Source organism: Vicugna pacos, chromosome 32, assembly GCF_048564905.1.
Source record: "Vicugna pacos chromosome 32, VicPac4, whole genome shotgun sequence".
NCBI classification, from domain to species: domain Eukaryota; kingdom Metazoa; phylum Chordata; class Mammalia; order Artiodactyla; family Camelidae; genus Vicugna; species Vicugna pacos.
The window spans coordinates 3,828,161-3,969,299 of NC_133018.1; the positions used below are offsets into that span (position 1 = coordinate 3,828,161).

The 141,139-nt window shown below is 49.1% G+C and overlaps 3 protein-coding genes, 5 long non-coding RNA genes, 1 pseudogene and 2 gene segments (V, D, J or C); 5 read left to right on the forward strand and 6 right to left on the reverse strand.

Annotated features, from left to right (window-relative positions):
- Positions 1-10,579: 10,579 nt before the first annotated feature.
- On the reverse strand, positions 10,580-15,051 carry LOC102527201 (immunoglobulin lambda variable 2-14-like). The segment is given in 5 exon segments: positions 10,580-10,671; positions 10,790-10,817; positions 11,960-12,086; positions 14,197-14,599; positions 14,983-15,051. Coding segments are annotated over 5 exon segments (696 nt in total).
- A 12,153-nt stretch (positions 15,052-27,204) lies between these two features.
- On the reverse strand, positions 27,205-40,365 carry LOC140690857 (uncharacterized). Of its 4 annotated transcripts, none has more exons than XR_012066189.1 (6): positions 40,283-40,365; positions 38,398-38,558; positions 36,226-36,934; positions 34,888-35,167; positions 30,309-30,439; positions 27,205-27,604 (listed from the first exon to the last, which is right to left on the reverse strand). It is a non-coding gene; the product is annotated as an uncharacterized lncRNA (long non-coding RNA). The 4 variants fall into 4 exon arrangements; XR_012066188.1 differs by having other exon boundaries at positions 30,273-30,439; XR_012066187.1 differs by lacking the exon at positions 27,205-27,604 and having other exon boundaries at positions 29,948-30,439; positions 36,226-36,926.
- On the forward strand, positions 35,116-46,150 carry PRAME (PRAME nuclear receptor transcriptional regulator). 9 transcript variants are annotated; one of them, XM_072952965.1, is made up of 9 exons: positions 35,116-35,247; positions 36,093-36,135; positions 36,729-36,832; positions 40,235-40,532; positions 40,850-40,980; positions 41,447-41,513; positions 42,911-43,230; positions 43,567-44,175; positions 45,255-46,150. In XM_072952965.1, exons 4-9 carry the CDS (start codon positions 40,287-40,289, stop codon positions 45,829-45,831), a joined length of 1,950 nt encoding a protein of 649 aa, XP_072809066.1. In that variant the 5' UTR covers positions 35,116-35,247; positions 36,093-36,135; positions 36,729-36,832; positions 40,235-40,286; the 3' UTR covers positions 45,832-46,150. The 9 variants fall into 9 exon arrangements, with proteins under 9 accessions (XP_072809066.1, XP_072809067.1, XP_072809070.1 ...); XM_072952966.1 differs by lacking the exon at positions 35,116-35,247 and having other exon boundaries at positions 36,029-36,135; positions 36,750-36,832; XM_072952969.1 differs by lacking the exon at positions 35,116-35,247 and having other exon boundaries at positions 36,031-36,135; positions 40,850-40,914.
- A 5,612-nt stretch (positions 46,151-51,762) lies between these two features.
- On the forward strand, positions 51,763-53,449 carry LOC102526686 (zinc finger protein 280A). The gene has a single exon (XM_031670257.2). It carries the CDS (start codon positions 51,763-51,765, stop codon positions 53,419-53,421), a length of 1,659 nt encoding a protein of 552 aa, XP_031526117.2. The 3' UTR covers positions 53,422-53,449.
- A 5,028-nt stretch (positions 53,450-58,477) lies between these two features.
- On the forward strand, positions 58,478-71,204 carry ZNF280B (zinc finger protein 280B). Of its 2 annotated transcripts, none has more exons than XM_072953129.1 (3): positions 58,478-58,616; positions 59,368-59,426; positions 69,236-71,204. In XM_072953129.1, the coding sequence occupies exon 3, from the start codon at positions 69,321-69,323 to the stop codon at positions 70,941-70,943; it is 1,623 nt and encodes a 540-aa protein (XP_072809230.1). In that variant the 5' UTR covers positions 58,478-58,616; positions 59,368-59,426; positions 69,236-69,320; the 3' UTR covers positions 70,944-71,204. The 2 variants fall into 2 exon arrangements, with proteins under 2 accessions (XP_072809230.1, XP_072809229.1); XM_072953128.1 differs by having other exon boundaries at positions 69,251-71,204.
- A 2,867-nt stretch (positions 71,205-74,071) lies between these two features.
- LOC140690918 (uncharacterized) lies at positions 74,072-79,610 on the forward strand. The gene is made up of 2 exons (XR_012066272.1): positions 74,072-74,118; positions 79,539-79,610. It is a non-coding gene; the product is annotated as an uncharacterized lncRNA (long non-coding RNA).
- Positions 79,611-92,918: 13,308 nt separating this feature from the next.
- On the reverse strand, positions 92,919-94,365 carry LOC107035136 (uncharacterized). Its single transcript, XR_012066204.1, has 2 exons — positions 94,278-94,365; positions 92,919-93,052 (listed from the first exon to the last, which is right to left on the reverse strand). It is a non-coding gene; the product is annotated as an uncharacterized lncRNA (long non-coding RNA).
- LOC140690869 (uncharacterized) lies at positions 93,536-97,725 on the forward strand. 2 transcript variants are annotated; one of them, XR_012066203.1, is made up of 5 exons: positions 93,536-93,841; positions 93,997-94,295; positions 96,172-96,331; positions 96,865-96,944; positions 97,075-97,725. It is a non-coding gene; the product is annotated as an uncharacterized lncRNA (long non-coding RNA). The 2 variants fall into 2 exon arrangements; XR_012066202.1 differs by lacking the exon at positions 97,075-97,725 and having other exon boundaries at positions 96,865-97,073.
- Positions 97,726-97,884: 159 nt separating this feature from the next.
- LOC102545193 (uncharacterized) lies at positions 97,885-102,024 on the reverse strand (annotated as a pseudogene).
- Positions 102,025-106,623: 4,599 nt separating this feature from the next.
- On the reverse strand, positions 106,624-107,570 carry LOC140690870 (uncharacterized). Its single transcript, XR_012066205.1, has 3 exons — positions 107,358-107,570; positions 107,166-107,256; positions 106,624-106,689 (listed from the first exon to the last, which is right to left on the reverse strand). It is a non-coding gene; the product is annotated as an uncharacterized lncRNA (long non-coding RNA).
- Positions 107,571-115,913: 8,343 nt separating this feature from the next.
- On the reverse strand, positions 115,914-116,399 carry LOC102524669 (immunoglobulin lambda variable 9-49-like). The segment is given in 2 exon segments: positions 115,914-116,227; positions 116,339-116,399. Coding segments are annotated over 2 exon segments (363 nt in total).
- Between the last annotated feature and the right edge of the window lie 24,740 nt (positions 116,400-141,139).

The following is a 141,139-nucleotide window of genomic DNA, read 5'->3' on the forward strand; positions in this document are numbered from 1 at the left end:
GGGGGCCCTGCTGAGGTTCAGGATCCAGCCCTGAAATCAAACCTGATCCCAGTCAAGTCAGAGAAAAGGATAAGTGTTATTGTTAAACTCAGCTAATCAACATGGACTCAGAGGAGAAAGTTGCTGGCTGTTCAATGGCTCAGATGAGCAGACAGATTCTTGGGTCGAATGCTGGAAAATCCGGTGACCACTTAAGGAAATGCTGAGGTAACTACCCTGGTAAGATGTGTCTCTGTTTGTTCTTCCATTCAAAACCTCTGTCCCCCATTCATATCCTGTTCAGCCAACCCCAGGACACACTGGTCCAGCCAGGCAATGTTTCACCCCTGATCCACCGTGTGCAGGGCTGCTTGGAGGGCAAATTGAGAGCAGCCTGGAAGACTCAGACCTGGGGGAACCGGGCCAGACCTGTCACTGCTTTGACCACAGGCCTCCTGGGGCTAGAGGAGAGGGTGACACAGATGGAGGGGGTTTGTGTCCCACTTCCCCATCTGCCTGTGTCACTGTGAGCATTATAACCACTGCTCTCATATGACAGACAGTAATAGTCGGCCTCGTCCTCAGCCTGGGCCCCGCTGATGGTCAGGGTGGCTGTGTCCCCAGAGCTGGAGCCAGAGAACCGCTCAGGGATCCCTGAGGGCCGTTCACTATCTTTGAAGATGACCAGCACAGGGGCCTGGCTTGGCTTCTGCTGGTACCAGCTACCATAATAACTTCCAAAGTTGCCTCCTTGGCAGGTGATCCTGGCCGTCTGTCCCAAGGACACGGACACCGCGGAGGGCTGAGTCAGTGCAGAAGAGGCCACATAACCTGCAGGAGAGGAGAGGACAGTGAGGGTGAGGACCAGGGTCCCATTCTTTAGGACCATGCACCCTTCAGCATCCCATTGCTGAGCTGATGTTGAGGGCCCAGCTGATCCCTGGGTACCCTGGGGGCAGCACCTGTGCAGAGAGAAAGGAGCGGGAGCAGGACGGGATTCCAGGCCATGGTGAAGGCGCCCTGAGCTCTGCCTCTGAGCCCATAGGTGGGGGTGGGGTCTCAAGGCCTCTCTTATCCTCAGAATGGACATCCTTATGCAAATCTACTTCCTGGCCCTGTGTCCCTGGTGATCATCTCCCTGCTGAGCAGAGAGCATTTGGGCTCAATGGAGGATTTCGCTAGAGGCCCCACTCCCAGGCCCGGGCCCAGGTCCCAGAAGTGTCTCTGGTGCTGAGTGAGGAGGTGCTGCCCCCTGCCCCCAGCACAGAGAGGCACACCTCATTCTGGGCCTGCGCTTCCCCTCTGGGCCTGGGTGACACAGTCATCCTGTCTATTGCTGCAGGCATCACAGGATGGGCTGGGCAGTGCTCATAGCAGATGCTGTGGGGACAGCAGTCACCATGCTGCTGTGAGAGGCCATTATTCCAACACTGGACACAGAGAAGTTGATCTTTTTCTTCTGAGGCACATTTGGGTCATTTATGTTGTGGTGCCTGTTTTAGAGGAATCCACAGAAGAAGATCACCAGGATGTGGGGTGACAGAGGAATCCTTGGATGACACCGGAAGCAGAGTTCATAAAAGGAAACTTTGATAAGTTGAATCTCACCAAAACTAGAATCTTTTGGGTTTGAAATATTTTTAATGAGGATAAAATAAATAAGGAATAGACACATAGAAAACTTTCCACACCACATATCCAACACACAGCTGGTGTTTAGATTATTCTCAAAACTAAAATGGTAAGAATTATCTGACAGAGTCTGTTTAAAGAATGAGCAAAATTAAGAGCAAGTATTTCATGGAAGAGGATGCAGAGATGGGAAACAGCCCATGGAAAGACTGGTATCAGTTGACATGAGAGTAATGTCGGTGCAGAAGCATCCGGAACAACTACACACCCATCAGCATGAGTAAAGTGAAAAGTGGTGACAGCCCGGACACTGCAGGGCCATGGTCCACCGGGTCCCTCCTGCGACGCTGGTGGGATGTGAACTGGACCAGTCGCTCGGGAACAGTGGAAGCGTCTTCAAATTGTAAATTGCAGTTGGGTCCCTATGATCCAGCAACTGCTCTCCTGCCACTTTAGCTCAAGAAGTGACAGCTACTGTTCCCAGTGAGCCCTATGCACGGCTGTTCAGAGTAGCTTCCACACAATAGCCCCCAAGGGAGACCGACCCGGTGTCCTGCAGAGGAAGGCTGGGTCCCAGACGCTGTACCTGAATATTGGAACAGGACTCAGCCCTGAGAAGGAGGGGACTCCTAGAGCACATGGCAGTTTTGAGAAATCTGCAGGGGGTTATGCGGAGTGAAAGATGGCAATTCCAAAAGCCTTCATTCTCTGAGTCTAGTTCTTATTTCTTTGTAGAAGTTCTGAACAAAATTAGAAATGAAGAACTATATAGAGTTTGCGGGTTTACGGGCAGGGAGGGGGCACGGGAGAAAGGAAGTCAGTATTGTTATTAAGGTAAAACTCAAGGGTCCTTGAGGTAGTGGAACTGAGTTATTTCTTGACCTCGCTGCTAGATTTTAACCTACATACGTGATAATATCACACAGGACTCATCACATAGTCACACACACACACACACTCACAAATTAGTACACGTAATATTGGGGAACTCTGAGCTTAAACTTTGGGCAATGGTTTGACCAAACACTTGACCAACAAGATATGAAGTTGACAAATAAGCCCTTAAATTATGTTCACCAGTGTAAGTCACTGAAGAAAATTAAAAATATGTGATGCCATGTGATGTGTGTGAGAATGACTTTGGTAAGAACCTAATATGCCCAGAGCTCAGGGGGTTGGCAGCAAGGGGAACTCTCCTCAGTGGCTGAGGACCACAAAAAGCAACGTCGGGCGCCCACACTGGATAATAGTTTGCCAGAGTCTTAGACAAGCGCACCTGTACCTGCCGTAGGAGCCATCAATTCCATTCCCAGGTGTTTCCCTGAGTGAAATAAAAACTTACACCCACAAAGTTCCTATAACAAGTGTTATAAAGGCTTTATGTGAAATTGTGAAAGTGTGGACTCTTGATCCAACCTAATTTTACATCCGGTGGAGGATAAACAAACTGTGATGCATCCATGCTGTGGAACTTACTCATTAAGGGGCCTGCAGTGAACAATTAGCACCTAAAACAACACAGACGGATCTCAGGTGCATCACACTGGGTGAAAGAAGCCAGAATCAAAGGGCAGCCATGGTGACTGCATTTCTCTGATGCTCTGACCAGGACCCAAGTATGGGGACACACAGGAGACCAGTGGTCCCAGAGGAGGTGCTCGAAGAAAGGCCGTATCCATAGGCACCTGGGGAAGTTGTGGGAATGATTGAGCTGCTGTCTGTTGTGGCGGTGGGATGCTTACATCTCTATATGCATTTATAAATACTCAAAAAGTGTCTAAAAATTGTGATTTTTAGTGTATGTAATTTATAACTTAAAAAAGAAAAAAGAAACAGTGGAAGATGATTTCCAAGAGCACAGTGTCACTTAGAGATTGTGAACAGCACGTCCAGAGAAAGCAGAGGATGCTCTCCCCAGAACAGGGAGGGAGGGTGGGAACAGGTGTGGGCAGAGATGGACCATGGTCTCCAAGGCTCTCCCAGCCAACCCACCCTGGCCGTCCCTCTCTGGCCAAGGCTCTGTGCTGGCAGACCCCTCCCTGGCTGCTCTGCATCTAAGCACAGAGGGAATAGTCTCCATTGGACCCTCTTTTGCATCCGTGTCCTCACTCCCTGCAGTCTGTCCCTCTGTCTTTCAGAGACTCCTTCAGACTTTCTTACAGTTCTTAACAGCACAAACGCCAGGGGTGTGGAGGTGCTGGGACTCGCATGGCAGTGGGTTTGTTACCTGATGGACCTGTGTCTCCTTAGAGGGCAGCCAGTCTCGGGTAACAGAGGTCCCTGCTGGACTGAGCCGCATGATCCTCTGTAGTCATGCTACCATCCCCTCCCTGACCATCCTTCCCAGGGAGACCCACCACCCCTCCCCTCCTGCCCCCTTGGCCTCATCCATGCCACGGGCAGCCCCCAGACTCTCCCTGTATGTCTTCCATCACTGGGGGCCCTGCTGAGGTTCAGGATCCAGCCCTGAAATGTCAAGGCCCAGGATCAGAGTTATTGGTCCACACAGATACTCCCCATGGACTCAGTGGTCTAGGTGCATGAAATGTGCTTGTTTTTCAAACTCCAGGAATGTTGTGTAGGAACCTCACATCCACACATCTCCCTTGCAAGTGCTTTTGATTGCGTCACCCACAGGCTGAGACTTGGGGTGGGGCGCCCATATTCTCCACATCAGCATCCTTTGTTTCCCTCCCCAGTGATGTCCCGGGGCACATGGTCCTGACCAGTCCTCGGAATGTCCTGTAGGCAGACATGGAGCCATTCTTGGCATCTCAAGCTGAGAATCTGTCCAGATGGAGAAGCCCAGCCTGGTCCAGGTCTGTCCTGCACAGGTCCCCCAACATGCCCTGACTCGCTGTAGGACACAGCTCTGTTCCCACCTCAGGGTCCAGGCTCCTGTCCTCCCTGCCCTGAGGCCACATGCTTCCTGCTGAGCCTCCAGTCATGACAGGACTCCCTCCCTTCTCCATGGGCACCGGAGTTGAGACACACAATGGTCAGACATTCATTGTCACCTCTAGATCCCAAGATCCATGTTCCTTCCCTGAGAGATCCTACAGTTGGAGCATAGGGCCTGGTGGCTCTTGTGATTGGGGTCATCTCAGCCCAGCCCCCCCACCCAAGGTCATGTGCCCCTAGGCCTGTCTAGTCTCTACCAGCATCATTCCCACAGGCTTGGGGAGTAGGAAACAGAATGTTGTGTTGACAAAATCACCTAAAGTTTAATCTGTGCCTGCCTCTCCCAAGTTGTGTCTTGTGAAGAGGGTGAGGGTGATGGGTTTGCAAGGAGGAGGCCCGTTTCAGGGCCCTGTGAATGTGGGACATGGAGCAGCTCACCCTGGTCCCCTTGGGGACCTGGAAGGAGGTTTTGGTCTCATTTCCCCATTGTCTGTGTAACTGTGGATTACCCGATTTGGTCAGCAGTTTTATAGTTGACTCCACAGTATTAGTCAGCCTCGTCCTCGGACTGGATGTTGGAGACGGTCAGGTAGCGGTCAGCCCCGGAGCTGGAGCCTGAGAAGCAACTGGGAAGCCCATCCCCCTTGGTGACTGTTCCATCACTTGTCACCTTCATCAGACACTAAGGAGTCTGCCCTGATCTCTGCTGAAACCACTGAATGTAATGTGTGCTGTGCTCGCTGCTCAGGGTGCAGGGGAGCTTGACCCCATTCCCAGGGAGGAAGAGGCAGATGGGGGCTGGGTCAGCACAGGCGCAGCACAGAGGCCTGCGAACAGAAATGCAGGCATGAGGCTGACTGTGCTGGGACTGGACAGGTGACCCTCAGGACCCGGCTTGGAGGGAGGGGTTGGGAGGCCCCTGAGGGCCCTGGGCCACTCTGACTGTGGAGAAATGGAGAGGCAGGAGGTAGGAGGGTGCCCAGGCCATGATGGGACTTTGTGAGCTCTGCCTTGAGGATGCCCAGCTGAACAACCTCTCTGAGTCCCTGTTTTATCCTCTCCTCTCCCAACCACAGCTCGAATAGAGAGGAGCATTGAATTCAAATGTATTCACTACTCCCTGTCCTGTGGCTCTGCTCTTGTCTCAGCCCTGAGCCCAGGGACCTCTCTTTGGTAATTCCATGAGGTTGGAAGTGCCAGGTCAGGGTTTCAGAGTGAGAGTTATTCTCCCCAAGAGAAAGGTCTTCAAGGAAACATCAGTCATGCCCCTTGCACTGGACGTTGCCCAGGGGACTTGGACCTCTTAGGGTCCCCAAAGCAGAACCTACAGTGCCCCGGATGCTCCCAGGATGGATCCCATCCTATGCGTGTATCTAGTTCAGCAGAATGACTGCTTTGGAGCTGCCAATAGATGCCAGACGCTTGGTGAGTTTTCCTGCACCACCTCACCTGGCATCATAATAACTCAACAGCGCCCTCTGCTGAAGGCACAACCTCTCCCCAGTCTAATCAGGAGGAACCTTCATTGGGAGGTTCAACCATGTTCCCAGGGTCCCCCGACAGCGATGAGTGGGTCAAGATTCCACCCAGGGGACTGACTTCAGAGCCGGACCTTTCATTACCCTCCTTGCCCCGCCACCCCAAACTTCCTGCCTCTCCCATCTCAGGCCCCTGAGCCCCTCCTGTCCCAACCCTCTCTTCTGTATCCTACATCAATAAAATATTCCTTATGTTCCACTTTGGCTTCTAGATGTCTGCACACACTGTAACTTGTCGTGGGGTTTTTGGAAGCCATCTTCCCCCTGAGAAGGAAGCTTGTAGCAATATTTGTTTAAAAATGTACACACTATTGTTACTCATTGTGCACTATAATAAAGCTGTGCTTGATGGCTCAGCTTGATCTGTCAGATTGCATTTATTACCTTATCTTACAGAAGGAAGCCTTGTGGACACATAAATCCCTTCATTTCTGGGTGGCCTCAGTGACACTGACTTGGATGGAAAGTGGAGCAGCCTTCTCTCCCCAATGCGGCCTTTGTGTTTGGGACTCTCTGTCGCCTCCTGGTGGGGGGGACTATATGTTGCGGGCCCAGTTACCCCAAGGAAACCTCATCCAGCTCACCTGCTCTGTCCAATATGGTGGCCACAATCAAGGTGGCTGCTGATCATGCAGTGTGGGTGGACCCAGTAGAGAGGCTGTAGATCTGGAATACCCAGCAGGTGCCAAAGATTTAGGACAGTGTAGTGTAGAATGTTTCAATATTTGTACATTTAATTCATATTGAAATGAGACAAATAGAGTTAAGGCAAAGCTATCATGCAAACTAATTACATCTACATCTGTTAATTTTTTTTAAGAGTCTATTGAAAAAAGCTTTAAATGACAGATGGGCTTCAAATTTTGTTTCTATTGAACAGGGCAGCACCGCAAAGTCACAATATCATCACTTGTGTTTGAAATAAGACAGAGGGCTTTCCTGCACATTAGCAAATGTCATGTCTTAGCTGAAAGCACAGTGAGAGGCCACAGGAAGGTGCTGAAGACCAGGGGTTCTGGGCTGGAGAGAACTTGGTGTGCTGCCGGGTTGCCACATTCTCGTTCTGCCTTGGACCAAGCTGCTCAGCCCTTAGCGCTTCAGTTTCCCCATCCGTGACCTGGGTTGTCAGGGGAGTGCTTTCTCACAGTTTATTTGTGATTCAACAAGGTAATAGATAGGAAGAACTTTGATGGTGCTTGACAAGTATTAAGCTCTCACGACTGTTCACTCCTCTTATAACTGTTAACATCCTTATTCCTTATCCAGATACTTACTACACAGCACAGGCGTTGGAACAGGAGTAGGAATGTGACGAAGGAACAAAGTTTTGGGGTTGTGACATTTGACACTGACAAAAATTTCTGGCCACCCCAAAGTGCACACAGGTATGTGGGACCCCTCACACTCACCAGCTGAAGTCCTAACCGGCAGTGCCTGAGAGTGGGACCTTATTCAAAACTGGAGCCAGTTCAGATGTAATTAGTTAAGCTGGGTTCATGCTGGAGTGAGCTGGGTCCCCACCCCAATTCCGAGTGCCCAGTCGCCCCAGGAGCTCGGGTCTCTGTCCCCGCGGAAACTCTCAGTCCCTCCTGCTTGCCTCCTAGGTCTTTCTCAGTCCACCTGAGTCTTGGAATTTGCCTGTCCTGCCCTCAGCAACCGAGCTTCAATCAGATTCCAGACCTGTGAAGGCTGTGGGAAGCAGGTTAACAATAGACATTCTCCCAGGCTGCATGAGTGGTTTGTTAGAGACACGGTGATGTCCCTGGTCATTTTTGGGGTCATACTTTCTCTGTGTTTGGATTTGAAGAGTTTAGGTTCGATTGCTATGTCATCAAGTTCACTCATCTTTTCTTTTCCAACGTCTAAGTGCTGTCAGTCTGACCCAGTGTATTTTGATCTTAGTTGCTGTGGGTTTCATTTGTAGAAGTTCAATTTGCATTATTTTTCAATGTTTCATGTCTCCACTTACCAGGTTCAATCTTTCCTTGACCTCAAGAAAAAACTGGAATAAAGTTATAAACGTTGCTTTTGTCTGCTTGTCTGTCTGGGCAATTCCAGGGCAAGCTTCAATTAATTAATTTTTCTACTTATTATGGCTCTTGTTCTCCTGATTCTTTATAGGATATTTTTGGTAGTATTCAGGTCTTGTGAATTTTCCTTGCTGGGTACAGGTTATTTTTTTATTTCTTCCTGTATGTTTGGTTTTTCTTCCTTCCTTTCTTTCTCTCTCTCTTCCTTCCTTCCTTCCTTCCTTCCTTCCTTCCTTCCTTCCTTCCTTCCTTCCTACCTTTCTTTCTTTCTTTCTTTCTTTCTTTCTTTCTTTCTTTCTTTCTTTCTTTCTTTCTTTCTTTTTCTTTCTTTCTTTCTTTCTTCCTTCCTTCCTTCCTTTCTTTCTCTCTCTTCCTTCCTTCCTTCCTTCCTTCCTTCCTTCTTACCTTTCTTTCTTTCTTTCTTTCTTTCTTCCTTTCTTTCTTTCTTTCTTTCTTTTTTCTCCCTTCCTTCCTTCCTTCCTTCCTACCTTTCTTTCTTTCTTTCTTTCTTTCTTTCTTTCTTTCTTTCTTTCTTCCTTCCTTCCTTCCTTCCTTCCTTCCTTCCTTCCTTCCTTCCTTTCTTTCTCTCTCTTCCTTCCTTCCTTCCTTCCTTCTTACCTTTCTTTCTTTCTTTCTTTCTTTCTTTCTTTCTTTCTTTCTTTCTTTCTTTCTTTTCTTTCTTTCTTTCTTTCTTTTTTCTCCCTTCCTTCCTTCCTTCCTTCCTACCTTTCTTTCTTTCTTTCTTTCTTTCTTTCTTTCTTTCTTTCTTTCTTTCTTTCTTTTTTTCTTTCTTCCTTCCTTCCTTCCTTCCTTCCTTCCTTCCTTCCTTCCTTCCTTCCTTCCTTCCTTTTCTGTGTTATTCCTGTAAAGTGACTTGGAGACACTTAAATACTTTCTATATTTGCTTTTACATTTTCTTAAAGGGAACCAGGGTGGCCTTTCATATGGGGCTGATTACCTCCACTACTAGTGTGAGTTCTTCTGACTGGTCACCCTGAGGCCTTAATTTGGAGCTTCCCCCTCTGACTGGGGAGGAGCCCTCTTCTGATGTGTGTGTGATTCTGCTGAACTTCCTCCAACATCTTTGGTGGCTCCTTCTTCAACCTCAGGATGATTCCTCCCTCCTGAGAGTTCATCAGAAAGTTAGGAATATTTGGAGCTGCACAGTTCTCTCTGTGCGTATCTCCTCTTTGACCCTCTTTGCTCTAGATGATCCATTTCTCTTCAGAATCCTTGGAAATTCACTCTGGAAAATGCATGCACGAAGTTGAATGAGATCTTTCTGGAAGGAAACAAGGGAGGCCACTGGTCACACCTGCATTGTGGTGATGGCTGAGGACTTGGGTGGGGGACACTGCATGTCATCCTGTACTGAGGCAAGGACTTGGAACCTTGGTGTCAGGCATCACTGCACCTGAGTCACACGCAGGGAAGGGGCAGGACCTTGGGGGAGCACATCTCTACAGCAACGGCCCAATCTGGGGAGGGCATAGCTGTGAGCTGGCAGAGTCTCCAACACCAGTGGGTGGTGTGTCAACCCGAAGGAGAGACTCCACACTGTCTGCTGCACTAGTTTGATCTGCTCAGGGGCCTAGGTTGCCATGGGAACCTAAAGCTCCAGGAGCTCAGATGAGCTGGGTGGTTCTGGGGATCAGTCCAGGAGAAGTGGGCAGGTGAGGGGCCAGTCACTGACACACAGAAATCGACGGTCCATTACCAGTGGGTCCGTGTCTCCCTCCATCTGTCCTCTCATTCAGGCCCACTTTGCCCTACTCGTTCCACAGCCCAGACACCAAGACATCCTGGTCCAGCCACCCTAAGATCAGATCTGATTCACCATGTGTAGAGCTGCCTGGAGGGAGGGCTGGGGGGGAGTATGTCCTGGGAGCTCAGATCTATAGAAACCCAGCCAGATCTGTCACTGCTTTGCCCACAGACCTCCTGGGGCTGGAGGAGAGGGTGACAGAGATGGAGGGGTTTGTGTCCGACTTCCCCATCTGCCTGGGTCACTGTGTGCATTAGCATTGCTGTCATATGACTGACAGTAATAGTCAGCTTCATCTTCAACCTGGGCCCCACTGATGGTCAGGGTGACCGTGTTGCCTGAGTGAGACCCAGAGAACCACTCAGGGATCCCTGAGTGCCCGCTGTCATCATCATACATGACCAGCACAGGGGCTTGGCCTGGCTTCTTTTTTTTTTTTCAATATTTAAAAAAAAATTTATTTTATTTTTAGAGAAGTCTTTTTTTAACATTATTTTTTTAACATTTTTTATTGATTTATAATCATTTTACAAAGTTGTGTCAAATTCCAGTGTTCAGCACAATTTTTCAGTCATTCATGGACATATACACACTCATTGTCACATGTTTTCCTCTGTGAGTTATCATAACTTTTTGTGTGTATTTCCCTGTGCGATACAGTGTAATCTTGTTTATCTGTTCTACAATTTTGAAATCCCAGTCTTCTGCTGGTACCAGTGAGCATAACTGCTTCCTCAGCTGGCTCCTTGGCAGGTGATCCTGGCCGTCTGTCCCAAGGACACGGACACTGCGGGGGGCTGAGTCAGTGCAGAAGAGGCCATGTAACCTGCAGGAGAGGAGAGGAGAGTGAGGGTGGGGACCAGGGTGTCATTCCCTAGGACCACGCACTCCACAGCATCCCCTGTGCTGAGCTGACATTCAGGGCCTGGCTGATGTCTGGGTACCCAGGGGTCTGAGTCCTGGGGGCAGCACCTGTACAGAGAGAGAGGAGGGGCAGCAGGAGAGGGGTCCAGGCCATGGTAGAGGTGCCCTGAGCTCTGCTCTGAGACCACGCAGCAGAGCAGGGCTCCTCAAGGTCCCTCTTATTCCCTCAGCACTTCAGGGCAGGAGGGCTTGGGTTTATGCAAATTTACGCCATCCCTGGGGCTCCTCACTGAGAGGGGAGTCACCAGTCCTTCAGCAAGGGCAACTCACTCAGCCTCCTCCCTGGCTTCTTATGTCCCCAAATCAGACCTGGCCTCCAGAGGCCTTGATCTCAGGCCCCTTCCTGTCTCTGACCACGTGACCATTGTCCCAACCATCCCTGCCTGTGGATTCTGCTGGGTTGGCTCAGTGGAGTTGTTAGCCTGGCAGGATCCTAGAGAGACAAGAGGGATGCACTGTGCCCTGTCCCCTCAGTGTCCTGGGTGGCGCTGTGCATGTGAACCTCCAACATGGTCCCTGTGCTGTCAGGGGATGGGGTGGTCAGTCCCGACTTCCTGCCAGGCCTGACCCTCAGACCCCGGTGGACCCCCAGGGATGATTCACTCTGAGGCTCCACCTGGGCAGCCCCAGCCTCAGTTCTGATTCTCCTGTTGCCTCTTCTGCCCCCTGCTGGAGGAGGAGAGCCAGACCAGGAGCTCCCTTCCTGCAGGTCACCCCGAAGGCCTCTCACCTAAGATGGTGTGGAGAAGGGATTCCAGCCCTGCCTCTGGGCCAGCTGTGACCCCGGCCCTGCCCCGCCCAGCAGAGATGTCACCTACGGGGTGCAGGTGCGGTCCCCATAACGTTATCTTGGGGTGGAAATGCCCTTCCCGACACTTTGGTTTTGTTATTAGAGTGGAGGGTGCGAGATGAACTTCAGCTTGTCTGCAAAGTGCCAGTGTCCATAGCAATGTGTATGGTACCCTGCAGACCCAGGTCTCCTTGTGTTTAGGAACCAAGATGGATACTATCCCCACCCCAGGAGGGCAGTTGTATGATACTGTTTCTGGTACTTGAGTTCATTTGTGCCTCGTGACATCATTATCACCGTCCTCATCACTGTCCTCTTCATCATTACAATCACCATCACCATCCTCGTCACCATCCTCATCTCTCCTCCTGTGGTTTCCATGTCATCTCCCCCCTCTCACAACTCTTGGGGGGTGAATGTCTAGCTCAGCATCATCTGCCTTTTTGAGGATACAGGGTGTCTCCTTCTTATTCCACTGGGAATCCATCTGGAAATCATACCGATGGCTGAAGCCCTTTCTAGGATTCCTGCAGAAGGAGGACAGGGAACTCCAGGACCTCATGACTCACTGGGATCCTTGCCAATTTTCTCTTTGGTTTTAATGCATTCTGGGTGCCTTTTATAATTTAAGTTGGAACAAAGGCTTAATAGCTGGTAATGCCAAGACCCAAAGAGAGGAAGTCCCCAGATTAATAGAGAAAAGTGAGATGAGCCCAGGATGGAGGCCAGGGATCAGACCCTGGTCCTCTGGGGCGGTACTTGACCAGGACACAGGAGCCGTGAGGGCCAGGCTGGGTGGCAGGCCTGGGCTCCTGGGGCTCAGTGTTGTCCCCACCACATCCTGGCTTGGGGAGGTCAGCGGGGCTGTGTCCCAGGGTAGAGCTGAGCATCTGTTGGGGTGGGAGGCTGGTTTGGCCATGCAGGGGCCTGGCCTGGATCCTGCTGGCTCTGCTGGGCAGGACTGCTTGGTCCTCACTGTCCTAAGTGGGTGGGAGTGACGGCTCATGGCCAATCTACTGGAGACAGATGAGTCTTCAGGGGTTTATAGGGCCTACATGTTTACCAAATGCACACTGAGACTGGCTTTTTAAAAATTAACCTTTCTGTCATCTTTATGAGAGTTCTGACTTCTTAACACGACTGTAATTACTATTTAGGGTTTTTCTGAAGCAAGTGTGAAGGGCCCCCACGCGCACTTCTTACAATCCATAGAAGTTGTCTGGCTGCGCACAGCGAGCACGCTCCTCTCTGTGGACCATTTGCAGAAGCTCTACTGCCTGGAGTTACAAGGATTCAGAGCTGATGAAGCTGGACCGGAGAGAACTGCTGACCACGTGTGAGGGGGGAGCCTGAGGGGCTCATTCGCTCACACAGGTAATTAGCTGTCACAGACGTTCTGGGTTTCTGGGGAGATGTGGCAGTGCTGAACTGGACACATGAGTGTTGGTTCTGGAATATGTAGAATATGGAGAGCGAGAAAGACACTGTATGGGGCACCAGTGACCCCACCTATTTTGTCCAGGGAGAGGGTGAATGGTGATCACTGCCCCGTTCTTTCTCCTGTTTTGTTGGTGAAAGGACTTCAAAATCATTTCCTGTACTTTATTTTCAGACTCAGCAATTTAAAAAAACTATAGTAAAATACCCATCCATGCAATGTGTCACTAACCACCGTGATGGTTGAATTCGTGTGTCCACTTGGCTGGACAAGCAGGTCCCACTGGTTACTCATTTCAGGGGGTATTGGGGCTGTTTTAGGAGAGCATTAGCCTTTAGACCCTGGGGCTCAGAGAAGCACATGGCCCCTCCATGTGGGTGGGCTCCATCCCATCCCTGGGGTCCTGGGAAGAGTAAATGGTGGAGGAGGCAGAACATCTCCTCCTTGAGGGTCCCTGGGATGTCACCCACGTGCCCTGGATGAGAGGCATGTCTGCCTCCCTGGATCTCAGGCCTTGGGGCAGAATCACACACAGGTCCTCGTGGGTTCCCCTTTGACGGTGCCCCTTGGGACTTCTCAGCCTCCAGAACCTTATCGAACAATTCCTCCTAATCCATCTCTGTACCCTATTGGCTGTGTGCCTTGGAGAAGCCTGGATAATATGATCTGTATCTCCTTAAACAGAAGGTCTGTACCCATCAGACGGTAGTTTTGGGGGCTCTGGTCCTGGGGTCCAACAGGAGGACCGTGTGTCCAGGAGAAGTTCTGCAGGAGGAGCCCATGGCAGGTCCGCCCTATCTCTACAGTTTGTGCTACATCTCAGGGGAGGAGGGCCCTGGGGTCAGGGGCTGGGGCTCAGTCCTTTCCGGTCCTCAGGTAGCCCCCAGGACGTGGGGACTCTTCATGCAGGAAAGCACAGGACCTCGTCCCAGGCCTCATCCAGCAGGTTCCTCCCAGAGGAGAAGGATTCCCCCAGAACCCCTCCATCTCACACAGCCCCCCTCTCCCACAGACCCGTGATCACAACTGGGGCCACAGTCACACATCGTGATCCTAAACCTTTCCTTTCCTCCCAATCCTGACTGCAGCCTTTGAAACCCAGAACAGCTACCTTCTCCCTTTTTATCAGGATAAACCTCGGCTCTGAAAGGCCAGTGTCTGCAGCCCTGGAGGAGCGGGGCCAGAACCCGAGAGGATACCCGGGCCTCAGCCTGACTTCCCACTGCTCAAAGGAGACTGGGGTGAGCACCAGTCCAGGCTGGGAGGTTTGTGTCCCACTTCCCCATCTGCCTCTGTCACTGTGAGCATTAGCACTGCTGTCCCACACCTGACAGTAGTAGTCGGCCTCGTCCTCGGCCTGGGCCCCGCTGACGGTCAGGGTGGCCGTGTTCCCGGAGTTGGAGCCTGAGAACCGCTCAGGGATCCCTGAGGGCCGGTTGCTATCTTTGTAGATGACCAGCACAGGGGACTGGCCTGGCTTCTGCTGGTACCAGTGAGCATATTTACTTGCAATGTTGTCCCCGCCACAGGTGATCTTGGCCGCCTGTCTCAGTGCCACCGACACTGAGGGTGACTGAGTCAGTTCGTAGGAGGCCACAGAGCCTGCAGGAGAGAAAGGATACCTGGGTTGAAGATGAAGGACCTTTTCCCAGGAAACCCCAGCAGCTGACATGCTTTGAGCCCCAGGGATTCCCTGGGCCCCCAGAGGCCCCTCCCATCAGTCTCGCCCCCAGTGACCCCGTGGGCTTGACTGGTGGATGGAGCCCCTGAACAAATGAGAAACCTGCCCCCTTCCTCTGGCAGGTGCAGCCCCTCAGGGCTCACACAGCACTGAGCACAGTATGGGATGTCATCGCTTCCAACCCCTTATCCTGCAGCAGGACCACCAGCCTCCTGCCCCCACTGGCAGCTCCCCTCTGAGCTCAGTCAGAGCCAGGCTTGTCCCCAGCCCTGGGCGGGTGTGGATGTGATCCTGGGGGCAGCACCTGTCCAGTGAGCCAAGAGGCTGAGGAGGAGGGGCATCCAGGCCATGGTGGAGGTGCCCCGATTCTGTTCCCCGAGAGTCAGGCTGGGCAGGTTTCCCCCTAGGCCTCTCTTATCCCCTTGCTGGAGGGAGAGCTGCTGGGTATGCAAAGCAGCCAGCATCCAGGGGGCGGCCTGAGGGGCTCTGTGGTTTCAGAGAAGGGCTCAGTCCCCAGGGACCCAGAGAGGGAGTGGCGGCCCTGAGACTGCGCCCTAAGCCCAGGGGCTCCTCCTCTGCCTGCTGGTCCCAGAGTCTGGGGACATGTCCTACCCACATTGTGCATTGATGTCACTCCTGGTCGGCACGGCCACTGAGAGGCCAGAGATGAATCTGTTCTTTTTCAACCCATCTGTAGGTGACACTTTGATGCTGACAGGTGCAGGGTCCTACCCCTGATCACAGCTCCTGGGCTCCAGAGAGGGAGTCAAATTCGTTCTTTGACAAAGTACGTGGAGTGTTCCAGAGCCGTCATGGTCTGTGTCTGCCCTTGGCTGTGAGCTCCTGGGGCAGGCTGCATGCTGTCCTCAGTGTCCCCATTTTGCATCCGGGTCAGGAACTGACCAGGAGCTGAAAGAACTGATTTCTGTTTAGGAGAGTAGGAGGGGGCTTCAGGGTTTAACAGCTCTGTCAGCGAATGTTTATCACTATCAACATGCCTTCCGTTGCTGTGGAAAATATATGTCATAAAGATAATTATGATGTGAGTCCAGAAGAGTTTGTTGAGTGACTGCTGTGTGTCAGACCCAGGGAATCGGGAAGTGGGGAAATTCTGGTCCCCTCCCTCTTCTCTGTGAGGGGTGAGCGGAGGGACAGGTTGGGGATGGTGGGGGAGCTTCCAGGGAGCAGGAACAGCTGTGTCTGGAGGACCTGGGCTCCGAGCGCAGGGGAGGAGGGCATGTGAGATCACAGGGAGGACTGGTTGTGGACAGTGATGCCTTTTAGCAGGGTATACTTTGGCCGGACATCTGGGTGGGGCCAGGAATTTGGCACCACCTGTAAGAGCAGGACTGAGACACTCGGAGACAGAAAATGTGTATTTGAGAGTGAAGGTGACACTGTAGAAGGACACCTGTCCTCCAGTGTGAGGTGGTGGTTACATACCCCCTGCATGTGGAACTCCTGATGCCCAGGACACGCCCACTCCAGGTGAATTTGCCGTGTGACTCTGCTGCCCCCTGGCGGCTGCTCTGCACATTGCTGGAGGCTCAGGGCGTCCTCTGTCCTGGTGCAGATTCAGAACCACTGCTCAGGTGTGACTCCCCCAGCAGGGATGGCGGGCCCCAGGGCCGGACGTGCTCATCTCTGCGTGGCCCCTGCCTGCCTCAGACCAGGCATGAGGGTCTCAACCTCACTATGAACATATGAGAAGGCCCATTTGCAGGGGGTGATGGCCGGACCCCAGCAACATTGTTGCACAGGTCTCTGGGGTCACGGGAAGTTAATGCGTCTGGCTCTGGGCTTGGTCTTGGGGGACACATGACACAGGGACTGACTTTTGGTGGTGCTGGCTGTTGGTGCAAAGCCAAAGAAGGGCAGAGGTAGCTATTGCTCCAAAGTCAGAGACAGAATGACACCCACCCACCCAACATTACTTCAGATCCACTTTCTTCTGGCAGATAATCCTTCCTGCAAGTCACATCCCTGGCCTTCAAAGTTCCATCTAGATGATGGGGCAGCCTAGTGGACACTCTTGGATCTGGGACAGAGCAGAGAGTCCCCCCCAACATTATTCCCGTGTCTCATCTTCTCCATTCACCTGAAAGCCAGACGATGGCTACTCTCAGGTCTCTCTCTTCAAGAACTGACCTTTCCCCCAGTGCTGGCCCCTGGTACCAAGACTGTGTGTGACGGGATCCTTGGTTTGGCAGGAGACAAGTAGTTCTGTTTTACCACCAAGGTGGAGGTGGGTGTGGACCATTAAGTCCTGTGGGACCAATGGAGTAATCGGATCATGTGACAGAGACCGTTGGTGTTGACCGATGATCCTGGTGTCCCTGGAACTGAAAGACAGGGGCAGCCTAGCGGTTGTCAATCATCTGTGTCAACAGAGAGCCTCATCTGCGAAAGACTTTTGCAGCTACTGGGCCCCAGTGGAAGCTGTATCGTGACTGTGAGCCCCTACGTCCCCTGGGACCAGAGACACCTATGGGGATGGAGCAAGGCCTGACCTGCCGGGTCATGGGTGGGCATGCGCATTAGCTCTCAGTCCTCAAGTAGAGAAGGTTGATATGAGGTCGGGCCCACCCCCAGGTCCTGAAGCCCCGGGAAGCTGCCTGGGGAAGTGGCATAAACACCCCTGAGCCCAAGTCCTAATACAATGTCTTTTCTCCAGCAACGCCCACCTCTGCCTCATGGGGCGACGCCTCTGACCAGTGTCGCAGAGGAAATCCCTTGGGGCTGGTTTGCAGAGTTTTGGGGATGTTATGAAGACACAACTTAGAGCTAACCATTGAGCATTCCACCCCAACAGGGACACCCTGAAGGGCAGCAGTGGAGGAGGATTCTCCTGGATTGATGAGTGACTACTGGAGTCGGGTATCCTGTCCATTAACCTGAACACAGACGTGGCTGGAGGGGGCTGTGTGCTAATTTATGGGCTGAGACTCAGACTTTTAGTGGACCGTCAGATACGTGGCAGGAATACAAGGAAAAGACACAAGTAGAACCCCCGCAGAGGGACCCGGAGATTCATTTATTTGTGTCCCATGAAAATTCTTAGCACCGTGTGTCCTGAAAAGGAAGTGATGTTAATAACCAGGTGGACAGGAGGACTCTGTGGATAGCAGCCTGCCTCCCTCTCCAATCATCGCTGGGTGGACGCTGTGACCCGGCTCCCCCATGGGAAGGGGGATGCTCCCCCATGGGAAGGGGAGCATCCTAGTCAGGATGGTGCCAGTGTCTACAGCCGACCTGCCCACGGCCACTTCCGTCACCAGCCTGCCAATAGCACAGACCAGCACGGCTCCTGTTGGACACCCTTCCCTCGGGAATACGCCAGGGACCTGGTGGTCTGTTGATGACATCAGACCTCTTCCAGCATGGAGGGGGAGCTCTGCTCTTACTGACAGATCTTTGCCGCAGACTGGGAGTTGCCCTCTGTGACTGCAGTGCTTCTGCCCCAACTGTTGTCCCCGGACTCATAGAATTCTGTGTTTCCTCACGGGGCTTCTGACCGTGAGCTCACTCCACATCAGAAGAGAGGTTGCCGTGGGCCCAGGCTCACTGGCTTCACCGGTCCCACCACTTTCCCCAACATTCTAAGGCTGCTGCCTTAGTGATGGACCAACAGCCGATGGAAGAGCCAGTCACTCTGCCAGACAAGTGCCAACGCCGTGTGGGGGCGGGTAATGCCTTCCAGGTGTGACATATGCTCTAAATCTGTGCACAATATATGATGCTCCTTCCATCACCAGGATTCACGGGGCCAGGATTCAAGGTGAGGGATTGGGAGGGCTCCACCCATATTATCCCTGGGACCTGCTGAGGACATTTGCTCCCTGTCCCCTGACCTCCAATCTGCTGGCCTAGAGTCTTAGTTCTGAAGGGGAAATGCTTCCACCCAGAGACACGACAATAATCCCATTTTACTGAGACTAAGACTTTCTTGTGACTTAGGGTTCTCCTGCCTCCCTGGACACATCTCTGTCTGTCTCCACCCAGGCCCTCCACACCCTACACACACCTTAGGCACAAAAAGACCATGACAGCCCCATCCTGCCAGGGAGAAATCCACCCCTGATCCACCGTGTGCAGAGCAGCCTGGAGGGTGGGGGGAGGGCAGCCTGGGAGCTCAGATCTGGGGGAACCGGGCCAGACCTGTCACTGCTTTATCCATAGGCCTCTAGGGGCAGGAGGAGAGGGTAACACAGATGGAGGGGGTTTTATGTCCCACTTCCCCATCTGCCTGTGTCACTGTGAGCATTATACCCACTGCTGTCCCATACCTGACAGTAATAGTCGGCCTCGTCCTCGGCCTGGGACCCGCTGATGGTCAGGGTGGCTGTGTCCCCTGACCTGGAGCCAGAGAATCGCTCAGGGATCCCTGAGGGCCTGCTGTTATCATTATAGATGACCAGCACAGGGGCCTGGCCTGGCTTCTGCTGGAGCCAGTGAGCATAATAGCTTCCTAAGCTGCCAAATTGGCAGGTGATACTGGCCGTCTGTCCCAAGGACACGGACACCGCGGAGGGCTGAGTCACTGAAGAGGCCACAGAACCTGCAGGAGATGACAAGAGAGTGAGGGTGGGGATGTGGATCTGAATCTCTAGGACCACGCACCCCTCAGCATCCCCTGTGCTGAGCTGATGTTCAGGGCCAGGCTGATCCCTGGGTACCCTGAGATCTGTGCCCTGGGGGCAGCACCTGTGCAGAGAGAGAGGAGGGGCAGCAGGAGGGTGGTCCAGGCCATGGTGGAGGCACCCTGAGCTCTGCTTCTGAGCCCACAGCCGGGGGTGGGGTCTGGGGACCTCTCTTATCCTCAGAAGGGACATCCTCATGCAAATCTACTTCCTGGCCCTGTGGCCCTGGTGACCAGCTCCCTGCTCAGCATAGAGCAGCTGGGCTCAACAGAGGATGTCAGTGAGAACCCCACTCCCAGGCTAGAGCCCAGGTCCCAGAGGTGTCTCTGGTGCTGAGTGAGGAACTGCTGCCCCCTGCCCCCAGCAAGTGCACTCACACCTCAGTCTGGGCCTGGGCTTCCCCTCTGTGCCTGGGTGACACAGTCATCCTATGTAGTGCTGAGGACATCACAGCGGGGCTGGGCAGTGCTTGAAGCATGTGCTGCAGGGACAGCGGTCACCATGCTTCTCTGAGAGGCCAGAATTTCTTCATTGGACAAAGTGAAATTGCTCATGTACCTTTCAGGAAGTCTTTTCTTCAAATATATCAATTTATTTTTGACGAAAAAGTTAGATGATTTGTTTGGCTCTAGGGTTAAGCAAGAATTGTTTGGTGATGCCAAATACATGATTCGAAAAAGAAAGATGAAAACATTGAACCCCATCGGTATCAACATCTTTTGTTTGCAAACTCTCTAAGGGGGATGAAAAAAACAGAAATAACAGACTGAAAGAAAACTCTGCAAAACACAGACCCAGTGAACGACTAGTGGAGAGAATATATAAACATGCTGAAATGTAACCAGTAAAAAGAAAAAAATGACAAGAATATTTCACTTAGAGAATGGCCAGTGGACTAGAAGAAACAGTTTGTGGAAGAGGACAGCGAGGTGATAATGAGCTTGTGAACAGCCCTCCCTTATCAGCCAGGAGGGAAATGCAGATGACACCACAGTGAGGTATCTCTTCTCACCTATCAGAGGGGCTACAATAAAATCTTGTCAAACCCAAATGCTGACAAAGATGTGGAGAAACTTAGTCGCACATACATGACTAAGGGAAGTGTGAGCTGGTGCAGAATGTCTCCTAAAGAATTCGCAGCTTCTTAAAGAATTTACCTTGAGGTCACCATACACCCCAGCCATGCACAACTGAGCATTTATTTTAAAGAAGTGAGAACTTATGGTCACAGGGAAATTAGACGCATTAGTCCACAGATCCTGAGTGCGGACCAGCCCCAGCTGAGAGCAGTGTTGACGTCCTTCAGTGGGTGACTGACTGGGTCCCAGACTTTTGGAATGGAACCGTGGACCAGTACTCAGCCATGAAAAGGACCGGATGCTGAGCGCACAGGGCAGTTTGGATGCATCTACAGGGGATTATGCAGGGTGAACAATGCCAATCCCAAGGCGAACTGCTATGTGATTGTACGTTTTTCCTTCTATCCATCATTTCTAATGGTTTTCTTTTCCCTCTGTGGTTTCATCCCTTTCCTATGGTTCTATGTCAAGAATCTGCAGAAAGTTTGGAGATGGAGACCAAGGAACGATGTCAGGGGTTACGGAGGGTCCCGGTGCAGAAGGGAGAGCCCTGATCATCATAAGGAGCCCCCTTCAGCCTGCCCGTGGGGGAGGGCAGGGGGCTGTGCCCGGGTTAGAGCCGGAGGGTCTGTGGGCTGGGAGGCCGCTCTGGCCGTGCAGGGCCGTTTCCATGGGTCTTGCTGTAAAATTCAATCTGCCCGTGTCTGTCTTTTAATTGTGGGATTTCCCCCACTTACCATCGACAGGATTCATAACACATTTCTGTGAAAATGTCTCATCTTGCTTCTTCTTTACTTTTTGTCCCATGTCTTCCTCATTGCTACTTTGCTTTTTCTTTATTTTTAATTAACTGAATATTTTTTATGATTTCATGTTCACTTCTTTTATGGCTGATTGGCTGAAACTGTTGTTTAAGTTGGTGCTATTTAAACGCTGGCTACCGGGCCCACTGGACATGCCAAACTTGCCCAGATATTACACCACTTCTCACCCAGGGCACTGACGTCACCACGTGACCCCCTTCCTCTCAGAACTTTGAGCTACACGAGCGTGTGTTTGCCTCACTAGACATTGCAGACCGTGTTGTACACTGTTATTCTTTTCTGCTCTAGAGATTTCTTTAATAGAATGTGATATGAGACAGAGCTTCTCTCTTTGTGCACGTGGCCACATATCTGACCTTCCCATTTCTTTGTGTGGATTCCTATTTCTATCCAGGTGAGAGGGGTCCTTGGCCATTTCAGGCTCTGAGGCTCTGCTGGTGATTGAGTCTCTCTTTGGGGGTCTGAGAATGTTGTCTTCTGCCTTCCATTTGGACAGATATTTCCAGTGAGTGGAGTTCAGAGTGGACACGGCTTCTTCTGTTGCTGTTGTGTTGTGTTGTGTTGGTTTGTTTTTGCTTTTTGATTCTAAAGAGACGGCTGCAGTGTCTGCTTGCATCCGGTGGTCTCGAAGGAGGGAGGCCCTCAACCCACTGTGCTCCTTCCTCTGGGGAGAGCGTGTCCTTTCTCTGCGTCTGCTGTTGTGTCTCTTTGACACGGCTTCTAAGGACTCGACGTCAGTGTGTGTTGTTGTTTCCTTTGTGTTTCTTGTGCTTGGAGTTTGTGGAGCTTCCTAGATCTGTGGGTTCCTAGGTTCCATTGAAATTAGAATATTTTCAACCAGTATTTCTTCAAATATTTTTTCTTTCCACCTCCCCAACATATTTTCTGACTCTGAGATTCCAATGCCCCTGTACTAGGCTTGTGGAAATTTTCCTACAACATATGATGCTCTGTTCATTCATTTTTCAAAGTTTGTTTCCCTCTGTGGTTTCGTGCCTTTCCCATGGTTCTATGTTGACGATCACTAAGCTTCTCATTGCTATGGAAAACATTGTCCTTCTCATGCAGTGTAATTGCATCTCACTGTGGTTTTCATTCCTAGAGGTTTAAGTTGGGTTTTTAAAACATATCTCCTTAGTATGTAGTGAACATAGGCTGTCATTCCTCTACCCTCATGAACAAGTGGAGGAGGAGGATAACCATTGTCTGAGCATCCTTCCTGCTACATCTTATCATCTGTGCAATTTCATGACCAGATAGGAATTGTCTCTTGGGTGACACAGATGGGGAGGGGGTTTGTGTCCCACTTCCCCATCTGCCTGTGTCACTGTGAGCATTATCACTACTGTCTGCTGACTGACAGTAATAGTCAGCCTCGTCCTCAGCCTGGGCCCCGCTGATGGTCAGGGTGGCTGTGCCCCCAGAGCTGGAGCCAGAGAACCGCTCAGGGATCCCTGAGGGCCGTTCACTATCTCTGTAGATGACCAGCACAGGGGCCTGGCCTGGCATCTGCTGGTACCAGTGAGCATAACTACTTCCTAAACTGCTTCCTTGGCAGGTGATCCTGGCCGTTTGTCCCAAGGACACGGACACTGCAGAGGGCTGAGTCAGTGCAGAAGAGGCCACAGAACCTGCAGGGGATGAGAAGAGAGTGAAGGTGGGGACCAGGGTCTCATCCCCTACGACCACGCAGCCCGCAGCATCCCCTGTGCTGAGCTGACATTCAGGGCCAGGCTGATCCCTGGGTACCCTGGGGTCTGAGCTCTGGGGGCAGCACCTGTGCAGACAGAGAGGAGGGAGAGCAGGAGGGGGGGTCCAGGCCATGGTAGAGGTGCCTTGAGCTCTGCCTCTGAGACCTGACAGCAGGGCAGGGCTCCTCAAGGTCCCTCTTATTCCCTCCTAGAACCTTTGGGGCTGCGAATGGTTAGTGTTTATGCAAATGCCCTTCTCCTCTGGGGCTGAAATTTGATCCAAAGCAGTTGTGGCCTCAGGACATGTGACTCAGGAGGACAGACTAGATCCCCCATTTCCTCCAAGCAGCTCCAGGGCAGGGAATCAGCCCTGGCCTCCAACCTTTACTCTGGAGGATTCCTGGAATCACTCGTGGATCTGGTGCATAGATGATCATCTGTTGATGGTGCAAGGTCCTTAGTGTGACAAGTTTCCTGGACATTTAATATTCTAATTATAATTGCCAATACTTCCTGAACATGACTTCTTCCCTGTATGGTCTCCATCCACCAAATCAGACATCAGCTCTCATGCCAGGCAGGGGTGTGCCTGCAGGAATGTTCCGCCTCTTCTTTTCCAAACAGTCCACACAGGACGTGTTTATATCTTCTGTGCAGTTTCTAGACTTCTGTGTGTAGCAGCAGGTCTCGTGTCCCTTATGCAGGTTGTCACATGCTAATTTAAATATTTTCCTGGGACATGGTCTTCCTCTGGGAAGGTCACTCTCTTTGCAGATCACCCAGTTCCTCTTTCATTGCACCTCTAGGAGTTTGGACACCAGTTTGGTGAGCAAAGCCAGGCATTGTGAGGCTGTCAGGATGTTCTTTCTTTCCATGAAGGAGGGACATATTCAGCCAACGAATGATCAGTCGGTGACTGTCCAGATACCAACCCAGTTCCTCCCAGGACCTCGTTTTAGATAAAGGCAAAGCCTTTGGTATAACTGGGTGTCTACTGTGCGGTTGGGGAGGTACGTGGAAACAGAACAGGTGCTCTTGATGGCGACTGTGATTTACAGCACCCACACCTGGTAAAGCGCGATACTGGTGACGGGGTTAAGGTCATCACTTCCGATAGAGAAGCGGTTGTTTGCCAGTTTCTTACGCACAGCTCCCAACCGCAGGCGACCTGCTGTCAGTGTACCGGCTCATCGCAGGCTGACCTGTGGAGCTTTCATTCTCTGTCCTGCTTTCCCCATGGGAATCGTCCCCACTGCGTGGTGGCATCAGTGGGTCTCCTCCAGCCTTACCTCTCCTCTTCTCCATCACTTCTGTGAAGGGCGGCCCTCAGACAAATCCCCCACCCAGCTTTCTGCTTGCCCCCAGGGCTGAGTCCCAGCGGGGGGAGCACCTGCCAGATGAAGGGTGCATGGAAGCATGGCATGCTGAGGGCTTTATTTCTGTGTCCCTTCTTCTGTCACCCACCCTCCTTGGGTGTGAGTGTCATCACAGCTGCTGAGGGCTGCACGGTGACACTGATGGGAAGTACAAATGGTGTCAGTTGAGAAGATTCACAGCTGGGCCAGTTCCCCACAAACACAGACATGGTCCCCCAGCGCCCCCTGCTTCTCGCACATCTCCTTTCTCCTAAGAGACTTCAGGCCTGAAGGACTCAGGTTTGGGCCTCCGACTCCCTGGGTCCTTTCTTGAAAACCTCTAAGTGAAATTTCTCAAGTTTACGCTCTACCTGAGCTTAGAAGTCCTCGAGTCCAGCCAGTAGCTCGCTATCAAATACTGTCCATGTCTTCTGGCACATTCTGACATAAAGGGAAAGCGTGTGGTCATTTGGAGACGCCCTTTTGGATTCACCCCAAAGTCTGGTTATTTATTTGGACCTGGGATTCATTGCTCTGGGCTGGATGTCTATTTAGTAAGTCTTTCCCCAATCCTCGGGGGAGTGACCGAGGGAAGACGGAGTAGGGGGTGTGACCCTCCTCCACGGGGCTGGGATAGGTATTTTAGACGTTTTGATGTGATTAGCTGGTGGCCCTCACATTGTAAGATGGATCAGCCAGCTGCAGAGATTTGGGCAGCTGAGGCACCAATAAATCTCTGGAGATTATTTGCCTCAGGGGATTTGAACCCTGAATGGAGCCCAGGGACTCCCTGAAAAGTGCTGGTGACTTCCAGTCACATGAGAAGGAGATGAGAGAGGAAGGAAAACAAAGCTGTTTGCATACTATGTGTATACACACACACACAGACACAAACACACAGACACACACACACACACACACACACACACTCATGATGAAGTAAAGAGGAGACACTCCTGACGCCTGTAGCCCTCACGTCCGTGGCTGGTCCCGCAGGCACAGCTGGGATCCACAGCCCCCTCCTTCTGCTGCTCGGGCTGCGTTTCCTTTGCCTTCCGCAAGCGTCTCAGATGGTCATGATTCTTGATCTTGGGGTTGGGGCGGTGACTCAAACTTTCTTTCCCTAAGATTCTGGGCTATGAGCAGATCTGTTTGGACTGTCGGGTCAGTCTTGGTTTGTGGTGGCCCACGTTGCTGAGTCCTTGCATAATTTCTGGCCTGGTCACCATTGACACCTGTTCATGAGGCCATGGGATGAAGACAGAGGAGGCTGGGAAAGATGCTGCCTGGGACCTGCACAATGAGTCATCCTGGCCCTTTATTACAAAAGACCTCCTCCACTCAGGTCACCCGTTGGTGACTGTTCACACTGGACACAAATATGTTCACTTCTTTTTAATATTTTTTTGCTCACCTGGAGTGTATCTTTCCCCAATTTAATTTTTTGACCAACTTTCCTATCATGTTTCTTCCAAGTCCCTGACCATCCAGCCAAACCCATGAATCAGTGTATAATCGCACGCTTGGCCATTTCTCCTGCCAAAAGGCGCAACCAGGTGCGCTGCCGGAAGTGATTCCCACGGAGGGTGTCCTCTTACCGTGTCCCTGGAGGACGCCCCGAGCGGGGCCGCAGTGGCGTGGCTGCCCACCTGTGCTGCAGTCTTTGCCAGGGGAACCTGGCCATATAGTTCAGTGGGTCAGATGGCACCCAGTTCATGGTGGGCAGTTCAAGCCACATGGTAACTATATTCTAAAACTGGAGAAATGACCACAGGATGGATTCAGGGACCCACCCGAGCTACTTTGACACAGACCTGAGATAAAACACCATTCACTGTTCAGCTGATCTCTAGAAACCCCGACTCTCACTGGAGGGCCACGGTGAGGTTTGAGGATCCCAGAACCAATGTCAGTTCACAGCCGGGGTCCAGTAGTCCCTGAAAAGTCTGATTATTTCCTTTTCCCCAAAGCACAGTTACCCCGATAAAGGCTATTGGTGCCTTGGGGAAGCCCGGGAGAAAGACCAACAGTATGAATCTTCAGTGATGCACTGGAGTTCCTCCTCAAGGGGACGGAGCCTCCCTTTCCTTCATGGGAGTCTGGGTCTGTAAACTGGCTCCAGGCTCGGAATCCACTGACTGAGGGGCTGTGACTCTCTTTTTGTGAGTTGAGTTAAACTTTTGCTCACTGGACTTAGACCTTCTTATCCTACAAGCTCAAGTAAGTATTTAGCCAGCTTCCTGCCTATTTCACCCCTAGGAACACCTTGATCACCAAGCCAGTGACATTGATCAGTGCCCGTCAGATTGTTCTCATGGCCGCTGTGACTCTGCTGGCCGTGACCATAACCCTGCACTTGGGAGGGGAGGGGCCCCCCGGAGAGGGCTGGAGAACCCAGAAAGCCAGTGATTTAATTCAGTTTGAGTCCAGAGGCCTATGACTTGGGGGCCAGTGATGTAAGTCCTGGTCTGAGTTCAACAGCTAAAGACCCAACAGTGCCAGTGACCCAGGTCAGGAGAAGACGACGTCTCTGATGACGTGGAGGGAGCACACACCCCTTTCCCCACCTTTTTGTTCTATTCAGACCCTCCACTCAGGGACCCTGCCCACCGCCATTGGCACCAGTGATCTTCTTGACTAAGAAATGGATTCCAGTTCTAATCTTCTCTGGACACAGCCTCACAGACACATCAAGAAATGGTGTTTTTGCAGCAGCACAGGCACCTCTTACCCCAGGCAGGTAGACAGAGACCACTAACCATCACACTGCTGATGAAGACCTGGAAAGAGTGGCCCATTTGGGACCCATGTCTCCTGGGAAGAGGAAGCAATTACCTTGCGAAGGGAATAATGCAAGGTGTATGTTTCCTGTCGCCTTCACCGTGGGAGGAGAGAGGTGCCCAGACAATTCATGGCGAAGCTGCACAAGCCTGCTGCTCAGGGCATGGAAGCATCTTTTGAGCAAGGAGACAGCCTGTGAGCTCAGGGCAGGTTGTGGTCTCACTTCCCCATGAACGTGGACCACTGTGCACATTGTTGCTGCTTCTATATGAGGCACAGTAATAATCAGCTTCGTCCTCAGACTGGAGCCCAGAGGTAGTCAGGGAGGCCGTGTTGCCAGACTTGGAGCCAGAGAAGCGATCAGTGATCCCTGAGGACCGACTACTGACATCATAGATCAGTAGTTTGGGAGCCGTTCCTGGGAGCTGTTGGTACCAGGAGACATAGTTTCCAGACCCAGCATCACTGCTGGTTCCAGCACAGGAGATGGTGACTGTCTGTCACGGAGTCCCAGACACCAAGGGAGGCTGAGTCAGGGCAGACTGGGCCCAGGACCCTGAAAAGAGCAAAAACACACTAGGGTCAGTTCAGGGCTGGGCCCCAGGTCACCCTGAAGATGTAGACACAAAGGATCAGCCAGATGTCCCCATGTCCCTTCCCTGGAGCCTCACCTGTGCCCTGAGTGAGGAGGGTGACAAGGAGCAGAGCCCAGGCCATGGTGGAGATGCCCCAGAGCGCTGCCTTCTGAGCCCCCAACCCTGGTCCTTGTCCCCCAGACCTCTCTTATCCCCTTCCCCTGCTGCAGAGGAGGGTGTGGCTTCCAAGCAAATCTGTTCCTACCCCTGCTTCCCCCACCCCCTGACCTGGACTTGATTCTAGACACTTCTCTATCCCTATTATAGAAGCTAACTTGAGAGGATTAAAATTCTTGTATATGTTTTCTCAGTCAGGACACACTATCCATTACAGTGCCCTGAAGAAAGAGCCAGCCTTGGATGTCCCTGAGGACATATACAGGAGTCAAGATGTCGTTCGCTAATAATCCCCCAAAATACACCTTGTTTTTTGTGAGTTGAAGGTGAGGACAGCGTCCCAAAAGGCTGTGGTTAATTATACATCAAATTCTTTTCCTGGCCCCAAAAGAAAGCTGTGTGTGTCCACCCCTCACCCCATCTGACCTCCTCAGCAGGATGGTCCCCTTGTCTCTGTGTCCCTTGTCTCTGTGGTGCTCTGAGGAGGAGGCCCTGGGGACACTTACTGGTGTTTCTAGTGAAGGGCAGAATCGATGGGTACCATGTACCCCAAACTCTCCCTGAGGGGGCTCAGGAGGCAGCCGCTGTGGGACCTGACCCAGGGAAGGGAAACCACAGGAGAACCTTCCCCAAAGCCAGGCCCTCACTGCCCTCTTGTGGCCTCAATGGGGCCAGTGGAGATCAGGGAGGCTGCAGAAAAGGGCTGACACCCCAGCTGGGCCCTTCTGCTGCCCCACTGCTTCCCCTCCCAGCTCAGGCCCAGATCCCTCCAATCCCCTCCAGCTCCCATCACTTTATCTTATCCACCAGCAACTCTATTAATTTTTAGTTCAGATAGAATTGATATTTTATTACTTTGGTTCTATTGGAAGAGTAACCATAGGCTTTTTTTTTTTAATTGAAGTACAGTCAGTTACAATGTGTCACTTTCTGGTGTACAGCACACTGTCCAGGCATGCATAGACATACACACATTCATTTTCATATTCTTTTTCATTAAAGGTTATTACAAGATATTGCACATAGTTCCCTGTGCTATATAGAAGAAACTTTAAAAAAAAATCTATGTTTCTATATAGTGGCTAACATTTAATCCTAAACTCCCAAATTTATCCCTTCCCACCCCTTTTCCTTGGGAACCATAAGATTGTTTCCTATGTGTTTGGGGACCAGAAAAGGGGTCCAAAACCTCTTTCTCTGCTCCGCCTTTTAAATACCAACTCAGCCCTTGTTTCTCATTTTCAGAGTATTCGTGACAATTTACAATTTCAAAAAACATTTCTCTCTGTGCAGAACCTCTGTGCTTCTGGTTAGCGTCCTGCCCTGGTCCACCCTCAGTCAATGGGAATTAGCTGGTGATGACCCTGGGTGAGGAGGAGGAGCTGAGCCCATGCACCTGCCCAGGCGTCTCTGGACCATGAGTCAAGTGACCACTTGCTTTATTCTCCAATCCAGTCTGATGACAGGACAACATGTAGCAATTGGAAACAGTGCCACTTCCTCCCCTACTCCTCAGTTAAAGCCGAACTCAGTCTCTCTGCCCTTATTCCCTGGGCTCTGTTTTGACCCTATCATTTAGAGGAGTGAATGGACCTTACCACTGACCCTGAGGTGGTCCCCTGGGATAAGAGCCACCCTTGGGATGTCCCTATATACTCCTGCTATAGGAGTTACCATTTGGATGTGTGGGATACCCCACTTTGCCATGTGGAACAAGGGTGAGGACAGAGTTCTAATTGCCACTTCTTAGGCACCAAAGCAGGGCCTGGCACTTCTCCCTCCCTCCCAACCCCTTTTTAATCTTCCTCTTAACAGAGATCCTCACACATCCCTCTGTTCCCATCTTCCACAAAGGCTGACAGGTTAGATTTGAGGCTAAAGCCTGGGGCTGCTGAGGGTCTCTCAAGAAGAAAGGACTTGTAAGGGCAGAATAAATCTGAGAAACTCCATCACTAGTTATCACCCTTAGGAGGGGCTCACGGTGCAGCAGCTTTTGAGACTTCACACAGGGCAGCGGGAGTGTGTTGTGTCTGTCTGGTTGTGTATACATTTGCATATAAACATAAAGGTACATATGCTCATATAGAGGAAGAGAGAAAATGAGAGATAAGGAGATAATGTAAATGTCACAAAATGTTCACAGCTGGCCAAGTAGGTAAAAAGTTTAAGAAGGAGTTCTTTGTATTACCCTTAAAGGTTCATTTCAGTTTGGAATTTTTCCAAAATAAAATAATAAGCAAAAACAAATGAGATCCTGAGTTCAGGAGAGAAGAGCTGAGGGAGCTCAGGGCAGGTTGCAGTCTCACTTCCCCATGAACGTGGACCACTGTGCACAGTGCTACTAGTTGTATATGAGGCACAGGAGCAATCAGCCTTGTCCTCAGACTGGAGCCCAGAGATGCTCAGGGAGGCCACGTTGCCAGACTTGGAGCCAGAGAAGCGGTCAGGGATCCCTGAGGCTCGTTTATTGACCTCATATATCAGGAGTTTGGGGGCCGTTCTTGGGACCTGTTGGTACCAGGAGACATAGTTTCCAGACCCAGCATCACTGCTGGTTCCAGCACAGGAGATGGTGACTGTCTGTCACGGAGTCCCAGACACCAAGGGAGGCTGAGTCAGGGCAGACTGGGCCCAGGACCCTGAAAAGAGCAAAAACACACTAGGGTCAGTTCAGGGCTGGGCCCCAGGTCACCCTGAGAATGTAGACACAAAGGATCAGCCAGATGTCCCCATGTCCCTTCCCTGGAGCCTCACCTGTGCCCTGAGTGAGGAGGGTGACAAGTAGCACAGCCCAGGCCTTGGTCGAGATGCCCCAGAGTGCTGCCTTCTGAGCCCCCAACCCTGGGCCTGGTCCCCCAGACCTCTCTTATCCCCTCCCCCTGCTGCAGAGGAGGGCGGGGCCTCCATGCAAATCTGCTCCTGCCCCTGCTTCCCTCACCCCCTGACCTGGAGTTGATTCTAGACACTTCTCTATCCCTGGACAGCAGACCTTACTAGTGAATTAACTCTTTCATCACACTTGGAGTCAGGACAGACTGAGTCCATGACAGGGTGTGTGAAATTGTTCCAGCCCAAGGATTTCACATCGTTCCTGGTGGGGGTCATCGTGGTTCCTGGGTGAGGAATCCCAGGACGTCCCCTCAGTGCTATTGGGGAAAGAGAGGACAGTGTCCCAGGTGGCTGCAAGATCCCATTGCCCTACTTCCCAAGAATCAAAGGCAGAGCTGGGGACCAGGATCACATTCATTCCTTCTAGTCACTGTTAGGAGACTTCTCATGACCCTCCATCCTCTGTCTCTGTGGTGTTTTCCCACTGCAGCCCGAACATGAGTCCCAGGCCATTTATTAGCACTTTTGAAGATGAATTGTTGGGGCACAAACGCTGTGGGGCATAAGAGGGGTTCTGTGGGAAGCAGCTCTTGAAACTTCATACAGGACAGTACAAGCAGCAAGTACTGTCCCTAAGTCCATGCCATTGCTGCCCCCTGGTGGCCTCACATGGTGCCAACCGAGCACCTAGGAGGCAGCAAAGTTGAGGCTGCAAATCCCTCTGGTGTCACCCTCCCCTCCTCTCCCTTCGCCCTCCAGCTCAGTACCGGGCCCCTTAAACCCTTCGATTCCCCTCTAAGCTCATTTCTCTTTCTCCATGAACTCCCTCTGGGATGGGGTGTGTCAACTGCCACACCAGGTGGCCCAGACGCTCACCCCAGGACCACCTAGCCCGTCCCACCGAGCTCTGGAACCAGGTTATGCCTGTGAGGCAGCTCTTTATACCAACTGAATTTTGGGAGCACAGGAGAAGGGACTCCGTGGTCAATGATGGCATCTGGGACTAAGTAGAAAGGAAGATGTTTCGGGGAAGTGATCATTTTAATTCATCACTATTGCTTGAGTCTGTTTCAAATATTTTTATGCTTCTTATTTTAGACATTGGTTTAGATAATCACGTCTGTTATTTGAGAAAACAATTAAGCAGTAAAAGCTCAGAAATTCATCAGAGAGGGGACATGGACCAGCACTGTCCTCTCTTGGGAAAGCCATGGAGGAGCCCCAGGAAACTTCCACGTGTGCAGGAACTTCTTCTAAGAAGCAAACCTCTAATATTCACAAGGAGCCACCCTGCTCCCTGTCCCACGTTCAGGTAGCAGTGGGAGCAAACCCAGGGCTCCCACCTCAGGAGTCCACTTCCTTATGTAAAACTCTTCTAGATACATGTGCCCACACATTAGGACATGAAACAGAAATCAGGAACCACAAATGCCACCAACGGGTTGAGAAAAGGACCACTAGCACAAACTACTGTTAATAGCCATAAAAACAAAGCAAATAAATCTAAAATACACAAGAAAACAATTCTCTACTGCTTCTCTGAGGTCGAATTAAAGCTGATGTTTCTCTGCACAAACACAACTATTTTTTAAAAAAAGATAAAATATCCAACACAAATGCACAGGAAAAGTCAAACCTCCAGGAGTCATCACCATCTCTTTCCCTTCCTTCATGCCCCACTTCCAATCAGACAGACAGTCTCAAAACTGTATCCTGAAGTCCCCAGTCACTATCCACTCTGCTTGGTCCAAGCCCCATCATGTGCCCGGACAAGAACCATGGGACCCAAGGGCTCTGCCAGCTTTCTTTTTTTCCCCCATAAAGTTCTTTCACAAAAAATCACCTTCATGTCTTTAAAACATGAATCATTTCATGTAAAAATTATGAAAAAATATCCTCAAATAAATTCTCTTTTCATTTAAGAGTATCCAATCTCTTTACTTGGCTTCTGGTCATCACATGATCTGTCTGCTGCCCACCTCCCCCACTCATCTCCTGCTCCTCTGACCCCAGGTGATGAGCCCCCAGCCCCAGTGGATTTCTTTTCCTTCAAATGGCCATATTCCCTTGGCCTCAGTGCCTTTGTGCAGGCTTCCCCTCTGCTTAAAATTCTCTTATCTTCATATTTCACATATCTGAATCTTTCTGAAGACAAAGAAATGTACCCCAACAGCCCACTCAATAATGCTGTTTGTTAAGTGAATCAGGGAGAGAGCTTAGGTGAGGAAGCTGAACCCCAGTGTTTGCCCAAAGAGTCTCCAGGCCACATTCTTGTTACCACATGTCACAGGCCAGGCTTCCCTGGAAACTGATGCTTAGATGGTCAGGAGGCACTGTTGGCATCACCTCCAGTGCAGGGGATGGGAGGGAGCAGGTCAGGGAATGAGACTCCGTGGTGTGACATTCTTGCTCTCCAAGGGGGTTCACCAGGTGAGAGGGGCATGCAGGAGATTGAAGAATCCTTCCCAGGCCTGGGAAGGATAAAGGGAGAACGCGTAGGGGTCAGGAGGGACAACCTGCAGACCGCAGTGCAGATCCGACTCCTGAGCCGGGAGAAAGGACAGGAAGGAGAACTGGACAGTGGAAGTCTCAGAACTCAGAACAGCAATGAGACAATCTCAGCCGGCCCCGCGGGCAGCTTCTGGAGGGTGGGGGCCGAGTAGCTGGGACAGCCCTGCAGAGTGCTTCCACGTGGCAGTGACACATCCTGGCCTGTATATTGTTGCGTCCACCAATCTCGGCACTCAGGCTGCCCCGGGAAGGGGCGTGATCTGGTGGGGGCAGATCCCTCCTGGGCCCTCAGCCTGTGGAGGGTGCTGGCAGGGCAGGGCTGTCTGCACATCTAATGGCAGGGGCGACATGCTTTTCATGGGATGCAGGCCATGAATCACAGCATCCTCTCCATCAGCCCTTCAACAAATGAGAATGTTCACTTCTCTTAGTCAATAAAGGCTGGAAAGGAGCCATCCTGAGGAGTGGGGAACATAATCGTATCGTCAGCAAATCATCAGAGGATGGATAACAGCAATAAAGTGCCCGTGAGTGAATAACCACGTCAGAAACCCACCAGATGGAGGTTTATGCTGGGTTTGGGGCCAGTGGCTTGGGGTCTACACGGGACAGGTCCCAGGGAAAATACTAGAAGGTGTCAGGTGCTTCCTGCGAGCAGTAAACAGAGGGTTTCTCCTTTGAGATCTCCTGTTACTGGGGGATTTTCAGGCACTTCAAGATACAGGAAGTGCCATCCTATTTGATTTGTTCTAGAAGAATTTGCCCACACAATCAGATATAAAACAGACATCAGAAGCCTAGTTGTTGGGGGTTGGGGTATAGCTTAGTGGTGGAGCCCGTGCTTAGCATGCACCACGTCCTGGGTTAAATCCCCTGTACCTGCGTGATATAAATAAGTAAACCAAATTATCCCCACTCCTCCACCAAGAAAAAAAAAAGTAAAGAGAAAGAAAAGAAAACAAGGGAAAATAAAACCAGCAGCCAGATCATGCTAATAGGGACCAGCAATCTTCAAGCCCATACCCTTTCCATTTCAAGTCCATCCTCTGTCCTGTTTTCTTCAGAGACTTAGCCACAACTTGCCACTTTAAAACAATAGTCTTCTTGTTTGAGTTCTGTTTGCTTTGGTTTTTTTTTTTTTTTCTCTGTTTCCACCCTAAAACTTCTGAGCATGCATGTCCTTGAGCGTGGGATCTGCAGTCTCACAAGGACAAATGTTTATTGAATGAGTCTGGGGGATAGGCAGGAGGGGGAGGCTGTCTCCACTTCCACGTTGAAAACAGTCGGATTCTATTAGCCCTGTTTCAGGTGGCAATCCCAGGTCGGAGGGATCAACACAAGGCCCTCATGTGTATGTACCTATGCATTCATTCATTCCTTCATTTGTTCACATGTGTAACTGGACCCCTTAAACTCCTTTGCTCACAGGCATGGGGATGTCTGGGGGAAGGGCAGGGTAGATCCACGAAACCCTGCCAGCATGACTGCCCTGCGTGTTAGTCTCAGCCACCGTGGCCTTCTTGTGGCCCGTGATTAAAGATCTGGGGTCACTGGGAAGACAAGGACATAGTGCCTGACCCCACTTTCAGAAACGTCTCACAGTCCGAGGAGGGCAAGTGCCTCCCTGGCTTGAGTGAGGACGACTCAAAGGCGGTCCCTCAGGTCAGTAAGAGTGACGGAGGAGGAGGGGGTGCTCCGCCGGCTCTCAACCCCCTACGAAAAGGATCCCCGCCCATCTGGCTCTCACCTTATCTCCAGAAGACTGACTTTCTCCAGCAGAGGGACTGGCGGGGTGGAGGCGCCAAAATCTGCTCTGCAAGGTCCTGCGTTTCAGGTCCCTGGTGCCCCCTGGTGGCCGGGACACGCGATACCGAGGGTTGAGGGGCACTGCTGGCTCCAGGGAAGGCTAGTTCCGGGCGCTGGGGGGCCTCCCACCTAGCTCAGCATCCTTGGAAGCTCCTCAGAAAGGTCCCGCCCACATTGTCCGTTGTTTCCAGGCCCCGTCGTGACTTTGTCCGAAGGGGTCCCTGGGTGGAAAGTACAGAAGCCTGAGCTCAGGACCAGGGCAAGCTGAGGCCATCGGAGGGACCGCGGAGACCAGACAGGGGTGAGTAGACCAGACGCGGAATTTGTGGCTTCTGAAAAAGCTGGAAAACCAACTCGTGGGGGAAGGGGGGGGCACAAACAGAGGAAAGCAAGGTCTGGAGGGAGGACAGTCTAATCCAACCCCAGCTGGGGTCTCCTCTCCACCAGGAGGCACGCAAGCGGTAAAGTCCGTAGAGTAGAGGGCATTGGACTGGCCAAGGGGAGGGACATCTCATCTACACGAGGGGGGTAGGGTGGGGCGAGAACCCTCGCTCATGGGGGCCGGAACTTTCAATGACACCCGAGTCCCATCAAGGGGAAAGTGTTTGCCTAAAGCACAGGCCCAGAGGTGGGGAGTGGGGAGGGAGTTGGAGGTGGGAGTTTCTAGGCCACTCCGCCTCACCCTTTGGGCCTAAGAGGCCCCTCATCCCACTCCATGCCTTACTCCCATCCTCCATTCCACCCTCCATCGCCACAGCATCCCTCCACCCAACTCCACCCCCACCCTCATTCCATCTCCATCCCTTAACCCCACCTCACCCATCCCCCCACTCCATCCCCATCCCACGCATCCTACATTCGTCTCTCTACAGGACCCCCATCCCATCCCCATTCTGCAACCCTAGCTGTACTCCGTATCCCCGACCCCGCACAGTCCCATGGGCGTGGCCACGGGCCCCACCCCTACCCCTCTCCCCATGCCAGCCCAGCCTATTAAAACCAACCCCTTCCGGCCTCTCTGGGTGACCCCACTCGCGATCCCAGGATCTCGTGAGACTTTCCCCAGGAGGAAACAGAAACCGGGATTGGTCCGACCGCATGGTTTCCGGGTGGGGAGCTGCTGACTCAGCAGTTCTCTCTCCACAGCGTCTGAGAGGGGACCGCGTGGCGAGGCGTGGCCGCACAAAACGTGAGTTTCAGCCCTGATTGCTCCGCTTCCCCGCAAGGTGACCTTGATCTAGTCCCTGGTGACCCCCATGGGCCCCCGCCTATTTTCTACCTGAAAACGAGTTATCACAATGTTGGTCTGCTGTGAAGGCCAGACGGAGTGGGGCGCTCGCCTTGGGCGGGCCCGGGCCACGTGCTCTGTGGAGGGGGCCGCAGCCATGATCTGTAGACGTAATAGTCCACCGAACCCGGTCTGCATTATCGCTGGAGCTCGTCAGCCGGCCGGTTTGCGCTGGAAATGGGGTGGCCGCTCTAAGAACCTGTCCCCTCTGGAGTTGCCAGGGCATGGGGGTCAGAAATGTGACTGCAAGATAGAGGTCAGTGTCCTAGAGGGGAAGGTGATTTTGACCTGAGCCCAGGGTCTGCCCTTCGGTTGACCGCTGGTTCAGCCCATGAGAAATTAGTCGGGTTTGGCAGTAGGAGGAGACTGGCGCGGAAAGGGCGGGTTCGGTGCTCCAGTTTTCAGTTTTGCCCTCAGCAGTGTTCCCAGAGATTTTCTTGGGAGCCCGTGGCTTGGTCAGTACACGTGTTCACACGCAGTCCCTGTTTTTGTAGCATTTTGGTTCTTGCTCTCAGACTTGGGTGGACACTGGTGACCGAGTTTTGGAGGACCTGAGGCCAGTCGGAGCTGGACCAGTGTGGGTGGAAGACATCTTCAGGTAAGCTGGTCCCCTGGACAGTCTCGGTGTCCCAAGAAGCCCGCTCATCCTCTCCGTGCTGGTCATCGTGCTGGAGCTGGATGGAGTCTGCATCCTGAGGCCCTCACAGGGGAAGGAAGATGAGGGACAGCCTTTATCTTTCCAAGTCACTTCCCCAATGGAGCATCCTTCCTGTTGCCTTTGTTTTTTGTTGTTGGTGGTGGGCAGGTAATTAGGTTTATTTTTTAATTTATTAAATGGAGGTACTGGGGATTGAACCCAGAACCTCGTGCATGCTAAGCACGTTCTCTACCACTGAGCTCTCCCCACGCCCCCTCCTGCTGCCTTTTTATAAGAAGCAGTTTCAGCATGCTGGGGACCCATTTCTGAAGCCACGGTGACATTCAGAACCTGTATTCAGGGTGAAGGAGCAGGGCTGGCATCAGACCCGAGATTTGGCTCCTGTGTGGTGTCACGCAGGGATAGGGTGGGTGAGCCCTGGGGGATTGTAGTCTCCCTAAGCTGGGGCTGGGACCACTGGAGGTAGGCGCCACTCTGGGAAAGAAAGCAACAAGACAGCATAGCGAGTCCTCCCACCGCAGCCCAAGGAGGCTGGGGAGGCCACGTGGCCAGACTTGGAGCTGGAGGATGGAGAGGGGACCCCAGGCCTGAGGACGACCTTGTGCATTGGGGGTATAGAGAAGCCTATGGGTGCTGTTGATACCAGGAGGCCTGGTAACCCCCAGCGTCACTGCTGCCTCCAGAGCAGGGTGTGGTGAACTTGTGTCCCAGAGCCGCAGACACAGTGCCTGTGTCAGGACAGACTGGACCTGGGACCCTGAGAGGAGGAGGATGTGCAAAGGGGAGAGGTCAGGGTCATGACTCTGGAGGAGTTTGGGGCAGAGGGAGAAGGGTCAGCCCTGGGCTGCTAGAAGGCCCCTTAGTGCTTCTCACCCCCCGCGGACAGGAGGGTGAGCAGGGCCCAGGCCACAGGGGAGATGCTCCGGAGCTGTGCTCCTGAAGCCACAGTGGGAGCTGGGCTCCCCACACCCTTCTTAGCCCCCGTCTCATGCAGTCTGCTCCCCAGGCCCTTGGTGACACACCCTCAGCACATCTGCTGACTTGCTCCTGTCAGGGGCCTGCAGCGCTGGGAGGTTTCCTCCCAGGAGATGCTCTGAACTCCAGGGGGACAACTGCTGAGCACAGGTGCCTCGAGGCAGTGAGCGCAGGTCTTTACAGATTTCTCTTCAATTATTGCACCCCTCCCCCTCCTCCTAGGAGACCTGGCAGGACCCACATACCTGCTGAGTCCCTGGATTGTGATGGGCAGTGCCCCCTAAATGGGGGCTCCTGTCCTCCCCTCTCGTCCCCGACTTTGTCTGCCTCCCACAGATAGAGTGGGATGTTCCTGTCCTCAGGCGACTTCTCTGGGCACCCTCCCATTGGGCTGGCGCAAGTGAAGGCTTAGGGAGCCCTGGGCCAGGAGCCAGGGGCCTCATTCCCGGGTCACCCACCTGTGGCCCGCTCTGTGACTCCCCCTTCTGAGCCTTAGTCGCTGCACATGGAAAGAAAAAATTGATGTTTACCCACTGTTCTGATTCCGAATCCAGCTTCGAGCTCACATTCCCGATCTCCCAGAAAAGCGTGAATGACTGAACATGGTTGTAACTGAAAAATGAAGATGTCCCAGAGGCAGTGATGCCAGCAGATCTCTTCACAGTAGAGAAACTCTGAGATCTTTCAGGCCCTAAAAGCACAACGGATAAAATGTTGGAAGCAGATCTAGGCTTAGGAGGCAGTGTGACAGTTCACCAGGGCGTGGAAAAGATGTTCGCCCCCAGTGAAACTTACGTGATAAGAAGGCAAATAAAAAAAAAAAAAAGGCAACTGATGTTGAAACTACTCTTGATGAGTTTTTCCCAAAGAAACAAACCATTTTAACTGTTGGGGCTTAAAATCACAGAATACTAAAAAAAAAAAAAAAAAAAAAAAGTAGTTTTACTATTTTAATTTTTTCTAACTTCTCTAAACATTTACAACCAATCACATAAGAGAATTCCTAATGTTTTGAAAAAATACGTCATGGCTGCAGGAAAATCATAGCTTTGCCTTAGATCACGAAGGTTGCTTTGAAATTTGAGTGGGCATTGTCACCTCGATGGCCCTGCTCCACCTTGCAGACCAGGTGGCCTGTTATTATTTTTTTTGGCTTGCTTCCTTTTCATTTGTCTGCTTAGTAGAACACCAGGTCCATGCCTTAGAGATACACTGAGCAGAAAACCAAGACATTGTTTTTCTTCCAGTCATATTGAGATAGCATTGACAGCGCTGGATGAGTTTAAGGGGTGGAGCATCACCATTCGACTTACCTACATGGTGCAGTGATGGCCCCAGTTTAGTGAACATCCATCATCTTACATGGATACAAAATTATAAAGTAGAAAAAAAATTTTCCCCTGTAATGAGAACTCTTAGGATTTACTCTCAACGAGTTTCACGTATCACCGGCAGCAATGTTAATTACATTTATCATGTGATTCATCACCTTCCTGGTATTTAATAACTAGAGGAAGGTCAGGCTCTTTCCCTGGGTGTCCCTTGCTGTCTCCCAGAACAGCAGTTGAGGCACCCCAGGCACCCCATAAATGTTTTGAGTAAATCAAGGATTGCTGATAGAAGGGGGAGTCTGGGTGTCAAGGTGGTAGGAGGGGGCCAGCTGGGCAGAAGATGACCCTGTGACTGCATCCACTTTGCCCAGTGCCTCCTGCCAGCCGTCAGCATGAGGCATAGCAGATTGTGCCTTCGGGGCTAATACCAATGGTCCTGGAACCCTGAGGACCATTGACCCTCCTCCAGCAGAACAGCATCCAGGACAAAGTGCGTGGAGGTGGAGGTGGGCAGAGGGGTGTCCCCTGCTTGACAGGGGAAGACTGTTTGGTTAATAGTGCACATTTTTAGATCATTCGAAGACAGTGGTGCCTCCTGGCTCCTTTGATCTCCTGGACACTGGGAGCCCATGGAAACATCCCATGTGTGGACATCTGCCATTTCCTGTTTCCCTGAGGTCCATGGGAAGTCAGTCCATGTGTTCTAATGCTCACTGGGGCGGATCCATCCAAACCTCTCCCGGAGCATGTCTACGGGCTACCCCCTGCACGGAGCACAGCAGTGTCCTCCCCTGGCTGGGTACCGGATTCACTAGGCTGAAAATGAAACTAACAGTGAACTGTAGCTTTTTTGTGATGGTTATTTGAGGCACTAGATGGAAAGCACCAGCACTACAACTGCGCCCAGTGGCTGCCCCATAACAGGGACATTTCTGGTTATTGTCGCTCATCTCCATCTCCTGCTGCTGATTGGTGATGGTGATTGCCTGGGAGTTAAAATGCCCATAGTACACGTTCTGACTTAACCCTGTCCTAGGCAAATGGAATGGTAGGAATTTGGAGAAAGCAGTCTCTGGGAAATTACCAAAATGGAAAGTATCCTTCCGAGAGTGCCTGCCTCTTCCTCGCCAGTGGAGCAGAAGCATTGTTACGGCATCACAATGCAGGGGGTGGAGAGGCCCGGAGAATCATCGCGATGCAGAGGTTCCGTCTCTCTGTGTTCTGAAACCTCAGGAGAACCAAGGTGTGAGCCAGCCCAGCACGGGAATCAGCCCCAGGCCCTTCGGTACAAATGTAGCTTCACATCTCCTAAGGGGAAACGGAGAGGCATCAGTGTAAGCGCACCTGTGCTTAAGGTGGAGCCAGAGGAAAAACTGACTTATTTCTGGGCTTAATGGCATGCTCTCATCAGCATCCCTGTGCATGAGAGGCTTAGGGGAGAGGCTAGGGGCTTTTGAAGCTGCTTTTGCATCATTTGTTCCCTAGGGTTGAGGAAATGTCAAATTACGCTTGGGAAGGGGTCTTTGAAGAGCATGGTTAGGGTCCAGAACCCTGGACAGTGCCTGGGCCTGACCAGCTTCCTGGGAGGGGCTGAGGTGTGGGAAAGGTCACCCAATCTTGGCCCCGCCTTTATTTCTCTCTTTGATTTCAAGATCCCAAGGAGCCCACAGCTCTGACCCCTCAGTGGCTTTCAGAACTGGACAGGGAGTGTCCCAGGTTTGGCCACCGCTACTATTCAGGCCACTCCCAATCCACATTCCTACATTTAATCTTCTCAAGCTGGTTAGCTGATTCCAGTTTCTGGGAGGGAACGCCCTTTCCCTCCAGGGAGGGAGGAAGACTGGGTTGTGGGTTTGTTTTGGGATTAAGGGATCCACCTGGTTTCCTCTTTAGCCAATCCACTTGCAATTTCTCAAGTCCATCCAGACAAAAGTCTTGGAAATTTTCCAAACAAAGTACACTTTTCCCGGTCCTGGGTGATTTCCTTGGTCTCATTACAAACGCTTGGCCACTGCCTCCTCCTGGTTAACTCTTAGTGTTAATTTTGACCTGCCCTCCCCCTCTGGGGAAGCCTTGACCCTTAAAATCTGGAATATCCACTGCCCCTCAGTTGTACCTCTGTTCTCCCATGGATGAGCACACGTTTATTTTACAGTTTTAGGTAACATGTAAGTGACTGTTTGGTACCCAGGAATTTTATTTTGTTTCTTTCTTTTTCTTGTGGGGTGACCCCACTGTCTGCATATAGCTGTCTTACCTCAAACATTTGGATAATTTTGATGTGGCCCAAACTCCCTCAACGAATATACTTCCAGGTTGGTGTTCTCTTTTTTATCTACCTCTCTCATGAGTGGGCATATGATCCCATCAATTGTATGTAAGGAGAAAGTCAAAGATCCAAGCAGCATTAGCTGGGTGGAGATCCAGCGATAAGATTTCGCTTTCAGTTGGAAATGGAAATTTCAGCTAGGATCTGAAAGTGTGGCCAGAGAGGCCTGTAACTGCTTCTGGGGAGCCAGAGGCGGGACCCCGAGGCCTGGAGCAGAAGGTTCCCTGCACCACGCCCACCCACTCTGGTGTCAGGATCCTTGGGCTCTGAGTGCTGCCCGAGCCTGGGTCTCCTCGGGCAGGCCCCTCAGGCCAACATCAATCACCCAGAGAACTTTTCTTTGTCTTTCCATACACGTTTGCAAAAGCAGGCCTTGCTTTTTCTTCTAAACGCAGTTTTGCCTTAATCCCAAACGCTTTGATTCCTGCTTTGGTTTATGTCATTCTTACAGACGGTTACTCTATTTCTTAACCGAATAGGATTTTTTAAAAATGGAAGACATCTAATTAATTGGAATTTTTGGATGATGTTTCACATTTTTGGTTTGTGACCAGTGATTATGATTATTTATGGTTGTGTGATTTTACTAGTTTGAAGAATTTTTTATTTGTTCGTTTTTGTTTTAAAAACTAAAAGCTTTTTCAAAAAATTCCATATACTATTTTAAAGAGTGGAGGCTCTGTTCTGAATGTGAGCTCTTTGCTCCCCTGAGCCAAGTGGTAATAATGATATTCACTGAAGAGACACATAAAAGGGGCATTTTGGAGGGTTTTTTTTTTCATCTGTACCCTCTACATACTAGCAAATACTGTCATGCTGCTTTTATGGTTTCTCATTTACAGATTTTTTTTTAAATTGTGAGGGGAGTAGTTAAGATTTTTTAAAATGAAGTTTTGGTTGAGATACAGTTGATTTACAATGTTGTGTCAGTTTCAGGTGTACAGCAAAGTGATTCAGTTACACATATACTCTCTGTATATACTTTTTCAGATTTTTTCCCATTATATATTACAAGATACTGAATATGGTACCCTGTGCTATACAGTGGGTCCCTGTTGTTTATCTGTCTTATTACAGCAGTGTGTCTCATTTACAGAGTTGTAAACGGCTGTGCGGGTGCTCCTTAATCTTTCCCATCTGGGTTATTTGTTGGAGTTTAGAAAGAGACTGTGCTGGGCTGAAATCATTCTTCCTGTTTTCAGTCCTTGAGTGATAATCAGAAACTTTTCTCTGAAGAGGGTGGGTCAGCTCTCAGGCTCCTGGGCACCCACTGGCCAGAGCAGTGGCTTTAGCCTTGAGTTGGGTCCCTGGAGGGTTGAATGATGATGGGGTCACTCGTGCTTGGCCCGAGAAGGACGTCTTGCTCTCTGGATGTTCCCCCAGGACTCATTCCGCAGCAGATTCTTCAGGATGGGCGTCCAGACCCCACTCCGACTCCTGGAACTGGCAGGCCAGAGCCTGCTGCGGGACGAGGCCTTGGCCATCGCCGCCCTGGAGGAGCTGCCCACTGAGCTCTTCCCGCCGCTGTTCACGGTGGCTTTTGCTGGGAGGCACAGTGAGATGCTGAAGGCCATGGTGCAGGCCTGGCCCTTCCCCTGCCTCCCGCTGGGGTCCCTGATGAGGGAGCACCAGCCTCACCTGGACACCTTCCAAGCTGCAATTGATGGCCTGGATGTCCTGCTCACCCAGGAGGTCCGCCCCAGGTGAGAGTGACCCAGTAGGTGGATAGGCCTGAGGGTCCGAGGAAGATGCAGCGGGGTGTCAGGGAGGGTGCTGGGCCACAGGGCAGCCTTGGGGCTATGGCCGGTCTGCTCTGGACAGGCTTGCAGGCAGGCAGGGCTGATTAAGATGCAGAGATGACCAAAGGCACATGCGCCCTCCCCCTCCTGGTGGCACTTAAAGTGGGAACCAAGAAGGGCCTGGAAGCACAGGGAGCAGCTGGCATCTGGGGTGTAGAGTCCTTGTCTGGGTTCTGAGATGCACTGTCTCCGTCCCCGTTGGTCTTGACCATCTCAGTCCATCTGCCATTCACCCCGCAGGAGGTGGAAGCTGCAGGTGCTGGATTTGCGCAGGAACGCTCACCAGGACTTCTGGGCCATGTGGTCCAGCAGCAGGGCCAGCCTGTGCTCACTGCTGGAGCCAGAGGCCGCCCCGCCGATGAGGAAGAGGCGGCGAGTGGAAGTTTCGAGGGCAGGGCCAAAGCAGCCCCCAGTCCCCGTGGAGGTGCTCATTGACCTATGCCTCAAGGAGGGCACCCCTGACCAGTCCCTCACCTACCTCCTTAAGAAGGTCAAGCAGAGGGGAGGCTCGCTCCGGCTGTGCTGTCAGAAGCTGAAGATCTTTGCGATGCCAATGCAGACCATCCAGAAGATGCTGAAAATGGTGCAGCTGGACTCTGTCCAGGATCTGGAGGTGAACTGCACTTGGAAGCTGGCCACCCTGGGGAGGTTCGCGCCTTACCTGGGCCAGATGGTTAACCTGCGCCGGCTCCTCCTGTCCCACATCCACATGGCCCCGCACGCTGCGCCGGGGGAGGAAGAGCACTGTGTCAGCCAGCTTACTGCACAGTTTCTCAGTCTGCACCACCTGCAGGAGCTCTACCTCGACTCCATCTCCTTCCTCGAGGGCCGCCTGGACCAGGTGCTCAGGTGAGGTGTGGCTCCATTTCCCTGCAGACCAGAGCAGGCCTCTGCCTTCTCGTTACGCCTGGGGCATCTCTGGACCACGTGCCAGCTGGGGGTGGTGCTAGGGTGCACAGGCCACTGGGGGGTCCCCACGATCCCACTGCTCTATCCCAACGCATAGGTAAGTCAGATGTGTGAACTAGGTCAGATGCCATCCAAAGGGACCCCTTGCTGGGACTCTACTGTGTGGGCTTCAGGCCAGGTGGAAGTAGCTCTGGGAATTCTGCCAGAGAGAGATGTCCAAGTTAAGATGATCGAAAATGACTAAGTGAGGAGGGCACTGCTAGGGGAAAGCCCTCGGGCATGAGATTTCAGCTCAGAAGCTCTGCACTCAGCAGTTTGTCAACCAGAGTCACTCCCTACCCCCTGCCTCAAATTCCTGTCTACCTTAGGGTTGCTTTAAGCTCCTGATGGGTGAGATGACATGTGGGAAGTGTGTGATTCTGGAGCTGAAGGGGGAGATCCAGAGTGAAGAACTGGAAAGCGGTGGGTGGTCAGTGGGTATGTGGTACAGTGACCTGAGTTTGTCCCTGCAGACTGGACGTAGCCAGACCTCACCTGGCTTAGCCCTTCATTCTTGGCTCCCTGTAGCCTCACTGGGAACAGAGAGATGGGTGGTGGGGTCCAGGCAGTGGCTGGAAGGAACCCCGAGTTGAAAGCATTTCCAGTCATGCTTGCCAATAGTGAAGATCACTGATTTCCTTTCCTGCTCGGGACCCACGGTCAGGCTCCCCAGCAGGCACCTGCTGCTGTTACCTTATGTGTGCTCACAGCACCTGTGAGGGGTACGTGGTGCCCTGCTTGATGGGTGAGCATGGGGAGCCTCTGAGGTTCCCATGTGTTGACCTGGTCACAGCAGATTAGGAATGGAGAAAGGATTCTGTTTGACCCTGGGCTGACCTGACCTCTTTGTTCACCGCATGGCAACATCCCTTGGAAGACTTGGGGTTTGGGTGAAATGGGCCTCTCTTCCCTCACAGCCTGGCCCACCCCAGGTTCCACCACCTCCATCCCCCAGGGCTAACTGCTCCATCTCTCCCCAGGTGCCTGAAGAACCCCCTGGAGACCCTGTCGATAACCAACTGCCTGATTTCGGAATCAGACCTGATGCATCTGTCCCAGTCCCCGAGCATCACTCAGCTGAAGGACCTGGGTCTCAGCGGGGTCAGCCTGACCAATGTAAGCTCTGAGCCCCTCCAAGTTCTGATCGAGAGAACCTCTGCCACCCTCCAGGACCTGGACTTGGACGAGTGCGGGATCATGGATGCCCAGTTCAGTGCCATCCTGCCTGCCCTGAGCCGCTGCTCCCAGCTCATGACCTTTAGCTTCTGTGGCAACCCCATCTCCATGGCCGTCTTGGAGAGCCTGCTGTGTCACACCGTGGGGCTGAGCAAGCTGAGCCACGTGCTGTACCCTGCGCCCCTGGAGAGCTACGAGGACGTGGGGGGCACCCTGCACCTGGGCCGGCTGGCCCAGCTGCACGCCCGGCTGAAGCAGATGCTGCGGGAGTCGGGCCGGCCCAGCATGGTCTGGTTCAGCGCCAACCCCTGTCCCCATTGTGGGGACAGGACCTTCTACGACCCAGACCCCATCCTGTGCCCCTGTTACATGCCTGACTAGCTGGGTACCCGCATCCCAGACCTCCTTCTGGGCATTCACATGTGGCCGCCCAGACCTAGGTGCATCTCAAAGGGACACAAGCCACAGTTTCTGACCATTGTTCAGTGTGAGCGGGAAAAGAAAAAGCGATTCAGAGCTGGGGGGGGGATGTTTGTTGACTCGGGAGTTGATGGGATCTTGGGGAGATTTGCCCCATAGAGTTAGAAATAGGAATCTGAATTTCTGGAGGGGTATTGGGGCTTGGGGGTGGATGGGGGAGTGATCCCTGCATGGATGGTTATAAAGAAACAATCAGAAATAAAGGGAACCTCACTGTCAATCCCCTGGTGTCGTCTGTGATCTGTTACCCTAATCCTCCTGCGTAAACCCCAGGAGTCTGCAGTTACTGATTAAATAATACGTTGTGAGCATCTGTGAGGCTCAGACTCTCTAGGCTGGACAAGGTCTTACCCCCAAATATGGTTACAAGGTGGGGCAGTGTTTAAGACTTCACCATAATCAGGACTTTGGAGGATACAGTTAAGCCCACAACAGGGAGTGATAGGCTGTTCACCCTGGGAACGCTGTGCAGGGGCTGTCGCCATCTGAAGCAGAGGATTTGCACGCCACCTGCTCCTTAGAACTATCTGGGACCTTTAATAATACAGACTCCCTGGTCCCTCTCCTGGAGATACTGGTTCTGTTGGTTTGAAGTAGGATCAGCAGAATTAACTGGGACATTAGGATTTTTCAAAAGTTCCCTAGTACTTACTGCTCAAAATTTGGTCCTTGGCCAAGCAGCATGGCTGTCACCTTGGAGTTTGTGAGAAATTCAGACGCTCAGGCTCCACCCAGAACTGCTGGACCAGAATGTGCACGTTCACAAGATGCTTCGGTGATTCCTTAGTTTCATGGAGGCTTAAGATGCACAGCCTCGGTGATTCAAAAGTGCAGCCTGAATTGAGAAGTTTGGATCCACATCTCTGGGCTTTGTTTACACATCCCAACTGCCCTACACACGGCAGAACATTCAGAAGCCCCAGAAAAGGAGGTGGGGCTCCCAGAATCCCTGAGGGGGAGGGGGGGGCTACCAGCTCTAGCTCCAGCTTCTGATTGTTCTACTGTGTCACCATGAACACGCTCTCCCAAAGCAGAGGCTCAGCCTAAGTGTCAAATGCAGGAAAAATAATTCCTGACCCTCAGCCCACACTCAGGCTCCCCTTGAAGGCACGGACTCATGGGTGTTTTAATCATAAGACAGATGAGATCAACGCTTCTGAAAGTATCTGAAGATTTTACACCCCAGGCCACCCTCACTTCGAAATCAAATGGGACAATATTGAACGTTCAGATTCCCAGTCCCCTCCCCTGGCAATCTGAGTTTCTCAGGTGTGAGATGCAGCACTGGAATCTATCCATTTAACAACATCCCAGGAGATGCTGAGATTTAAGTACTCTTTAAAAGCGCGGGTCTAAACTATAAGTAGTCAAAACTCCTTCTTTCCCCCTAAGGTTTTGCAGACATCTAAAAGTCGGCAGCCAAAATGTTTCCATCATGAGTGTAAACACTGCAAAGGATGCAGTTTCCGGCATACAATAAAAATAGACACTTTTAGTAAATAAAACTGCTAATATCACGCTTTAAAATGTACCCAAGAGAATACAGATAGCATAAGGCTTTGATACTCACCAACCTTCATTTAAAAATATATATATATAAGAATGAGCTCTTTCTAGTAGTCAGATCATTTATACTTATTTTTCCAGCTTTATTGAGATATAATTCACACATATTTTGTAAATTTAAAGCTACAATGTGTTGACCTGATAAGAAAGGTGTTTTTGATGTTATATCAGGTTACAGCACCTGAGAAGGCTTTCATTAGTGAACTTTATCTCTGTTCTAATTCTGTGCCTTGGTTGTCTTTGAAGGAGTGGAAATACAAATAATTCTTGCCAATTGGGAGTTGTTTGAAGCCCTCCCTTTGCCCAGGAGTCTGTGTGCAGAGGACTGTAAAGGCCGTGGGAAGGAAAGCTTGAGATATAATCTAGGTGGTGCCGAGGGAAGGGAGAGGGAAGGAGGAGGCAAGGGGAAGGAGGGTAGAGGAAGGGGTGACCAGGCTATCCTGTTACCCCCAGAACTGGATTGAGAAAGAATGGGTTCCTGCCTAGAAGATGCTCCTGGGTTAAGCATGAAGACCAACAGTGAGGACCCAACTTGGGCACCCAGGAATGCCAGGGGTGCTGAGCCTTCAACTGCAGACCGCTTGGGAGTCAGCCCTGCCTGCTGGCTGCCCCCCCGGCGCCCCCCACCTCCACCAGGGCAGGAGAGCAGGTTTTTGCTCTCTAGAGCTGGAGAACTTTCTGGTGTTGGAAGAGGACTTCTGCCCTTTTAGGTTACTAACTTCAGCTCAGGCTCCACTGGAAGAGCTGCGTGGGCTACCTCCCCCACCCCCAACTGCTCCCCAATAGTTTACGACACAGGTGGTGGACCTCTGGAGGCCAGATATCCGGACAGGGACTCCCACCTCGGGGCAGACCAGGAAGTCAGCCCCAGGGCCTGGCCCTGAAGCCCCACCCACATTGTTTCCTTTCACTGGCTATTTGGATGAAAGGTTTTGGCAATCACTCTAGACAATACCTTCGGGATAAACTGGTTCTAAAACGTGATTGGATTTAGATGTTAAGGATTGGATTACACAGGCTTTAAAAGGTGGGGGAATCTTCTGACCCAGCCTCACTGAGAAAGGCTTTTGGAGTAAGAGATCTACAGACTCAGGACAGTGGAAGTGGCCCTGATGAACTTGGGAGAAATCTCTCTGGGACTTGAAGACAAGGACACTCCAGATTCATCTTCCCTCAGGGCCCAGAGTAGGAAATACTGAGCTGCGCTGAATCATCTGGACACACTAGAACGGGTGAGCCATGGAATTTTGTATTCTCTGTTTTGTTCTCTGAAACCATGGTCTGCAAACTTTCTCTGCAAAGGGCTAGATACTAACTACGCATTAAGGGCCACGCGGTCTCTGTTGCAATGTCTCGACTCTGCCACGGGTAATGGCGAGTGATCCTGGCTGTGTTCCAATAAAACTTTATTTGTGGACGCTGCAATTTGAATGCCATAAAAATTTCACGTGCCACAAGATATTTCTTTGCAGTTCCCCCCACCTCCCATTAAAAAGATGTAAAAACTTAAATGTATTTTTTAAAGTTAAAAAAAAAACTAAAAAATGTGAAAACTATTCTTAGCTTGCTGGCTGGGCAAAAAAACAGGGGGCAAGCCAATTTGCCAGTCCCAGTCTAAACCATTTGCCTATATAATGCAGCTAGTGTCCCATTAGTAACTTGTGAAATAAATTTAGTAGGCTGTGTTCAGCTTGTGAAAAGAAAAAGAATTTTTCGTTGAATCTAAGATGGCATCAACTGTGAGACACAACATTATTTCTGATACCACAAGAAAATAAACAAGAGGGGGGAGCGTATGGCTCAGTGGTAGAGTGTGTGCTTAGCATGCATGAGGTCCTGGATTCAATTCTCAGTATCTCTATTAAAAAATAATAAATAAAAGCCTAATTACCTCCTCCCAAAAAAATTTTAAAAAAATACACACTGCCAAGCAAACTATGAAATGTTACTGATGAAATGCTATTTGATTTCAGACATGGTCAAATGTAAACATTGACATGTCCCTTAGTGTCAGTGAAATGTGTTAGTGGCACAGAAGGTCTCAGCATATCCTTGTAGGGAGAAATATATTACAAAACTTTTATGCCAATTACCCGCTCCCCCACAACACACATACTGGCTGGATTTCTCCCTTGCATGGTAGTGTTAAATCATTAGAATTTGGGTATCATTAAATGCTTGGAGAGCCTGCAGTGAGTGGGTTCAGGGTTGTTGTACATAAATGATCATATTAATAACTATTTATGTAGCAAACATTCAGCATTGACAGTATGCCAGACTCTTGCTCTTGAAGCAAAGAATACAGCAGTAAACAAAATAGGAGTCCTTGCTCTCATGAATGTAGCTTATAGTCTAGTGGGTGGAGACAGAAAAGAAGTAAGACGTATTTTAAACTTGTGTGTTAGCAGGTGGTAAACGCTATTGAAAAACACAGCTTTGGAAGGGAGCAGGGCCTGTGAGGTTGTGATTTTTGAATCACGTTCAGGGAAGCTTTGCTGAGAAGCTGTGGCCCTGAAGCAGGCCAAGAGCCGGGGCAGGGATACCCCAGAAAGAGCATCCAAGGCAGGGGGACCAAGAGAAGTTCTGAAAGTACCATCCTCCCTCTATTTCCTTGGGGGATTGGCTCCAGGGCTCCCCTCCTCCGCAGGTACCCAAAACCATGGATGCTCGAGTCCCTTATATAAAATGGCAGTCTTTGCATATAACTTCACACATCCTCCTGCATGCTTTAAATCATCTCTAGATCCCTTATAATACCTAATACAAAGTCAATGTACGTAAATAGTTGTAAGTATCGTGTAAATGCTTTGTATATAGTTGCCAACGCCAGGCAAATTGCTTTTTGGAACTTTTTGGTATTTAAAAAAATGTATATTTTTTTTGATCCGTGTACAAGGTCCAGTGTCTTCCAGACTCATAGAGCTTGGGGTGAACACAGTGGAGGGAGGGAGGGGCACCCAGGCAGATAGCCTAGGGCTCTTTTGGACATTTTATGTTTGCGGGCGTTTCCGAGTGTGATTGGAGACCTACGAGCAACAGAGTGCTTGCTAGCTTTCCTGCAGAGTTTACCAGGAGCCCTGGGGCTGCCCTGGGGAGTTAGGCAGAAGTTGGGGGGAGGGGTGCAATAGAATATTTAAAATGATCGTGCCACTTAACGGTTTGACCCTGTTTACTCATGGGTAAAATAAGTTGTTCATAGTTATCTCGGTGTTTCATAGGGTGATTAAACAAGACAATACTTTTGTCTTTTTTTTTTAAATAGAGGTACTGGCAATTGAACCCATGACCTCATGCATGCTAAGCACATACTCTACCACTGAGCTATACCCAGCCCCTAATAATTTTGTCTTTTGAAATAAATACAATAGCTCCCCCCTTATCCACGGGGGATATGTTCCAAGACCCTCAGTGGACATCTGTAGCTGCGGATACTATCAAACCCTATACACACATGTTTTTTCCTATGCAAACATACCTATAATACAGCTAAATGTATCAGGAAGATTAACAACAGTAACTAACAATAAAAGAGAACAATTATAACAACATAATGTAATAAAAGTTATGTGAATGCAGTCTCTATCTCAAAAATCTTACTGTAGTGATTTAATATTTTTTCCATCTTAACTAAGCATTTGTGCACTGTGGCCATGACTTTTGCAGTTTGAGGTGTGACAGCAAAACCAGCATAGATTTCTTTTTCCTTCAATTTCACCAAGAGATGATTCGATCATACCATAGACATGAGCAACCTCAGCATACAATCTTTTCTCTTTCCTTATCAAGCCAAGAACTTTTACATTTTCACTTAAAGTAGGCACTTGATGGATTCCCTTCGGCACATCTGAAATGCCAGCATCACTCTGCTTGTGCCTTGGGGCCATTATTAAGTAAAATAATGGTGACTTGAACTCAAGCCCTGAGATATGTCAACAGTTGATCTGACAACCGAGTGGCTAACTAATGAGTGGGATGTGGAGGGACTAAGGGAGGATTCCTATCCCAGGACGGGGCAGCACAGCACGAGATTTCATCATCCTACTCAGAATAGCATATGATTTAAAACTTAGGAGTTATTTAATTCTGGAATTTTCCATTTAATATTTTTGGTCAATAATCAAGAGCTAACAGAAACCACAGAAAGGGACACTGCAGACAAGGTGGGGATGACTGTACTGACCATGTCGTGTGGTTGCCTTTAGGTGGTAGCTGACCAAAAGAAAGCACTGGAAGAAGGGACCACTGGGAGCAAAAAGCAGTTGTAAGATGGCGCATCTCTTCCGGGGTGAGGAAACATATGCAGCAGAGGCACTGAAGGAGAAGATCAGAGACTCACGGCCCCGGGACGGGGACAGGGACGATGCTGAGGTGATCTTTGTTGGAATGGAGCATGTCAAGGACGATGCTGAAATCCTCTGTGTCCGAGTGATTTCCAGTTCAAAACCGGTCATTTCTAACATTTTGAACAGAGTGACCAAAGACTCACATTCCAGAAGAAAGAAAGGCCATGTGGCGCAAGGTCCTGCTTGCACACTGCAGCCTGCAAATCGTGTGACCCTGACGTCAAAGGCAGTGGCCGTCTCTTCAGCTTCTCTATCTGAATGGGGAGAAATAGACAGTCATACTGGTTCTGAGCCTCTGTCTAAACCTGACTGTCACAACAGCTCACTGCCAGGCATGCTCCCTGAGTCTTCAGATTTGCTTTCTCCGTGGTCTCATTGTCTACATGGAGCTGCACACCCCACAGGAGGCAAGTATGAAAGTCCTCGTGATTTAAAGCGACTTTCAGCTTCAGATGGAAATATAAACAGTGGGAATCCCAAAAGACTGAAACTTGGCGATGGATTCCCAGGGGCACATTCCTCAGCTGCGGCCCTGCCAAGCCTCTCTCCCACAAAGAATATGAGTACGGCCTCAGAAGGTGTCCCAACCCCATCGAGCCATGCGCAGGGTGGGCCATCATTTCCGTGGGCTCATGCAACTGACAAAGCGCATTTCAATCTTATAGATCCAGATGGAGCATGTAGCTTGGAAAAGCTGGAAAAAACAGACTTTTCAAGCCAATCAAGTCAAAACGAGACTGTGGATCCCAAGAAAGGAAGTCTGATCATGTTACTTGATGACTTTTACTACGGACAGCACACCGGAGACGGGCAGCCAGAACAGAAGACTCACACGACCTTTAAATGCCCCAGCTGCTTGAAAGTTCTAAAAAATGTCAAGTTTATGACTCACATGAGGAATCATCTGGAACTTGAGAAGCAGAGATGTGATGGCTGGGAAATCCACACCACCTGCCAGCACTGTCACCGCCAGTCTCCGACTCCCTTCCAGCTGCAGTGTCACATTGAAAGTGTCCATACTGCCCAGGAGCCCTCCGTGGTCTGTAAAATTTGTGAATTGTCCTTCGAAACCGATCAGGTTCTCTTACAGCACATGAAGGACAATCACAAGCCTGGCGAAATGCCCTACGAGTGTCCAGTTTGCAGTTACAGATCGTCAGCCTTTGCGGATGTGGAAGCACATTTCAGAACATGCCATGAAAACACTAAGAATTTGCTTTGTCTGTTTTGCCTCAAAATTTTCAAAGTGGTGACGTCCTACGTGAATCACAGTTGGAGGCACTGGAACAAGAGGGTCTATCGGTGTTCCAAGTGCCGGTTACAGTTTTTGACTTTCAAGGAGAAAACGGAGCACCAAACCAAGAATCACCAACCAGTTAAGAAGCCAGAGCAACTGGAAGGGTTGCCTCCTGAAACAGAAGTCGTGATCCGAACTTCAGTTCAACCAGGATCCAGAAGGGCAGCATCCATTGTCGTGAGCAACACTGACCCCCAACTGTCACCTGCAAAAGCTGAAAAGGAGATGGCGACAAACAGGAGATATTCCAGACGCATTGCGGCCAGGGCTCTGGCTGAAAATTAAGTCCTATCTCCAGGAATTCTGAAAGGCTGAACTGAGGCTGGGCTAGCTGTATGCCCTGGCTCAGAGATGCCAGCAAGTGATGTCCCCCCGTTGGGCTTTACAGTGACTGGGATTCTACCTTCGCCATCACTCTACTGTCATGTACAAGTCCCCATGCTCTTTCCTAGTCACCTTGTCCTCCCCAAAGTAACCACTGCTCTGACCACCAGAGATTAGTTCTTCCTGTTTCTGAGATTTAAGTAAATGGAATAACACAGTAGATTTTTTTTTTTGGTCTTTGTTTTCCTTTAAATAAATAAGATACATTCTTGTTGTGTGTGGCTGTAGCACATTTTTTTCATACTTGGGTAAAATTTTCTTGAATGAATATGACACAGTTTTATATACCAATTTTACCACTCCTGGACTTTGAGGCTTATAATTCTGCCATTTTGAATAACGCTGCTCTGAGCTTCTGCGTGTCTTTTGGTAGACAAATGTGGGAATTCCTCTGGGGTATCTGCATCTGCATCTCTATATCTAGACACTGATCTAGATACAGCTAGATTCTCGATCTATATATATAGGTATGAGAAGTTCTGAAATAGCATAGACTTAGTTTTTTAGTGTAGATACTGCCAAACACTTTTTTCAAAGTGATTAAAACAATTTGTATTTCCACCAACAATATTAGGATTTCCATGTTTACAGATCCAACACTTGGTACAGTCAGTCTTGCATTATGTAACCGAGGAGGACCCTGCAGGATCTTCCCAGGGACAGATGACCCCCCCATTCCCTGTGTCCCCTGCCTCTTGTTTATAGAAAAGCTTTAGCTTCCTAGGCCTTCCCTGAGTTCCAAAGAGCAAATTTAATCAGAGGAGAAAATGCAGACGCAAAAGAAAACAGTCAAGCAAGACAAAACAATAATAGTTTATCTGTAAAACAAAGTCAAGAACCTTTAGTTCCCCCTCAAGGGCTAGAGACACCATCCTGAGCCATATCCTTGAGTTGTTTTGCAGATGCTAAAACCCCCACCAGGTGGAAGAAGTTAACTGCATGCTGAGCACCAGCATGTAGACCCCAGACTGGTTGGAACCAGAAGGTTGATGATGTTGCCTCCTGGAATACAACCTGATTATCTCACCACCAACCAATCATAAGAATTGTGCATGAGCTGATTACATACCCTGCAACCCTCTCCCCAACATTGTCTTTAAAAACCCTTTTCTGAAATCCATCAGGGGAGTTCAAGTCTTTTGGGCACAAAGTGCCTGTTCTCCCTCCTTGGTCTTGTTTTGGACACCTTGCAAGAAACTCTACTTTCCTTCACCACAACATGGTGTCAGTGGATTGGCTTTACTACGTGTGCGTGGGCTAGCGGACCCAAGTTTGGTTCAGTAACAATTAGTACCATTCTGTTAAAGTTGTAGTGGAGTCACATTCTAGGTTCATTTGCATTTCCCTGATGAATAATGATTTTGATAAATTTTTTTCATATGCTTATTGGCCACTCAAATATTATCATCTTTTATTAAGTGCCTATTCAAATCTTGCCTCCCTTCCCCTTAAAAACTAGACTCTGTCAACTGGGAATGGCATAAGGAAACTGCTGAGGCACTGAAAATGTCCCATATCTTGACCTGGATTGTGGTTTCATGGGTGCATATATGTATATCAAGATTGGTGCTTCATTTAATAAGTTGTCTGCTGAGGACATATTCCTCCTAGGTATTCTTCTAGAAGTTCGACTGTTTAGCCTTTCACATTTAGATCTGATCTATCTCAAATTTATTGTTTTATTTATGATGTGATAAATCAAGGTATCAAAGTTAACTTTTTCAGATGAATATTCAAATCAACCAGTGCCATTTACTAAAAAGAACACTATATATAGGGTTATACAGTGGAACTGTACTGTGGAGGAAACTATAAACGATAGACGACTGTCTACGTACTTTTGGACTCCATTCCATTCCAGTTCTCTAGCCTTCTGCTAATGCCACAATTATTACAGCTCTTAATTATTGTGGCTCTGCCTGAGTTGTGTGATGGTTAATTTTATCAGCTTGATTGGGGTAAGGGATGCTCAGAGCTAGTGAAACATTATTTCTGGGTGTGTCTGTGAGGGTGTTTTCAGAAGAGATTAGCATTAGAATCAGTACACTGAGTAAACGAGATAAACCCAATCCCCAGTCTGTTGAGAGCCCTAAGAGAACACACGGAAAGGAAAAGCAAGTTTTCTCTCTCTTTTTCTGAGATGGGACATTCATTTCCCTTTCCTTAGATGTCAGAGTTCCTGGTTCTTGGGCCTTTTGACTTGGACTGAATTATATCACTGGTTTTCTTGGTTTTGCAGCCTGGAGAGGGCAGATTGTGGGACATCTCAGCCTCCATAACCCTTTAAGTCAATTCCTGAAACAAACCTCCTCGTGTTTTCCCTCTGTATCCTATTAGTTCTGTTTCTCTGGAGAATCCTGACTAATACAGCCATCTGGGAGCTTAAGTTCTCCAGCTTTGGTGTTCAAAATCGTCTTGGCTACTCAAGGTTTTTTGTTACAGTGTTTATAATGGACATTCTGTCTTGTTCTCAAGCTCATGTACAACAGTTCATCAATTGTGATGTTGGCTGTAGGGCTTTTTGTAACTACCCACTGATCGCAGGAAAACTGAGCTACAAATCAATAACAGAAAGATAAGTAAGAAAAAAACCCCCAAAGTTTGAAATGAAGCAGTATAATTCTAAACAGGGCTGGGACTGGAGGAAGGATTACCAGGAGCCCAAGATGCCAAAGTGCCAACCTTGCATTTTCACAAGCTTCTTTAATGCTGTGGTCTAGGCTCATCCTAGTTCTGGGTCTGGTTCTAAATAACTTGTAGCTCCTATGAGAAATCACTATGGGAAAAAAAATTTAGAATTGAATGGTAATTGAAAACAGCAACATTTATGAGACAGCGAAAGTTGTCCTTAGAAGAAATTCATATGTTTAAGTGCATTATGTTTGAAAAGAAGAAAGGATGGAAGGACAATGATCTAAGTCAGTGCTTTCCAAGGAAGTTTCTGCAGTGATGGAAATGTTCCATATCTGCTCTGTCCAGTATGCCACATGTGTCTACAGAGCTGTTGAAATGTAACTAGTAGGACTGAGGCACTAATTTTTTAATTTTATCTAATTCCTTTGATTTAAAATTAAAATTTAAAGCAAGAAGAAACAGATCTTCTTTATAAATGAATTCCAACTAATTCGTGTTCTCAATAACTTGTGTATCTCAGATACTAACCCCTTCAATGAGGTTCTATGCCCCTCCCTAAGTGTAGGCTGGGATTGGTGACTTTTTCCCCAAGGATAGAATATGGCAGGGGGAGAAAAGTAACTTTGTAGCAGAGAAACTGAGTCACAATGATAGTACATATCCCGGATGGGAAGTGGGAATATGAGAAAGATACATTACCTCTGCAGTTTAGTTTAAAAACCTATAAACCCCAGTGTAATGGGAAGAATCACATCAAACTCAAATTGAGGGTCTTTCTGCAAACTATCTGACCTTTAAGGACTTCTGAAAATTGTCAAAAGTCATGAGAAATAAGGAAAGTTGAAGGCACTGCCGCAGACTGGAGTAAGCTAAGGAGACGCTATGACTAAATGCAATTCGGTACCCTTTATGGGAATCTGGAACAGAAAAAGTACATTTGTGGGAAAACTAGTGAAATTTGAATAAAGCCTGGAGTTTAGTTAATGGCAACTTACTGAAAGATACTGGAGTAACTGCGAGGCCTAAACGAGGTTATTTCACATACATACATGTTAGACATTGCACATATTTTCTCTACATTATACCCTCTCCATTTTGATTATGGTATATTTCACTGGACAGAAGTCTTCAAATGCAAAGGATCAATAATAGTTAGACTGTGTGATCTGACCATAATGCAACAAAATGAGAAATTGATAAAGAAACAACTTTAAAAATCCCATAGATCTGGAAAATAAATACCATGTTAATATATAATCCTTGTTTTAAGAAGAGAATCACTAGGGAAATTAGGATATACTTGGAATTGAATGATAATGAACATTATTATGCAAAAATTGTGGGACACAGTTAAATTGGTACTTTAGTAAATCAAGGTAAATTTATAGCATTAGACACCAGAGAAATAAAAGTTACAAGTAAGTGTTCTAGGCATTTATCTAAAAAAGTTGTAAAGAAGAACAACAGAACAAACCTATAGAGATAAGAAGGAAGAAAATCAAGAATGGAAAATTAATATACTATAAATGAAAACAGCATTATAAATTAACAAAACCAAAACCGATTAAAAAAAAACGATTACTAACAGACTTTCAACAGAACAAGGCACTTAAAAAAGTTTCTGTAAAAGGCCAGATATAAGTACCTTATTAGGCTTAGCGAAAAAGATCTCTGGCCATTGATCAACTCTGCAGCCACAGACAATAACTAAAGGAACAGGCACGTCTCTGTTCTAATAAAATTTTATTTAAGGACTCTGAAAACTGGATTTCGTATAATTTTCACATCACAAAATAATAATTCTCCTTGTGTTTTTTTCCCCAGTCATTAAAAAATGTAAAGCTAATGTTTAGCTCGTTTCATGCTGTACAAGAACACGTGGCAACACACACACACACACACACACACACACACACACACACACACGAACACGTGGCGGGCTGGACTGGATTGACCCCAAATGCAAATCCAAGAGGAAGGGCTTCAAGACCCAGTTGTGGGGTCAGGTTCCTTAAGCAAGCGGCAGGCAGCAGCTAGTGCTTTTAAGGGAAAGGGACTTCACCTGAGGGTTCTGAGAGCTGGACTGCAGGTGGGCAAACTCCTGATGGGCTGGGAGCCCGCCCTCAGCCCTGAACCGGGCCAGCTGAGAAACCTTGACAGCCCAAGACCCTTGAGACTCCGGTAGTTCATCAGTCTGACTCCACCCCCAGCGGTTGCCACCAGGGGCGTCAGTGCGCGCATGCGCCCAAACCGGCCTCGCGGCCAATCGGATCGCAGCGCCCGACCTCGCGCCCGCACCTGGCAGCCAATCACAGGTGGCAGCGGGCGCGCGGGCGGGGGCGTCGGCGGCGTCGGCGGCGCCCGGGGCCTGAGGAGGCGTCGTCGCCTCGGGCTTCGCCGGGGGAGCGCCTCGGGGCCGGTAGCGGCGCCGGCCGCTCCCTCACCGCTGCTGACGGGAACCGGTAAGGACGTGGGCGTGGAGCGGCCGGGTCGGCCCCCGAGGGGAGAGGTGCGGGCTTCGCGGGTCCCCACACCGCGCCCGGCCTAGCAGCGCCGGGGCGGCCTGTCCAGGGCGGCGGGCCCTCAGGAGGGAACGTGGAGTCCGCGGCCCGCGGATCCTGAGACCCTTTCATGTCTTCCCTCCCCGAATGTGGGCTGGCGCCGCTCCCCATCAGCCTCCCTCCCTCAGGTGTGGGAGGAGCTGGCCTCAGACAAGGCCCCGTCGGGCCTTGCGGCCCCGCCGAGGCCTCTGGAGTGTCGCTTAATACATTAAAACAACAGAGACAAGAACTCACAGCAGTTTTGTGACCCGAGCCCGGCCCAATTCTGGAATCCGTAGGCCCCGGAGCTGTGAGGCGGTCGCAGCACTTAAAAATCGGTTTACTGGCCCCTCTCCCTCGCCACTGCGCCGTCTGTTTTCCTGGTTCCTGTGCGTCTTCCCCCGCCCACCCCGACCGAGCCCCCCAGGCGCGCGGTGTCCGGGCTCTGGGTGTGGGCAGTGAGCATAGGGGGTGGTTATTTACTGAGAGAGGGAAGGTTGGAGGAACAGGTTTTGGGGAGAGGAATCCAAGGAGGCTTCATAGCTTGAAGTCTACTCTGGTCGAGCGTGCGATGCTTGATAAACATCCCGGTGGCGGAATAGGTAGGCGGCGGGGTATAAAATATTCCCGGGACGCGTGACTCACCTGCTCCTCCTCTCTGGTTGTCCCTAAGGTGTGGCCTGCTGCCTGGAAAGTGTCAGGTGCTCAGAAGTTCTCCAGCGCGCGCCTGAGGTAAGGCGAGAGCCGTCTTTATAATAAGGACCAACGTTGTGTCTTTTGTCCCTTCGGTTTTTCTCTTGTGCTCTCCTGGGCCAAGACCTGGCTGTTAAGACAGTGTTCTCCCGAGTGGGTATGATGAATTCAGGCCAGCCATGGATTTATAATTCTGGAGCCTTCTAAACTGCGTCCTTAAAAAGGGGGGAGGGGGGAATGGTGGTGGTATTTTTTCACCCACTGTCTTGAAAGGAAAAAAAAAGTAAGAGCGTAAGAGTGCCTTAGATTTTAAGCTGTGCAAAGGTGACTTTTTACCCGGTTGTGCAGCTAAAAGGGATTGATAGACACATCTTAACTTTTCACCTAATGTATTAAAATAATACGGTGGTTCACTTAGGGTAGGTGTGTTTTGGTTAAACGTGATTACGTGGGATTAGTTTGTTCTGTTCTGTTCTTCTAAATGGAGGTACTGGGGATTGAACCCAGGATCTGGTGCTTGCTAAGCAGGTGCTCCATCACTGTGCTGTACCCTGACCCAGTTTGTTCATTTCTTTACCCTTTTCCTTAAGAGCCTTATTTCATGAAGTAATTGAATGTGACTGGATAGGGGAGGCCATCTGAATTCATTTCATGCTAGTAGGCACGATTGTGGGTAGCTCTGTGCCCAGCAACTTTTGATCGCAGCTCATAGCATAGTTACTTATCTGTTACTGTGTAACACGGCGTCTCAAAACTTCATAGCTTGAAAAAAACAAATGTTTATTATCTCGTGGTCTAGAATCCAGGAGTGGCTTAGCCGGGTGGTTTTGCCTCAGGGCCTCTCCTGAGGCTGTAGTCAGGCTTTTCGCCTGGATCCTCAGTCTCTGAAGACTTGACTTTAGTTGGATGATCAGTATCTAAACTCACTCCCTTGTCTCTTACTAAGGGGCCTCAGTTTCTCACTCTGTGGGCCTCTCCATGGGGCTGCTCATGTCATGGCAGCTGGCTCCCCCTACCCCTGTCACCCCTAAGCGAGTCATTCTGGGGAGAACCTGCACCCAAGATGAAGTGCAGAGTGTTCTTCAGAAGTTACATACCATCACTTGTGCTGTGGTCAGCAGAAGTGGTCAGTTGTGATAGTGCTGGGGAGGGAACACAGAAGAGTGTGAGTACCAGGAGGCGGGATTCTTTTGGGGACATCTTGGAGGCTGGCTACCATACCCATGTGTCCACCATTCCACCCCTTCTTATGATCTGAGGTCTGTTACTATGAGTGAATTATTTGAATTTAAACTAAAGCCAGAACTGCTCCTTGTGTACTGGATCCAATTAGTTCTTGTTTGTTCAAGGACATTCTAGCAGATCTCTTAGTCCTGGGTTAACTTTTCTGTTTCTCCTGATTGTTCCTATCAGCAAACAGACTTATTGTGATGTCACCTCTCATTAAAAATCCATCTTTTGGTGGCATATCCCCTCTCTGCTTTTTTGATATTTGCTTGTTGTTACAGGAAAGTGTCTCCAGAGTTGGCCATATTTGCTATTTTAAATTCTCCTGTTTTCCTTTAAATCCACTCTTGTCAAGGTCACCGATAAATTCCACAGTTTTTAACTCAGTAGTCGGTTTTTAGTTTTTATTGTATTTGATCAATTGGCAGCATTTATCAGAGTAGTTCATTTCCTCTTTGGATAGTCACATTGTTTTGAAATAGATCTCTAGACCTTTTCATCTTACAAAACTGAAACTCAATACCCATCCCATTAAACAACAAACTCCTCTTTTCTCTCTCCCTCTAGGCCCTAGTATCCACCATTCTGCTTCCTTTTTTTTCTTTCTTTTTTTTCCCCTTTCTTTCTTTTCTATTGCTTTAACTACTTTAGATATGTCGTATAAGTGGAATCATACGGTATTTGTCTTTTTTATGACTGGCTTATTTCATTTGCATTATGTCTTCAAGGATCATGCATGTTGTAGCATGTGGCAGCATTTCCTTTTTTATGGCTAAATAACATTCTGTTGTACGTATATATTACATTTTAAAAAATCATTCATCAGTTGATGGATGTTTAGATTGCTTCCAATTCTTGATTATTGAAATAGTGCTGCTGTGAGCATGGATGTGTAAATATCTCTTTAAGGCCCCACTTTCATTTCTTTGGGATTTATATCTAGAAGTGTAATTGCTGGATCATATGGCTCTGTTCTTAATTTTTTAAGGAGCCTCTATACTCTTTTCCATAGTAGTTGATCCATTTTACAATCCATCTGTAGCATACAAAGATCCACTTTCTGCACATGCTTGCCAACAGTTGTTCTTTTCTTTTTCTTTCTCTCTTTTTTTTTTTTTTTGACAATACTCATCCTAATGGGAGTTAGGTGATCTATTATTGTGGTTTAGATTCACATTTCTCTGATGATTAGTATGTTGAACATCTATTCATATGCTTGCTGGTCATTTTATATCATGTTTAGATAAATATCTATTCATGTCCTTTGCCCATTTTGTTTTTGAGTTTGTCTTTTTATTCTGTTATAACAGATCTTTATATATTCCTTTACATATATGTTATTATTTATGATACATGTGTTGTCCCTTAAAACATATATATGTATCATATACCTATGTGTTCCTAGTCACATATGATTTTAAAATGTTTTTCTTTCATTCTGTGGGTTATCTTTTTTACTTTCATGATGGTGACCTTTGAAGGACAAAAATTCTTGATTTGAAAAATTTTTGTAATTTTTTCCTTTGTCTTTTTTTTTTTGGTGTCTTCTCTAAGAAACCATTTACTCCAATTTTCTTTAAATAATTTTTTTAGTTTTAACTCTTATGTTTAGTTCCACAATGATTTCGAGTTTTTTTTTATATATGATGTGAGCAGGGATCCAACTTCATTCTTTTGCTTGTGGATCTCCAGCATTTGTTGAAAAGACTTCTCTGTTCCCCACAGATTGTTTTGATCATCTTGCTGAAAATCAGTTCACCATTAATGCATGGATTTCTTTCTGGACTCTGAATTCTGTCCCATTGCTCTGTTTCCATCCTTATGCCAGTACCACATTACTTGATTATTGTAGCTTTGTAGTAAGTTTTGAAATCAGAAAAGTATGAACGTTTCAGTTTTCTTTTTCAAGAATGTTTTGGCTCTTCTGTGTTCCTTGCCTTTCCATTTGGGTTTCAATTCTGTGAGAAGGCTAGCTGAGATTTTGACAGATCAATTGTGAGAGTCATGCCATTTTAACAGTACTGAATCTTCTGACGCATGAGTGTGCAATGTCCTTAGATTTATTTAAGTCTTCTTTAATTGCTTTAACAGTGTATTCAGTATAATGCAGTGTTTTCAGTATTAAAAAGTCTTGCATTTCTTTTGCTAACTGTATTCCTGTATTCTTTTCAGTGTTAATGTAAATGTAAGTGTTTACTTAATTTCATTTTCAGAACATTTATTAGCACTGTATAGAAATGTAATTGATTTTTTTGCATTGATTGTGTATTCTGCAACCTTGTTATTAGTTCTAGTACTTGTTTTATTGATCCTTCAGCATTTTACATATACAAAATCACGTCATGTCCAATATAGTTTTACTCCTTTCTTTTCATTCCAAATGCTCCTTTCTTTTTTAAACTGCTTTTTTCTTGCCTGATTGCACTGATATATATTGAATCAGAGTGGTAGAAGTAGACATCCCTGTCTTGTACCTAGTCTTAGAGGAAAAGCTTCCAGTCTTTCAAGATAAGTGTGATGCTAGCTGTGAGTCTTTTACAAATACGCTTTGTTTGATTAAGAAAGTTTCCTTCTGGAGGGGTGGGAGTATAGCTCAGTGGTTAAGTGCATGCTTAGCATGTGTGAGGTCCCGGGTTCAATACCTAGCACCTCTTATTAAATTAAAAAAAAGAAGGAAAGAAAAAAAATTTTTTTCCTTCTGTTCCTAATTGTTAAGTGTTTTTCCCCACAGTCTTGAAAAGGTATTACATTTAGTCAAATGCTTTTTCTGCAGGCAGGTATGTTTTTTGTCCTTTATTATATTAAAGTGTATAATATTTATTGATATTTGTAGAATGAACTAACTTTCCATACCTCCATAAATCTCACCTGGTCATGGTGTATAATTTTTTTAATACGTTGTTAGATTTTGTTTGTTAGTATTTTGTTGAGGAATCTGGCCTCTATATTCATAAGGGATATTGGTCTATAGTTTTGTGTGTATGTGATGTCTTTGTCTGATTTTGGTATCAGAGTAGTACTGGCCTAATAGAATGAGCTGGAACATTTTCTCTCCTCTTCTAGTTTTTGGAAGAGTTGATAAAGGGCTGGCGTTAATTTTTCTTTAATCATTTTGATAGAATTAACCAGGGTAGTCATCTGATCTTGGGTTTCCCTTTTGGAAATTTTTTTGATTACTAATTCAGTGTCTTTACTTGTTTTGGATCTATTCATATTCTGTTTTTGTTTTTGTTTCCTTGAGTCAATTTGATAGTTTGTGTCTTTCTAGGAATTTGTCCATTTCATCTAGGTTATCTAATTTGTTGGAGTAGAATTGTTCATAGTATTTCCTTAATTGTTTTTTGTATTACCTTTCTGTGTGGTTGGTAGTAATATATTTTATTTTGAAAAATAATATATTGAGGTGAAGCTTACATAAATCAATAATTTTTAAGTGAACAATTCAGTGGCATTTGAAATGTTCACGATGTTTCATATCTGCCTCTGTCTAGTTCCAAAACATCCCCATCATTTCAGGGTTAAACTCTTTACCTATTAAGCAGTTTCTCTCCATTTCCCCTCTTCCTTATGCTGGCAACCACTAGTCTATGCCTAGATTCTGTAGATTTATCTACTCTGGATATTTCCTGTAGATGAAATCATACAATGTGTGACCTTCTCTGTCTTGCTTCTTTAGCTCACTTTGCGTGTTTTCAGGGTTTATCCAGGTGGTAGCATATATCAATATTTCATTGCTTTTTTACTTGAATGTAAATTTAAAACTTTTTTATTGAGGTGCAATGATTCAGTATTTGTATGTGTTGTGAAAAGATCCCCACAATAAGTATAGTTAACATCTATCACCATATGTAGTTACATTTTTTATTTTTTGCATGTGATGAGAGGTTTTAAGATGTACTCTTGGTGATTTTCAAATATGTGATACAGTATTATTATAGTCACCATGTTGTGCATGACATCTCCATGATTTATTTATTTTATAGCTGGAACTTTGGACCTTTTGATCCCCTTCACTGATTTTGCCCACTTCCCCAATCCCCTGCCTGTGGCAGCCACCAGTCTGTTCTCCCTATGAGCTTGTTTTTTTATTTGTTTGTTTGTTTGTTTAAGTTCCACATGTAAGTGAGATCATACAGTATTTGTCTTTCTCTTCCTTATTTCACTTAGCATAATGCCCTCAGGGTGTGTTCATGTTGTTGCAAATGGCAAGATTTCATTCTTTCTTAAGGCTGAATAAAATAGTCCATCGTGTATATATACCACATTTTCTTTACCCATTCATCTATCATTGGTCACTTAGGTTGTTTCCATTTCTTGGCTGTTGTAAATAGAGCTGCAGTCCTGCAGTGAACATGGGAGTGCCTTCATACCTTTTATGGTTGGATAATGTTCTGTTGTGTGTGTATACCAGTTTATCCTTGCATCCATTGATGGGCATTTGTGTTATTTTCACCTTTCGGTTATTGTGAATAGTGCTGCCATAAACATGCATGCACATTACACATACTTACTTGAGTACCTGTTTTCAGTTCTTCTGGGTATATACATAGAAGTGGACTTATGTGGTCATGTGATAATTCTGTGTTTAACTTTTTAAGGACTTGCCAAACTGTTTTCCACAAAAATCTTGATTTTTACAAGCCTTTGATTAATTTTCAGGATCTAAAAAACTTGATTTTGACAATTTTTGCTGGTGTTTTCTTTGTTTTTATGAAGGAATGGATATTGTAGTTTCCTTATTCCATTATTTCCTCTAACAGCACCTTGTTGCTGGCATTTAACAAATTGACATTGTCATGGTTTTTGGTTTTTTTAGTTGTCTTTTTTTGTAGTCCTCCACAACCTCTCTTTAAATCATTCACCAGTCACCTGATACTTCTAAACCCTTTTCAAATTCTCAGTGTTAGGGAGAGAACTTGCCTCTGAATTAATGGGCCACTTTTAGGTTGAACTCCCACCCTACTCATATCTCCTTTGTGGATTCTTCTGACTAAAATGCTGCTCTGCTCTCGGGAGGAAAGGAAGGAAAAGGGAAAGTGGCTGAATTTCTCTCTGACCTGGGAGAAGATCCCATGTAGTACTCTAGCCACACTGTTCTGAGAAAAGGCTTCCACAAACTATTGGTCCCCGTGATGAGACCTGGCCACAGTCATCCTCCTGAATCCCAGGATTGCAGGGCTCTCACATTCGCTATAACAGTACACCTCAGTAGCCCTCCGGACTTGAAGAAAATTGATTATTTCGCAAGTATGAGCATTTCCTACCATTTTCCTCACCCTACCTTCATTTGCTGAATTATTTTTATCTCCTTCTGGATAATTATTTTCCTTTAATGAATATTTGAGTGCTTATTGTATGCCAGGAGTGTGCTTGGCACTTGGGAGAAATCAGACAAAACAGTAAACAAAACAGACATAAACAAACTGAAAAACAGAACAGAACTTCTTCTGTGGAAGAAACTAACATTCAGGGGAGGAAGAAAGTCAATATAATAAATACGTCATTCTTTTGTGAAATACAAGGTGATGTTATGAAATTAGAAAGAATGTCATAGAGCAGGGTCATAGGATTGAATGTTGGATAAGTAGGAGTGTTATAATTTTAGATAAAGTGATCAGAGTGAGTCTCTTGGAATAGGTAGGTTTGGACATGGACTTGAAGGAGATAGAAGTAGCATCTGCAAGACAAGCATTTCAGGTGGAGACTGAAGGGAGCAGCAAAGAAGCTGGACTGGAGTGAATGACTGTTAGACTAGAGACAGAAGAGGTCAGAGAGGCAGTAGCAAGAGTGCAGATTGTGGTGACGTTCTGTAAGTCCTTACCTTTTCTCTCAGTCCATTCTGTACGGATAGTCTTGTTTTTTTTTTTTTGGACAAAGAACAATCCTGGTTTAATAGTTGTTCCCCTCCTAGACCACACTCCTTTACCTTCTTGAGCTTATTTATGGAAAAAAAATTGTTAAAAATATTTATGAAAAAGTCATTTTTGTTTTGCTTAGTTGCCCTGGGATGGAATGCAGATGTTTACGGCAGTGTTAAGGATCCTGTTAAGCTCCAGTTTCCCCTATGGATCTGTGTTTAATGGGCATTAAATTCTAAGGCAGCAAGTGTGTTGGGTTAGTGGAGTAGAGGGAAGGAGGATTGTTGGGGAAGGGACTTGAATGCTCTGGTAGGGAGAAAGTAAGGGGGTTGGGACAAGAATTCAGAGGAGCAGTAGTGGGGTGACAAGAGTCAGGGGCAAGGAAGGATGGTGAGGGTAGGTACTAAGAGGAGTATTAGTGGCATAATCTCAGGAGGTTAACTCAAGAGGGACTGATGCTTGAAAAAGCTGCTGTGTGGCTGTTAGAAAACCCATTTAAAGGGCCATTGTTTAAACACACAAGGATAACCTGGAAGATAGGTCATCACCCACTGTCCTTTCAGCTTTCTTTGGAGTGAAACCTCATTGGCTCCTCCCACAGCCCTTGGCACTTCCTAGGTGGGACATATGAGTGATTTTTGAGGACTCATCCCTTAGATCTAGTAGGTCTTGACATGTCCAACCTCCCCACTCTGATATCTCAAGATTCTGGTAAATGGTAGAAAATAAGGATACTAGCAGATAAGTGATAAGAAAATTCCTGTGGTCTGTTGTTCTAGATGAACTCATTCCTTAACTTATTTGCTTTATGTCTGATTCTTTCTGTACTCTTAACTTTTCATCTTGAATGATAGTTTGGATGAAAAGTTAATCAGTATGGTCAACAGCTAAAAATTCTTCTAAGATCAGTTGGGTGAAAATCCAGCAATGTTATTGGAACCTAGTTTATTTTTTTTTAAACAATCGACATTTATTCCCCATACTTTTGAAGGCTGTAAAAGTCCAAGATTAAGGTGGTGGCTGATTTGGTTCCCCAGGCTGGTTATTCCACCTTCCTGCTGTGTCCTCACCTGTGGGAGCTGTGAGAGATGGAGAAGTAGGCTCTGTGATGCCTCTTCTTGGCATGACTCTTTCAGTCATGAGGGCCTTCATGACCTTATCTAAACCTAATTACCCTCAAAGGCCCCGTCTTCTAATACCATCACTTTGGGGGTAGGGGTTCAACATAAGAATTCTGGCACGGACAGAGTTCTCAGAGTAGATTGATGAACACATGAAATTAATGGAGCACTATCTGCTCTACAAATAGAGGTTCTTGTTAATGAGAGTTACTATTTATTAATTCATTTAACAAATTCTGTGTTTGTTGAGCTCCTGTGCTGTGCTAAGCACTTTGTGCTGATGATACAGCAGTCAACAAGACAATTCCTGCCCTTGGAGTTAACATTTTACTGGATAGACAATAGAAAATAATCAAGATAAATGATGTTTATAACATATTAGATGACGTTAAAGACTTGAAGGTGGAAGAGAAGGGAAGAGATATCGGGAATGTGAATTAGAGGTTAGCTGGAATATTTGAGAACTCTCTGAGGAGGAGGCTTGGAATAGAACCCTGAAGGTTGTGAGAGGCCAGCCATGGAGGTATCTGAATGATGGTCATTCATGTTAGAGGAACAGCAAATACAAGGGCTCTAAGAAGGGTAAAGTGTTTAGTTTTTAAAAAATAGCAAATTGGTAGTGTGGTTAGAATGAAGTAGATGGGGGAGGGGAGTATGAGGTAATAACAGGACAGTATGTAAGGTTAGAAGTGTGGTCTTACAGTCATTGGAAGGATGTGACATTTTACTAAGTGAACCAGAAAGGCATCGGAGGGTTTGAGCTGAGAAGTGGTATAATCTAATTTGTTTGAATAGCATCACTTTGCCTGCCATGTGGAGAAGAGTCAGAGGTGGAGTGAGGGACAAAGCACTGTTGGATTTAAGTTTAGTGGGGAAGTCAGGATGAATTAGAGGGAGAAATTTAGTAGACATCAGTGAATGGATTATAATTAAGTCTTGAGATTATCAAGAGAGTTCATTCTCAATTTGCTAGGCCTGTGCTAAGCACTTGACATGGAGTTACACTGTTTGTTGGCCATATGTAGGTACTTCTACTCTGTTCTTTGAATTTGATGCTTTTTTCTATATTAATATTTATGAAATTAGTTTGCGTGACTTAATTGAGATATGTGCATTTAATATAAATTTTATTCCAATTCTACTGCAAAACATGCCACCATTGAATAGGTGATGCTTTTTAAAAAGAGCTGTTACCTTAAGTCTAAGAAAAAAGAATTTTTGTCTTTAAGATGCAGAAACACATTTAAAAGTTGTAAATTTTCCAAAGAAGATGCAACTGGTGTGTGGCTGACTTAGAACTCCAGCTTAATCTTCTCTGACTCCAAAGCCCATGTTTCTAAACACTACGCAATGGTGCCTTTGTAAAAATATTTGTCCTTTACACATATGATTTTGCCTAGTCATTAGTTGCTGGAGTGTCTTTCTTTTTTTTTTTTTTCCAATAGAAGAGATCTTAATTTGCATATGGCAAAGCTGTGATTCTAGAATTGCATAGACTTGTAATCATGTGTTTTAAGTTTTCATTTATCCTCTTTGACTTTCAGTGTCCTTACCTGTAAAATAAGGATGTTTATAACCTCCCTAGAGTTTTGGAGAAAATTAGATAAGATACTGAATTTTTCTGTAATTAACTGATGTGTAGTGTGTTTGTACTTAGGTGGCAGTTTATATAAAGGAAGCACCGGGACTTGTGGCCACACCTTTCAAGAACAAAAAAAATTTAGAAAATGGAGCCACCATGTATGTTGTGTGAGGAAGAACAAGAGCCAGAACCACAGAAAAGCATAGAAGAAACCAAACCAGTAGATGATGAAGATGCTGAGCTGATCTTTGTTGGGGTGGAGCATGTAAATGAAGATGCTGAGCTGATCTTTGTTGGGATGACTTCAAATTCAAAGCCAGTCGTTTCAAACATATTGAACAGAGTTACCCCAGGTTCATGTTCAAGAAGAAAAAAATACGGTCACTTCAGAAAAGATAATGCTAAGAAATTGCGGCCTGTAAGTCATGTGACACCTACATCAGAAGCAGTGACTGTCTTGCCAGTTTCTGACTCTGAATCAAGATCAACAGATAGTCCTGTTATTATTGAGCCTTTGTCTAAACCTGATTATAAAAATAATTCACCACAAGTCGTGCCTAATAGCTCTTTAGAGTTACATTCTCCTTTGATCGCATGCACAAGTTCATTGCAGCATCCAGTAGGAACAGCACTTTCTGCAGGAGGTATGAATAAAAGTCCTCGAGTATCAGGGCAGCTTTCCACTTCTGAAACAAGTAGCACAAATCCCAAAAGGCCTAAACTCAGTGATGGAATCATAGGGGGACATTCTTTAGCTTTGTCCCCTTCAGGTATCTTTCATACAGTGACTACTCAGCAAAGCACATCCTCAAACAACGTTCATGACTCATTAAGCCATGTTCAGAATGGAGAAGCTTTTCCAAAGGACAGTGACCATTGCAAGCCTGTAAGTCCTTTTAGGGAAAATGGACTGCCAAAAACAGACTTTTTGAGCCTAGCAAGTCAAAACAAGATTGTTGAGCCCACGAAAGGAAATCTGATTGTATTACTTGATGACTTTTACTACGGACAGCACACTGGAGACGGGCAGCCGGAACAGAAGACTCACACGACCTTTAAATGCCCCAGCTGCTTGAAAGTTCTAAAAAATGTCAAGTTTATGAACCACATGAAGCACCATTTAGAACTTGAGAAGCAGAAAGGTGACAGCTGGAAAAACCACACCACCTGCCAGCACTGTCACCGCCAGTTTCCTACTCCCTTCCAGCTGCAGTGTCACATTGAAAGTGTCCACACTGCCCAGGAGCCCTCTGTGGTCTGTAAAATTTGTGAATTGTCCTTCGAAACCGATCAGGTTCTCTTACAGCACATGAAGGACAATCACAAGCCTGGCGAAATGCCCTATGTGTGTCAGGTTTGCAGTTACAGATCGTCAGCCTTTGTGGATGTGGAAGCACATTTCAGAACATGCCATGAAAACACTAAGAATTTGCTTTGCCCTTTTTGTCTCAAAATTTTCAAAACTGCAACACCATACATGTGTCATTATAGAGGACACTGGGAAAAGATAATTCACCAGTGTTCCAAATGCCGACTACAGTTTTTAACTTTCAAGGAGAAAATGGAGCACAAGACCCAGTGTCATCAAATGTTTAAGAAACCGAAGCAACTAGAAGGATTGCCTCCTGAAACAAAAGTTGTCATTCAAGTGTCACTGGGACCCCTTCAGCCAGGATCAGTGGAAGTGGCGTCTGTTACTGTGAGCACATCTGATTCTGAACCATCACCCCCCAGATCTAAAAGTAGAATTCCAAAAAAGCCCTGTTAATTATACTTTCAGTAAATCTGAAGCAAGTATTGCAACCATAGAAACAAAAAATCCAAAACATAACATTATTCAAAAGCATCAAATACGGTGAAACCAATGGATCATTTATGAATTTTTTTTAATTCATGAAATACAATGTTGTTTGATCTTAATTTTGAGATGTTATTTTAAAATATATTACCTGGTTTTCATATAACTGATTTACCACATAAAAGATGTTTGTGTATGTGTACATGAGAGAAAGAAAAAAGTGAAAACCTATTTATTATTTTGGTATTTCATGCTATTTGTAATTTTGAAAGCTCTTCTATATATATAGAATCTGTAGAATTTTTTTTAACAACTGAAGTTTATTTTCAGCTTTTTCCATGCCTTGAAGATTTCAGTATTAACTATAGCCAGAGTGGAATGGCTTTGTCATGGTGTGGTCCTGTGTGCTGCTGAACTCCCAAAAGTGCCTCTGTTGTGCTGACCTGAGATTGCCTGGCTCTGAGAGCCTGGGTGTGGAAAAGCTGGGGGAGAAGCTGCTGCATCAATGGGGCCCAGAAACTGGGAGTTTAGTCAGTGGAGAGCAGTGACTCCTTGTCCCAGTTGAGGAAGAGGCATACATTTACCTCAGACTTGGAGCCAAAGCAGAAGGAACACTGTCTCAAGAGTATCTTTACTTAGTCCAGAACATCCCAGGAAGCCAAACCATTAAAGTAAAATGCCTGTGTTTGGTGAGGGGACCCTGCAGGCATCAAGCAGGTGCTGTGTATCATTGGCTTCAGATGGAGAAGCAGAGATAATAGAATGGAGCCTGGTGCCAGTGGACCTCCTGTTGAGTGATCAGAAGGGGAATTTGATTTGGTCCCTCCTCCCTCCCTCCTGGGTGGTCTTTAGTCAGAATGAACTAGCCACATCTGTTTCAGCCACAGCAGTAAAGGAAGTAAAGGTTCCCATGGAGAAGAAGCCCTGACATCCATAGTTAGAGCTGCCCTGGACCCATAGTTTTAACTGAAAAGGGCCAAACACATGGAATCTGTCCAGTTTATGAACTGGGCTAAAATTAGTTCTCTTATCCTTAATCTGGAATAGGGTTGTCCAAGAACAGTAGTACAGTGGATAAAAATAGCCCAGGGTGAACAAACCCATTATAAGGCTTTTCCTTATATTTTTCCATGTATATGTATCTTACTCTAATTGAACATGTGAAGTTTGCAGTTTTGTATCTGCCTAGGACATGAATGTTATTACAGTTAATAGTTATTCTCTTATGTGTATAATTTCCCATTTTATCGAACTAATACTGAGTTTGGGTCTTGACATACTCAATGTGCAAAATGTCTCATGTCAATAATTATCAGATCTTAGGGTTACTATTCATCATCTACTCTATCCAGCTATCTAATCCATGACTATACTATGGGGGAACCTCTTTCCCTGCCACCTCCAAGGCCTCTTTCTCAGAGCTGTGGAGTGCCCTCTGAAAATTGGTTCCTGTACGTCAGCAGCCTTGGCTGCCTCCGTAGGTTCCTAGAGTTGAGTCTCCGTAGGCGTGTTTTAGTGCCATCTCTTCTTGCTCCACCTCCAACCCAGGTGCCCAGCAGCCTCTGCACCACTCAAGGAATCTGGGATCCTGGCTGTAGACTTGTGCCAGGAGAAATCTCTCCTTTTTTCTCTTGCTTTCTCCTCTTTAAAGGTACTTTATCTCTCCCCACTCCTTTCTTCCCTCCTCAGTCTAGTTAGATTCTCTAAGCTTTCACAAAATGCTGAGAAGTTATGATCATCAAGGGGTTAGCATCCCTCTTAGCACTGAGGAAGAAGGACTACAGATAACAAAGTTGTTGTGTTTTGTCCATTTGTACATAATTTCCAGAGTGTATTTATTTGCTCAGTGCTTAATGATTGATTTGCACTTTGAATGTTTCACTAGGCCTTTCCAGTTAGTTTGCTTGGGCCAAGGCACTTTGCTAAAATTTCAGCTTGAACCCCTTTCTTTAGGTGTAGAAAGAGTATGTTTGTGTGTGTGTGTGTGTGTGTGTGTGTATGTGTTCTAGTCTTAGGTGGAAACTTTTGTGTATAAATAGATGTGCAGACTTTTGCATACTTATCTCCCTTATTCTGTTTCTATGATAAAAATATGAAATGTTTTAGTTCTATGTTTTTGTGGTTGCTTAGTATTATTAACACTGTTACTGTTTGCTCTTTCACTACAGTGTGCTCCTAAGGAGTACAAGTAGTTATTTATTGCCAACTAAGGTTCCAGTGGTATGGCCCCCGACTACCTCCTCTCTACATTCTCCCATGCTACTCTACCATTTTCCCCACCGCGCACTGTTTTTGATACACTGGCCTTGCTTTTCAAGCAAATCCCATTTCTCCCAATCCAAAGACTTCGCAACTGCTGTTCTCCTTAGAATGCTCTTCCTCTGGGCCTGCATGGCTTGCTACCTCGCTTAGTTGTTTGACACTTCCTTCCTTTGGTTTATCGAGCTTCACCAATGTTGTTAAAATCACACAATGAAATCTCTGCCCTCACTTTCTTTTTCCCTCCTCCTCCTCCTTAAAGGCACTTTAAGTCTCTGCACTCTTCTCTCTCCAGTCTGGTTAAATTTCCTAAGTTTTCATAAAAAGCTGGAAAGAGATAATCATCAAGGCTTTGCTTTTAAGGGCTTTGCTTCTCTCTTAGAATTGAGTTAGCTTGAATCAGTTTCTGTGCCTGCAACCAGAAGACAATGAATAGTGAGTTGAATTCTTTCAGGAGCTTTCTCTGTTTTTCTATTGATACCTCTATATATTTTTAAGGCAATGTCACTTTGTTTTGTTTACAAATATATTGAATATCTGTCAAGATTACTATTTTGTTATTTCTCTTTGTGAATTTCCTTGTCTATTTTGCTTGTTCTTTCAGATGAAATCGATTATTTTATTAATGTTGCCAAAAATTGTAAGTAAAATTAGCAATTACAGGAATAAAATTTTTTTTGAAAAAGTGTTTTCACTATGTTGTCTTTTCACCAACAACATGGCATATTTTTTAGTTTTATCTATATTCTTACTGCATTGGCCAGGATTTCTAAACAATGATGTGTAAATGGGCTGTCTTCTTCCTTTTTTTTTTTTTCCTTCAGGTTTCAGCACAGTTTTATTGGGATTGTTCTCAGTCTTAATGAGAAAGTCTTTACCATCAAAGGTAATGAGTATATTTCTTAATGAATTTCTATTTCTACCTTTAGAATTTAAAGGGAATTGTTGAATTTTATTGGATGGTTTACAGTATTTGCTGAGACAATCATTTACTTTTTTTTTTAAACCCTAGGTTTTGCTGGACTGTATTCACAACTTCTCTACTAGAAACTGTCCTTTCCTGAAACAAAAATAATTCCATTTGGGATTGAATATTACCCTCTCTACTCAGAGTCTCATTCCATTTCTTATTTCTAGTATTCGGATATGGTCCTCTTCCCCTCATTATATTTGCCACAGTTTTATCAATGTTTCTGATTTACTTTCCCAAGCAATCCTTGCTTTATTCCCCAACTAGTTTTGTTTTTGTTGTTCTCTATTTTTGTCTCAGTTCATTTTCTACCTTCTACTTTCTTTAGGATTATTCTTTTTTATTTTAAAAGCTTAATTTTTTTTCTTTAATAAAGGATTTAGGACTTTGCCTACCTTTATGCACAGTTTTGTCTGAATCCCAAATATTTTGATGCATGTATTTTTTATTATAATTTTCATTCTCTGTACTTTTTTTGGTAAGTTAATTCCAAGGATTTCAGAATTTGCAGGCTGAATGTTTTAGTCTTAATTTATAGTTTACCAAGAATTAAATTTTCCTTGAAGCTTTGAGGGTGGATATGTGTGTGTACATTCACATGTCTGTATACACATCCTTTTCAGATTACTACATAGGCTATTTTAAAAATTGTATAGTAAAAACATGAAATGTTTCAATTCTAGAAATCTATTCCCCCTAAATGAATGTAATTTAAAAGGTGAAGGTATGAAAACATTCACTTGAGAGTAATTCCTACTAACAAAACTTGGAAATGTTAAAAATTAGTCATAACACTTATTAAAGATGGTAAGAAAAACTTTATTCAAGGCAGGAATACTACAGCAGGGTTTTGTAATACAGCTTAACTCTGACTCCAGCAAGGACAAAGGACAGGGAATGGGGTGGGTGTCAGTGGATGGAAACTTACTAGGAGGAAACATCAGGGGTAAGGGTGGATTCTGGCTAAACCAACTTGACGAGATCATTGCTGAGGACAGGCCAGGGTAATAAGATATGAGGGTGAGAGATAAAAGAATTTAATCAGATATCAAGAGCAGGGGATTTTTCCTAAACTGACTCAGCAGGATTCTTGCTAAAATTGGACTAAACAGGCAGAGCCACTGGATAAAGACATAGCCCAAAGTTTGAAGTGTGTTTAACTATTGCTGCACAACAAATTTCCACAAAACTAACAGCTTCAATATTACCTCACACTGTTCTGAGAGTTGGAAATCCAGGAATAACTCAGCTGGGTGATTCCGGCTTGGGTTTCATGAGATTGCCATCATCTGAAGGCTTGACTGGGGCTGGTGGATTTTCTTCCAAGATAGCTTACTCACATGGCTGTTGAAACTCCAGTTTCCTTGCTGGCTGTTGGGAGAAAGGCCTCTCTACTGGGCTACCTGAGTGTTCTTAAGGCATGGCTATGCTGACTTCTAGAGTGAGTGATCCAAGAGAGTGAGCAAGGAGCCTGCAGTATCTTCTATGACCCAGTCTCAGACATTTCACTGTCATTTGCACAACATTCACAATGTTCTGTTCATTCGGAGTAAGCCACTAAGTCCAACCCACACATCAAGGGGAAAGTAATTAACCTCCACCTTTGAAGGGAAGAATTTTTGGACATAATTTAAAACCACCAGGGTACACACTCGGCAGCCACAAATTGTATACGTATCTTCTATGTGCATAGTGTATTCTTCCAAAGCCTCCAAAAGTTGCATCCATTACGGCATTAACTTGAAGTCTAGAATCTTATCTAAATCAGGTCCAGATGTGGATCAGGGTCCAGTTGTACAGCATCTTAACATTGTTCCTCTAGATCTGGAGATGTGAATGAAAGAGATGAGTTCATCTTCCCAGCTACTTCCACACCCAACATACAGTGGTGGGACAGGTGTAGGTAACCTTCATAGAGGTTACTCCTTTCCAAAAGAGAGGAGGGGAGAGGGGAGTATTCAGGAGTCAACAGCAATTCTGAAATCCCACCAGGTACATGTTGGCAGCTTACTGATTAGGATTCAAAGCCTGAAAACTCTGGGCTTCATTCTCTGAATTCTTGATTCTGCCCTCTGACGTGCTTCCCTTTTTATGAAAGGTAGTACATGGTTACAGTGAAAATGTTTTCTTAGCCCGGCCTGCTTCCTGCTTGTAGAGGGCAGAAGTCCGAAGCTGTCTATTTTGTACGCTCTCTGGTCCTTTCAGTCTAAGCTAGGGGCCTTTCTTTAAATGTGTTCTCTTAAAAACTGTGTGTGTCTCCTATTAATCTTATTGGTGTTCATGCCAAATCACTCCAAAGACACAACCACACATCTCTTCAAGATAAGGCCTACTCTATCTTGGTTTTCTGCTGAGATAGCTGAGGGACAACACCCTTAAGCTTTGTAGAAGTCCTGTTTTGTGACAGATGATCTGAGTCACACCCCTAAACTCTGGAAGGCCTTGGCCTGACTAAATGGTCCCGTGAAGCATCACATTCAATCCTTCTGAGGCTTAACAAAGAATTTTAGTCACATTCATCTTTAGACCACCTTTCTTTTCTTTCTCAATTAAAGAATGTTTACTTGAAGTATAATTGATGTGCATTATTTAGACCATGTTTCTTCAGTGCTCTGGATATGATCTTGGCTTGGTACCCATTATTTTAGCATTTTTTGCCATCTTAAGAGACTGGGAAAATTTCAAAACCCGCAAGTTCTGTCTCCTTTTTCGTTTAACAGTCTTTCCCTTAGCTTTTTAATTTCCCTTCATATTGTACTATAGGCAGCAAGAAGAAACCAAGCAACACATTTAGCTGTTTAGCTGCAAGTCTCCTTAGCCAGATCACTCAATTAGGTACAATTTCTACTTTGAGCTAATGAGGTACCTTTTCTACTTCTCATAAAACTGCAGGCGTAGCATTACTAAACTTTCTGCTGCTACATAACCTGTTTCTCAATTTTCTAATAACATGTTCCTCACTTCCTTTTAAGCCATAGCAGAACCTTCTCAAAGTCCAGCTTAAATTTTTTTTAAATAAGTCTTGTGCTAACACTCTCCTCAAAGTCCTTCCAGTTTTGTCCACTGCCCAGTTCCAAAGCCACTCTCATATTTCAGTCCAAGATCAAGGTGCCAGCAGATTTGGTTCTTGGTGAGGGCACTTCTTAGCTTACAGATGGCTGCCTCACATGGCAGAGAGAGGGAGAGAGAGCTCTAGTCTCTTTCTCTTCTTACAAGGACAGTAATTCCATCATAGAAACTCTACCGTCATCTAAACCTAATTATTTACCAGAGGCCCCATCTCCAGATACCATCACATTAGGGGTAGGGTTCAACATGGGAACCCTATCTTGATAGAGGGAAACCTCTAATTTGTCTTTGTATTTACATCCTTCCAGACCAACCTAATACTGTGTGTCACCCAGGATTGGCCCTTAGTAAATGGTTGAGTGAATGAGTTGATGTGTGGGTAGATGGGTAAGTCTGAACCCAAGATATATATCTGTGAAATGAGAGTTTTAGATTAAATAATTATGAATTTCCTCCTAATACTTTGTGGTTAAAAAATTTAAAGATAGGGGCTTCATGTAATAATGAGATAAAATTGGAAAGTGAAAAAGAATGAGGCAGACAAGCAAATAAATCAGAGGTATCTTGAAAATTTGGCAAAATGTCAGAATAAGAGTAGAGTACAATGTTTGAATGATAATCATTTCTTCTATTCTTAAAGTTTTCTTTGTTATAGCAATTTAACTCTCACCTATAGTTTTCTTTAATCTTTGATAGAACTTTGGGTAATAATATATGTTTGTAATCTGTAACATTTAAATTTTATTCAATATTTTATTTATACTGTGCATACAGTAAGCACTTCCATACCTATCTATTTAAAAAGTTTATACTGATACCTCCCGTTTAATTCCAACACCCCTGAATTCAGTCTAGGCTACTTTTCCGTATTATTTCTCCCTTCTCTTTTAGTGAAACACTACCTCCTATGAACTACAATATATTTTTCCCACTTGCTCAATTCTGGAAACATACTCCATGGATTCAGAATTGTCAACTCACACTACTTACGTAAACAAAACTGCTAACTAGCACAGCCATCAGTAGCACTCAGCCTTATCCTTATGCTGGGCCCCTGAGAGGGTGAGCGCAGCTTTGTTTCCAAGGAGGGAGCCTGCAAACTGGGTGGGAGCCTGTGTTTGTTGTTTGTGTCATAAATCATTGTTCAGGGAACTTGGCCAGGTTTCCGCTAGAACTGGGATGGATAGTGACCACTGGGAAGGGGACCACACCAGTGCTGGAGCCACAGGTGAGAGTGACTAGGGGCTCCTTCAAGACAATGTGAGTGGTGATGGGAGATAGTGGGGAAAGAGTGCTCACCTGTTCATTCAATGAAAAATACTGTTTTAATTCCTTTGATTTATTCTCCCTCCAACTTGTAGCTTGTCTTTTGCATTCTAACTGGTATCTTTTGATGAGCAGAAGCTTTTACTTTTTATGAAGTCCAGTTTATCGGTTTTTTCCCTTGTATCCTTGGTACCTTTGTGCCGTTTCTATGCCAAAGTTAGGAAAATATTCTTTTATTATTCTCCTATTGTGTTTTTCTGTAGAACTTTTATTGTTTTGGTTTCACATTTGATTCTATGATCCATCTTGAATTAATTTTTGTCTGTCGTGGGAGGTAGGGAGTCCGAGTTTCTCCCCCACTTCAGTTTTTCTAAAACCATTTATTAAAAACACTTTTCCCCCATTGATTTTCATTGGTACCTTAATTGAAAATCAAGTAGCTGTATAGGTGTTGGTTTGTTTATTTTTCCAGCTTTATTGAGATATAATTGACAAATACAATTATGTATATTTACAATGTACAGCATTCATGATGACTGGCTGTATGTATACACTGTGAAATGATTACCAGAATTAAGTTCATTAACGCATCCATCATCTCACATAGTGTCCTGTGTGTGTGTGTGTGTGGTGAGAATGCTTAAGACCTACTCTCTTAGAAAATCTAAAAGTGTTAGTTTATTTTTGAACACTTTATTATACGCCACTAATTTGTTTTTCTATCCTTACACCAATACCACGTGGTCTTAATTATTGTAGCTTTATATTAAGTTTCAAGATTACTAGGGCTATTTTAGGTGCAATACATTCCCATATAACTTTAAAATCATTTAATAATTTCTGCCAACCCACTGGAATTTTAATTGGGGTTGGTTTTAATGTCTATGCCAATATACATATGTATTGGATATGTGTATTTCTGTGTGAACAGTAGGCATGTGTTAGGGCATACGTCCTTGATGTGTACGAGCTCTGAAAATGAACACTTTTCTATGTTTCAGTAAAAACTTCATGAATCATGAAGTTCACGGAAGCGTAAAGGAGGGAAAAATAAAAAGACGTATTTGCAGCAACCTGGACCTAAATTGGTAAATGATACATGCAGAGTGAGGATGCTGGGGGTTGGGTACTGGAAGTGGAAGCGGAAAGGATGGAGAGCTTGCTTCAGTGCTTAGTGTTTGACTGCAGGTGAGCTGTCCAGAAAGGGGCCACAGCCCCCCGAAGGTTTGGATGGGGCAGCCTTGGTCCCTCACCACGTGGGCCTCTCCATGGGGTTGTATCAGGCTCCCCGGGACCAGCAATCGGAGAGAAAGCAAGAGAGAGAGGGGCCAAGACCGGCCACTGTCGTTGTGTAAGCTGGTATCAGAGCTGACCTCCCTTCACTTCTGTGCCCTACTTGCTAGAATCCAGTTGTTATACAAATAGGTTGAAGATAGCCTCTGTCTTTCAGCCCCTATGTTGTTTATTTCTTCACAGCAACCTGTGGCCGTGAGCATAAGCCTTCGTGCACCAGAATCAAATTTTCACACGTCCATTTGCTCTAAATATATACCAAATAGGCATATACTTAGCCATTTAGAGCCTGCCTGCTCTGCCTACCCCATGAAACTGCACTTAATGTTTGCTAGTTTGCTGGCCTTAGGGGAGAAAAGTCCTTGACTTATAAAGGACACCAAACAGCTATTCTTTGCAGCTGTCTGACCCAGAGATCCCTGGCTGTCCTGCTCAGTGACACATCCTAGAGGCGTAAGCCCCTCTCTGATTCCCTTCCCACCTGGGAGTTCTTTGTCCTTTTCTGGTTTTGGCAATGCACCACTGTTCCTGGAAGGTTCACCTTTCTAAATGTCACCCAAACAAACAGCTCTTGGGTGTGTTACTGCCATCTCATAACCATACTTCTTGTCTTTTTCCTCAGTCAGCCTGAAATTCTCACTCACTAGCCCTGTCCCTCAGTACAGGCCCACCCAAGGGAGAGGATCTCACAGGATGGGAATATCAGGAAGTGGGGGTCACTGGGGCCATCTGAGTGGACGCCCCCCACAGCCAGCCCTCTGGCTCTCACAGATTCATGTCCCTCTCTCACCCAGACACATTTCTCGTGTTCAGCTTTGCGCTCAGCGGAGGGTGAGTCCAGGGGTTTATGTTTCACTTCCCCACCTGCATCGGTTGCTCTGGAAATGTTTGCTGAACCACGGAAGACAGTAATAGTCAGCCTCTGCCAGCCAGAGACGACATACTGCTCACTCCCCATCAGGAGCACATGCTTGCCCCCAAGCCCAGCTCCTGGGAGTGCGTGGTCCTCCCTGAGCAGCTGTGCAGGGATCACAGGGCAGCCCCATTGCATGCCCTACAGGAGAAATATGGAAAGTGAAAACGGAAAAAATTCTAACACATAATTTCTAGTTTTTGAAAAGAAGAAATAAAATGTATACTTTTGTAGGCAGATACAACTTGCCTCTATTAAAGGAAATTAGTAAACTGATTTCTTAAGAAAAAATAGAAAAATTTTCTATACACCCTAGGAAAACAAAATATATATATATTCATGGAAAATATCTAAGAAGCTTTCAGAGATCAAATGGTTCTGAATGATTGGCTTCATGTATTTTTTTTACAAGACATTGCAAAGAGGTCAAAATTCCTCGTTCTTTGATAAGGCAGTTATAATAATTATATGTATACCTGATAAATAAAATATGTAAGAGGGAAAGTTACAAACCACTATCACTAAAAGTTGATCCAAATATTCTAAACAGTAAAAAAAAATTACAATCCAGATTAAGAAATCAATAGCCTGACCAATCGTCAATTTTCCAATGTATAAGTTGCATTGCATAGTAAGAAATTTTAAATTTAACATCAATAATAGCAAAAACCACATAAAAATTGAAGTAGACACATTTGTAATACACTCACTCTTTCACATTAACATAACGTCACACAGGTTCCACGGGAGGACTCTGCCCATGAGCTGTGTCTCCTCTGGACAGACTCTCCCAGGATTCCATGTCCTCTTTGAAACACATGCTGAATCCTCACCTAATAACAGCCCCTCTCTGACCCGGACTTGGCAAAGACTCCATGGAGGACGGGGAGGAGGTGACCCCCATCTGTACCATGTGCTGAGAGAGCAGGACCAGGAGCTCCCAGGTGATGGGGTCTCACAGGGAGGATGGTCACACGTCAGTGAGGACAGTTTGCCCAGCTTCCCCGGAGTCTGAGTGGTTGGCCAGCTGTCTGCTCCAACACCCACTCTGGGACTCTGTATTCTGTCCCCTGGTGGCCACAGAGCCACCTCTTCCAGGCTCTGGAATGTCCCCGGCCCCCATGCAGAGTGTTCCTTTTTAAAGCAGTCTTTGCTGATGTGACCCCAGGAAAGTGGATGGAGAGGGCCTTTCTAGGTCCACCGTGGGGGCAAGGATGCTCCCACACTGGGACTTTCATCTCCATGGAAACCTATTGAATTTTCCAAAATTTCCATCTCTGTTAACTGTAGCCCCACGGCCCTAGCCTTTCCTGCTGTGCAGACCCCGCCCATGTGGGTGAAAGGACAGTGACAGGGAGCAGCAGGACACGCCTGTGGTGACAAGTGCTGTGGGCACGTTGGGGTATGCTCAGGGGGTTGGGACCAAGGAGCCTGAACAGAGCTGGGATGTGTCAGCTGGGATGTGAGGGAGGAGTCAGGTGACCTCCCTGTAAAGAAGGGAACAGTCTTCCGGTCAGAGGACAGGGCATAGACCAAGGTCAGGAGAAGGGAGAGCAGGGGATCCCACTGTGCAGACCCTGGGGAGACCTACAGCGCCCCCTGCTGCTCCCAGGTCAAACTCCAGCGCAGGTGGAAGTGATGCTGGGGGCCCTGGGCTGATACCTGGTCACTGTGAATCCACAAACATCCACTGTCCAAGTCTCGTGCTGGGAGCCCGTACCCGGTGTAAATTGATTGTCTGATTTCAAAAGCACAAAAACTTTCAAAACGTAGACATTGTTTAAATATCTACAGTACAGTTAATTTTCAGGCTTTTAACATTACACTATTAAAAAGACCATGTTGTGTCATTATAATAAGTGAGATCAAAGTCAGAAGGGGAGGAAAGTGTGGGGAATGGCTCTCAGGAGAGCATGACTGTCTCAGAGAGCATTAAATATATTTCCCCAATTGTTCTATTTCTTGATCGTCATTGTGAGATGACTGTCAGCAACTGCTGTATAAACTGGAAAACAAATGTGCTGTGGGTATGGCTAATGCATACGTATGAAGAAATCTTAAATACTAATTTATGCTCTGTCATCAAATTGAATTCAGTACATCTGTGAACACGCTTGGACTAAGAAGAGTGGAGCTGGCAGAGATGGCCGCTCCTAGTCTCACTGCTGATGGATAGAATTTGGAGCTGAGCCATGATCACCATCATAATGAGTGGAGGGGGGACCCCCAGGAGCTATGGACACAGCCTGGGAGAGGCTGGAGGAGGCACATGGCCTGGAACACCTGGGCAGGAGATGGGGGAACAGTGCCCCCTCCCCCTGTGGGGCTGACATCTCACCCTCTCTTCCTCTCCTGCCCCTCAGGGCTGAGCCCTCTGAGCTCAGGGGGAGGTTTTGGTAGCACTTCCCTGTGAGGTTACATCACTGTGTCAGTATAACTACCTATGTCCAGAGCACAGTAATAGTCGGCCTCGTCCTCAGGCTGGGCCCCCGTGATGGTGAGGGCGGCTTTGTTCCCAGAGATGGATCCGGAGAAGCGACTGGGGACCCCAGAGTGACGGCTGCTTGTGCTGTAGATAAGAGTGCGTGGAGCCTGGCCTGGTGTCTGCTGGAACCAACCAGGGTAGTTACTGGTAGTGACAGACCCAGAGCTGAGGCCGCAGGTGAGTGTGACCGTCCCTCCTGGAGACACTGACAGGGACGGCTCCTGGGTCACCACAGTCTGAGAATCCACCCCTGAAAGTGACAAGTGAGAGACAAGTGTGGTTTAGGAGACCAGGGTCTCCCAGACACCTGTCTGTAGGTGCCCCCCAACACTGCAGCGTCCCGGCCCCTGACCTGAGCCGTGTGCGAGGAGCCCGAGCAGAAGCACCGTCCAGGCCATGGTGGGGACGCTTCTGGGACGCGGCTCCTCAGCCTCCTGGGCTGCACTGTGGGATCCTCGGGCCTTTTCATGCCTCCCGGACCCACTGGGAGGAGCAGAGACTTCATGCAAATCAGCTTCCTCCCTCTTGCTGCCAGTGTCACCTGATGTCCCCTGGGGAGGTCTGGAGGGAGCAGATGCGGAGACGTCACCCTTACCCAGGAAGGCACAGTAATGAGACACTGAGTTACGGGGGTGACATATGTCACCAAATGTGCTCCCCCTGCCCCTGTGACCTCAGTCCTAAATCTCTTCCCTGTAGAGCCTGAGGGCTGAAGGTGGAGATGGTGGGTTCCCCCCCTCTGGGCCCTGAAATCTAGTCCCCCCACAACTACCCCCATCCCTGGGACAGGTGTCCCTTCCTCTGTGAAATCCCTGCTTGTCTCCTTTGGATGAGCTGAGCTGTCCCTCCTCCTCCAGCACTGAGTCCACTGGGAAGTCGCAGAGCCCGTGTCTGGGGTGGGAGGGACAGGGGTCTCACTGGTCTCAGTCCTGGACCACAGGGCAGCCCCACAGCACGCTTTGCTCGTCACGGGGCACAGTGTCACCGAGGACCAGAGACCTGAGGGCCCAGCTGTTTGGGCAGCTCACCTGGTCTCCATTCACAGATTCCTGGTCGGCTTCCCTGATTCTGTGGTTCTTTCATGCTGAGTCACTTCCTATAGTGTTTTCATTTCCAAATGGAGTCCTGGTCCATGGAAGCTGCAAAACTGTGCATATGGAACCATTTTACAGCCGCCTCCCACCTTCATAAAGTACAGTCTAGAAAAATCATCTGACCCATGGGTGCACCAGTGCAGGTGTCAGTGACAAGGGGACAGTGAGTTGGTTTTAAGGATGTGTAGGAACGCTACTGAGTCCCCATCAGGAGCACAGGCCCTGCCCCCAGGCCCAGCTCCTGGGAGTGAATGATCCTCCTTGAGCCACTGTGCAGGGACCACAGGGCAGGCCCAAAGCGCTGCCTGCTGGTAGAATGTGGCAAATGCAAAAAATTAAAAATATAGGTAATCTCTAGAAAAAAAGATAAAATGCATTTTTTATAGGAAAATACAACATTGGGACTAATAGACAAAATAAGTAAATGGACTAATTTCATAGGAAAAAACAAAACATTTTATTATTGAGTTATTCCACAAAAAACATAACATACATTTTCACCCAGAATCTAACAAACTGTCAGCATCACATGGTTCCAATAGATATGATTTGTATGATTTTTATAAAATGTTGAAAAAGATGTAAAATTTCAATTTGTTTGAGAAAGCATTTAAAACGGTTATACACACACCTGTAAATAAAATACCAAAGAAGTAACATTACAAACAACTATCATTAATTATTGAATCAGACGAGATTGGGCGCGTTCAAGGTGTTATGACCATGGACAAATATTGACTCAAACATTCTAAACAAAATATTAACAAAGAAATTACAGTACCAGATAATAAACTGATAATGTTATTAACTGTCATTTTTACGAATATACTTCTGTTTTATAATTAACACATTTTAAAATATAAATTTAACACAAATAAGAAAAAATGGTAATAATGTTAAATCCATACAAAAATAGAAACAGACACATTTGTAATATGCTAACACACACTCTTTCACACACACACAACATCACACAGGTTCCACGGAGAGGACTCTGCCCACGAACTGTGTCTCCTCTGCACAGACTCTCCCAGGAGCCCTCGTCCTCCTTGAAACACACGCTGACTCCTCACCTTCTATAAGCACCTCCGTGACCCGGGTTTGGCAAAGATTCCTTAGAGAATGGGGAGGAGATGACCCCCATCTGCACCATGTGCTGAGGGAGCAGGACCAGGAGCTCCCAGGTGATGGGGCCTCACAGGGAGGATGGTCACACATCGATGAGGACAGTCTGTCCAGTCTGAGTGGTTGACCAGCTGTCTGCCCCAACATCCCCTCTGGGATTCTGCATTATGCCCCCTGCTGACCACAGGGTCTCCTCCTCCAACCCCTGGGAAGTCCCCTGACCCCATGGCAAGTGTTCAATTTTACAGCAGTCTTTCTGATGTGACCCCAGAAGAGGGGGGACAGGGACTTCCTGGTTTCTGGGTCCCCATTCCTCGTATCTGCTGCACTGTGCTGGTGTCTTCCTTTACGTGGCTTCCAACCTTGTTGATCTAGCAGAGTTTCTTTGTTTCTCCCACAAGAGTTTGTCCCGACACTTATTGAGCCCATCCTAATGTCTTCCAGTCCCCACAGGACTTGATGGGGTCAGTGTGGACCCATCGCCTGGACCCTGACCAGGGGGGAATACAGATCCCTGAGGCCAGGGATCCAGTCTGGAGCTGAGTCTCTGCCATCTCTGCCTGTCCCATCCTGTCTGTCCTTTTTCTCATCAAGACCTGACAGGTGCAGCCACATGGGTGTGATCAGTCCTGGCTGCATAAAGGAACCTTCTGGGAAGATGTCAACACAACGTTGTCAGTAGCCCATCCCTGAGGTGCCCACCAGTCGATCAGGAGGAGACGTTGTGGTCCTGTGCTTTCCAAAGCCGTGGGTTCTAGCACGTGGGAAGCCCTGAGAACACGTGTCCCGACTCCTTCCTTCCTTCCAGTCTGCTCTTCCAGTTCCTTGGCATTTAACAGCAGAAGGTAAATGTTCCATTGAATGTGAAATGAGCGCCCCCTAGAGACACACTTCTGGGATAACTGACGCTCCATCATCTATCAAGAGCCAGTCTTTTCCTTGATGGTCTCTGATCTCAATAATCTTGTGTTAGCAGAATGTGGTCATCACGTCATCTCAGTGGACTGCAGCTCAGCCCTGCCCCACGAGATTCCTAAACCCGACACTTTTTCCCGACCCCTTTCTATACTTACTCCTACCGCCGAAACACCTGGCATCTGACTGTGCTCCTTACCCTCACCTGCTCCCCCGTCATCCCCGACGCCACAGTTTGACCATTGTGTCCAGTTCACATCCCCAAGTGGTCCCTTCCCTCACTCTCACCTCCTCCTCCCTCACCTTCTGTGTGGAACCCACACATCATCAGTTTCTGTTTCTTCCTCGTACCCCGTCCAATGGCTCCCATGTCCACCCGCCAAGCCCACCTCTTCCTCCTCAGTCACGTGTGATGTATTGACAAGGTCACAGGCATCCCTATGTCCTTCAAGCTGTATCCAAGCGCTGGAACCTACCGGGCACCTGGTAGTGTTCACTCAATGGTGTGGATGGACGGACCTCTGTATAGTCCTTCCCAATCAGGCACATCTGGACTTCGTGTCCCTGATTCTGACCCAGCGTGGGCTCAGTCACCAGTGCAGCCGCCCAGGGGTATCCAGGAAGTCCTGTTCACTTTGAGAAAAGCAGACAAGGCTCTGCTGACAAGGACTGGGCTTAGGGGCAGAATTTGAGAGGTGAGGACACATGCTCTAGACAAAGTAACTTCATGTGGATTTAAGACTCCATGTTCAAGAAAAACAAAGAAAGGATGCAGCTGTGTTGGCTGAGCAGTGGGGGCTGCCCAGGGAGCCCCATGGCTAGGGAACAGTAGGTTTTTGTCTCACTTCCCTGCCGGCCTGGAGCACTGTGCCAGTACTGAGGCTGCTGTCATAACATCCACAGTAGTAATCAGCCTCATCCTCAGCCTGGAGCCCAGTGATGGTCAGGGAGGCCAAGCTGCCAGTCTTGGAGCCAGAGAAGCGGTTGGGGACCCCTGAGGCTCGATTGTTAGCATTGTAGATCAGAAGTTTGGGTGCCGTTCCTGGGAGTTGTTGGTACCAGCTCAAATAATAACCACCCCCGATGTTGCTGCTGCTTCCTGTGCAGGTGATGGTGACCGTCTGGCCCGGGGATCCAGACATGGAGGACAGCTGAGTCAGCACAGACTGGGCCCAGGACCCTGCAAGTGGGAGAGACAGAGATGCTGATTCTGGGTTCCAGACACAAGAGGAGGACCCGGAGCACGGGTGTCCTGCCAGGGCCTCTTCCCCTGTCCCTCATCCAGTCACCTGTACAATGAGCCAGCAGGGTGAGGAGGAGAGGGGACCAGGCCATGGTGGGGATGGTCACTGGGTCCTTGTTTCCTGTAGCCCCACAGCTGAGCAGAGTGTCCCCAGGTCTCTCCTCTAATCCATATTCTGGGAGAGGGAGGGGCCAGTCATGCAAATCACACCCACCAGCTCTCTGGTCCCTCCCTGGCCCAGGGTCAGGTCCCAGGGGTTGGGCAGGGTCAGGGCTGTGTGGGGCCCAGGCTTGGGGGGTGTTCCATCTGGGAGCCTTGAGCAGAGGGCACCCGGCAGGCCCAGGGGGTGGTCCTAGCTTCCATCCTCTAACGATGTGTATCTTCCACCTGAGCCCAGCACATAGTAGGTGTCCAGTAAATGGTGCAGACTGATCAACTCCTGAGTACTCAGCAGCCATCTTGTTTGAGACAGACCTGGGATCTGCATGTGTCCCGGTTCTGTCCTGACCCATCATGGAATCTCCCTGCCTCTGATGTCAGGAAACCCTTCTGGATGGGGTGCAATCAGATAATGTGCTTTTTCCAGGACAGGCTTTGGGGGCACAATTGAGATGCTGGGGCAACATGTTCTCGACCTTGTTCCCAGGAGTGGGTGTGTGATCCTCGATTTTGGTCACATAAACAATCAAGACCACACACTTCAAAGGTCGCTGTCCAAGTGTGCAGGTGTCAATAGAAAATTTTCAGTGGTAGCTTTGCCCAGAACCCTGCCTTCTCAGGACCTGTACAACAGTGCCCCCTACTGGTCTCTGTTCTAGGGCCCGCCAGCCCCTCTGTCTCCACCCAGCACTCCTGGAGGGCAGCCTAGTTCTGCACACGCATTTTGTCATCTTACTCCCCACATGAGTAGACGGAGGAGGCTCCTCCCCTGGGATTGGGACTGAGACATTAACTGTCTAGATCATTTCTAGACAATGAATGCCCTCCAGGTACTAACGCTGGGAAGTATTGCACAGCCCTTCTCTTGCTTGTGTTTCAAGATCACCTGGCATCTTGTCTGATCCTTCCATGTGCCTGGGTCAGTGCAAATACAAGGCCATCATGAACCACGTTCAAGGGGGAGGGTACAGCTCAGTGGTAGAGTGCGTGCTTAGTGTGCACGATGTCATGGGTTTAATCCTCAGTACCTCCACTGAAAATAAGCAAATAAACTAATTACTTCCAAAGAAAAACTTTCAAAAATAACTAAAATAAACCAAGTTCATAACGTAACAGTCTACAGTGTACCCTCCTGGTTCATATTGACAAAAATTCCATATGTGTTACCCTGACAGGCCGACACTTTATTGTTGGTGGTGGTCTTGTTGTGAGGGACGCCTGTTAGATCCCCACCCCCAGGGCCCAATTTCAGGCATCTGATGGCTCTCTTGGCCCCTAGAACACAACGTAGTAGAGACACAGTGTCCTCCCATCCTGTACCTCAGGCTTCACTTGTCCTTTAATTGTTTAGCTGAGGATTCATTCTTTCCTCTTCTGAATCTGGGATGGGTTCATAATTTTGTTTTTCCATTTTGGTATAATTTTTCAATTGCTTTCAGTTTAAGGATTGAGGGTGAGTCATTATTACAATCACCTGTAATTAATGACTGACTTAGTTAATTACGTGGAGGTGCTCCCTCGTCTTCTGACCCTAAGTGGCCTCCACAGCTGTTACCCATCCCCCGAACCTTACGTTCATTCAGTAAAGTCCCCAATAGATTGGCATGGAAGACAGAAGAAAAAGTTCTAGAAACGTTCCTGTAATGTTGAGGTTCTGTGTGATACTGAGGGTTGGATCATAGGCTCTAGACTCCAACGAAATGAGATCCATTCAAATAACCTCCCAATAAAAGCAAAACAAAACAGAAACCAGAGTGGGAGACAACTAGACTGATGGAGGTAAACTCGAGAGAGTAGCTGGTCGTCCATGGGAAGGGAGGGTCTCCTGCACCTTGGCGTCCAATAGCTCCTCCCACCTGGACAAGGATTCTGCTTCGTGAAGGTCTCAGAGCACAGGGCTCACCAGCAGAGCCTGGGCCAGGCTCATGGGACACGAGGGGATTGGCCAGAGCAGGACCAGGTGCCCTGGGTCCCACAGGCTGGACTTGTCTCCTCCTTGTCCTCCCCAGCCAGCACGAGGGGGGCTAATCTAGATACTGGTGACAAATGATTTGTCCCTGGAAGACCAGTAAGAGAGGAGGTTATTTTCAGCCCATTCAGGATCACACTGACTCCAGAACATCACTCTGTCTGGTTCTTGTAACTGAAGTGACGGCAGATTCCAAAACCACAGCGGGCGTTGCCCACAGCGGGGGCAGGGCCTGAGGGGTCACACAGGGGAGAGTGGGGGGCAGATGCCCATCTCCCATCCCGGGGACTGGAGTCTCAGCCCATCCAGGCTGTGCTCAGCTGTGTGACAGTGGTCATCACCCACCCACTCAGGAGGAGCCCTGCGGGGGTCAAGGAGGCTCTGCCATCGGAAAAAGTCAGGAGGATTTTATTTGTCAGATTTATCATTACCTATTTCTTAGTTTTGAAGCCATTAGTTGGTATTTTTACATCTTACTGTCAATTTCTGATGGTTCATTGCCAGCGTGTATTTTACCGCTCACTTCCACATATTGATTTTGGATCTCAGACCTCAGATTGAAGCTCTTAGACAAGAAGCATCCTGGGGTCACCCTTAGACACTGAGGGGGCAGGGCTGGGACCAACCACTGTCTACCACTTATAACATCTCCACGGGGAGGTTTTTATCTTAGAGCAAGTCCTGTCTGCCTGTGGAAACACGAGCAGGCTGAGATGCAACAGCAACGCTCAGTCTCAGATGTGAGATGAGGAAGAGGCTGCGACGGGGTCAGATTTGCTGTTCAGAGGAAACTCAGGTGTTTCCTGAAGATGTGACAACAGAAAGTCACCCTGAGTGCGACCTGGTCCCAGGCACAGCGCAGGAATGGCCCAGCGGGGAGCACAGGGGAGGTTTTAGTCTCACTTCCCTGTGGGTCTGGGGCACTGTGTGAGGATTACTGCTGCTGTCCCCTGCAGCACAGTAATAGTCAGCCTCGTCCTCGGGCTGCAGCCCAGAGATGAGCAGAAGCCCTGCATTGGCCGAGGCATCTTTGGACCCAGAGAAGCGGCTCGGGACTCCGGAGCCCTGGTGCTTGCTGGAGTCTGAGTAGTAGTCCAGGAGGTACCGGGGAGGGCTCCCTGCCTTCTGCTGGTACCAGCTTATAGCATAGCTGCCAACACTGTTCCCACTGCTCAGGGTGCAGGTGAGTCTGGCTGATGCTCCCAGAGACCCAGAGAGGGAGGGCGGCTGAGTCAGCACAGGCTGGGTGAGGGACCCTGCAAACACAGACACAGCAGAGTCAGGAGAAGGGATGGGATGCAGCTGTTTGGGGACCTGAGGTAGAAGCAACTACTCGGCTGGGAGCCGCCTGGGTCCCCGAGGCCCGTCGTACCTGCACAGAGGGAGAGGAGCACGAGGAGGGCGGGGATCCGAGCCATGGTGCTCACAGTCCTGCTTAGGCCATGAGCTGAGGCTGGGCTGCCCTGGCCTCTCTTATCCCTCCCTGAGGGCCGCCAAGGAGGAGGAGCTGTCACGCAAATGTGTCCCCACCTGCTGCCACTCCCCCATGTGCACAGACATGGTCTGGGGCCTTTGGACAGGGAGCCTCCCTGGTGACTGTTTTCCCCATGGGTGGCCTTGGGAGGACAGCTGCTGGGACCCGCTGCAGGCCCACGTGCAGGGGACCAGAACAGGCCCAGAAGGGACACGGCTGCCCACCCCACATCGGAAGCTGAGGTCCCCACCCCGAGTCTCCCATAGAGGAGGCCAGCCCTGCCCTGAGCACCTAAACCACCACAGACAGCCTCTCGGCGCCCTCTACTGCTCCCCGGGAGAACCTCTCCTTTCTCTCTGGCCTGAAAACTCACCTTCACCTGTTTCCCTGACTCCTGTGTTTCCCACTAGTGAGTCATCCCTACAGGGAACCATGCAGGTGTGACCTGGTGTGACCCTCACTGATTCGGGTCCCGGATCCGTAGGTGATGGGCTATCAGGAGGCATACGTGACGTCCTGACCCCGGAGAGCATGTGAACTGCCGCGGAGCTGAGAAAAGGACGCAGGGAACAAACAGCAGCAGGGATCTGCCAGTGCGGGGGCTCAGAGGTGGCAGGCTGGCTCAGGGCGCTGCGTGTGACCAGGACCTCCCAGAGGGACACAGACGCTTACAGAGCAGGACATGGAAGGAATCTGGGGAGATGCAGGCTTAATTCAATCCCTGTCCCTCTTCCTTCTCTACTCCAGACCACAACCTACAGCCGTCCTGGTTGTGGAGCAGAGCTGGGATATTGGGACCCTGGTGTCTTAGTGTAGATTACCCCAGACACCCAACTAATCTTGTAGGGACATAAGCAGGTGCCCGGTGACTGTCACATGGACAGATGCTCAGTGTCCACATGCCCCCAGGAACATCCGCATTGACGTTGAATTGTGGAAAGCCCACTGCCCCAGAACGAACGCGCTACACAGTGTCTTGAATCTGTTTCTTTTTATATGTTCTCTCAGAATTAAATCTTCAAACAGCATCTGATGAATCACAAGACCCCAGTGACGGGGGTCTTGCATCTCACAGAGGGAACAGAGCACGAGCTTGTTGTACCAGAGTCCGTCCAGCCCAGACCCTTTGTTATCAGGTGAACCGGTCAGAGCAGCTAAAGGACATGTGCTTCTGGAACCAAAACAGCTTCCAGAGTGCTGTGATACCTCCAGGCGGGGCCTGAGGAGGTCGGGGCGGGCTTTGTCCCCTGAGAGGAAGCACCTGCCTCCACATTCCAGCTACAGCCAGTCAGCCGGGGTGCAGGGCCCAGTCAGAAGGAGCCTGAGTGGGGTTCAGGCTTGGCGGGTTCTGAGTGGACCCACAGCGCCCCCTGGTGACGCTCTCTGAATGTTCATGGTGGTGGAAATGATGCAGTAGGGATGGCAGCCTTTTTTTTCCTTCCAAGGAATCATCAACCACTCAATAATCAGGTAAGGAAATAAAATAATTATGTGCATTACATGTCTTTGAGCCCTTGGAGAGAGATTTTTTATTTTCCTCTGTTGTATTTCAGATGTGTGTTTCCATCCACTTTATTCTCCTGGTTCTATTTCTGCCTCCGTTGACCTCCTGCTCCATGTTCCCAGTGCCTGTACCTGCTCATCTGGGGGTTTGATTTTGAACCCTACACGTATGTCATCACTGAGTCATCTCGGTATTGCTGCCAACGGATACTGTTTTCACACCAATATTTATTTTCCCGGTTGTTGATATGACAAATGACATTTTTACTGGATCCTGGACTTTGGGGAGGTGACATCAAGAAACTCTGAGTCCCCTTTAGTCTTCGTTGGTCAGGGATCATCCTGCAGCAGAAGGTTGGGGTGTGTTCACTGCCACTGACCTAGCAAAGGGGGGCCCTGACCCCACTGCTCTGTGCTGCTGACTCCATCCTGGGGACCGTGGGGCAGCTGTGGTCACCAGCTCCTTCACATCCAGGGGGCGTGGGGACCAACCACCTGCTGGACATGCTAACCTCAGGGAGGGAAGCCGGGCTGAGAGGGGCTGCTTTGCTGCAGTGGGCGGGTACTTGGCCCACTGGGCTCCGTGGCCACCAGGACACCAGAAAGGGAAGGGCACCGCAGTGTCCATCCCTGCCCCCAGCTCAGATTCACTCCTGTTAAGCTAGGTGGGGTCAGGGCTTAGTCCTCACTGGCCCTACAGTCCTCAGTAGGCGGACAGAAGTGCAGACTAGCCTGCCTTGTCTCCCTCGTTCAGTCTCACACTAAACAATGGGGAGAAAGCCCAGCTCTCCCTGGGCTGCCAGAATCCAGGGGCGAGAACTGGACAGCTGACCACACCGACGGCCCACCTGGCTCAGGCTGGATGACCTGGTGGGATGGAGGCTCCTCGCCCTGGACCCCTAGACACTCCCCCAGGGCTGACAGGGCCAGCCCACTTCTGTCAGGGGGGCTGGGAGCACAGGTCCTGCCCAGCAGTGCTGAGACCCCTGCTGAGGTCACAGTGCAGGGAGTTTATTTGTCCAGCCAGAGATCAGCAAGATCAACAGGGAAGGTCATCCTGATGGTGCTGGATTCCTGAGTCTCACGGCTTGGGGATAGGATTTGGAGCTGAGCCAAGATCATCATCATAATGTGAGGGGGGACATCCCTTGAAGAGATGGACACAGCCTGGGGGAGGCTGGAGGAGGCATGTGGCCTGGAACACCTGGGCAGGAGATGGGGGCACGGCGCCCCCTCCCCCTGTGGTGCTGACATTTCACCCTCTCTCTTCCTCTCCTGCCCCTCAGGGCTGAGCCCTCTGACCTCAGGGGAAGGTTTTGGTAGCACTTCCCTGCGAAGTTACATCACTGTATCAGGGTAACTACCAGGGTACAGAGAACAGTCATAGTTGGCCTCGTCCTTGGGTTGGGCCCCCGTGATGGTGAGGGCGGCTTTGTTCCCAGAGATGGATCCAGAGAAGCTACTGGGGACCCCAGAGTGACGGCTGTTTGTGCTGTAGATAAGAGCTCGGGGAGCCTGGCCTGTTGTCTGCTGGAACCAACCAGGGTAGTTACTGGTAGTGACAGACCCAGAGCTGAGGCCACAGGTGAGGGTGACCGTCCCTCCTGGAGACACTGACAGGGACGGCTCCTGGGTCACCACAGTCTGAGAATCCACCCCTAAAAGTGACAGAAGAGAGACAGGGGTAGTTATGGAGACCAAGGTCATGCCGACACCTGTCTGTAAGCGCCCCCCCCAAAGATGCAGCGTCCCAGCCCCTGACCTGAGCCGTGAGCGAGGAGCCCGAGCAGAAGCACCGGTCAGGCCATGGTAGGGATGCACCTGGGACGCAGCTCCTCAGCCTTCTGGGCTGCACTGTGGGGTCCTCAAGCCTTTTCTTGCCTCCTGGACCCACTGGGAGGAGAATGGGCTTCATGCAAATCAGCTTCCTCCCTCTCCCGGCCCAGTGTCACCTGATGTCTGCTAGGGGAGGTCTAGAGGGAGCAGATGTGGGGCATAAGGCATTGTGATGAGGCACTGAGTGATGGGGGTGACCTCTGTCACCAAATGTACTCCCCCCAGCCCTGTGACCTCAGTCCTAAGTATCTTCCCTGCAGATCCTGAGGGCTGAAGGAGGAGATAGTGGGGTCCTCTCTTCCTGGGCCCAGAAATCTATTCCGCCCCCAGCAGCTACCCCCATCCCTGGGACAGTTCTCCCTTCCTCTGTGAAATCTCCACTTGTCTTTTTCAAAAGAGCTGAGCTGGCCCTCCTCCTCCAGCAGTGATTCTACTAGGAAGACACAGAGCCCGTGTCTGGGGTGGGAGGGGACAGGGGTCTTCCTGGACTCAGTCCTGGACCACAGGTCAGGCCCACAGTGCCTCCTTCTGGTCACAGGGCACAACCTCACCAAGGACCAGAGACCTGAGAGCCCAGCTGGTTGGGCAGCTCACCTGGTCCCTGTCTCCATTCACAGGTCCACGGTCGGCTTCCTTCTGTGGTTGTTTTGTGCTGAGGCGCATCCTATAATGTTTTCGTTTCCAAATGGAGCCCTAATCCATGGAAGCTGCAAATCTGTTATATGGAAACATTAATGGATACAGCCCCTTCCCCTGTTTATAAAGGACAGTCTAGAAAAGCTATCTGACCCCCGGATGCACCAGTGCAGGTCTCAGTGACAAAGGGACAGTGAGTTTGTTCAAAGGACATGTAGGAACACTGTTGAGTCCCCAAGAGGGGCCCAGGCCCTGCCCCCAGCCCAGATCCTGGGAGTCAGTGGTCCTCCCAAGCAGCTGTGCAGGGACCACAGGGCAGGCACACAGCCGCCCCTGCTGGTCAAATGTGGAAAATGAAAAAAAAAAAAAAAACCTAAGAATTTCTGCTTTTAAGAAAAGGAAATCAAATACATAACTTTCCTTGGAAGATACAAATGGCATTATTAGAGGAAATAAGTAAACAGAGTGATTTTGTAAGAAAAATACAAAATTTTATTCTAGAATTGGACCATAGGAAAACATAATATATATTTTTCATGAGGAATAGCTAAAAAACATTCAGAGAGCAAATGGTCCAAAAAAATGGCTTTGTGTATTTTTTATAAAATATTGAACAAGATGTAAAATTTCCTAGTTCTTTGAGAAAGCAGTTAAAACAGTTACAAATACAGCTGATAAATAAGATATTAAAGAGGGGAAACTACAAACCACTGTCATTAAATATTGATACAAATATTCTAAACGAAGTACTAACAGTGAAATTCCACTACCAGATTAATAAAGTAATAGTGTTACCAACTGTCAGTTTTCAACTTATATTTCATATTAAGACGTTTTAAATTGAATTTTAACATCATAATAGCAAAAAGCACATAAAAATTGAAGCAGACGCATTTGTAATATGCTAACATACTCTCTCTTTCACACACACACATCACACGGGTTCCACAGTGAAGACTCTGCCAACGAACTGTGTCTCTTCTGGACAGACTCTTCCAGGAGCCCACATTCTCCTTGAAACACACGCTGACTCTTCACCTCCTAACAGCCCCTCCCTGACCCGCACTTGGCAAAAACTCCGTGGAGGACAGGGAGGAGGTGACCCTGATCTGCACCATGTGCTGAAGGAGCAGGCCCAGGATCTCCCAGGTGATGGGGCCTCACAGGGAGGACGGTCACAAGTCAGTGAGGGCAGTTTGCCCAGCTCCCCTGGAGTCTGGGTGGTTGACCAGCTGTCTGCCCCAACATCCCCTCTTGGACTCGACATTGTGCCTGTTGCTGGCCATGGGGCCACCTCCTCCAGCCCCTGGGATGTCTCCAGCCCACATGTACAGTGTTCCATTTTACAGCAGTCTTTCTGATGTGACCCCAAGAGAGGGGAGAGATTACCTGGTTCCTGGGTGTTTCCTCGTATCTGCCGCACTGTGCTTGTGACTTCCTTTATGTGGATTCCACCCTTGTTCATCTAGTTTTTTCTTTGTTTCTCCCACTAGACTTTGTCCTGGCACTTCACGAGCCATCCTAACGCCTGCTTCCGGCACAGCCTTCCAGTCCCCACAGGACATGATGAGGTCATTGTGGACCCATCACATTGACCCTGCCCCTGAGGCTGGGGTCCATTCTGGAGCCGAGTCTCTGCCGTCTCAGCCTGACTAGTCCTGTCTGTCCTTTTTCTCATCAAGACCTGACAGGTGCAGCCAAGTGGGTGTGATCAGTCCTGGCTGCATAAAGGAACCTTCTGGGAAGATGTCAAAACAAAGAGGTGAGCAGCCCATCCCTGAGGTGCGCACCAGTCGATCAGGAGGAGACGATGTGACCCTGTGCTTTCCAAAGCCGTGGGTCCTAGCATGTGGGAAGGGCTGAGAACACATATCCCGGCTTCTTCCTTCCAGTCTGGTCTTCCAGTTCCTTGAATTTAACAGCAGAAGGTAAATATTCCATTGAATGTGAGATGTGTGCCCCCTAGAGACACACTTTAAGGATAATTGACGCCGGATCACCTATCAAAAGCCAGTCGTTTTCTTGATGGTCTCTGATCTCAATAATCATGCATTAGCAGGATGTGGTCATCATGTCATCTCAGGTGACTGCAGTTCAGCCCTGCCCCACGCGGTTCCTAAACCCCAGTTCGGTTCCACTCTTTCCCGACCCCTTTCTATACTTACTCCTTCCTCCAAAACTCGTGGCCCCTGACTGTGCGCCTTCCCCTCACTTGCTCCCCCATCATCCCCGACACCACGGTCTGACCATTGTGTCCTATCCACACCCCCATGTGGTCCCTGCCCTCACTCTCACCTCCTCCTCCCTCACCTTCTGTGCAGAACGCATACATCATCATCTTCTCTTGCTTCCCTGTACTCCACCCAGTGGCTCCCACATCCACCCGCCAAGCCCACCTCTTCCTCCTCAGTCATGTGTGATGTATTGATGAGGACACAGGCTGCCCTACGTCATTCATGTAGTATCCAATCACTGGAGTCTACTGGTCACCTGGTAGGTGTTCACTCAAGGGTGTGGATGGACGGAACTCCTTACAGTCCTTCCTAATCAGGCACATCTGGGCTTCGTATCCCTGATTCTGACCCAACGTGGGCTCAGTCCTGGCACAGCAGCCCAGGGCTATCCAGGAAGTCCTATTCACTTTGAGAACAGCAGCCAAGGTTCTGCTGACAAGGACTGGATTTAGGGCAGAATTTGAGAAGTCAGGACACATTCTGTAGATAAAGTCCCATAGGGTTGGTCTAAGACCCACATTTCAGACAAAACAAAGAAAGGACACAGCTGTGTTGGCTCAGCAGCAAGGACTGAGGGACAGCAGGTTTTTGACTCACTTCCCCCTCGTCCTGGAGCACTGAGCCACCACTGAGGCTGCTGTCATAACATCCACAGTAATAGTCAGCCTCGTCCTCAGCCTGGAGCCCAGTGATGGTCAGGGAGGCTGAGCTGCCAGACTTGGAGCCAGAGAAGCGGTCTGGGACCCCCGAGGCTCGATTGCTGTTACCACAGATGAGGAGTTTGGGGGCTGTTCCTGGGAGCTGTTGGAACAACTGAATACTATAACCACGCCCGATGTTGCTGCTGCTTCCAGTGCAGGAGATGGTGACCCTCTGACCCGGGGATCCAGACATGGAGGACGGCTGAGTCAGCACAGACTGGGCCCAGGACCCTGCAAGTGGGACAGACAGAGATGCTGATTCTGGAGCCAAGACACAGAGGAGGACCCAGAGCCCAGGCGTCCTCCCAGGGCCCCTTCCTCTGTCTCTAATCCTGTGCAGTGAGCCAGCAGGGTGAGGAGGAGAGGGGACCAGGCCATGGTGGGGATGGTCACTGTGTCCTGCCTTCTGTGTCCTCATAGCTGAGCAGAGCATCCCCAGGTCTCTCCCAATCTTCATACTCTGAGAGAGGGAGGGGCCAGTCATGCAAACAATTTCCCAGCTCTCTGATCCCTCCCTGGGCCCGGGGTCCACTCCCTATGCCTGAGGGGTCAGGGCATGGCCTCTGATTGGGCTGTGTGGGGCCCGGGGGTGGGGGGTTCCCAGCTGGGAGCCCTGAGCAGAGGACACCCGGCAGGCCCAGGGCATGGCCCAGCTTCCATCCTCTAATGATGTGTATCTGCCGCCTGAGCCCAGCACATAGCAGGTGTCCAGTAAATGGTGCTCATGGATCGACTTCTGAATAGTCAGCAGCCATCCTGATTGAAACAGACCTGGGATCTGCGTGTGTCTCTGGTTCTGCCCTCACCCATCATGGAATCTCCCAGGGTAACCTGCCTCTGACATCCAGGAAACCCTTCTGGATGGGGGACAATCAGATAATGTGTTGATTCCAGGACAGGCTTTAGGGGCACAAACTGAGATGCTGGGGCAACATGTCCTCAACCTTGTTCCCAGGAGTGCATGTGTGATCTTCGATTTTAGTCACATGAGCAAGCCAAGGCCACACGCCTGTTAGGTCACTATCTAAGTGTGCAGGTATTAATAGAAAATTTTCAATGGTAACTTTGCCCAGAACCCTGCCTTCTCAGGACCTTGAAACAGTGCCCCCTACTGGTCTCTGATCCAGGGCCCCCCAGCCCCTCTGTCTCCACCCAGCACTCCTGGAGGGCAGCCTAGTTCTGCACACGCATCTTTGTCATCTTACTCCCCACATGAGTAGACGGAGGAGGCTCCTCCACTGGGATTGGGACTGAGACATTAACTGTCTAGATCATTTCTAGACAATGAATGCCCTCCAGGTACTAAAGCTGGGAAGTATTGCACAGCCCTTCTCTTGCTTGTGTTTCAAGATCACCTGGCATCTTGTCTGATCCTTCCATGTGCCTGGGTCAGTGCAAATACAAGGCCATCCTGAACCACGTTCAAGGGGGAGGGTACAGCTCAGTGGTAGAGTGAGTGCTTAGTGTGCACGACATCATGGGTTGAATCCTCAGTACCTCCACTGAAAATAAGTAAATAACCTAATTATTTCCAAAGAAAAACTTTCAAAAATAACTAAAATAAACCAAGTTCATAACGTAACAGTCTACAGTGTACCCTCCTGGTTCATATTGACAAAAATTCCATATGTGTTACCCTGACAGGCCGACACTTTATTGTTGGTGGTGGTCTTGTTGTGAGGGACGCCTGTTAGATCCCCACCCCCAGGGCCCAATTTCAGGCATCTGATGACTCTCTTGGCCCCTAGAACACAACGTAGTAGAGACACAGTGTCCTCCCCTCATGCTCACCTCAGCCTCCGTTGGCCTTTAATTGCTCGGCTCTGATTCATTCACTCTTCATGAATCTGGGGTGTGTTCATGTTTTTTTTTTTCATATTATGGTCTAGTTTTGTAATCGTTTTCAGTTTAAGGATTGAGGATGAGTCATTGTTATAATCATCTGTAACTAACAACTTAATTAGTTAATTACTTGAAGGTGCTTCCTCGTCTTCTGACCCTTAGTGGCCTTCACAGCTGTTACTCACCCTCCAGGGAACCTTAAGTTTATTCGGTAAAGTCCTCCATGGACTGGCATTGAAGACAGAAGAAAATGTTCTAGAAACGTTCCTGTAATGTTAGGTTCTGTGTGATAATGAGGGTTGAATCATAGGCTCTAGACTCCAATGAACTGAGATCCATTCAAATAACCTCCCAATAAAAGTGAAACAAAACAGAAACCAGAGTGGGAGACAATTAGACTAACGGAGGTAAACTCAGGAGAAGGGAGGGTATCCTGCACCTCGGCGTCCAATAGCTCCTCCCACCTGCACAGGGATTCTGCTTCGTGAAGGTCTCAGAGTCCAGGGCTCACCAGCAGAGCCTGGGCCAGGCTCATGGGACATGATGGGACAAGCCAGAGGAGGACTGGGTGCCCTGGGTCCCACGGGCTGGACTTGTCTCTTCCTTGTCCTCTCCAGCCAGCACGATGGGGGCTTCTCTGGATACTAGTGACAAATGATTTGTCACTGGAAGACCAGTAAGAGAGGAGGTTATTTTCAACCGATTGAGGATCACACTGACTCCAGAACATCACTCTTTCTGGTTCTTGTAGCTGATGTGATGACAGATTCCAATACCACAGCTAGTGTTGGCCACAGCAGGGGTGGGGTTGAGGGGTCACACTGGGGAGAGTGGGGGGCACATGCGCATCTCCCGTACCAGGGACTGGAGTCCCAGCCCATCCGGGCTGTGCTCAGCTGTGTGACAGTGGTCATCACCCACCCACTCAGGAGGAGCCCTGCGGGGGTCAAGGAGGCTCTGCTGTTGGACCAGATTGACAGGCTTTTATTTTTCAGATTTATCCTTACCTATTTCTTAATGTGATGCCATTAATTGGTACTTCTACATTTTATTGTCAATTTCTGATGGTTCATTGCCAGTGTGTATTTTACCGCTCACTTCTGCATGTTGATTTTGGATCTCAGACCTCAGAATGAAGCACTTAGACAAGAAGCATCCTGGGGTCACCCTTAGACGCTAAGATGGGAGGAGCCAGGACCCAACACTGTCTACCACTTATAACATCTCCATGGGGAGGTGTTCATCTCGGAGTAAGTCCTGTCTGCCTGTGGAAACACGAGCAGGCTGAGATACAACAGCAATGCTCAGTCTCAGATGTGAGATGAGGAAGAGGCTGTGACAGGGTCAGATTTGCTGTTGGGAGGAAACTCAGATGCTGCCTGAAGATGTGACAACAGAAAGTCACCCTGAGTGCGACCTGGTCCCAGGCACAGCGCAGGAATGGCCCAGCGGGGAGAGCACAGGGGAGGTTTTAGTCTCACTTCCCTTTGGGTCTGGGGCACTGTGTGAATTGTATGAACCACTCTTGTATGCAGAGCAGTAATAGTCAGCCTCGTCCTCGGGCTGCAGCCCAGAGATGAGCAGAAGCCCTGCATTGGCCGAGGCATCTTTGGACCCAGAGAAGCGGCTCGGGACCCCGGAGCCCTGGTGCTTGCTGGAGTCTGAGTAGTAGTACAGGAGGTACCGGGGAGGGCTCCCTGCCTTCTGCTGGTACCAACTTATGTCATAGCTGCCAACACTGTTCCCACTGCTCAGGGTGCAGGTGAGTCTGACAGATGATCCCGGAGATGCAGAGAGGGAGGGCGGCTGAGTCACCACAAGCTGGGAGAGGGACCCTGCAAACACAGACACAAGGGGCAGATGGGGTGGGACCTACAGCAAACAGTCCCAGCGTCTGAGCCACAGGGGCTGCTGAAGGCGGGGACCTGAGCCGTGGTCCCCAAAGCCCGTCCCTACCTGTGCAGTGGGAGAGGAGCAGGAGCAGGAGAGGAGTCCAGGCCATGGTGTTCACAGCCCCCTGGTCCCCACGCTGAGATTGGGCTGCACCAGGCCTCGTTTTCTTGCCAGCCTCTGCCAGAGAAGGGGTGGCCCATGCAAATGAGTGTCACCCCAGGGACCGCCCAGCCCCTCCCTCAGTCCCCATGCTGGAGCTCAGCTCACAGCCCAGACTCGGAGGAGATGGAGGGTGGCCTCCCCCTTGGGAGACCCTTGGAGGAGGCATCTGCTGAGACCACAGGGGTCCCTGCTCAAGGGACTCTGCCAGCCAGAGAGGACACATGCCTGAGTCCCCATCAGGACCACAGGGCCAGCCACCAGGCCCACCTCCTGGGAGTGAGTGGTCCTCCATGAGCAGCTGTGCAGGGACCACAGGGCAGACCCCCAGCATCCCCTGCTGGTCATGAGGCACAACCTCATCCAGGATCAGAGACCTGAGGGCCCAGCTAGTTGTGGAGCTCACCTGGTCCCTGTCTAGATTCACAGGCCCATGGTCACCTTCCCAGATCCTGTGGTACTTTTATGCTAAGTCACATCCTATAAAATATTTTCACTTTCAAATGGAGTCCTGGTCCATGGAAGCTGCAAACCTGTGCATATGGAACCATTAAAAGTTACACCCCCTCCCAGAGTACACTCTAGAAAAGCTAACTGACCCACGTGTGCACCAGTGACAAGGGCACAGTGAGTTGGTCTGAAGCACGGGTAGGGCTGTTGGAGGAAAGGGTTTAGATCTGGATTTTTCATGAAGAAGCAAAAGGTCATATTTCAAACCTGGAAACAGCAGCCATTTCAAAACTCATGCGATGCTTTCAGAATTTTGATGGAGTCTAACATGATTAGTGGAAATGATATTGTTCGGCAGGCATATCATTTAGTAGTGCACATGCCATATATTTCTTTCCTTTTTATTGAGGAATATTCAGTTTACAACGTGTCAGTGTTCGGTGTACAGCATAATGCTTCAGTCATACACACATACATATATTTGTTTTCATATTCTTTTTCACTAAACTTACTTTAAGATACTGAATCTAGTTCCCTGCGCTCTACACAAAAACCTTGTTTATCTATTTTATAGACAGTAGTTAATATTTGCAAATATTGAACTCACAGTTTATCCATTTCTACCCCCTTTCCCCCTGGAAACCATATGTTTATTTTCTCTGTGAGAATGTTTCTGCTCTATAATTAAATTCATTACTGTCTTCTTTTTGCTGTCTATAGATAACACATATGAGTGATATGGTATCTTTCTCTTTCTGGCTTACTTCACTTAGAATGACGATCTTCAGGTCCATCCATGTTGCTGCAAATGGCATTATTTTATTCTTTTTCATAGCTGAGTATTATTCCATTGTATAAATATATCACAGCTACTTGTGATATATTTGTCATGTGTGAGGATTATGTTCTTAAGATGGGGTTTTTCTCACAGTGATGTCACATATTTCTTGTGAGGACCCTGTCCTAGAGATCCTACAATTTGTCTGTATTATAAACAAAAATGTCCACACCTGGGTTCTCTTGCTCATTGTTTTGGGTCAGTAGATGGGCCATGCGTGCCTGTCAAATGCAGAAACCATCATGTCCTCAGCATATCCTGTGTCCAAATTTGCCTCAATTGTGCAAATGCTCCATGATCATCTGGACTCGCAGGTATATCAGTAAGTTTCCTGTAACCAGGACCACCTGTTTCTCCTAGGACGACGAAGTTAACCCTCCTTTAGCTCAAGCAAACTCTGTCTTAAACCCTTCAATGACTCCTCATTGCTGTTTACATGAAATCCCTACACTTCAGCCTCACAAGCTACCTTCCTGATCTGGCTCCGCACCCTCAAACCCGAATGACAGGCCCTCCCCTCCATCTGGACCCCCTCCCTCCCTCTGTCAGTGACACTTGAGCTCTTGTCCCTTGCCAACATCACAGCAGCCCCCTCTTTCTGCTGGAAGGATAAAGGATTAAACCTCAGATCAGGGGGGAAACACACACTTTGGCACTTTGGTGACGTTAACCTGGGGCAGACACGCATCACAACACACAAGGGTGGAGGTCTTCTTGTTCACACGTCTGCTTTCGTGGAAATCGTTGACATTACAGAAATCCATGGTGATAGACTAAGGGGACTCCCACACCTTCACCCCCCATCAGCCCTCATCAGGATCACTTCAATCCTTCAATCTCCTCTCCTCTCTCCCTCCTCCTACCCCCTCACCCATGACTTTAACAAACACCACAGCACCAGCATTCCCGGGGCACTCTTTAGGACACGCCCAGGCTCCATGTTCCAAAACTCATGTGCATTCAAACAGTCAATCCAACCACAGTCTCGTGGATTCATCTCCGTGTTACTTTTCCCAGTGGGCAGTGACCTGAATGTCATACTGACTGAAAAAGGGAAGGATGCCACAGACCCTGTTTTGCAGCTTGAAGTTCAGGATTGGAAGTCTTTCACTGGAATTGAACCCAGATTGGCTTATGTTTTCCAACCCAGGGGAACATTCGCTGTGGTCCAAGACCAGGCAGGTTGTGCGGGGACAGACTGTCCTCACTGACAAGGGCTGAGTTATGAAAATCCCTGGGAAGGTAGAAACTCTCAGGGGAGTTCAGTAGGCGTCCCCTGAACTGTGGGTCGGGCGACATGAAGAGGGGGACTGGACCGTCAGTGGGATTTTGTGTCAATTCTATTCTGCTGGTTTCACTGTGGGTTCCACGTAGCTGCCATGGTCTGGCCCACAGATGTAGTCAGCCTCGTCCTCCTCCAGGACGTTCTAGATGGTCAGGTCGTGCTCTGGGCCAGGGCCCGAGCCTGAAAAGCGATCAGAGACCCCATCCCTCATGGATTCAACAACACCGCTGATGCCGACTCCCATCTCGAACTGTGTGCCCTTCCCCGGGTCCTGCTGGTACTAGTCCATGTAAAAACCACTGTAGCCACTGCTCAGGGTGCAGGTGAGCTTGGCCGAGGCTCCCAGGGAGGCAGATGCAGGGGACGACTGTGTCAGCATAGGCTGGGAGAGCGAGCCTGGAAAAAGAGACAACCGTTATGTCCCGAGGAAGGACAAGGATGGATGTTCCCTGTGGGTGGGGTGGGATGGAGAGCTGGGAGTCGGGGTGCTGAGGTCATTATGATCTGTGCACTGGAGGAAGGGGGGAGTAAGAGGAACACAAAGAAAAGATACCAGAGAAGCCGGGTAGGCTGAGAGGAGCAGTAGTGGTCAGGGATGGTCCCATGTGTCCCCCTTCTTCCTCCTCTGCTCCTGGGGAATGGTGTTGGGGCCCAACGGGGACAGGAGCCCACACACCATTCACTGCTGGGTCCTCCCCCCAGGTGGCAACTCACGCTAGGCGGGGCCTGAGGAGGTCGGGGCTCGGGCTTTGTCCCCTGAGAGGAAGCACCTGCTCCCACGTCCAGATCTGGCCAGTGAGCCCGGGTGCAAGGCCCCTGCAGTGGAAGCCTCTGGGTGGTGTCCAGGCCTGGCGGGGTCTGAGCAGACCGACAGCGACCCCTGGTGACACTCGCGGGAATGTTCATGGTGGTGGAAATGATGCAGAAAGGATGGAAGCCCTTTTTTCCTTCCTAGTCATAATCCATCACTCAATAATGAAATGTACAAATTAAATAATAATGCGCATTACATGTCTTTGAACCCCCGCTGAGAGGTTTCTTTTTTATTTTCCTCTGTTGTATTAAAGGTCTGTGTTTCCATCCACTTTATTCTCCTGGTTCTATTCCTACCTCGGATCACCTCCTGCTCCGTTTGTTCCTAGTGTCTCTACCTGTTCATTAGGGGTTTGATGTAGTTCCCCAAAAATATGTCATCATTGAGTCATCTCAGTATTGATGTCAACGGATTCGGTTTTCACATCAATATCTATTTTCCTGGCTGTTGATACAACAAGTGACAATTGTACTGGATCCTGGACTCTAGGGAGGTGACATCAAGAAACTCTGAGTCCCATTTAGTCTTTGCTGATCAGGGCTCATCCCGCAGCAGAAGGTGAGGGGTGTGTTCACTGCCACTGACCCAGCAAAGGGGGCCCTGGCCCCACTGCTCTGTGCTGCTGACTCCATCCCAGGGACCGTGGGGCAGCTGTGGTCACCAGCTCCTTCGCATCCAGGGGGTGGGGTGTAGAGCCCCCTACTGGGCGTGCTGACCCCAGTGAGGGAAGCCAGGCTGAGACTGGCTGCCTTGCTGCATTAGGTGGTTGCTTGGCCCACTGGCTCCCTGGCCTTAGGGACAAAAGGGAGGAAGAGACACCGCAGTGTGCATCCCTGCCCCCAACATGGTTTCAGTCCTTTTAAGCCAAGTGGGGTCAGGGCTCAGTCCTCACTGGCCCCACAGTCACCAGCATGGGGACAAGAGTGCAGAGTAGCCTGCCTTGTCACCCTCGCTCAGTCTCACACTGAGGGATGGGGAGGAAGTCCAGCTCCCCCTGTGCTGCAAGAATCCTGGGTGGAGAACTGGACAGCTGACCACCCTGATGACCTGCCTGGATCCGGCTGGATTCTCTAATAAGATGGCCGCTATGCAACCTGGACCCTCAACACTCCTCCAGAGGCGACCAGGTCTGGCTCGCTTCAGTGAGGAGAGTGGGAGTTTAGGTCCTGCCAGCACTGCTGGAACCCCAGCTGAAGGCACAGTGCAGGAAGTATAATTGTCCAGCCAGAGATCAGCGAGGACAACAGGGAAGTTCATCCTGGTGGTGCTGGATTCCTCAGTCTCATGGCAACTAGATAGAATTTGGAACGGAGTCCCGGTCACCATCATATTGGAGGGGAGGGGAACCCCTAGGAGTAATGGACAAACTCTGGGGGAGGCTGGAGAAGTCACATGGCCTGGAACCCCTGGGCAGGAGATGGGGGCATAGCGCCCCCTCCCCTGTGGTGCTGACATTTCACCCTCCCTCTTCCTCTCCTGCCCCTCAGGGCTGAGCCGCTGATCTCAGGGGGAGGTTTCGGTAGCACTGCCCCGTGAGGTTACATCACTGTGTCAGTATAACTACGCATGTCCAGAGCACAGTAATAGTTGGTCTCGTCCTCGGGCTGCGCCCCCGTGATGGTGAGGGCAGCTTTGTTTCCAGAGATGGATCCGGAGAAGCGACTGGGGACCCCAGAGTAGCGGCTGCTTGTGCTGTAGACAAGAGCTCGGGGAGCCTGGCCCTGTGTCTGCGGGTACCAGCTGGGGTAGTTACTGGTAGTGACAGACCCAGAGCTGAGGCCACAGGTGAGGGTGACTGTCCCTCTTGGAGACGCTGACAGGGACGGCTACTGGGTCACCACAGTCTTGGAATCCACCTCTAAATTTGACAGGAGAGAGACAGGGGTCGTTATGGGGAGCACGGTCACCCCGACCTCTGGCTTAAGTGCCCCTGAAGGATGGAGCGTCCTGATCCCTGACCTGAGCCATGAGCGAGGAGTCCGAGCAGAAGCACCATCCAGGCCATGGTGAGGACGCTCCTGGGACGCAGCTCCTTTGCCTCCTGGGCTGCACTGTGGGGTCCTCAGGCCTTTTCTTCCCTCCCGGACCGACTTGGAGGAGGAGGGGCTTCATGCAGTTCAGCTTCCTCCCTCTCCCGGCCCAGTGTCACCTGATGTCTGCTAGGGGAGGTCTACAGGGAGCAGATGCCGGGCATAAGGCATTGTGATGTGGCACTGAGTGATGGGGGTAACGTCCGTCACCAAATGTACTCCCCCGCCCCTGTGACCTCAGTCCTAAATATCTTCCCTGCAGAGCCTGAGGGCTGAAGGAGGAGATAGTGGGATCCTCTCTTCTTCGGCCCAGAAATCTATTCCCGCCCACAGCTACCCCCATCCCTGGGGCAGGTCTCCCTTCGTCTGTGAAGTCCCTGCTTGTCTTCTTCAGAGGAGCTGAGCTGTCCCTCCTCCTCCAGCAGTGAGTCAACTGAGAAGTCACAGAGCCTGTGTCTCAGCTGAGAGGGGACAGGGGCCTCCCCTGACTCAGTTCCCAACCCGATATCAGGAGCAGCAGAGGTGGGACCAAGACTGGAGAAGGGACACGCAGAGCTGCAGAGCCAGGCTAAGGGTGACGTCCCCTTTTTTTGAAGAATGATCTATTCTATGGAGGCTCTTCAGTTTAACTGAAGGTTTCAGGAGAAAAGATGACAAAGTCAGCATGAAATTATGACAGCTTGCACTGTCTAATAAAACAAAACTGGAATTATCTACAGTTGCCAGCAGGGATTCCTGACTGCTGGAGGGAGCCCTCAGCCAACTTTCTAAATTGTCTGGAGTATCCTCAAGGCACCAGAGCGGAACTCAATGCTTTCCTTGTGGGAAGGTGTGGGTAGCAATGAGGAGAAAGCACTGGCTTGAGGGATTGCAGATGGCATATGGCAGAGGACCCTGGGGCCAGGAGCCCAGCACAGTGAGGGAGGAGCAGAGAACAGCTTCCCCTGGTGGCTTTGGGTGATGCTGCCAGACAGGTAAGAGCTTTCTCTGGGCTGGGCTCCTTGGATGTGAAAGACCAGGCTGATGCCACTGCCACCACCAACTAGAGCACCAGTGGTGTCCAGTGATGGCATCTTCTCCTCCTGCAGAGGGTCAGGGATCCGTGCTGAAACCTCCGCGTCTCTCTCCCTCAAAGGGGCATCTGCCCTGTGGTTTAAGACCTCTTCACATCTGCTCTCCATCCACAGTGCATGTTCTCCCCCTCGCAGGGACTCCCCAGAGACCCTGGCCTCAGCCCAAATCATCTCTGGGGTCCTGGAGAATTTTTCTTGATATCTGCTGGATTCAACTCTGACTTTGAGGAACTTTTCTGTCTCTGTGCAAAAATAACCTTGAGCCAAAATTTTCAAATTTGATGTGGCTTCTGTTGGGCAGATTTTCCTGTGTTTTCTAGAACCAGTAAATTAGATTGGTCTCTGTGCCTTCTATTTTAAGTCCTAATAAGAGCTCTTTGTGTGTTTCCTAGAATGCTACCACGATGCCTTCCAGCTTGGACTTAGTGCTAGAGAAATATCTGCTCACTCATTTCTCAGATGCACACAGAGAACCCCACCACCACACACACACACAAAGAGAGATGCAGACTTGGGACATGGTGGAAGGTGTAGCACAATCTGACCAAGGACCCTGTAATCAGGGAGAGAAGGTTGCAGAAAGAATGGGAGCCCCCATGACAAGCAGTTATTAATATACACAAAATGTGCAATTATTAACATGTAATATAGAATGGGCAATATGTAACATATAATAGAAAATATTTCTATATCTATCCATTATATAGTATATATTTTATTTAACACTGTAAACTATGATAAACCATATCTTATATATAGTTATATAAAATACACTGTTAAATGTATATATATGATATACAGTATATTTTAGTAAATCTATTAATTTTGAAATATTACACATATAAACAATGCATGTAATTTATGTAGATACATAACATTGTTTTAATAAATATGTAAATTTAATTTACTACACATTTTTATGATATATACAAAATTTTATGTATTACATATATAATTAAGAGACCCAGATACTATGGGCGGCTGACTCAACACACTCTCACACCCTGGAGGAGAGGTGGGGGTTACAAGGGGTAGAAAGTGGGTTCACCGATCCCCTGTGCACACAGCATAAGAACAGAGCAGGGCAGAGCCTCACCCTTCCCATCTTCCTCTTCGGCCCTAAAGGAAATTCTGTCCCGTGAGTGAGGGGGTGGGACAGGGATCAGGACCCTGACAGGGATGCCTCAGAGCTCATCTTGCAGAGTCCAATTGTTGGAATTCTGACCCTCCCGTCCCCAGCTGTCCCTTTACTATGTCCTGGGAACATTGCATGTGATTTTTATTTGCAGATTTGTTCCTGACGTGAGGCTGTCTGTCTTGCCTGGACATGACCTGGGCCATGACTCCCCGAGACAAGTGTGTGGTCAGAGCTCTGAGCAGAATAAACCCCCCTGGCTGAGAGTAATTCTCTTTGCTTGATCCTCAGACCCCAGGCCCACTGGGGTGGCACTGTCACCCACAGCTCAGCGGGAGGTCCTGCAGCTGCTCTGCTCAGGCCTCCCCCACACAGAGGCTCCCTGCCTGGGCCTGGGGCTTCTCCCTTAAAATCTAAGTGGAGGCAGCCAGGCCCCCAGGCCCCTGCACACTGAGAGGTGATGCACAAAGATGCTGGTACCGTGGCCCCAACTGTGTGCAAATGACAGGCCAATAAGGGGGGAAGACAGCCTTGGGGCAAAGCAAAGCGACTGTATTTGGAAAGCCAGCAGGTCAAGATGTTGGATGAGGGCCCCAAAGGACCATTTACCCGACTTAGAATTCAGGCTTCTTTTTTGCCACAAGGGGACGGGGGTGGCTGTGGTTGCAGGATTCTCATTGGTGGCTTCTCTTTGCCAGCCAGGCCCCAGCTGGGCTGCGATAATCCTGTGTTTGCGCAGCTGTCCAGGTGGGTCTGGTCACAATGGTGCTGCAATGGTCCCACAAGACACATGTGATTCTCTGCTCTGCAACTTCTCATCTCTATGGGAATGAAAAGCATTATCCTTAAAGGTCCAGCCTGGCAAGCAGAGCTTTGAGAAAGGGCTAAGATTTTCATTTGTAGCTTTGGGCCACATTCCTTTTCAAAGGTGCTGGGTCTGCAAGACAGAGAATGTAGATTGGACATAAGAGGACAGACCCAACATACAGTCAAGTTCAATCTTCTCTGTGACACCTGCTCTGTGTACAGTAACTCAGGATGGAGACACCGTACCTACAGATGCCTGACACTGGAGGATGAATTCCTGTTACTCACAGCCCACGGGACCCAGAAGTCACGTCAGTGTCCCAGGTCTGAGTTTGGGGAAGTACAGACAATGGTGCCGGGTCCCTGAGGTGACAGCCCTCTGACTCTGGGCTGGGACAGGGGACGTGTGAGCAGAGGTCTGCCTGGGTGAAGGTGTCACGGGTGGTGCCCGAGGGAGGGACAGCCCAGCCTTGAGAGTGCAGGGGAGGGTGTGTGTCAGGTCCCCACACCGCTCAGAAGTGGCTGTCCCTGAAGAGATGCTCTGAGCGGCCTCGTGCATTGTCTGGACCCAAAGGCAGTCACAGGTCTGAGCTGCCAGCTGGGAGGAGAGACTCACCCTGGGACCCAGAGCATCAGAGTCACCCCAGCAGAGCAGGCGGTCCCGGGCTGTCCTGGCCGTCCCCGACACTGGTGTTGCCGGTGGATGTTACCGGCGTTCCAGCTTCTTGTCCCATCACAGAAAGAATTGAGAGACAAGACATAGTGGTTAAAAAAGTAAAGTGAAGATTTATTAAAGGATGGGTACTACACTGTCAAGGAGAGAGCAGCAGGCTCAGTTGAGCGGATGACCTGTGTTTCTTGGCAAGTTGTTACACAGGGTGTGAAAATGAATAGGAGGAATATTCATTGGGGAGGGAAGGGTTTGGGGCCTTGTTTCCTGATTATCATCCCAGCTCCACATTCCCATAGTGAGGAGGGACTTGTGATCTTATTTAGTCTGGGTGGGAAATGTCATGGCGTTGGTGCACGATGGGTACTTCTGATCTGCAAGGCCAATTTTTTTGAAATGAGGGCAGAATGAGCAAATGGTTACATTTGGACATTGGAAATTGCTGCCTTTTCTGACCATTTTTTTGTCATTCTCCAGGCCACTCACTCATCACCCCAAAAGCTGTGACCACTTATCAGCCCAAAGGTTCCTGCTTTTCTTCCAATGCCCAGGGGCCCCTGGTGCTTACCTGATGTATGGTTTCCTGCCTTTGGCCTGTGCCCCTCCTTTCTGCCCAATTCCTGCCTTTTTTACTGTGACCCCCTTTCTCTGCTCATGTCTAGCAATCTGCCTGCTGTGACACCGGGACGTGCTGTATGTCACTGTCACTGGTGTCTCTGCACAGGGAGGTTCTGCCTCCTGCAGATCCTGACTCTGAGGACTGTGGGGTGAGCACTGACTGCTCCCTGATTTCTGCAGGGACAGACAAGCCAGAACACTGCGGAGTCCAGAACTCTGTGTGTGTGTCTGTGTGTTTGTGTGTGTGTAGGTATGTGTGTATGTGTGTATATGTATATTGGAAGGTATCTATGTGTGTGTATTTTTGTACACACATATACACGTACATACAAAATGGATATATGTGTATATGTGAATGTTGTGTTGTACGTATGTATGTATGTGTGTGTAAATGTATTTGTATGTAGGTGTGTATGTTTGTGTGAGTGTGTATGTTTCTGTATTTGTATGTGTGTATGTATATGTGTGTGTGTGATGGAAATATTCTGCCCCATGTGTCCTCGGGGACTGGTTCCCTCAAAGTCGAACCTGAGCCTCAGTGGCCCCTGTCCCTCTGGTGGCTTCTCCCCTCTGAGGCTGGTTCTTCCAGCAAACCCATCCCTGGGGCTGCTTTTCTGGAAGCCCCTCCGCGGTCTGGAGCCTGGAGCTCAGGAGGCCATTGTCAGGAAGGCGACACCGTGTGGCAGGATTTCCTCCAGGCAGAAAGGAGGACTTGAGGGCAGACCTGCTCTGTGAGCCCCTCCCCATAATAGGAAACCAGATCTTGTTGACAGGGAGACACCTGTCCCCTGTCTTTCCTGCAGGACCGAGACGGAGGACATGCCTCACCACCATGAGTCTGCGGGTCCCGAAAGACCAGGGTTGGGGGAGCACACAGCTCCCCTCTTCCTGCTCCCTCACCGGAGCTGTGGTCCTTGAGCCCTGTGGTGTCCCGGTGTATGCAGGCTGTGACAGCTCCAGAGGGGAGTGCTTAAAGGAAGTTCTAGTCTCACTTCCCTGTGGGGCTAGGGCACCGTGTGAGTGTACGAGCTGCTCTTATATGCAGAGCAGTAATAGCCTCGTCCTCGGGCTGCAGCCCAGAGATGAGTAGAAGCCCTGCATTGGCCGAGGCATCCTTGGACCCAGAGAAGCAGCTCTGGACCCCGGAACCCTGGTGTTTACTGGAGTCTGAGTAGTAGTACAGGAGGTACCGGGGAGGGCTCCCTGCCTTCTGCTGGTTCCAGGATATGTAGTGGCTGCCAACACTGTTTCCACTGGTAAGGGTGCAGGTGAGTATGGATGATGCTCCTGGAAACTCAGAGACAAAAGACAGCTGAGTCTCCACAAGCTGGGAGAGGGACACTGAAAACACAGACTCAGGGCAGATGGCACGGGATCTGCAGGAAACATTCCTAGAGTCTGAGCCACAGGGGCTGCTGCAGGTGGGGAACTGTGACCCAGTCCTTGAGGCCCGTCCCTACCTGTGCAGTGAGAGAGGAGCAGGAGCAGGAGAGGAGTCCAGGCCATGGTGCTCACAGTCCCCTGGTCCCCACACTGGGGCTGGGCTGCCTTAGGCCTCCTTCTCTTGCCAGCCTCTGCCAGTGGAGGTGCGGCCCATGCAAATGAGTGTCCTCCCAGGGACCGCCCAGCCCCTCCCTGAGCCCTGGTGCTGGAGCTCAGCTCATAGCCCAGACTCCGTGTGGATGGAGGGTGGCCTCCCGGTTGGGAGACCCTGGAGGGAAGCACCTGATAGACTACAGGGGTCCCTGTTAAGGGGACTTTGCCAGCCAGGGAGGACACAATGCTGTGTCCCCATCACTAGCACAGGCCTCACCCCAGGCTCATATCCCTCCTGAGCAGCTGTGTAGGGACCACAGGGCAGGCCCACAGCATTCCCTGCTGGTCACGGGGCACAGCTTCACCGAGGATCAGAGACCTGAGGGCCCAGCTGCTTGGGAAGCTCACCTTGTCTCCATTCACAGGTCCACAATCGGCTTCCCAGATTCTGTTTTTCTTTTATGCTGAGTCACATCTGATAAAGTGTTTTCGTTTCCAAATCGGAGTCCTGGTCCATGGAAGCTGCCACGCTGTGCAAATGGAGCCATTAAAGGTTACAGCTCCGTCCCAGAGTGCACTCAAGAAAAGCTAACTGACCCACATGTGCACCAGTGACAAGGGGACAGTGAGATGGTTTGAAGGACATGAAGGGCTATTGCAGGAAAGGGTTTAGATTTGGATTTTCCATGAAGAAGCAAAAGGTCAGATCTGAAACCTGGAAACAGCAGCCATTTCAAAACTCATGAAATGCTTTCAGAATTTTGAAGGGGTTTAGCGTGATTTGTGGAAATGATTTAGTTCGGGAAGCATACCATTTAGTAGTGCACATGTCATGAATTTCCTTCCTTTTTATTGAGGAATATTCAGTTTACAACGTGTCAGTGTTGGGTGTACAGCATAATGTTTCAGTCATACACACATACATGTATTTGTTTTCATACTCTTTTTCACTATAGGTTACTTTAAGATATTGAATCTAGTTCCCAGTGCTCTACACAAAAAAGTTGTGTATCTATTTTATAGACAGTAGTTAATATTTGCAAACCTCAAACTCCCAATTTTTTCCTTCCTACCATGTTTCCCCCTGGAAACCATAAGTTTGTTTTCTCTGTCTGTGAGTCATTTCTGTTTTATAATTAAACTCGTTAGTGTCTTCTTTTTTCTTTCTTTAGATTCCACATATGAGTGATATGATATCTTTCCCTTTATGGCTTACTTCCCTCAGAAATACATAATTCAGGTCTATCCAAGTTGCTGCAAATGGCATTATTTTATTCTTTTTCATGGCTAAGTAGTATTCTATCATATTAATATATCAGGGCTACTTGTGATCTATTCGTCATGTGTGAGGATTGTGTTCCTGAGATGGAGTTTTTTTCAACAGTGGTATCACATATTTCTTGTGAGGACCCTGTCTTAGAGATTCTACAATTTGTATTATAAACAAAAATCTCCACACCTGGATTCTCTTGCTCATTGATTTAGATCAGTAGAAACGCAGTGTGTGCCTGTTGAATGAAGAAACCGTCAGGTTTTCACCAAATCCTGCTTCCAAATTTGCTTAGGTTGTGCAAATGCTCCATGATCATCTGGACTCACAGGCGTCTCAGTAAGTGTCCTGTAACCAGGACCACCTGCTTCTCCTCTGACAACAAAGAAAAATCCTCCTTCAGCTCAAGACAGCTCTGCCTTTAACCCTTCAATGACTCCTCACTGCTGTTTGCATGAAATCCCAACCCCTCAGCCCCACACGTTTCCTTCCTGATCTGGCCCCACACACTCCACAACCACCCACGGCCCCTCCCCTCACTCTTGGCCCCCTCCCTCCCTCAACTGTCAGTGACACCTGAGCTCCTGCCCTTTCCCAACATCACACCAGTCCCCTCTGTCTACTGGGAGGAGATGGGCTTCAAGTTGATATCAAGGTGGAAACACACATTCAGGCAACTTTGGTGATCTGTTAACCCGGGGGAAGCACACATCACAACACGCAGGGGTGGAGGTTTTCTTGTTCACATGTCTGTCTCGTGGAAATCATTGACGTTACAGAAATCCATGGTAATAGACTAAGGGGCCTCCTGCAACTTCATTCCCCATCAGCCCTCATCAGGATGGCTCCCCTCCTTCAATCTCCCCTCCTCTCACCTCTCCTTCTACCACCTCACCCATGACGTTAGCACACACCCCAGCACCAGCATCCCTGGGACTCTCTTTAGGAGACGCCCTTGCTCCATGTTCCAAACACCTGTACATTCAAGCAGTGCATCAAACCGGACTCACTTGGATTCATCTGTGTGTTACTTTCCCGGTTGTGCAGCAAATTGAATGTCATACTGACTGCCAAAGGGAAGGACACCAGGTATGCTGTTTTGTAGCTTTGAAGTTCAGGGCTGGATGTATTTCACTGGAATTCAGCCCAGATTGGCTTCTGATTTCCAACCCAGGGGAACATTCGCTGTGGACCGAGACCAGGCATGTCATGCACAGACAGACCGTCCTCACTGACAGGGGCTGAGTTATGAAAATCCCTAGGAAGGAGGAGATCAGCAGGCGCCCCCTGAACTGTGGATCAGGTAGTGGGAGGGGTGAGGCTGTGTTGTCAGCTGGGTTTTTGTGTCACTTCTCCTCTGCCCGTGTCACTGTGGGTTACATGTAGCTGCCATGGTCTGCCCCACAGATATATTCAGCCTCGTCCTCCTCCTGGACGTTCTGGATGGTCAGGTAGCGCTCCAAACCAGAACTTGAGCCTGAGAACCGATCGGAGACCCCACTCCCCTTGGATCCAACACCACTGCTGCCAACTCGCATCAGGAACCATGGGCTTTTCCCTGGGACCTGCTGGTACCAGTCCACACTGTAGCTGCTGTAGCCACTGCTCAGGGTGCAGGTGAGCTTGGCCGAGGCTCCCAGTGAGGCAGATGCAGAGGGTGGCTGCGACAGCACAGGCTGGGAAAAGGAGCCTGGAAACACAGACACGAGTTACGTCCCAGTGAAGGACAAGTGGGGACGTTCCCTGTGGGTGTGGCAGGGGGGTAGGGAGTTGGAAGTCAGGGTTGTGAGGGAGTCCTGACCTGTGCACTGGAGGAGGAGGGGGATGAGGTGGAGCAGAGTCCAGGCCATTGTGCAGGCACCCCAGAGCTCTGCTGAGGCCGCCGCTGCCCGGCTCTCTTATACCCTCACCCCAGGACCAAGGGCCCTTCATGCAAATTAGCTCCTATCTTGGGCTGAACCCAGCCCGTCCTGGGACCCTGAGTGTCCCCATGTCCAGTGTCGCATCTCATTAGGGTAGCAAAGCTGGCCTAGCCCAAGGCTCTCCAGGGTCCCCGAGAGGACACCGCTGGCTGGCCAGGGACCACTGAGCAGAGACGTGGGACAGGTGTCTGGTGTCCCAGCCAGGAGGTCCCAATGTCTCCTGTGCTCACTCCGCATAAAATCAATGGTACAAGAGCTGAGGACAGAGACAGTTCAGCCAGGAACTCCCTTCCCAGGTCCCCAGGAAGCCGAGATTCCCTTCCCAAGAGACTCTTCATCTGATAGGCAAAGCGTATGATTGAAAGGTATCTGGGGAGACCCATTAGCTTCTAGAGGGAATTACTGGATCCCCTGGGAAATGGGGGACCTGGGGGAGCGGAAGGGTAAGCAGGGGTGAAACCTGAGTGTCTGGAGACATGAACCCTTTGGGAAGGAATGGATCTGAGAGGTTCCAGGTTGAGGAAGAGGGAGTGAGTGTCCAGGTCCTAGAAGATTTGGGAAGAAGTCACCAGCTTCTGACAGTGTCCTTGGGAATGACCAGAGAGGTCACTAGGTGGAGGGTTGTAGGATGAGGGGGAGCCGGGGTTTGGGAGGAAAGACATGATTCAGAGGGAAGGGGAGTCGGGGAGCTCATAGAAAAGACAGAAGAGAAACCACGGAGGCTGAAAGGAGGGCGGGGCTTGTCCCCAGGGTCCCCCCTCTTCTTCCTCTGCTCCTGGGGAAGGGGTTGGGGCCAGATGGGGACAAGAGCCCACACACCATACACTGTTGGGTCCTACCCCAAGGTGGCAGCTCGAAGCGTAGGCGGGGCCTGCAGAGATCGGGACTCAGGCTTTGTCCCATGAGAGGAAACACCTGCTCCCACATCCAGCTCCTGTCATTGAGCCCCAGATGCAGGGCCCCTACATTGGGAGCCTGAATGCACTTCAGGTTTGGCAGTTTCTGAGCAGACCCACAGCGCCCCCTGGTGACGCCCTCTGAATGTTCATGGTGGTGAAAATGACGCAGAAGGGATGGCAGCCCTTTTTTCTTTTCAAGGAATAATCAATCAGTCAATAATCAAATAAGGAAATGAAATAATAATGCGCAATACATGTCTTTGAGCCCCTGCAGAAAGATTTCTTTTTTATTTTCCTCTGTTGTATTTCAGGTCTCTGTTTCCATCCACTTTGTTCTCCTGGTTCTATTTCTGTCTCGGTTCACCTCAGGCTCCGTTTGTTCCCAGTGTCTCTACCTGCTCATCCGAGGGTCTGATGTTGTTCCCTAAATATATGTCATCATTGAGTCATCTCAGTATTGGTGCCAATGGAATCTGTTTTCACATCGATATTTATTTTCACAGCTCTTGATATGACAAGTGACATTATTAATGGAACCTGGATTTTGGGGAGGTGCCGTCAAGAAACTCTGAGACCATTTAGTCATCATTGGTCAGGGATCATCCTGCAGCAGAAGGTCAGCGGTGTGTTCACTGCCACTGTCCCAGCAAAGGGGTGCCCTGACCCCACTGCTCTGTGCTGCTGACTCCATCCTGGGGACCGTGGGGCAGCTACGGTCGCTAGCTACTTTGCATCCTGGGGGCATGGGGACCAGCACCTGCTGACCCAGGGATGGAACCCAAGCTGAGAGGGGCTGCTTTGCTGCAGAGGGCAGGTGCTTCGCCCGCTGGACTCCATGGCCTCAGGGACACCAGAGAGGGAGGGGCACTGCGGTGTCCACCGCTGCCCCCAAACCGGGCACAGTCCTGCTAAGCCATGCAGGGTCATAGTTCAGTCCTCTCTGGCCTCAATGTCCCCAGCAGGGGGACAGAAGTGCAGACTAGGCTGCCTTGTCTCCCTCGTTCAGTCTCACACTGAGGGATGGGGAGGAAGCCCAGCTACCCCTGGGCTGCCAGAATCCTGGGTGGAGAACTGGACAGCTGACCACACTGACAGCCCGCCTCACTCAGGCTGGATGTTCTGATGGGATGGAGGCTCAACACCCTGGACACCCAGACACTCCCCACGGGACGACAAGGCCCAGTCCACTTCTGAGAGGTTGGGCTGTGACCCCATGTCTCTGCCCAGCGCTGCTGGGAACCCTGCTGAGGTCGCAGTGCAGGAAGTTACTTTCCAGCCTGGTATCAGCAAGGTCAACAGGGAAGGTTGTCTTGATGGTGCTGGATTCCTGAGTCTCACAGCTGCTGGACAGAATTTGGACCTGAGCCCCAGTCACCATCAAATTGGGAGAAAAGGGGACCCCTAGGAGTGATGGATACACCCTGGGGGAGGCTGGAGTAGGCACATGGCCTGGAACCCCTGGGCAGGAGATGGGGGTAGGGCGCCCCCTATCGCTGTGGTGCTGACATTTCACCCTCTCTCTTCCTCTCCTGCCCCTCAGGGCTGAAACCACTGAGCTCAGAGGGACATTTTGGAAACACTTCCCCGTGAGGCTACATCACTGTGTTATTGTAACTACCTGTGTCCAGAGCACAGTAATAGTCGGCCTCATCCTCAGACTGGGCCCCCGTGATGGTGAGGGCTGATTTGTTTCCAGAGATGGTTCCAGATAAGCGATTGAGGACCCCAGACAGGCAGCTGTTTGTGCTTTAGATAAGCATTCGGGGAGCCTGGCCCTGCGTCCTCTGATACCAGCTAGAGTACTTACTGGTAGTGACAGACCCAGAGTTGAGGCCACAGGTGAGTGTGACCGTCCCTCGTAGGAAAACCGACAGAGATGAAACCTGGGTCACCACAGTCTGAGAATCCATCCCTGAAAGCAACAAGCGAGAGACAAGCATGTTTATGGAGACCACCCCGACACCTGGCTGTAGACGTCCCCCAAGGATGCAGCATATCGACCCCTGACCTGAGCTGTGAGCGAGGAGCCCGAGCAGAAGCACCGTCCAGGCCATGGTGGGGATGCTCCCTAGACTCGGCTCCTTAGCCTCCTAGGCTGCACTGTGGGGTCCTCCGGCCTCCACATGCCTTCCAGACCCACTGGGAGGAGAAGGGGCTTCATGCAAATCAGCCTCCTCCCTCTCCCTGTCCAGTGTCACCGATGTCCCCTAGTGTAGGTCTAGAAGGAGCAGATGCACAGATGTCACCCTGACCATAAGGCATGGTGATGAGGCACTGAGTGTTGTGGGTGACGTCTGAAAATGTACTCCCGCTGCCCCTGTGACCTCAGTCCTATCTCTTCCATGAAGAGTCTGAGGGCTGTAAGAGGAGATGGTGAGATACTCTCTTCCTAGACCCAGAAGTCTCATCCCCCCACAGCTACCCCAATCCTTGGGACAGGTCTCCCTTCCTCTGTGAAGTCCCTGCTTGTCTTCTTCCGAGGAGCTGAGCCGTCCCTCCTCCTCCAGCAGTGAGTCCACTGGGAAGTCACAGAACCCGTGTCTGTGGTGAGAAGGGACAGGGATCTCCTCTGACTCAGTTCTGGACCATTCCCAGGAGCAGCAGTTGGGGTACCAGGGCTGGAGAGGGGAGACACAGAGCTGCAGGGCCAGGCTGGAGGTGACAACCTCCTTTTTGAAGAATTATCTATTATATGAAGTCTCTTCAGTTTAACTACAGGTTTCAGGAGAAAAGGTAGCAATGTCAGCATGAAATTATGGCAGCTTGCACTGTCTAATACAACAAAACTGGAATTCTCTACAATTGCCAGCAGGGATTTCTGACTTCTGGAGGGAGCCCTGAGCCAATTTTCTAAATTGTGTGGAGTAACCTCAAGGCACCAGAGTGGAACTCAATGCTTTCCTTGGGGGAAGGTCTGGGTAGCAATGAGGAGCCAGCACTGGCTTTAAGGCTTGCAGATGGCATATGGCAGAGGACCCCAGGGCCAGGAGCCTAGCACAGTGAGGGAAGGAGCCGAGAACAGCTCTCCCTGGTGGCTCTGGGTGATGCTGCCAGATGGGTAAGAGCTTTTTCTGGACTGGGCTCCTTGGATGTGAAGGACCAGGCTGAGGCAGCTGGCCCTGCCGCCCAGAGCATCAGTGAGCTCCCCGGCGTGGTGTCCAGGGACGGCATCTTCTTCTCCTGCAGTGAGTCAGGGATCAGCACTGAAACCTCCGTGTCTCTCTACCTCAAAGGGGCACCTGCCCTGTGGTTTAGCACCTCTTCACATCTGTTCTCCGTCCACAGTGCATGTTCTCCCCCTCATAGGGACTCCCCAGAGACCCTGGCCTCAGCCCAAGTGCTCTCTGGGGTCTTGGTGAGTCTTTCTTGATATCAGCTGGATTCTACTCAGACTTTGAGGAACTTTTCCATCTCTGTTCAAAAATAATCTTGAGCCCGAATTTTCATGTTTGATCTGGTTGCTTTTGGGGAGATTTTCCGTTGTTTTCTAGAACCAGTAAATTAGATTGGTCTCTGTGCCTTCTATTTTAAGTCTTAGTAATAGCTCTTTGTGTGTTTGGTGGGGTGCTATCCTGATGCCTTCCAGCTTGGATTTATTGCCAGAGAAATGTCTGCTCACTCATTTCTCAGATGCACACACATACCCCGATGACACACAGACCCAAAGAGAGACGCAGACTCAGGACATTGTGTAGCACAGTCTGACCCAAGCCCCTGTAATCAGGGAGACAATGTCGCAGAGTGAATGGGACCCCCCATGACAAGCAGTTATTATTATAAACAGGAAGTGCAATTATTAACTTGTAATATAGAATGTGCAATGTGTAACATATAAGAAAAAGAAAATATATCCATAGCTGTCTATTATATAATATATATTTTATTTAACAGTATGAAGTATAATGACAATATCTTATACATGCTTATGTAAAATGCACTGTTATATTAAATGTATATATTTGATATACACTATAATTTAGTAAATATATTAATTTAAAAATATTATACATATAATCAGTGCATGTAGTTTTATGTAGATAATTAACATATTGTTTTATTAAATATGCAAATTTAATTTACTGCATATTTGTAATAAATATATAAAATGTTATGTGTTAGATATGTAATTGACAGAGACCCAGATACTGTGGGCAGCTGAGTCAACACAGTCTGATTCACACCCGGGAGGAGAGGTGGGGGTTACAAGGTGTAGAAAGTGGGGTGACCGACCCCGCCATGCACAGAGCATAAGAACAGAGGAAAGCAGAGGCTCACCCTTCTGTCTTCCTCTTTGGCCCTAAAGGAAAGTCCCGTCCAGTGAGTGACAGACTGGGGCAGCGAACAGGACCCTGACAAGGACACCCCTGAGCTTGTCTTGCTGAGTCCAATTGTTGCAATTCCGACCCTCCCCTCCCCAGCTGTCCCTATACTATGTCCCAGGAGCATTGCAGAAGATTTTTATTTGCAGATTTGTTCCTGACATGAGACTGTCTGTCCTGCCTGGACATAAGCTGGGCAATGACTTCCCGAGACAAGTGTGTGGTCAGAGCTGGGAGCACACGTGTCTCAGGGGCCCAGGTGCAGAAGGTCACCCTCAGTGAGAACACTGCCCGGCAGGTGAGAAAGATTCGGGAGTATCTGCCAGTTGTCCTGGTCAGGAACCCAGGTGTCCGTTTGTCCCTCGCGGCCACTGCTGGGCTCAGACACCTCATCCCCCAGCCCCGACTCTGCCCAGTGATCCCAAAAGGCGTCTTGACTGGGGCACCTGGGTCATCTCACCATTTACTTTTATTCCCGAGTAAAGCCTGACTAAGTCCTCTCCTCCTTCCTCCTGCACTGTGGTTTTGTCTGTTTACCTGCAATCTGTCCCAAGTTGATTTCTAGCAGTTTCTTTGATTTTCCCACTAGATTTTGTTTGTCCTGGGACTTAAGGAACCCGTCCTAATGCCTGCTCACAGCACAGCCTTCCAGTCCCCACAGGTAGTGAGGGGAGCAAGTGGAGCGTTCAGAGGACCCCCTGCCCTGAGGCCTGGGATCCGGTCTGGAGCTGAGTCTTTGCAGTCTCAGCCTGTCCCATCCTGGTGGCCTTTTTCCTCATCAAGTCAGTGACAAGTGCAGCCAAGTAGGTGTGATCAGTCCCTGCTGCAGGAACAAAGTTTCCAGAAGCACCTACAGAGCCCCATGTCTGAGGTTCAGATCCACTAATGGGGTAGAAATGGTGGTTTTCCTGCTTCTGCCAGTGCAGGTTTCTACCCTGGAGGCAGCACTGTGGTCTCAGGGGCAGAGCTCACCCCCCACCTTCGCTTCCTCCATCATTTGAAAGTGACCAGGCACAGGGTACTTTGTCCTCAAACGTGGAGTAGAGTGACATAGAGACAGGCTTTCCCAGGACTTCTGGTGGGTCAGGAGCTGGTCCACCTCCTGAGATGCTGAGTTTAACTAACCCTGTGTCAGCCGATGGTCATCACATTGGGTCAGTGGACTGAGCTCACCACCCTGAACCCCGTCCCTGGAGACCAGCTCTGGGCCTCTCCTTCCCGATGCCGGTCTTCAGCCCCTCCTCCTCTAGAACAAGTTGAACCTGCCCCCATTCCTGCCATCACATGCCCCTCCCCACTCCAAGACTCAGAGTCCCACACTATGTCACCCACACCCCAATCTGGTCCCACCTCCACACTCATCTCTGACCCCTTCATCCTCTGTGCAGTCCCCAGACCTCATCACCCAAACCAGACTGTGAGGACTCCCTGCAGCACATCAGTCTCCTGTCTCCCTCCCACATCCCACACCACCCCTAAATCTCTGTGACACACCCTTCATTAAAAATCTGTTTTATGTGTCTGTCCTCTCTTTTCCCCAGACAGTGTCAGGCCCCTGAGCAAGAGGACCCTTCCTGTATTTTACATACAGTGTTCTGAGCCCGAAGACACACTCTGGGACATACTGATGGTCAGTAAACGGTGAGAATTCTTGTTGTCTGGACAGTTGCTGATTGAGTCCGATGCATGCAGACTCTGTCTCCCGGGCTCTGTCCGGATCCCCTGATGTGCACTAAACTGTGCTTCCTCAAAAGCATATATTGAAGCCTGAACCCAACGTGACTGGCTTTGGATATAAGACATTGAAGGGGAAAATTCAGATAAATGAGGTCATATGGGAGGGGCCCGAGGAAACAGTTCTGGTGTCTCTCTAAGAACAGGAAGACATATAGGGTGAGCACATGGAGGAAAGGCCACGTGAGGACACAGCGAGAACACAGCCACCTGCAAGACTAGGACAGACGCCTCAGGGGAGACCAACCTGCCATCACTGTGGTCCTGGACGTCCAGCCGGCAGGACCGTGAGAACACACGTGTCTGTTAGTAAAGCTGCCCAGTCACTGTGTGCTGTGACAGCAGCCCTGACACTTATCACAGCCCCCGTGCCCTCTGTCCCTAGGGCCGCCTGACCCAGCACTGGGGGATCTCACTCCATCCGAGAACATCAGGTGATGTGTGTAACCAAGGACAGGCTTTCAAGGCAGATTTTGAAATGAGGAGGACACTTTCACTAGGCAAAGTTCACTGGGGTGTGTCTCAGACCCCAGGTTTGCCAAACAAACAAAGGAAGCAGCTGACTTGGCAGAGGGTGTCTTGGCCCAGGGAGCCCCACGGCTGGGGGACAGTAGGTTTCTTTTTCACTTCCCCATGGGCCTGGAGCACTGTGTGACCACTGAGTCTGTCATCCCAGGATGAGCAGTAATAATCAGCCTCGTCCTCAGCCTGGAGCCCAGTGATGGTCAGGGAGGCCGAGCTGCCAGACTTGAAGCCAGAGAAGTGCTCAGGGACCCCTGAGTCTCTATTGCTGTTACCATAGATCAGGGGTTTGGGGGCCGATCCTGGGAGCTGTTGGTACCAGCTCACTGAGTTACCCCAATGTTGCTGCTGCTTCCAGTGCAGGAGATGGTGACCCTCTGGCTCGGGGATCCAACACAGAGGGCGGCTATGTCAGCACAGACTGGGCCCAGGACCATGCAAGTGAGAGAGACAGAGATGCTGATTCTGGGTCCAGACACTAGAGGAGTATGCAAGGCCCAGGCGTCCTCCCAGGGCCCCTTCCCCTGTCCCTCATCCAGTCACCTGTGCAGTGAGCCAGCAAGGTGAGGAGGAGAGGGGACCAAGCCATGGTGGGGATGGTCAATGGGTCCTGCATTCTGTTGTCCCACAGATAAGCAGAGTGTCCCCAGTTTTCTCCCCTTCTTCATGCTCTGAGAGAGGGAGGTGCCAGTCATGCAAATGACCTCCATCAGCCCTCTGATCCCTCCCTGGGCCTGGGGTCAGTTCCCTCTTCCTGAAGGGGCAGGTGGTAAGCAGGGGTGGGGCTGTATAGGTCCCAGAGGTTGGTGGCGTGTGTCACAGCTGAGCAGAAGGCAACAAGCATGGCCAGGGGATGGTCCCAGTTCCCGTCCCCCAGACTCTCAGGCCCAGATCCCGTGCACCCACTGGTGTTCAGGCCCAGATATACGTATGCTGTGACCTGGTGACCAGAACCTCTCAGTGACAGCTCCTGTCCCATGGTCTGTCCAATGTCCCCACCTAAGGGCCAGGCCTGGTTCCCCTCCTGTGTCCCCTTGTACGTTCAGGCCCATCTGTGTGCTCCCCTCTGACTCTCCAGGGACAGTCTGTCCCCGGCTCCCTCATCCAATCAAGGGTCTGGACTGAGGGGGTATCTGTGCCCCAAATTCCTCTCCAATCAGGAGCCAGTCAGAGCAGTGATGCCTCCGGGGAGGTCTATCCCCTTCTGTGCAGGACACAGGGACCCCTCCTGTGTGTGCCTCCTCCCTGGGGACCCGAGCTCTCCTCCTCTGTGTGTGCCCTCAGCTCTGAGGAGCAGGGTCTTCTCTCGGGGATGGGGAGGCTCTGGTGGGAGGCTGGCGTGTGTTCCGACAGGGTTGTGCTGAGTAATCTTGACTGTATTTCAATATTTCCTCATAGTTGAAAGTGCTCTGTGTCCTTTGACCAAACAGTCTCTTCTCGGAAACTTTTCTCCAAGCACAGAACACATATGTGTAGGAGCGACGCCAAAGGGCCTTGTTCCAGCATTTTCTTTAAGAGCAAAATGGCAAATATGCTAAATGTTTAACAGGGGATGAGTTAAAACTTTAAATTCCCTCTCGCACTGCTGGGCCCAGGCGAACCTGGACACGGCGACTGTGCGGATCATAGATGCCGGACAGGGCATTGGAGGCAAAAAAGTACTCCATATCAGGGGAGGGTGCAGAGCTGTTTAACAATGATAGAAAACTTAATGACCTGTGACTGGAAAGGACATCAAGGGTACACTATTTTGTCAAATAATTCAAGATTGGGCCTATTATGCTGTGACTCTCCAAACCCAGAGCACAAAACCGAAGTGTGCACATCACCGGGAAGTTCTGGGAGTATATTGTCGGAATCTGAACTAAGGTAGTTTTGGGATTTATAAGAGGATGGAGAAGAGAAATCAGACTGTCAATTTTCCCTCTGATGAAGGTGAGTGACTGTGAATTTTTAAATGAACTAAGTAAAAATAAAATAGCAAATATCTAAGTAGTCACCAAAGCAAATGATGTATTTATTTAGAAATCATTTCATTTACCTGAAACAGGCCCTATGACACATGTTGTTATTATTTTGGGAAGTGCAGTGATTTATTGTTTTTCAGGTGTACAGTAAGGTGATTTGTTTGTACATACATAAATTCCTTTTCAGATTCTTTTCCATTACAGGTTATTACAAGACATTGAAGACACTTCCCAGTGCTTTGCAGTCGGTCCTTGTCGTGCTTCCTGTTTTATATATACTAGTGTGTATCTGTGAACCCTAAACTCCTAAGTTATCCCTCCCCCCTGCCACCATGATACATTTTAATTTTGTATCTGAGGGATACTCTTAATAGAAGTGGTATTTTTCGGTGAAGCAAGATGGCAGAGTAGAAGGATGCTTGTAGCTCACCCTCTCCCATAAATACACCAAAACTCACATCTACGGACCTACTTAGACAACCAGAGCACCTGTGAACTCCAACAGGACATCGCCCTCTTCAAAAGACAAAGACTCCAAAAATCTGGTAGGAGAAAAGGGAAAAAGAAATAAGAAAAAGCAAAACACAGTGGGATGGATTCCACGGGGAGGGAGTGGGAAAGGAGGTCAGGTGTTTGTTCCCTGGGTCTGCCCCTTCCAACGGAGAGGCTAGAGGGATGGAGGCAGAGCCTCTGAGGCTCACATCTGCCCCAAGCACTCCTTGACCAACAGAACTGAATTAAACAGGCACAAAGGGTCCCAACAACACCCATCCTGAGACGTGAGCCCCCAGCTGGTGCTGGGACAGGCTGCCCAAGCTGGGTGGAGGACTGGGGCATTTGCACTGAGGCAGCCTCAGGGGACTGCAGGGTGCTGGGCACCATGGCTGGGAGGGGATATGGAGCAGAACAATCTCGGTCCCCTATAAATTGTGAAAAAAGCAAAGCAACACAGCTGGTGTTCCCTTGGGGGAGGGGCGCCAAAGCCTTTGTCTCCTCAGACTTGCGCCGCCATTACTGGAGCTTCTCCCAAGAAGGGGGGCTCCCAGCCACAACCACCATCTCCTCCTGTGCATAGCACCTGGGCAGAGGCAGGACCGAGTCCTGAATCTGCACCCGGGGCTCCACAACCTCCTACGCAGGACTGAGACTTGTTTACAGCCCAAGGCAGATAGGATCTTTCTGCCCTGCCACCACAGAGAACTCGTGCTGCCAAGACTAACAAGCAGCTGAGATTTCACATCGAGCAGGGGTGGGGCCATTCCACGGTCTTCCTTGAGCCTGCCTTCAGAGTGCTGACCCGAGGCAGATCAGACAGCTGCACTGAGCAGCAGAGCAACCAGCTCCAGGAGATGGTGGGCGACCACCAGCCTTCCTGGCAGGAACGCAGCACCTGACCATGGTGCTGAGATGGGGCACAATCCGCCCACCTGCCTCGCCTGAGTGCAGCATCTGACTGCATTGGGAAAGGGAGTGACCCGCCCACCCACGGTGTAAGAGCTCAGCACCTGACCCACTGTTGGGAGGGGGCGCGATCTGCTAGCCAACAGCCACTGGGAGCAGCACAGACGAGGGTGCCAACAGAGGGCCTCTGGAAACAGCAAGCTGAGTTCACGAAACAAGGCGAAGACACAAAGATCTCTTGATAAAATCATTAAGAGCACAGCATCTCCAGGAAAACTAGATAACTGATACTCCTTAAGCCACAGTGCCAGACAGATATGAGTAATATGGAGAAGCAGAGGAACCACTCCCAATTAAAAGATCAAGAGGAATCCCCTGAAAGCATGATCAAGGAAATTGACATTGATGGCCTACTAGATCAAGATTTCAAAAAAGGAGTGATCAAAGTACTGAAGCAACTAAAAGAAATAGTGTTTAGAGACATAAAATATGTCATAAATGAAACAGAAGCTATAAAGAGGAATCAAGTAGAATTAGTAAACTCACTGGCTGAGATGAGAGCTGACCTAAAGGCTGTGCAAAGCAGGCTAGATAATGCACAGGAACGAATAAGTGACCTACAAGACAGGACAGCAGAAAGCACCCAAACAGAACAACTGAGAGAAACACACATAAAAAACAATGAAAACAATATAAGGGACCTATGGGATAATATAAAGCGTGCCAATCTACACATAATAGGTGTTCCAGAAGGGGAAGAAAGAACAAAGGGAATTGAAAAGGTCTTTGAAGAAATCATGACTGAAAACTTCCCAAACCTAAAGGAATCAGATAGCCAAGTACAGGAGGCTCGGAGGTTCCCAAACAGGAGGAATTCAAACAGACCCACACCAAGACATATCATAATCAAGATGGCCAGAGTCAAGGATAAAGAAATGATCCTAAAGGCAGCAAGAGAAAAGCAAAGAGTGAGTTACAGGGGAACCCCATAAGGCTCTCAGCTGATTTCTCTACACAAACACTATGGGCCAGAGGAGAGTGACAAGATATATTCAAAGTCCTGAATGAAAAAAAGATGCATCCTAGGATACTCTATCCAGCAAGGCTATCCTTTAGAATAGAAGGAGAGATAAAGAACTTCACAGACAAGCAAAAACTAAAAGAGTTTAGCAACACTACACCCATGCTAAAAAAATATATTGACAGGTCTACTCTAAATAGAAAAGAAGCAGGATGCTACAAAAATGAGAAACTCATAACTGGAAAGGAGATAACTGCCATGAATTACAAAAAGAATAAACACAAAATTGTGAAAGAAGACATCTAAATCATTAAGAGTGGGAGAGGGAAGCAAGGAAAGCCATTATGGAAAACAGTATAGAGATTCCTCCAAAGACTAGGAATACACTTACCATATGACCCAGAAATCCCACTCCTGGGCATATATCCAGAAGGAACCCTACTTCAAAATGACACCTACACCCCAATGTTCCTAGCAGCACTATTTACAATAGCCAAGACACGGAAACAGCCTAAATGCCCACCAACAGATGACTGGATAAAGAAGAACTGGTACATTTATACAATGGAATACTATTCAGCCACAAAAAAGACAACATAACGCCATTTGCAGCAACACGGATGTTCCTGGAGAATATCATTCGAAGTGAAGTAAGCCAGAAAGAGAGAAAAATACCATATGAGATTGCTCATATGAGGAATCAAAAAAATATATAAATACAAATGAGAAACAGACTCACAGACATAGAATACAAACTTGTGGATGCCAAGGGGGCAGGGGGTGGAAAGGGACAGACTGGGATTTTAAAATGTAGAATAGATAAACTAGATTATACTGTATAGCACAGGGAAAGGTATACAAGATCTTGCGGTAGCTCATAGCAGACAAAAAATGTGACAATGAATATATATATGTTCATGTATAACTAAAAAATTGTGCTCTACACTGCAATTTGACACAACATTGTAAAATGACTGCAACTCAATAAAAAATGTTTATTTATTAAAAAAATGGTATTTTTCTCTGTAACTCAACTGTTTCAAAAGGCAGTTTTTACGTGTGAGTGTGTTTCCATGTGACTGTGTTTGAGGTGTTGTGAATTCTGTTCACTATGAGATGGAAACAATCTTCACACATATGTTTGCACTGTGCTTTCTAGGTGCTGCTCCTTTGTGGACAATGAATCTGTTCCCAGAGGGAATTTGGTTTCCCTTTTTTTCTGACTTTAGGAGGTAGGAAGGTACAAAGGCTGAAGGATTTGTAACACACAAGACGACCTGCACATGTCCTCTCCCTGAGCTTGGGAGGTCTCCCGGGTGTCTGCCCTCAGCCCACCAGGGCCGGGATGCCGCGTCCATGCAGTGTGAGCATGTCTGCAGGTGCACACTTTGCTGGAGCCCCTGACGTGTGGGGGTCTGTGGCTGAGCAGCGGGTCTCCCAGGCTGAGCTCGATGGCTTCATCCCTGCCTCGTGGAGCTGAGCTGGGAAGGGTCTGGGCTGCCGTCCTCACCTTTCCCGCTGGTGGCAGGGGCACCAGAGGGACCACGGCTGCACCCCAGATTCTGATAGAGGTTGACAGTGGGTGGCTTTATAGCACAGGGGCAGGCGCTGAGCACTTGAGAGCTGAGGGGATGAAGGGCGTGCCCTGGAGATTGCTTGGATTAGGTGAGGGGGGATGAAAGTCCCACCCAGCAGGTGCAGAAGTGACACAGGTGAACAACGAGGTCCAGGAGGGCGGGGCCCCGGGAGGAAGGAATCAGATGCAGACTGTGTGACAGGATCAGGGGAGATGGAATCCAGGGAAGGAATCCCTAGAAAGGAATTCAGGGAAGATATCCTTTGTTGTCAGGTCAAAGCTCCTGTTGATAAGCTGGCCTGGAGTCTGGCTGTGTCCTGTGCAAATAGAGGGGAGGAGGCCTCTCCATGGTGCTGACCCTGCGGGGAAGACCCCTGAGGTCCCAAAGCCCAGCCCTGTGATTCTTGTGGAGCACGGAGCCGCTTTCCTGCACTGAGGGGTGGTGACAGCCTGGTCCTCGGGCTGGAGCCCAGAGCCATGAATCAACTTCAGTGGTTCATATTGTCACAAGTGCATCTATTGAGACGATTGTGTTTTTCCTCAAAGTCTGATTTACATGGACTGATTCTCAAATACTAAATTAACCTTGAATTTCTGGGTGGACAAATTTTATTATATTGGTGAACTTAATTTGCAAGTACTTTGGTGTATATGTGCATCTAGGTTCATGAAAAATATTGGGTTTTTATTTGTACAGTATTTTGTCTGTTTATAAAATCAGGCCTCATAAAATATATCATGAATTATTCCTTATTCCTGTGTTTTCTTAAAAATATGTGCTGAATATTTCCTATTTCCTACTAAAATGTTTGATAAAATTCAAACACAAAACATCGAATTCTGGATGTGTGTCTTGGAGAGGGTCTAAAAATAGTGATACAGAACATCACTAAATGTAGTGGCAAACGTGGGGTTAAACAGAACGGACTTCTCAAGTCATCAGACAGTACTCACAGTGCACAAACACGCCAAGCTTTCACTGCACTGCAATTGTACCTTCAACGTTAATATTATTGTGGATACAAAATAAAGCGCATGGGGCAGGGATAGCTCAAGTGGTACAGCTCAGGCGTAGCACACACAAGGTCCTGGGTTCACTCCCCAGGGCCTCCTTCAAGAGGAAATGCACAGATAAAGCTAATTACTCCCCCCAAACAGAAAACAAACAAAATAATAAATAAACAAACCTAATTACCTCTCCCTTCCAAAAACTTTTAAAAATAAACAAGTCAGTAAGCTGCATTTAAATGCTTTAAAGAAGTAAATTAGTTCAGTGATTTTGATAAGGGTAACGTATTTTAAAATAAAAACAGCAGAAGTGCTCCAAGTCCAATATTAAATATTGTGCACATCTTATCTCGAATGTGGCTTCGACAGATAATGGATTATGTCTTCATACGTCGTGGTCTCATGGTGTTGACCTGGGAGAACATGGCTCCGGTAAAGCCAGATGCTCTAACTGTGCCCAGAAGTGCTGACGACTGATCCGTCTCCACTGGGAGCACGACACCCCTCAGGGCTGTGTCTGCCAGCATGGGCTGGGCAGGGGTGGATTCCTGTGCCCTCGGTGGCGGAGCTGGGACCCCATGTCCTGTCCCCTCCCTGCAGTGGAGACAAAGTCTCCAGGGTGTGGGCTGAGGGAGACTCTGGGTTTCAGAGCCGGGCTGGTAGGTTCTATGAAATGCCTCTTCTTGGTACACACCCAACTCTTTTTATAATAATTTTTATGATTTCCTGTAAGAATATATGCGTGCATGTATAAATCTCTATATAAAGTAACTATTACCTGTCTATGGACAGAGCCCTAACATCTGTGTAAATGTCCTTTTCCTTCACATGTGGAATCGTCTCCATGTGATTGTTTTCTGATATCATTTTCTGTAGAGAGATGGAAGACTCAATCCAAATGTGACAATTTGCCCCTCCTCCCCTACAGCCCGTGGGGACACCTGCAGGACTGTGATGCGGTGTCGCACTCTCCAGCCCTGCACCTGGGGGCCGGGCTCCAGGGGAGTAAGCCCAGAGGGTGGGACCCGGGATTCCAGAAGCCGGTCCACCTGGGATGCTATCCAGCAGCTTAATTCGCCATCGCAGCGGCCTCCTTAGGGAAATTAGGAGGAGAAATCCCTCCCGCTTTTGTCTGTGGTCTGAGAACAAGGCATGGTTCCCACTGATGGCTTTTCATCTGTTTCTGAGTGTTCCTGGGGTTCTGAGGAGTGATCAGGGAGGGACTGGATCAGGCAGCGTTACCTTGTCTAATTTTAAGGTAGAAATCCGCAGGACACTTGCGTCATAATACAAGTAGGCTTGCCTCCCAGACACTAATGCTTACAGAACTGCTGAACAGCCAGGGGAAATTCAGATTCTGGGACAGCAATACAAAGTTCTGATTCAGGAGCTCCAGCAGGGGGGCTGCACTTGTGACAAAACGCCAGTTGAGGCTCCACCTCAGCTCCACGTGAAAGAAGAGTTGGTGTCCGTGTTCAAATTAGCGCATGAGGACATGTCGTCACTGCTGTTTGTATAAGACGAGTCTCAGATCGAGGAGCAGGGTCTCTGAGTCTCACTGTCAGTTAATATATTTTGTAGCTGAGCCGCCTACCATCAGCACTGTAGGGAGAGAGGGAGAGAGAAGCCCAGTCCTGGAGGCGTCCCCCTGTACAGATGGACACAGCCTGGGGGAGGCTGGAGTTGGCAGGTGGCCTGGACAGGAGATGGGGGCATAGCACCTACTACCAATGCGGTGCTAACATTTCACCCTCTCTCTTCCTCTCCTGCCCCTCAGGGCTGAGCCCTCTGAGCTCAGGGGGAGGTTTTGGTAGCACTTCCCCTTGAGGTTACATCACTGTGTCAGGGTAACTACCACTACCTATGTACACAGCACAGTAATAGTCGGCCTCATCCTCGGGCTGGGCCCCTGTGATAGTGAGGGCGGCTTTGTTCCCAGAGATGGATCCGGAGAAGCGATTGGGGACCCCAGAGTAGCGGCTGTTTGTGTTGTAGATAAGAGTTCGGGGAGCCTGGCCTGGTTTCTGCTGGTACCAACCAGGGTAGTTACTGGAAGTGACAGACCCAGAGCTGAGGCCGCAGGTGAGTGTGACCGTCCCTCCTGGAGACACTGACAGGGATGGCTCCTGGGTCACCACAGTCTGAGAATCTACACCTAAAAGCGACAGGAGAGACAGGGGTGGTTATGGAGACCAGGGTCACCCAACACCTGGCTGTAGACAACCCCCAAGGCTGCAGTGTCCCGGCCCCAGACCTGAGCCGACAGTGAGGAGCCCGAGCAGAAGTACCGTCCAGGCCATGGTGGGAACGCTCCTGGGACGCGGCTCCTAGCCTCCTGGGCTGCAATGTGGGGACCTCGGGCCTTTTCATGCCTCCCAGACCCACTGGGAGGAGAAGGGGCTTCATGCAAATCAGCTTCCTCCCTCTCCCTGCCCTGTGTCACCTGATGTCCCCTGGGGGAGGTCTGGGGGGGGGGGCAGGTGCAGGGACATCACCCTGACCCAGGAAGGCACTGTGATGAGAGACTGAGTGATGTGGGTGATGCCTGTCACCAAGTGTGCTCCCCCCGCCCCTGTGACCTCAGTCCTAAATCTCATTCCTGCAGAGCCTCAGGAGGAGGAGTTGGTGGGATCAGAGCTGAAGGAGATGGTGGGATCCTCTCCTCCTGGGCCCAGAAATCTAGTTCCCCCCACTCCTACCACCATCCCTGGGACCAATCTCCTTTCTTCTGTGAAATCCTTGCTTGTCTTCCTCCGAGGAGCTGAGCTGTCCCTCCTCATCCACTAGTGAGTCCACTGGGAAGTCACAGAATCCATGTCTGGGATATAGAAGACATGAGTCTCTCTGAACTCATTCTGGGACCACAGGGCAGCCACACAGCACCCCATGCTGGTCATGGGGCACAACCTTACTGAGGATCAGAGACCTGAGGGCCCAGTGGTTGGGCAGCTCACCTGGTCCCTGTCTCCATTCACAGGTCCACGGTTGGCTTCCCAGATCTGTGGTTCTTTTGTGCTAAGTCACATCCTATAATATTTTCATTTCCAAATGGAGTCCTGGTCCATGGAAGCTGCAGAGCTGTGCATGTGGAACCATTAAAACTTACAATCCCCTCCCAGAGTACAGTGTAGAAAAGCTAACTGACCCACGTGTGCACCAGTGACAAGGGGACAGTGAGATGGTTTGAAGGACGTGTAGGGTGTTGGAGGAATGGTCTTAGATTTGGGTTTTCCATGAAGAAGCAAAAAGTCATATGTGAAACCTGAAAACAGCATCCATTTCAAAACTCATGAAATGCTTTTAGAATTTTGATGGAGTTGAGCATGATTTGTGAAAATGATACCGCTTGGCAGGCATATCGTTTAGTAGTGCACATATCGAATATTTCTTTCCTTTTTTATGTAAGAATATTCACTTACAGTGTGTCAGTTTCAGATGTACCGCATAATATTTCAATCATACATACACAGATATTTGTTTTCGTTTTCTTTTTCACTGTAGGTTAATTTAAGATATTGAAACTAGTTCCCAGGGCTCTACACAAAAAACTTGTTTATCTATTTTATAGATAGTAGTTAATATTTGCAAATCTCAAACTCCCAATTTTTTCATTCCTACCACGCATCCCCCTGGAAACCATAAGTTTGTTTTCTCTGTCTGTGAGTCTGTTTCTGTTTTGTAATTAAACTCATTAGTGTCTTCTTTTTTCTTTCCTTAAATTCCATATATGAGTGATATGGTATCTTTCTCTTTCTGGCTTACTTCACTTAGAATGACAATCTTAAGGTGCATCCAAGTTGCTGCAAATGGCATTATTTAATACTTTTTCATGGCTGAGTAGTATTCTACTGTGTTAATATATCAGCGCTACTTGTCATATATTTGTTATGTGTGAGGATTATGGTCCTAAGATGGACTTTTCTTCACACTTATGTCACATATTTCTTGTGAGGACCCTGTCTTAGAGATACTACAATTTGTCTGTATTATGAACAAAAATGTCCACACCTGGATTCTCTTGCTCATTGTTTCAGTTCAATAGAAATGCAGTGTGTGCCTGTTGAATGAAGAAATCGTCAGGTTTTCACCATATCCTGTGTCCAAATTTGCTTCGGTTGTGCAAATGCTCCCTGATCATCTGAACGCAGAGGTATCTCAGTAAGCGTCCTGTAACCAGGACCACCTGCTTCTCCTCTGACAACAAAAAAAATCCTCCTTCAGCTCAAGACAACTCTGCCTTAAACTGTTCAATGACTCCTCATTGCTCTTTGCATGAAATTTCAACCCCTCAGCCCCACAAGTCTCCTTCCTGATCTGGCCCCGCACCCTTCACACCCATCCACAGCCCCTCCGCTAGCTCTGGGCCCCCTCCCTCCCTCCTCTGTCAGTGACGCCTGAGCCCCTGTCCCTTCCCAAAATCACAGGAGCCCCCTCTGTTTGCTGAGAGGATAAAGGCTTAAACTTGAGATCAAGGTGGAAACACGCATTTCTGCAACTTTGGTGATCTGTTAACCCAGGGCAGACACGCATCACATCACACAGGGGTGGAGGTTCAGTTGTTCACACGTCTGTCTTCGCAGAAATCCTTGATGATACCGAAATTCATGGTAATAGACTAAGGGGCCTCCCATTACGTCATCCCCCATCTGCCCTCTTCAGGATGATTTCCCTCCTTCAATCTCCCCTCATTTAACCCCTCCTCCTACCCCCTTACCCATGATGTTAGCACACACCCCAGTACCAGCATCCCTGGGACACTCTTTAGGACACACCGATGCTCCTCGTTCCAAAACTCCTGTACATTCAAGCAGTCGATCCAAGCACAGTCACGTGGATTCATGTGCGTCTTACTTTCCATGGTGGGCAACGACCCGAATGTCGTACAGACTGCAAAAGGGAAGGACGCCTCGGACGCTGTTTTGCAGCTTTGAAGTTCGGGGCTGGATGTATTTCATTGGAATTCAACCCAGATTAGCTTATGTTTTCCAACCAAGAGGAACATTCACTGCAGATCAAGACCAGACAGGTTGTGCAGAGACAGACTGTCCTCACTGACAGGGGCTGAGTTATGAAGATCCCTGGGAAGTTGGAAACTCTCAGGGGAGGTCAGGAGGTGTCCCCTGAACTGTGGTTCAGATTTCCTGAGGAGTGGGGACCAGCTGTGAGCAGGGTTTCTGTGTCACTTCTACTCTGGGGGTGTCACTGTGGGTTACACGTAGCTGCCATGGTCTGTCCCACAGATGTAGCCAGCCTTGTCCTCCTCCTAGACGTTCTAGATGGTCAGGTAGTGCTCCAAAGAAGAACCTGATCCTGAGAAGTGATCAGAGACCCCATCCCCCATGGATTCAACAACACTGTGGTGCCGACTCCCATCTGGAACCATGGGCTGTTCCCTGGGTCCTGCTCTTCCCAGTCCATGTAATAACCACTGTAGCCACTGCTCAGGGTGCAGGTGAGCTTGGCCTAGGCTCCCAGGGAAGCAGATGCCGAGGGCAGCTGCATCAGTACAGGGTGGGAGAGGGAGCCTGGAAACACAGATACCTGTTATGTCCCAAGGAAGCACAAGGTGGGTCATTCCCTGCGGGTGGGGCAGGGGGGCGAGGAGCTGGGAGTCAGGGTGCTGAGGGCATCCTGACCTGTGCACTGGAGGAGGAGGAGGAGGCGAAACAGAGTCCAGGCCATGATGCAGACGTCCCTGAGCTCTGCTGAGACCACCTCTACCCTGTTCTCCTATCCTCTCACCGCAGGACTAAGGGCATTTGATGCAAATTAGCTTCTATCCTTGGCCCAACCAACCAGTCCCAGGGCCGGAGTGTCCTTCGTGTCCAGTATCACACCTTCAAGGGTATCCAGGCTGCCCTGGCCCGAGGGTCCCCAGGGTTGCCAAGAGGACCCTGTTGGGGGCCTGGGGACCCCTGCACGGAGAACCGGGACAGATGTCTGTTGTCCATGCCAAGAGCCCCCTGTCTCCTGTGCTCAGTGCATACAAAATCAATGGTCCAAGAGCTGAGGACAGAGACAGTTCAGCTGCAAGTTCCTACCCAGGTAGTCAGGAAGCTGGAGTTCCCTTCCCCTGAAACTTCTCACCTAATGGGCAGAGAAGATGAGTGGTGGGCATGAAAGGGCATGCATTAGCTGCTGGAAGGACTCACTGGATCTTCTTGGAAATGGGGGGGTGCAGAGGGGTTAGCGGGGGTAAAATCTGAGTGTCCTGAGGCATGAGGCCTCTCAGGAAGGAAGGGGTCAGCAAGGTTCCAGCAGGACGAAGAGGGAGTGAGTGACCGGTTCCTGGAAAATCTGGGGAAAAGTCACCAGCTTCTGATAGTGACCTTGGGAATGACTGGAGAGGTCACTAGGTGGAGGGTTGTAGGAAGAGGGGGAACCCAGGGTTTGGGAGGAAAATCAAGAATCAGAGTGGAGGGGAGGTGCAGGAGCTCATAGAAAAGACAGAAGAGAAACCAGGGAGGCTAAGAGAAGGGCGGGGCTTGTCCCTGGGGTCCCCCTTCCTCCTCCTCTGCTCCTGGGGAAGAGGGTTGGGGCCAGACAGGGTCAAGAGCCCACACACCATACAATTTGGGTCCTCCCCCTAGGTGGCAGCTCCACAAACAGGCTGGGCCTGCGGAGGTTGGGGCTCGGGCTTTGTCCCATGAGAGGAAGCACTGGCTCCCACATTCAGCTCTGGCCAGTCAGCCCAGGTGCAGGGCCCCTGTAGTGGGAGTCTGAATGCTGTTCAGGCTTGGCAGTTCTCAGCGGACCCACAGCGCCCCCTGGTGACGCTCTCTGAATGTTCATGGTGGTGGAAAATAAGCAGAAGGGATGGCAGCCCTTTTATCCTTCCAAGGAATCATCAATCAGTCAATAATCAAATAAGGAAATAAAATAATAATGCACAATGCATGTCTTTGAGCCCCTGCAAAAAGATTTCTTTTTTATTTCCCTCTGTTGTATTTCAGGTCTCTGTTCCCATCCACTTTGTTCTCCTGACACTGTATTTCTACCTCAGTTCACCTCGGGCTCCGTTTGTTCCAACGGTCGGTACCTGCACATCCGGGGGTCTGATGTTGTTCCCTATACATATGTCACCATTGAGTCATCTCAGCATTGATGCCAACAGACTCTGTTTTCACATCGATATCTATTTTCACAGCTCTTGATATGACAAGTGACATTTTTAGTGGAACCTGGATTTTGGCGAGGTGACATCAAGAAACTGAGTCCCCTTTAGTCATCATTGGTCAGGGATCATCCTGTAGCAGAAGGTCAGCGGTGTGTTCACTGCCACTGTCCCAGCAAAGGGGGACCCTGAACCGACTGCTCTGTGCTGCTGACTCCATCCTGGGGACCATGGGGCAGCTACGCTCACCAGCTACTTTGCATCCTGGGGGCATGGGGACCAGCACCTGCTGACCCCAGGGAGGGAAGCCAAGCTGAGACGGGCTGTGTTGCTGCAGTGGGTGGGTGCTTGGCCCCCTGGGCTCCATGGCCTCAGGGACACCAGAGAGGGAGGAGCACTGCAGTGTCCATCTCTGCTCAATTCGGGTACAGTCCTGTTAACCCATGCAGGGTCAGGGTTGAGTCCTCTCTGGCCCCAATGTCCCCAGCAGGGGGACAGAAGTGCAGACTAGGCTGCCTTGTCTCCCATGTTCAGTCTCACACTGAGGGATGGGGAGAAAGCCCAGCTCCGCCTGGGCTGCCAGAATCCTGGGTGGAGAACTGGACAGCTGACCACACCAACGGCCCGCCCCACTCACGCTGGATGTTCTGATGGGATAGAGGCTCCTCACCCTGGACCCCCAGACACTCCCCAAGGGACGACAAGGCCCGGCCCACTTCTGAGAACTGGGGCTGTGAGCCTATGTCTCTGCCCAGCGCTGCTGGGACGCCTACTGTGGTCGCAGTGCAGGAAGTTTACAGTCAAGACTGATAACAGCAAGGTCAACAGGGAAGGTTGTCTTGATGGTGCTGGATTCCTGAGTCTCACAGCTGCTGGACAGAATTTGGACCTCCCATATTGGGAGAAAAGGGGACCCCTAGGAATGATGGATACACCATGGGGGAGGCTGAAGTAGGCACATGGCCTGGAACCCCTGGGCAGGAGATGGGGATATGGCGCCCCCTATCACTGTGGTGGTGACATTTCACCCTCTCTCTTCCTCTCCTGCCCCTCAGGGCTGAACCCACTGAGCTCAGGGGGACGTTTTGGAAGCACTTCCCCGTGAGGTTACATCACTGTGTTATTGCAACTACCTGTGTCCCGAGCACAGTAATACTCGGCCTCATCCTCGGACTGGGCCCCCGTGATGGTGAGGGCTGCTTTGTTCCCACAGACGGTTCCAGAGAAGCAATTGAGGACCCCAGACAGGCAGCTGTTTGTGCTTTAGATAAGCAGTCGGGGAGCCTGGCCCTGTGTCCTCTGGTACCAGCCGGGGTAGTTACTGGTAGTGACAGACCCAGAGCTGAGGCCACAGGTGAGTGTGACCTTCCCTCCTGGAGACCCTGACAGGGATGGCTCCTGGGTCATCACAGTCTGAGAATCCATCCCTGAAAGCGACAAGCGAGACAAGCGTGCTTATGGAGATCAGGGTCACCCCGACACCTGGCTGTAGATGTCCTCCAAGGACGCAGTGTATTGACCCCTGACCTGAGCCGTGAGCGAGGGGCCTGAGCAGAAGCACCGTCCAGGCCATGGTGGGGATGCTCCCGGCATGTGGCTCCTCAGAATCCTGGGATGCACTGTGGGGTCCTCGGGCCTCCACATGCTCCCCAGACCCACTGGGAGAAGGGGCTTCATGCAAATCAGCCTCCTCCCTCTCCCTGCCCAGTGTTACCGATGTCCCCTAGGGGAGTTCTAGAGGGAACAGATGCACAGATGTCACCCTGACCCAGGAAGGCATGGTGATGAGGCACTGAGTGATGAGGGGGATGCCTGTCACCAACTGTGCTCCCCCCACCCCTGTGACCTCAAATCTAAATCTCTTCCCCGCAGAGCCTGAGGGCTAAAGGGGGAGATGGTGGGGTCCTCTCTTCTTGGGCCCAGAAGTCTAGTCCCCACCACAGCTACCCCCATCTTGGAACAGTCTCCCTTCCTCTGTGACATCCCTGCTTGTTTTCTTCACAGGAGCTGAGCTGTCCCTCCTCCTCCAGCACTGAGTCCACTGAGAAGTTACAGAGCACTTGTCTGGGGTGAGAGGGGACCGGGGTCTCCCCTGACTCAGCTCCACACTCGTTCCCAGGAGCAGCAGAGAGAGACCAGGACTGGAGAGGGGACATGTAGAGCTACAGAGCCAGGCTGGGAGTGACGACCTCCCTTTTTGAAGAATTATCTATTATGTAGAGTCTCTTCAATTTAACTGCAGGTTTCAGGAGAAAAGGTGACAATGTCAGCATGAAGTTATGACAGCTTGCACTGTCTAATAAAACAAAACTTCTATACTTTACACTTACCAGCATGGATTCCTGACTCCTGGAGGGAGCCCTGAGCCAACTTTCTAAATTGCCTGGAGTATCCTCAAGGCACCAGAGTGGATCTCAATGCTTTCCTTGGAGGAAGGTCTGGGTTGCAATGAGGAGCCAGCGCTGACTTCAGGGCTTGCAGATGGCATGTGGCAGAGGACACTGGGGCCAGGAGCCCAGCACAGTGAGGGAAGGAGCAGAGAACAGCTCCCCCTTGTGGCTCTGGGTGATGCTTCCGGACCGATAAGAGCTTTCTCTGGGCTGGGCTCCTTGGATGTGAAAGACCAGGCTGATGCCTCTGCCCCCGCCGCCTAGAGCTCCAGTGAGCTCCCCGGCGTGGTGTCCAGTGACGGCATCTTCTTCTCCTGCAGTGGGTCAGGAATCGCGCTGAAACCTCCGCCTCTCTCTCCCTCAAAGGGGCATCTGCCCTGTGGTTTAAGACCTCTTCACATCTGCTGTCCATCCACAGTGCATGTTCTCCCCCTCGCAGGGACTCCCCAGAGACCCTGGCCTCAGCCCAAGTGCTCTCTGGGGTCTTGGTGAGTCTTTCTTGCTATCAGCTGGATTCTACTCAGACTTTGAGGAACTTTTCCATCTCTGTTAAAAAATAATCTTGAGCCAAAAATTCAAAATTTTATCTGGCTCCTATTGGGCAAGTTTTCCTGGGTTTTCTACAACCAGTAAATTAGATCAGACCCTGTGCCTTTTATTTTAAGTCTTAGTAATAGCTCTTTGTGTGTTTGGTGTTGTGCCATCATGATGCCTTCCAGCTTGGATTTA

What these genes read in the sequence shown, in the direction of transcription:
- ZNF280B (XM_072953129.1), top strand. Translation starts at nt 69,321, where the DNA reads ATGGAGCCACCATGTATGTTGTGTGAGGAAGAACAAGAGCCAGAACCA.
- PRAME (XM_072952965.1), top strand. Translation starts at nt 40,287, where the DNA reads ATGGAAAGTATCCTTCCGAGAGTGCCTGCCTCTTCCTCGCCAGTGGAG. An exon ending in CTCAACGAATATACTTCCAG is followed by an intron (nt 41,514 to 42,910) that starts GTTGGTGTTCTC and finishes ATGTTCCCCCAG; the next exon opens with GACTCATTCCGCAGCAGATT. An exon ending in CGCCTGGACCAGGTGCTCAG is followed by an intron (nt 44,176 to 45,254) that starts GTGAGGTGTGGC and finishes ATCTCTCCCCAG; the next exon opens with GTGCCTGAAGAACCCCCTGG.
- LOC102526686 (XM_031670257.2), top strand. Translation starts at nt 51,763, where the DNA reads ATGGCGCATCTCTTCCGGGGTGAGGAAACATATGCAGCAGAGGCACTG.